General features: G+C 39.4%; 3 protein-coding genes across 3 annotated transcripts; 2 read left to right on the top strand and 1 right to left on the bottom strand.

The window, feature by feature from the left end:
- Positions 1-56,823: 56,823 nt before the first annotated feature.
- FAM180A (family with sequence similarity 180 member A) lies at positions 56,824-84,266 on the top strand. The gene is made up of 3 exons (XM_065741202.1): positions 56,824-56,975; positions 82,848-82,948; positions 83,752-84,266. Exons 1-3 carry the CDS (start codon positions 56,900-56,902, stop codon positions 84,091-84,093), a joined length of 519 nt encoding a protein of 172 aa, XP_065597274.1. The 5' UTR covers positions 56,824-56,899; the 3' UTR covers positions 84,094-84,266.
- A 4,568-nt stretch (positions 84,267-88,834) lies between these two features.
- Positions 88,835-122,130, top strand: SLC13A4 (solute carrier family 13 member 4). Its single transcript, XM_065742653.1, has 16 exons — positions 88,835-89,111; positions 100,016-100,144; positions 102,892-103,028; positions 103,601-103,782; positions 104,401-104,455; positions 105,946-105,985; positions 106,666-106,743; positions 108,220-108,410; positions 109,659-109,778; positions 114,151-114,252; positions 115,049-115,150; positions 116,320-116,417; positions 117,503-117,633; positions 118,088-118,249; positions 120,959-121,096; positions 121,816-122,130. The coding sequence occupies exons 1-16, from the start codon at positions 89,013-89,015 to the stop codon at positions 121,951-121,953; spliced, it is 1,902 nt and encodes a 633-aa protein (XP_065598725.1). The 5' UTR covers positions 88,835-89,012; the 3' UTR covers positions 121,954-122,130.
- Positions 122,131-130,492: 8,362 nt separating this feature from the next.
- Positions 130,493-136,448, bottom strand: STMP1 (short transmembrane mitochondrial protein 1). Its single transcript, XM_065742634.1, has 3 exons — positions 136,333-136,448; positions 132,924-132,977; positions 130,493-130,968 (listed from the first exon to the last, which is right to left on the bottom strand). The coding sequence occupies exons 1-3, from the start codon at positions 136,345-136,347 to the stop codon at positions 130,888-130,890; spliced, it is 150 nt and encodes a 49-aa protein (XP_065598706.1). The 5' UTR covers positions 136,348-136,448; the 3' UTR covers positions 130,493-130,887.
- Positions 136,449-144,179: the final 7,731 nt, after the last annotated feature.

Below are 144,179 nucleotides of genomic sequence, written 5' to 3'. Positions count from 1 at the left end.
TATGACTCAGAGCATATAATTAATCCCTAAAGCATATCAGACTTTTACAAGTTATCTAACAAATGGGACTTTGCAATAATGCTGAAATAATTTCATTTTCAAAAACGCAAGAATGAGTTCAGCTGTTCAACAGTTCTTATGGGGGTATAGTAAAGTACTCATTTCTGTACTTAGGAAACAACGCTGTAAAGACTGATGTATCCTTCTTCAAAGCAAGGAAAGAACTGTGAGTTTCAAGAACTGTAGAACTGTAGATTATTATAGATTTCTATAGTTAAATCTATTTGTGATTTGTTAAACAGGTGGAAGAGCTGAAGATTTATTACCTTAATCATCAGCTAATGGATGAAGACTGCTGAAGTTCTGGGACAGCATTTACAGAATTACCTCTACTGCTTGAAGGTAACTATCCATATTGCTTTCAAAGTCTGGTTCTGTGAGCATAAGAATGTCAGTGCAGTATCAGAATAAAAATTAATCTAGATGATTTGCTGCCCAGAGCTGATGGCTTAGATGCTTAGCAATGGCCATGGATTCAAAATAAAGTATCTTGAACCAAGATAACATCTAGCTACTGATAAGAGATAAAGGTCCTGCACTTTCTCTGAGATTCAGTACCCCCAGCTCCTTGATTCACAAATTCTTGCCTGTACATTACTGGTGCTCATCCAGTCATGCAGTATGCAAATTCACTGAAATGGCAGAAAACACACTTAAAAACAGAAATAATAATAAAAAAGTGCTTTTGTATTTGGTGAGTTGAGCTGGCTTGCCCTACAATCAGTCAGGCACCAGAGCCAGGCTGAGGGTTCAGACACTTGGAGTCAATGAAAGTGGGACGGATGAGTAGGGAAATCTAGATAGGAGGAAGAATTGAAAATGGAAATAACAAATTCAAAACTTATCGTCTATGCAAGTCTTTTTTTCTTTTCTTTATATAAGTGTATTACTTTCCACATATTTTCCTTGAGTTTCATTGGCAATTTTATTACTTGGCCAGTCAACATCATGCAGTCCTTCTGTGGTAATTTCGCTGTAGTCAGCACTGTAGGCAGCATTAGATCTTAGTATTCAGAGCCTAGGAGGACCATGACAGCATCTGGCTTCCATTCTGAAAACAGATCACATAGTTCAATGCACTCTTTCCTACCTTTTTAAGTACTCATCAGTTCTTGAGAGAACCCTTCCTTCCAACCTGAGAGATCTGAAAGGCTTTTCATAAAGAGGGCTGTTGCTGCCTTTTCTGGAAGGTGACATATGGATCACTTGGGCACTGATTCTGTCCATATGATGGGATAACTTTCCTGAGCCAAAGTCATGTTGATACGTATATCATATTTAGTATTCTTGTCTTTCTTTTTTCTATCACTACATCTTTATGGGAATTGGGAATTTTTCTTTAATTTTCTTGCAGGAACAGAGAGCCATTGTAAAACATGGGGGCCACACTGCCATCTTCCATTCATCTAGCTATACAGATCACACATCATGGCTGTTCCAGATAAGAAGCTTTAAGCTCTTGAATAAATATCATCTGCTCCAGGTAATTTTTCATTGTTCAGTTTTTTTATTTGTTCCAAGCTATTCAGTATTGATTCTTCAAGTTGAGTCAGTCCTTTCTGATGAACTATGTCTCCATTGTATAAAATTCATAGTCAGTCTTATGGCTGTTGGATTCTTCTGAAAATCTCTGAGGTTAGCGATTTTTCTAGTCGAAAACGTTAAACAGTCATTGTGGTAGGCAAAAACTCCTCTGAACAGGCAGCAAATATTTTTTTGCATGCATGTGAAGGGTGAATGTCCAAACATCCCAGCTGGAGAAAGACTTTAGGAATGGGGGAGATCTGTAAAGACAAATGCTAAGGGATGCCAGGGACCTTGGCTGATAACACCAGATACTGACAGTGGCAGGCAGCTGCACAGCAGGAACTTGACATGTTGCCTGACCTTCCCAGACCAGAAAGGACATCCCATCTAGGAAGGCAAATCAAGACCTAAGGAAGACAGTACTTGTGGGACAGCAGGCAAGCAGGTGAAATAGAGAGGTAGGACAAGAGCTCTAACCTTGAAGGTTCTTAAATAGACTCCACTATACAAAATCATGAGTTTTGATTTATTCTGTATCCCGTGAGTCAGGCTCACTACATATTTCCTTATTTATTTATTATATAACAGATAACAATAAATTGAGGTTTCATTTTCCTCTTTATGCTAAGAGCCTTTAAGTACACTTTCAGTGTTTTGAAATATTGCTTCTCAATTAGAAATGTGTCTGCTATTATATTGAAAAAGGTTGTGTGTTTCTCTATTTACCTGATTCCCATAACTGGAGAATAAATGGAAAACTTCATTAATACACATCTTGCCCTAGAAGTTAAAGAACTGTCAATACTAGGCAATGAATACAATAATAAATGCAATCAAAACTGGTGTTGCAATAATTTAAACTGAAAGTGATTTCCTGGGGTAAGAGTACACCTGTTTTAAATCCAGTATGTTTTATTCTCTGCTATTAACTCTCAATTTGTAAGCCAAACTTACATTTATTCTACAGCAAAACTAATCTTTAGAAACCAGAGCTTCTTTTTTCTGAACAGAAGTATATGTAAGACCATAGGGGCTGAACAACTCCAGCTCTCTCAGAGTGTCTTCACAGTGTACGTGCTCCATCCCTTGGATCATTTCTGTAGTCCTCTGGAGATGATCCAACAGGTCCCGTGCCTCTCATGTCCCTGAACTCCTGCACTTCTAAGCAGGAGTCAGAGGAGCAAAAGTCTTTGCAGACTAAAAGTGGAGTGAGTCTGAGGCCACCTTGTGAGGCTGAATGTGTACACAAGTCTCTGGGGCCTGATGACAGGTATCCCATGGTTCTGAAAGAATTAGCTGATGTCGTTGCCGAGGCATACTCTGTCATATTTGAAAAATCATGGCTGTGAGGTGAAGACCCCAGTAAATGGAAAAAGGAAAACATCAATCCCATTTTCAAGAAGGGGAGAAAGGAAGATCTGGGGAGCTAAAGGCTGTTAAGCTTCACATCTGTGCCTGGGAGGATCATGGAGCGGATCTGCCAAGAAGAGATGTTAAGCCACATGTGTGATGAAGAAGTGACCTGAAACAGCTAGCGTGGCTTCAGCAAAGGCAGATTACATATGACCAATCCAGTGGCCTTCTATGATGGAGTGACAGCAATGGTAAACAAAGGAAGAGAAACTAATGTCACCTACCTGGTCTTGTAAGGCCTTTGACTTAGTCCCATACCACATCCTCATCTCTAAATTGATGAGATATGAATTTGAAGGCTGGACTATTTGGTGGGTAAAGCATTGGTTGAATTCTCATAGACAGGGTTGTTTTCAATGGTTCTATGTTCAAGTAGAGGCCAGTCACAAGTGGTGTTCCCATGTGTCTATCTTGGTGCCAGTGGTCTTCAACATCTTTATCAATGACATAGATAGTGGGATTGAATATATTCTCAGCAAGTTTGCTGATGACACCAAGACAAATGGTGCAGCTGACATAATAGAAGGGAGGGATGCCATCCAGAGAGACCTGGACAGGATCAAAAAGTGGACTCATGAGAACCTAGAGATATTCAACAAGACCAAGTGCAAGGCATTGCACTTGCATCAAGGCAATCATAGACTGGCTTGGGTTGGAGGGAATAGTCAAGTTCCAACCTCCCTGCCACAGGTAGTTCCCCACATCCTCCTTTACCCCCTTCTTGCAAATGAGAGTGATGTTTCCTCTTTTTCAGTCCCCAGGGACTTTGCCTGGCTGCCGCAATCACATATATGAATACAGACTGGAAGAAGTCAGCCCTGGGGAGAAGAACTTGGGAGATCTAATGGACAAAAAGCTGCACATGAGCCAGCACGGTGCACTTGCATTCTAGAAGGCCAACAGTATCCTGGGCTGCATCAAAAGAAGGGTAGCCAGCAATGTCTCATGTCCAGCTTACCATACACAAGTATACCCACATCCTTTTTCTCAGGGCTGTGCTCCATCCTTACATCTCCCAGCTTGCCGTGACCCAGGTACAAGACCTTGCAATTGAATTTGTTGAATCTCATGAGGTTCTGAAAGCAGGACAGGAACTATTTCATTACTATGTCTTATCTGAGTTGAGTGATGGCAGTTGTCAATCCTTAACCCTGTTATCCAGCACACTGACAAAGGTATATTCTGTTTCCTAGCCAGTCTGCCTCAGACAAGGAGTTATGCACCCCAGAAACTGTTCCTAAGTCTGACTCATAGGCACCTGACATTCCTGTGGGTACCCAGAGGTATAGACAACTTCAGTGCATCAGCTATTTTGTTCCAATACAGCTAAGCTTGAATGACAGTTTGATTTGTTAGTTAATTACTAGCATTTTGCTTTTTTCTTGGATCATTTTTAGTTCATACTGACCTGCAGAAACTGCCTACTCACTTATTTATCTCTTCTAGTCAGCAATATAATGAATAGCAGCCAACATCATTGTAATGGCTTTGCAGATACCTTCAAACCTGACGCCAAGCCATATATTAAGATTTTTCAGTGGAAATCAGAATTTGGTAATAATATCCATCTTCAGTTTTATGATTTGAGGTGTAATAAAAATCAGTACCCGGGAGCTAGACCCAGACAGGTTCAGGATGAAGATAACATACTGATTTTAACTGTGAGAATGATTGACCATTGACAGAAATTATCTTTTGATTGGAGTGGATTCCCTGTGAAGTAGGAATGTTCAAATCAAGGTTGCTTTTAGAAGTATGTACTTGTTTCAGTCTCGAAAGAAATTGTTACAGAAAGAGTGATAGGGATCAGATCATATCATTGCAGTTTTGTGTTTTGGTCTTAAAACTCCATACATTTTAGTTCTCAGAATATAAATGTTTGTGTTTTGAATTATTTACTGTTTTACATCTTCTTTCTCCACATCTTCATTGCTCAGTAAAAGAATAAGTGAAAAAAAAGAACAAGTTTTGTACCTTTATATTTGTAGGACAGAAAAAATCTCCATCTTTTCAAGTCGTCTTTCACCTCTTATAAATTACAGATGAGGACAGATTATCTCCTCCCTAAGCTCAGATAGTCCACATCTCAATGTTGTCTCTGTAGGTAATTGTTGTACGCCTGAGTGCACAGAGGAAAGGATTGAATTTGTACTGGATTTTTCCTGTTTAGCAAGTCTGGTAGAAAGAGTAGTAAATCAAACAAAATTAGTATGAACCCTAAGGTGAAAATATACTTATCAAGCAGACTGGACATACTAAGACATAGCATGCCATAACTTAAAGTTTTCTTCATTTTCATGTCCCTTTCAGTTACAGGCAGGCATGTCCAAATAACAATCTGGGATTTTTACCATGCTCAGACAGTTCTTCCTCTTTCTCCTTTCTCTGAACATGCAGCTAGTTCAGCAATTCTAACAGTAATGCTAATTTCAGTTTTATTTTGTGTGGCAGGTATCCACCCCACACTGACAGCTGTCACAGCAAGTTAGTACCCTCACCTTTAATCTTTCCCAAACCACTCAACTCCTGCACATCTACAGAAAGCTTGAACAAGATTGCACAGGATACAACTTCTGTACTTGCTCTGTCATTGTTTTCTGACACCATTAAATTCATCCTTTCTCACTAGTTTTATTTTCACAGCGGTCATTTCCTTGCCTTCCAGGGGTAAAGCAACATGACAAATGCCGCTTTGACATTTTAGCTTGGTCCTAGCTCAGGACCTAAACTCCCATTAGAACTCTCTAAAGAGCTGTAATTTTCTTTAACAGCAATAATAAATGTCATTAGATAGACTATAGTTAAAGTTACATCCTAAAACTTTGCACTTTCAAGCGAGTGTTCATAATGCAAGATCTAATCAATTGTTTCAGCGTTGAGATGATGCAGCCTCCCTTAGCCTTTTGTTCTGGGAGACTAATCAAGAGACCCATCATGCTATGCTTCCAGTCTTTTTTCACACGCCAAATAATAAGTGTGCATGTATGCAGATTTTCATGCAGGTAGTTTCCAATAGGCCGGGTGTCCAACTAGCTGCTTTCTCAGTTCCTCTCTCATGGCTTTTGCAGCAAATGTGTTATTCTGAAGATTAAGATTTTGGTGAGGGAAAATGGGAAGTCCCTTAATCATTGTTTTCTGACAGTTAGCACTGCTGGCTGGGGAGCATAAAATATACTTACTTGACAATTTATTGTAAAGGGGTAGAACCAACCAATTTATTTTCTACCGATGGCTGCAAACTTCCAGTTTCTCACTTTTTCCTCCCTTCCTTTGCTTCCGATGGCAATGGTCACTGCAAGCCAGCTTCAACTGACTGCTAACAGCTTGTTAATTACTTGTTAATTACTTTACCGGCCCTGCCCATTGAAGAAGATAAAATTTTTGCTTGATTTCTCATCTCTTCTTTACATTTCCCCTGGTCCCTGGTGTAGGAATCAACAACATCTCCAGAGCAATAAGTGAATGTTTCAAATAATTAAAAAAAATTACAAAGGGAGATTTGAAGGGGAAAAAAAAATGAAGTGACCATAGACATGCTGTGATACTTCCTCTTTTTGAATTGCAGCCTAAAAGAAATCTCTTCTTCACCTATTGTGTCTAGTAGGCATTGAATTCAGAGGGTGGGTGGGATCATAGTGTCTTCTGGAATTGCTTGTTAGTAATTAGTTACTGTCTTCCATCTCTTAGAAAGACAAATTTTATAGGGCTATACGGTTATAAATTCAAATATTATGGTCTTGTTACAGGGACATTCTTGTGAGTTATAGGAGATGTATGGTATAAAAGCAGACACAAAGCAAGACTATAACTTAAAGGCATTCATTCATTCAAATGGATCGGATATAGTAAGCAATTTCAGGGCCTGCACTAAATGTGCCTTCACTGTGTGGTTAGACTGGACTCCTCCCTGATTTTGTCCCCAGTTCTACTATTTTCGTAGAAAAACTCATGCAAATGAGTCAATTAATCCCCTTTCAGGAAATCCAGGGGCTGAGAAGGCCACATTCCAAGTGGTTGCTCTCTACAAAGTGACTACAAAGCAACAAGAACACAATTCTCCAATGCTCTTCCTACAAGACACTCAGAAAGACAGATTGCATTTGACCCAACCAACAAGCACTATATCTGTGCCTAGAAGCAGCCTTCAAAGGCAGAAAGGACAGCTATTTAGCTAAAACTTTGCAAAGAGTATGTTTCTTGCCTGTATTCTACTTCAAGTCCTTCCTAAAGTTTCTGTTCTCTTCTCTAGAAGCACGTAACATGAATTTTTAACTTAGTTGCAATATTTTGCAAAGGAAACCTTACAAATAAAAGAGAAATGCCTTTACAAATAAATAACTGAAGCCAATAACTCAGAGAGGTAGCCACCCTCTTCTAGTAAAATTCCTTCCCAAAAGATAAGAAAGCATTACTGAGGAACCCAGCTGAGCTTCCTGGCATTTCCATGCCCTGCTGAAGTCAAGTTCAAGTTTTCTAGAAATTATAAAGGGGAAGTGAAATTATGTTTTGACATTAATTGCACTGAGAAGAATTATGACAATGCCTCAAACTTTTTTATTGTTGAAAAAAATGTTGTTACGCATTTAATAAAACATAAGAATCATTTGCCTGGGGAAGATATGTCTCTGTTATCAGCTTTTAATAATATATTAGAGACAGATAGCCATCTGTCAGCGTTGCAGTAATAGAGTAAATCCTGCCTTGGGGCAGATGAACAAAATACATGATTTACTGAGGTTCCTCCCAGTCATAATTTTCTATGATTGCATGCCATCCCAAGGAAGAAGCTTTCTGCGCTGCTCACCCATGTGAAGCGCTTGGTGCTCTTCTGCACATCTGAAGTCTTGTTACGTGTCTGCATCCGATGAGATGGTGGAAAGGTGAATGCTGTTTCTGCCCTGCCAGTTACAGTGACTGACAGAACCAATGCAATTCTGATCCAAGCAATTGACTGAGCTCAGGCTTCAGTGTGGAGGGGAAATTCTTGACAGTTTCTTGATACCTGGGGAAGCTGGAAAGGCAAACGTAGCAATTTAACAGAAAGTTTGCTCTGTGGAAAAGAACCGCCCACATGGGGGAATATACCTGCAGGTATTGTATCCTGCTGCACTACCAATTAATCTGGCTGATACCACAGAGTTGCTCAGAGATTTAATTTATGCTTATAATTCACTTTGTGGTAGTTTTTGTAACATCCCATCCACTTACTGTTTAAAAATTCCATTGTCTGTAGAGTACAAAACTGAAAGAAAAATAAATCCCTTATAGAGCTAGAATAGTAAGTCAGATTTTCAAAGAATGTTGCATTTGTCTTCTATTTTAATTTTCTATGACTTTCATATTCCCTATATGCATAAGTATACTAAAAGCTTCTTAACAGTGTGAAGTGCTTCTCCTACATTATTTCTGAGATGAAGAATGAACAGATACTGTTAGCAACTGATAAAGAACACAATTTAAGGTTCATTTGTATTGTTTGTGTCATTCTGACAAATTGCTTAGCATTCACCTTAAAATTTCTACTGGAATACAAACTAAGTACAAGTGCAGCAGTAATGAAGTATTAGGCTTTCTTGCTCTATACAATTTTGTGTGTAAAGAATCTACAACTTGGTTGAAGAATTTCTTCATGCAGTTCTTTCAAAATTAACATTTTACTGAAAGCAGAGAAGAATGAACTTTCATTTAATTCAAGTTTTGGTCATGGGCTGTAACATAACGTGTAGTTTTCTCAGGTGATTTACCATGTAAGTAATCTGAGCTAACAAATGATATTGTAATTCCTTACATTTACATAGAAGTGTTCTGGAGCAATTGATCTCATATTGATCCCATAGTGGTATACGTTATTGTATCCCACAAAGCTTTAGATATTTGCATATGTATAAAAATGCTAATATAAGAAGAAGATAAAATGCTTTGAGAGTAAGATTTCTACCACTGCAGAAAGGGAGTAGGAAGCTAAAGAGCTGCCTGGGAAATAATTACAGGTACAAAAATTGTATCAATATTGTTTTGTCATCACTTAGGATTTCCTTGATTCCATCACTGAAAGATTAATCTCCCTTTACTCTAGCTTGAACAGTTCACCTAGGCAGTCAGGGAGCCTCAGTGGTGTACAGAAAGTCAGTAATGCACTTGGGAAGTGATGTACCTCAGCTCTCCCAGCTGGTGTCGTAGGATAAATTATGGTCCAGGAGAGCCTCTCTTCCCATCCCACTGATGGTTGCTGTTAACTTAGACCAGGCCACCTCAGTTTTGGAAGGCTACAAGGTAGAGAAAAGAATGAGGTGATGATTGAGCTTTGAAGTCTCTGTCTGCTCTGCTTCCTTTTCGCTTTGTCCTTCTATTAAGTGCATATAGATCTCTGTGTTGGAGAGCCCATGCAATTCAAAAGGAAACAAGCAAGTGTGTTGATAGCATTGCTGAGATAGCATCTCTAGAGGCAAGAGGGCCTGTGGAAGAGTCAACATCAAAATTATTTTACATGACACTTAAACAAATATTGAGCTTTAAATGTGAAATATCCCTCTTAACCCAACGTAGAATGATGAAACAGGTCCTTTGTCAACAGAGCTGTTCATATTACAAAGCTTTCCAGAGAGTGCAGTAAAACAGATGAGCTGGTAGCCTTTGGCTCCTGGAGGCAAATAACTTACAATCACTGTATGAGTCATGGAGACAGGCAGATACAAACAAGCTTGTTAGCTCAAAGGAAAAAAAAAGTTCAGCACTGGAGATCAGCATTCTCGTCAGGCCACCACCCTGCCACATCTTGTATATATTCTTAGCTCAGTGCAGATAAATAGGTCATTTGGGAGCAATGGACTCCAAAGAATTACAAAACTGGAGTAAAGGACATGCACTGACTCACTGCTGATTTTTCTCATTACTTTCAAAGATACTGTTCAAGGGCTTGGGTTTACATCTAGATATAATACATCCAATTCAAAGTCAAAATTATAATGTAATGTATTTGCTGCTTAGCACAGGTTTGTGCATCCTTTCACAGACAGTGAAGTATACAGAGCCCTTTAGGACAAGAATTGGTTGCTTATTTTCCATTTTCTAAAAGGAAGTATTTTGTCTTCTCATAGTGAAGGCTTACATTCCCATCAGGGAGTAGAGCAGAGAGAATGAACAAGAAAAGACTGATGGACTGTTCTTCATGAATTTATCCCTTGCTTTTGTAATCCACATATACCTTTGATCTCCTGAGCTTCAAAATGCAGAGATTTTTACAGTGCGTTATATGCAAATGCTTTTCCTTTTGTGATTGTTTCTCTTATGTCATCTTAAAAAGAAAAAAAATGGTTTATGATGCGTAGGGAGATGTGTCTGTTTATGGTAACTTCCATGCAGCTCTCCTGTTACATAGCTGTTGTATAAAAATTGATGGACTCAGCTATTTGGACACAGCAAATAGTAAGTACTAAATCATTCTAGCTGGTTACCTGAACTATATATCTGTGAAAATTTGTAATATAACGCACACAGAGAAGAGGAACTGATATAAAGCACAACAGTACAGCCACAGGCCATCAAACAGGGGAAAATAGTGGGAAAAAGGAAAGGAGTTATTTTTCCAGAATTTCATTTCCTGGAATCTTTTGTCAGGATATGATCTCAAAACTGTTAGGACGTTGTCCTGTGATTCCACTTTGGATGACACTGATTCTCCCTACAGCTGGTCAAATAGAACTTGACTGTCTGGTAGAAGTAGCCATATACTCCTACCTCTGTCCTGTCTGCAGGTTGCAAGGATCATAAGGAAATCTCTGGAGGATAAAACCAGAAACAAGTCAACAATAACAGTAGGCGCAGAACAGACCTTGCAGGGGGCTTTTATAGGAACTAATGGTTCATGAATGTTAGTGGCACACTTCCTTCATTCACTACTGCCTCTTCCACTCTAGAGAACAGGACTTTCTACCTCTTATAATGAGAGCTAAAGGAATCAACAGCTCTTCTAACATAAACGTTTCAGCGGGTACACTGGATAACCCATTAATGGTGTGGCCAGAGCTATAGGATTATTTCAAAAAGTCTAGCTACTGGAATACCTACTTCTTACTCATGTTCTACATTGTATACGCATGCACACTTGTCAAAAGGCTCGTGTGATTTTGTGACACTATTTCCTAGAAAATTCATAGAAAAAACAAGTTACAATAGTAGCTTAAACTAAGAGGTTGTCTTGTTCTTTTCAGATTTCTCTCTTTCTTCCTTTGTTTACATTCCTGAAACTTACAGACATAAAATTAGATCACTTTCCAGAACCAGAATACTGCTTCTTTCTTCCAGTTCCTTTGTTCTTCAGGGACAGTGAACTGATTCTGTGATCAGTCAGTGTCTAACAAAAGCAAAGTACAGTAGCATAACAGAAACAGTCTCTTTTACTGTGCAATTTATGTAATCCCTGGAGCACCATTTAGAAGATCTCAAATAGGCTGTCTTGCATTCTCACCCTTACTGTATGCCATACACACCCTAGAAGTGTGAGATTTACTGTTATGCCACTGATGATGAGAAATGCACTGCAAGCTTGACTTCTAGAGGCTGAATCTTGCTGAACTGATTTTTTTTTCTTTATAACACTTCCTATCTTTTTGGAGGGATCTCCTTGACATTTCGCACTCCTTAAAAAATGTGCACCTGACTGAAATAACCAGGGCTTCCATCACTGGTAAAGGCAAAACATCAGCATCTTTCCACCCTGAGTAAAAATTTACTTTGCACCATTTTCATGTGTTTTTCATGGACTATAGTGAGGAATTGGTAGTCAAGAAAACATCTTCAACTAACCCTAAAATCCTGGAAAAAAATCCCGTGGTCTTATCGTAATCGATAAGCTTTGAATCTCACCAATGCTCGTTTGTCTTTGCTGAACTGGCAAAGGAGAAGTGGATTTTTGAAATGATTACTTATCTCAATCTGAGCCAGGCAGAGGTTACTGTCTCTTTGAAGCATCTTCTGGCAGATATGAATTCTAATTAGCCACAGATGATGATTTTCATTCACTGTAGACTAGAAATCAAAAATAAGAGGTGATGAAGCTCAATCTTGTTAATTTACTAGGTGTCTTCAACTTGCTAAACTTAATCAATTGTTGCTGCTATTGACCTTTCTTTCCTTGACATCAGGAAAAGGGCGGACCTACTGAATTCATCTCTTCCAACCTGATTAAAAGGCCTACAATTCCAACAGATTGAAGGATGTAGATAATGACACAAATTACCTCTCTAATGTTCAAACACAAATGACCCCATTGACACTGGTTGACAAAAACCCACAATGAAAATGCTGGTGTTGGAACAAAGTGTTTTCTATGCTATAGATCCTCCCCTGTACCTAAGAGAAAGGGAAAAAACTTTGCACATGGATATAGAACCAAATTACTTTCTGGATATTATGGAGTTTTATTTTCTTAGGTACTTTTTAAAGACTAACTGGAATGCATGCATTTTCACATATAGAATTTGACCAGGTCTGTAGCTAACTCTTCTTACATCAGGATGAAGAATCAGTCTGGCAATTTGTTTTGTGTCTCAACTATTCTCACCCTCTCAGAACAAGACACTGTTCTGCCTGTGTTTCTTGTTCGTGTGTTATTTTTTTTTTCATTTGTATATATTCATATCCTTTCTCAGCCATAGCAATCTGAATGTTAGGAACATAGAAATGATAGTAAGGAGTATATGAAAAATTTATTTCCTTTACTCTCTCCTCACAATTACATTTCTACTGCTTCAATAAACAGTAAAATCATTCCTATCACACATCATTACCATTGAAAAGATTAAAATAGTCTGGCTATCAGAAAGATAAAAGTCCCTCAAACCAAGAAGAAGCTTCTACGTGTACCCATCCACTCCAAATTCCAGCATGTAGCCCCTCCTTGCTCAGAAATGTCTGTAACTTTCCAGAAGTCTCCTTCTGCCCAAGCAGCTGTGGATGTGTTGAAATATGAGCAACAGAAGGCAAAAATGGATCATTAAAAACAAAATAAAGCAAAAGAGAATACAGAATAAAACAAAGCTAACAGCACACAGAGAAAAGAATAAACAATGTGAATATTCTTTGTCTGTAATCTCATCAACAGCTCAGAAAATCACGCAGTCTCTAATCTGATATCCAGAACAAGGGAAGAGGTGGGGAAGTGCCAATATTTCAGTGCCTGAGCCATTTTTTGGTTCAGCTATTCCTGTGCTATTACACGGGAGAATGTGTTATGATTTGTACTGGGGAATGATAGTTCATTATCCCAAGGAATGTGTTGGACAGCTTCATTACACAGACAATGGATTTATATAGCTGCTGCCTACCTTTTGTGAGGCAAGTTTTAAGAGCAGTCTATTGCTTTCTGGATATTTGATGAAAACATATTTAGACTCTTTTCTCTAAACACAGGTTTATTTGATAGGTTTCACATCCTAATTATAACATTTTACTGCACAATAAATTGAACTCAAGAAAGAGCTATTATCCATGGTCTGCTCAGCATTTGATACAGTGGGGTCATTTTCCTGATTGAGGCCTTGCTGCTCTATTACAATGCAAATTATTTTAGAATAATAATAGGAAAAGTATTTCTTGTTGATTGTGATGTTTAAGCTATTTTGTAAGCATTATATGATAGCTTGCATTGTGTCTTACACAGAGCAAAATTGCAATGGTGCCTTTCTTATGCATAATGCTATACAGGAGGCACACTGTTTTTCTCAAGCCTGTGGTGTCTTTGTGTGAACATCGACATTGCATTACAAACACTCATTTGCTAAAATAACCCTAGGTATGTCATCCAGGGCTATGTCCTTGGCAATCTCACATTACTGTGGAAAGCTCCAAGTCTATTCTGGCAACCTTTGATTTTGCTCAGTAAGTTCCTCAGCTTGCAGCAGTGTTGCTAGTTAGCCAGCAAATGATCTCCAGCAGTCCAACCAGAAAACCCAGGCTGCACACAAGAGACTCTTCAGCAGTGTACATCTGACCTTCACTGGCACAAGTCAAAGCCACACAGGCACAAGTTGTGGAGTAATCTCTGCTGTGTCTGTCTTCTTTTACTTTTCTCCCCTTAAAGACAGGTAGCTAACATTAAGAATGGAAATTTTCCCTGACCCCATCTGAATATCAAGGACAGCCCTTATATCCTCAGGGAACACACAAGTATGTGAGCTGAACATGATGCTTGACACAATTTGTCTTCATGAAAACACTTGTCAAAAGTAAACACCTGCTAAAAACTGTTCAGGTCTGCTGTAACTCTGTATTAAAAACATAATTAAGGAGCTCATATCATGTGTCATAACTGTACACTACTTTGTTTTTGTAGCTCTTAATTTATGCCATTGCACCAGTGTAGTCACTGAACTTGTAATATTCAGAAAAACAACAGTTCTAGGCTAGGGTAACGTAGGGGAGGAGAGGAGGGGAGGGGGGGGGTAGGGGAGAGAGGAGAATTTTCAAGGCTGCTTGAATTAGTTTCTTTTTACTTCAAGGGCTTCTTCTTCAGTATGTTGGTAACTTGACACATTTTCTTCTATATTTAGAATGGGTTTGGAAAATGAAAATGAGTCACAAATCTGTAGTTAAAACTTGTTTTTCATCTTAACCATTAAATATGTCAGATTGATATGAAAGGAAGATGCAATAACAACCATTCAGATTTTAAGGTTATTGTGATAAACACCATTGATTTTAATATTTGTGTTTCCAGAAGATGTAACAACGTTTTCTGAAATAAATTCCGTGGGAAAGTATATATTTTCCATGAATATTAGTTCTATGCAGTTGTTTGAGTTAAAGTTGTTAAATGTCTTATCTTGTATTTCTATACCCAAATAAGCTTGCTATTTAAACATGACTTGTGCTCTGAATTTCCTGGGTCCCACAAGAACTGTAAGAGTAGTATAATGACTTATTTCTTAGCTTTTAGCTACATGCCCACACATACAGCTCTAAGTGAAATATTCTTCCTCTACATTTTAAAAATAAAATATTTATATCTAAGCACTCTAAAATAGTTTAATACTCATTTTACAAATTAGATACCATACACACCTGTCAGTATTTCAAAGGATCTGTTGCTAACTGATTTCTAAATCTTTTAAATTCCATTCTAACAGTAAAGCCACAAAGTGGTGTGTCACATGGCGGCCAGTGAAACAGAACCCAGCAGTACCAACTCAGATGGGAAGCACCATGCAGTCAGTAGTGAAGCCAGGGTGTAGTTTGCAGTTTCTTTGCTGTCTCATAGAGTGTGGTAACACAGACATTTCAGGAGTTGCTGCTTGTGCTGCTTAAACAGTGATCGTCCTTAATAGGGATTCTGGCCCTGAAACCTGAGATTATTCAGCCTGGAGAAAATTGAGAGGGAATCTTATCAACACTAGTATCTAATGGGTAGAGATCAAGTGCCTAGTGACAGAACATGGGGCAATGGGCACAAATTGGAACACAGGAAGCTCCATCTGAACATGACAAAAAACTTTACTGTGAGGGTGACAGGGCACTGGAACAGGCTGCCCAGAGAGGTGATGAAGTCTCCTTCTCTGGAGATATTCATAACCCACCTGGACACTTTCCTGTGGAACCTACTGTAGGAAAGGTGCTTCAGCAGAGGGTTGGACTAGGTCACTTCCAATCCCTGCAGTTTTGTGATTTTGTGAAGTGACTCTTGTCTATGTTCCTTAGCCTCGCAAAATGAAGTTAGATTCTCCTTTACAAAGAAGGTCTCCAATCCACAGCAAGATCACCTGGGTTATAACTTGCCCTTACTTGTAGTCTACCTGCTATTACTTGTAAATGAAATATGCTTGCATGCTCTTTAACAGTATCTTGCAAACTCCAGCCTATTCTATCTAGACCCTAAAAATCTCCATTAGTAAAATTATACAATATAAAGGAGGCCAAAAGAACCTATGTCACAAAGAACCATAGTTTAAAAACTTCAGCATTCCTACCATAGCTCTGACATTTCTACATTATGCAACCAAATACTAGATACTGAAAAACTTGTACACGGAAAGCTGGAAGCTCAGAAACTACCACAAAAACCATGAGGAGTCAGAGATTTGCCCTTTGGGCCAACTCCTCAGTTTTAAGTAAATCTTTGAAAAATTCTGGCTTTCAATTTCAGGTTATACATCTCTAAGACGTACAGCACTTGCCTGTCAACATTAGAGAGCCATGAGAACACTAGAGAGCCAGGAGAAGTTCTGTTTCCCCTCCTATCCTATTACTCAGCAAAAGAACATTCATAACTGACTAAAATAAAAACGACTTTATAATGTGAGGCCTTTGCTATGTCTTGCAGTCCTCTCTTTCTGGATTACTTCTTTGTTTCCTTTTCTGCATTTCTTTTGCTTCTTCCACCACTGTTTTTTATGTTAGAGTATCCAGGGCTATACCTTTGTGCACAAAGGAAAATACTTCAGCAGCTCTTCTTATTTTCCTTATTTCCTTATTTTGCAGCTCTACAAGTCAAATCTTGGCTTCCAGGAATGGTGTCCAGGGCAAATTGCAGTACTTTTCTCTGTACTCTTGTTGTTCTACAACAGAGTTCAGAGCTTGACACTAATTCCACAATACAAAAAAATATATTATTTCTCTATAATTAAAATAAACTTTATCTTTCTCAGGAAATACCAGAACACCTTCCATTTTGTTAAATAACTTTGTATACCAATTTTTTTTAATTTTTTAAAATATTTTTTTTACCATGGAAATGTTTTGTTTTGTTTTATTTTGTTTTGTTTTCACCATTTGCTAATCATGAAACATAAAGGCATTCTTTGCTTTCTTATTTTCAGACACAGTACTAATCTGAATTCAGGAATAAAAGAATTGTAGGCAGTATATTGATATATTTTGTTTCACTTTGCAACAGTAACGGGAGAGAAAATGCTGCATTATTTTGAATATTGCTAATGTAATCACACAGCCATTTCAAAGCCCAGTGCAACCTTACCTTCCTTGGAACATGAGATATGTTCCCTTGCATAAAATTTCTAACATAGTTTCTATAATACTGCTAATTTTTTCCCTCTGCACAGTAAAAGTATGAATTCGCATTTGGGCTGTGGTCTAGATTGGTACATTAGGGATGTTACAATGCAAAGCTCTTGCTGTCACAGCAATACTTTTTGTTGTTGGTGGTTTGGTTGTAGAAAGATAAATTAAAAAATAAAACACACACACACACAAAAAAAAAAACCCAAAAACGCAGATGGAATATTTTCTCCAATCTTGAACTTCACTGTAACCCAAGTTAAATCAGCTTTCAGACTGAGCATCCAGTGGGAATAATAAGGAGCTATATGGCAATGCATATTCCTCAACCTACAGAGGGAAAGAGAGATCAGAAATGTATACTCTTTAAAGGTAAAATCCACAGAGAGAAGTATTAGCATTTACATTATTCTAGTGCCCTTTAGATGAGATTCAGATTTAACTTTCCAAATTACCATCTTCAGGCAATCTGTTCTCTGAAAGTCAGGGAGTGCTGTTTTGTATGTCCAGTCCAATGTTTAGTCATTAATATTCACAACAATGTCCCAGTTACGATATTGTTCCTTATTTGCCAAAATTTATTAGTACTTTCACTCCAAGTTGGAGTCACACTGGAAAAACCACCATATCGCTTATGTGTGGTCTGTTTCTTTCAGTGTCCAAATGCCCAATAATACATTTTGTATAATTTCAGCTAGACAGCTCCATGCAGATCAACTGACTTTTGCAGAAATTTCTTGGCAACACATAAAACATGTCTCTTCCAGAGAAATATAGCATTTATACTAACCGACAGCCAGCAGTGATATATCAAAGTACACTAAATGTGTGTCAACATTTCAGTGCTCCAACATTTGGTTTGCCTTTTAGGTGCTGCCGTGACAGCTTTTCCCTTCGGATAGGAGTTGCTGTGCAGTCAAGTGGCCACTCATCCACTACATCCATCCACCTTTTGTAAGGTTCGTGCCCAAATGTGACTACAAACGATATGTCTGAGTGAATGGTGCTTGTATACACTCAGGTAAGTGAGGATTCCAGTGATACCTTTCCAATTGTAGTAAGAAGTCATCAATCTAGTCACCACATTGGATGATGTTTTGTGATCCCTAAAATCAGGTCTCATATTCCTTTCTGCCTTGGATGTTAATATATCATGTAATAATCTGGATGCTCTATCATGTTGACAATGTTAACACATTGTTCATACTCCACGAGTTTTTCTTAAGCTACCTTATTTCCTCAGTCTGGCAGAAGAATTTTCCTCATTAAGCAACTCTCAGTGGTCAAAACTCATTCTCAACATAGATCTAAATCTGTAACTTGCATACTGGGATCTAGGAGACAATTGCTCTTCTTTGAGTTTAAACATTTAACAGTAAAATTCTATCACAAGTTTTCTTTCTTATATTGCATTATTAAAAGCATCAAGCTGGTCTGGAAGTTTGTTCTCTCCTGTTGCAGGAAAATGACCATGTCCAATGTCATAGATATGACCAGCAGGTGCAAGAGTGGAGACTCCTGCCACTCACCATGTCAGATGAAACCATACAACCCTGTATTTGATATCTCTGAGAGCAGAAGCTAAATATTGTCTCCTCTCATCACTCTCTTTCTCTTGATCTCATCAGCTTATCTCACCCACCGTTTCCTCCTCCCACTCAAGCTGTATTAGAGATGTGCCAGAAAATTTTCTAGATCAGCTCTGCTTCCCCAGAGCTGGTGGGAATGAGCCTAGTGAGGTGAAGCAGCTTCCCAGCTGGAGGTGAAGGGCTGCATGCTGCAGCACCCTAGGCTTGAAAAGGGTTTGCTGGAAAGGCAAACCAGCTACCAGGAATAAAGCACAATGGGGAAGTGTGTTCCTTTACAGTAACACCCTACTGCAAAGGCCAGTCTTGCTCTTTGCCCTCCCTTAAGTCTCCTTTGTGTCCTACAATCTTCACTCATGCCTGGATAGGTAGAGAAGGAAATCAGAAAGGAGTCTTGAAGTGAAGCTGCGTGACAAGGACTGACTAGTAATGCATGAGAGCTGGAGTACAGTGGTGATGGGAGCACAGGGGCCTTCAGTGCACCTGTGAAAGAAAATTAAATTTCTCCCTATCTTTCCGAGCCCCAAAAATGATAACCTTGCCCAGGTGATAGCTTGCTGTTTATGTCTGAGAGACAGGAGATACAAAATTGCAATCACACTCATTCTTCTGTCTCTCTGTGACTTGAATTCAATTTGAATTGCAAATGGTTACAGTGAAGAAAAGAAGGAAGGAAAGTCTGTTTAAGGAGACTAAAAATTCCCTCAAAAGAAGAAAAAAAAAGCAAACAAACAAAACTCTGTCCCTTACATTAAGACACTTCAAGGGATAGTTAAAAAAATATATAAATAAAAGTAATAAAATATAAAAATATATAAAAAAAGAAAAAGAAAGGAAATCTACAGCTTTACACGCTCTTTTCTGTTTTTCAAAACAGTCACTACTTATCAGTATACATTTCTCTCATGGGTCTAGAATGTAGGTGGGATAGAAATAACAGGTGAGGAATGAAAATGTTCCTGAGGTGATACATACAGTGGACTCAAAACTGTTATCTGAGTGTCCTTTTACTTATTTGACAAACACATAAAAATTGAAGGGACCTTCTTTCACTCCTATCTCACTCAATCTTATCAGTTAAGATTGAAAAAATGAAGTAGTCTGAAGGCTCTGATCTCAGGAGACCTAGTAGAAATAAGTTCATAAGTTCATAAGTTCATAAGGTTGGAAAGGACCTATAAGATCATCTAGTCCAACCATCCTCCTATCACTATCTCTACCCAACTACTAAATTAAGTCCTTTAGCACCTCATCTAAACGCTTCTTGAACAGCGCTAGGGATGGTGCCTCAACCACCTCCCTAGGCAGGCCATTCCAGTGCCTGACCACTCTTTCAGAAAAGAAATGCTTCCTGAGGTCTAATCTAAATCTTCCCTGGCGCAACTTGTGGCCATTCCCTCTCGTCCTGTCATTACTTATCAGGGAGAAGAGGCCTACCCCCACCCCACCACAACCCCCCTTCAGGAAGTGGTAGAGTGCAATAAGGTCTCCTCTGAGCCTCCTCTTCTCCAGACTAAACAATCCCAGCTCCCTCAGCCGCTCCTCATAAGACTTGTGCTCCAGGCCCCTCACCAGTTTTGTTGCCCTTCTCTGAACACGCTCCAGGGCCTCAATGTCCTTCTTGTAGTGAGGGGCCCAAAACTGAACACAGTACTCGAGGTGTGGCCGTACCAGAACTGAGTACAGGGGGATGATCACCTCCCTGCTCCTGCTGGCTACACTATTTCTAATACAGGCCAGGATGCTGTTGGCCTTCTTAGCCACCTGGGCACACTGCCGGCTCATGTTGAGCCGAGCATCAACCAACACCCCCAGGTCCTTTTCCTCTCTACATTCTTCAAGCCATTCTGCCCCAAGCCTATAGCATTGCATGGGGTTATTGTGGCCAAAGTGCAGGACCCGGCACTTGGTCTTATTGAACCTCATCCCATTTTGCTCAGCCCAGCTGTTCAGCCTATCCAAATCCCTCTGAAGGGCCTCCCTACCCTCAGGCAGTTTGACACATCCTCCCAGCTTTGTGTCATCTGCAAACTTACTGAGCATACACTCAATTCCCTCGTCTAGGTCATCAATAAAGATATTAAACAAGATGGGCCCCAAAACTGACCCTTGGGGGACACCACTCGTTACAGGACGCCAGCTGGACTTAACTCCATTAACCACTACCCTCTGGGCACGGCCCTCCAGCCAGTTCTCCACCCAGAGAAGAGTGAACCTGTCCACACCACGGGCTGCCAGTTTCCTTAGGAGAATATCTGTGAAATATCTGTGAAATACCTGAGAAATATCTGTGTCTGAATAGGAATTTCTGCAGCATGCCCACCCTGTTTCATATGAGGACTCTTGTCCCATTACCATCCATAGTGAATTGTTCCCTCCCTGGCCAACAGCTAGACTGAGCTAATTTATTTCTACCAGAAAGAAGTGAGAGTGCCACTGACAGAACCATTTCCTGCAGGTTCTTTCCAGGTAGAATGATTGGACATGGTCTAGAACAAGTTTGGTTCGCTCAGTCATCTAAGAAAGAATATTTCAGGGTAGGTATGGTGGTAGCTCATACTTATATAAGTGATAGAAATTATTAAAACGTGGTCTCCTGACAACATCATATCATTTGGATTTATGTGCAATCAGTTAATGGTTTTGATTGTGTCTCTTGTCTTTCACTCTCAGCACTGGATGACTTGAACAGCAGGGTTACTTAATATTCCTTCCCTTCATTTCACCCAGAGGTCTTTTTCCACCTCATTCACACATTGATTCTCTTTGCCTGTAAACAAAATATTGAAGACTGTGAATCAGAATATCCATCACAGTGAATCTGCTATTATTTATTTCTTTTATTTATCAAAATAATATTAACATTTTGGAAAGTTAACATCTTTTGTTTTAATATTTTCACTGAAAGGAATAGTTTAGATTTTCTCAAATTAGAATGTTTTGTTTGCTGAACTCAGTTGAAACTTTTTATTTGAAGCTAGTTCAAAATGAACACGCCTCTGCCAACGATACTGCAGATTGCTGACTTTCCACTTGCTTTGAGAAATAAAGAGTGAGAAAAGGGAGATTTGCCTGTAATAGAGCATGGTAAATAAGTAATATGAATTCTGACATAACAGAATTTGAAATTTTCAAGAACAATCTTCTGTATAGAGTATTATGCCCTATAGTTTTCTGTCTGGGAGACAGGATCCACAGGCATGGCAGACCCAAAGGAATGGGACATTTCTACTCAGGCAGGTACAGAAATGGGTCTCTGGCAGCACTGACTTCCCAGAGATAAAACTTGTCGCAGCAGATCAGCATGTGTTTTATTTAAAAAAAAAGTACCCATTGCCAACTTCAAGAAAGAAAAGTTCAAGGTGTACAAGAAAAAATGAAAAGCGTCAATGTTGCAGGGTTCTCTATGTACCATAACAGGAGTACTCAGTGTCCATGACTTTGGTTTATATGTTGCCCAGATCACTGCCAAACACTCAATACTCTATGAAACATTCAGCTATTTTTATCCCATTCCAACACATAAAATAGTTTTTGGAAATTCCTGTAGGCATTTTCATATCAATAGCACAATGCTTATTTCAGACATTTTAAAAACTAAGCTAAGTCCTAGGTTTCAGTTTATGTTCCTTCCTTTGCAACAATCCCTAGGACACCTAAATGTACCTGGAGCACTGGTCCTGGGAGATAAGATTCCCAAGTTCTATGACTCTACAGCCTAGCAGCTAATTGAGTCTATTGCCATTTTCACTCCCCTGCACTGACAGATTGTTGGTTTTACCCTATTAAGCCTGATGTTTCTGAGGACTCACACTGAACATCCCAAGGCTCCAGGCCTCTGCTGTAGAGGTAGAAGCCTAGCAGTGACTAGCACCTCTTAGGATCACCAGCTAGCTGCAAGTAGTCCAACAGTTATTAAACCCAATTTCATTAGTGGAAAAAGGCGTTCAGTGCCTTCACACTGAATGCAGTTCTCACAAATGAGACCAGTAGAACCACAAGGAATACAGAGCAAGTTTCAGCATTCTACTAACTTCTCTCAGGTATCCCACTACGATGGGACTTACTCTCTGTCTTCGAAGGTCAAATGTTAGAATTATTTTTTTTTAATTGTAACTATTTTTATTAAATATTGAGTCACAGAACAGCTTTCTTGTCTGTAGATAGACCTACAAATCATGGATGATTGTTCAAATAGATTGCTAGGATAATGGTAGAAATATCTGTGGACACGTGAGCGAAATAATCTTACCAATGGCAGCATTAACTCATACTTTTCACAAACAGCATAGGTTAGATGATATAAAGAGCTTGACACTGTGATAGCTGGAGGCACATCTTAAATGCACACCAGAAAGACAGAAACTATCAGAATTTCTTTTTATATACAGGATAAAGTGGTCACCAAACTTAAAAGTATAGTTCCAAAAGTGTATTATTCGAGCACCACACTGGGATGTTCAAGCTCATAGCAACCCTACCTTGTGATGGCATGGACATGCGTTCTCCAAGGGCTGGGAAAGTAAGTAATGAGAGGAGAACAGGAAATTAGAAAAGAAGGCAAGTTCTTCTAAGGCAACAATCCAGGATATATAACTAAGAGTGGAATAATTTCTACAAAGTCAGTTAATTTGCTCTATTATTATTATTATATTGCTGAGGCGATCAGCTCTGGTGCAAGTGTGTTCCACAGTGGGGCAAGAGATTATAGAATACAGAGGGGTTTACTAAAAGGCTAAGATTGGCAGTCACGGTGTAGTTCAGCAGTTGGTATGGGAGTACCTGCAAGGAGGGCATTATCACACTTTCACTTCAGGCCGCTCAGGGAAATAGTCATTAAGTTCCCTAGTAAAGTACTTTCAAAAGGCATTGGGGGTCCATCAGTGCTGGTCACTTTTTAAGTACCATTTCTTAAAAGCATGAGAACAGAATGTTAGAAGTCAGACAGGAGGTTGACTTGGCTGAGCAGTTATCTTCTAGAAATTACAGGCCTGTCAATCTCATTTCAGTACCTGGTAAAATGGAGAAGGTTATTCTGGGAATTATTGAAAAACATCTGAAACACAATGAAGTTTCTGGTTACAGCCAGTACGCACTCAGGATGAGAAAGCCTTGTTTAATAGACTTAATATCTTTTTAAGACATGGCTGCCCAGTTGTCCAAAGGAAGCCAGCTGGATCTTCCTGGATTTTAGAAAAACTTTCAATATTGTTTCTCACAGTATGCTTACAGACAAAATGCTCATCATAAATCTAGACAAAAACATAATGTGATGGGTGAACAGCTGACTGATGTGTTAGACTCAAAAGGGTAAAGTAAATGAGGTTACATCGAGCTGGTGGGCAGTCACTAGTAGGGTTTCTCAGGGATCAATTTTAAGGCCATAAACAACTTGGTTAAAGGACATGAATTTATGGATGACACTAAACTGGGAGTAGTTATTCTCTCCCACAAACTTAGAAAGGCCTTGCTGAGAGAGCTGGGTAATCTCTAACCATGTGAAGTTTAATAACAGAAAGTGCTGGAACCAGCATGTGGGACAAGGTAACCCCTATCTTTTTACAAACTGGGGGACAAGGCAGCAGAGTAGCTCTATAGAAAGGGATCTGGGGGTTCTAGTTGATGAGAGGTTGAATCTGAGTCAGCAGTGCACCCTGGCAGCCAAAATGTCCAACTGTACTCTTGGGTGCCATCAGGCTCAGCTCTACCACTGGGCAAGGGAAGGGGTTGTCCCATTCTGCTCTGCGCTATACAGCAGAGTTTGCAGGTTTGGCGGGCAAGGTGTGTGAGGAGCGGCTGACGGCCTTGGGCTTGCTCAGCACAGAGCAGAGGAGCTGAGGGGAGGCCTGATGGCGGCAGCTGCTCTCACAGGGAGAGGAGGGGCAGCGCTGAGCTCTGCTCTGTGTGACAGCCACAGGGCCCGAGGGAACGGCATGGAGCTGTGTCAGGGGAGGGGCGGCTGGGGGTTAGGGACAGTGCTGCACCACAGGGCGGTGGGCATGGAACAGGATGCACAGGGCAGTGGGCACAGCCCCACGTGCTGGAGTTAAAGGATTATTTGGACAACATCTCTCAGATATATTATTTGATTTTGAGAGGTCGTATGTGGAACTAGAAATTAGACTCCATAGTCCACATGGGTTCCTTCAAATGCAGGATATTCTACAACTCATATGATCCCATTCTACATGCAGAAGACATCATTTTAGCATACATGGTACAGCTATCATAAGAAAAGTGTGCCATCTTGTGGGAAAATGCAGAAAATATTAAATCATGTCCTTGTGTACATTTCACATACATTAAGTAAAATAAAGAGCATGAACAAACGTTTGAGGGAATATTGAGGATGTTGTTAATCAAAGAGGAATTCTTCAGCATAAAAACAAAATAAATAAAACCTTCAGTAGACAGGTTCAACTTTCTGACCAAACAACTTACATGGATTTTATAATTCTCAGAGATAATGAACTTAACCAGGAGATTTATCACTGAAGATTTCCAGACTGGTGGACTTCCCTGTCATCTGTGGACTCCTTCAGCAGACAAGCAGTTGCCCAGGATAAATCAGCATAACTTAGCTAAGATATACCATCTTAAGCTAACAGATTTTATTGAGAACTGTATGCAAGTTGATCAAAAGAGGCAGAAATAAAAATTAATTGAAAAGGAGGAAATAAGAAATATTTGCAGAAAAGAACTTGTATCAGCAGGGCCTCAGTCTTTGTAATTGTTGGCAAAGAACAAGCTGGAAAGACTTCATATCCAAGATAATAAAAAAATACTAGCAGTACAAAATGAAAACTAGACAACAGAAAAGAATATATTGGTTGGAGATCAAATACACTACGTCTTATTCTGGATTTATGTAGTTTGGAAAAGTGATGCTTTTCAAACAGATATTTGGATGTTAGTATTAGAGGACTGCTGTTGCTAAGGAGTCCTGCTGCTAAAAGTGTCATGAGGCAGAGAAGATGAAAGAGAAGTAATATGCATTTGTGGGGTCAGAGCTTAGAGACAAAGAAGAAAGGTGAAGAAGCTTGTCCAGTAGCAACAGAAAGAATAAATAGTAGACATCTGTGGGAGAAAAAAGTCATATTGCATCCATTCCCACCCAGAACTGCTGAAGAGCCTGCCAATGGCCTATGCAACATGGAGGGAACACACTGCTCATCTCTTTTCTTAACAGCTGGCTCAATAACTGTGATACAGATCTTCTAAAACATGAGGTTAATTAACTCTTTCCAATTCTGGCTGCTCAAGCTTCAGAGCTGAACTTACCTTGTGACACAAAAAAGAGTCAGATAAGTCTCATTAGCTGGTCTACATTCCTAAAGTCTTTAGAAGACAAAAAAAAAAAAAAAAAGCAAATAAGAAAGAAAATTAAGAAAATAAAGGGAAAATAAAACAACAAACAAAAACACAAGTTTGGACCAGAAGCATTGCTATAAAACCAAATATGGAACATGCATGCTTTAAATTCATGAATGCACTTGCAGCAATACCGCAAACACACCACACTGCCACCAAAGAGGGTAACTTGTTATTGCACACTTACATTGCACAGGATTTGGTTTTCGAAGATTCTGTTTTTCTCCTGTGCATTTTTCTTTCAGCTTAAATCAGTCAGCCTGGTTATTTCCATATTTTTCTACCTATTTTTCAACTGGAACAAAAACTCTCAACCTTTTTGCAAACTGAAGCCTCAATTTAGTAAAATAGATACAGTGATATATTTTGAAAGTAGCTAAGTGCTGTATACACCTAGTTCCCCCAGACACGAAAGAACACTCTCCCAAATCACATTCTTTATACTTCATAATCACTCATTTCCTGAACTGTAGCATCAGCTTCAGCTATTACACCCTTGCTCTTGGGGAAACTGAGAAAACCCTGCTCCCTGAAGAGCAAAATAAGATCATTAGCAAATTATTCACTGATACGGTAAGAAAAAAGGAAAGCTAGGAGTCTGATGAATATTATTAGAGAATTTCTGTACAATAAGAGCTTCTGAAGATGGAAAGTGGAATAAAATTGCCAATTTGAAAAATGACTGAAAGATGCAAATCAGTGGAAGGAAAAAGGATATTAACAAAACAAACAAACAAACAAACAAACAAAACAACAGTCTAGCAGAAGTCTTAACAAACAACAGAATAGAAAATTGATTTTTTTTCTACTTCGTTACTTTGAAAAACTTCCTTTGCTATTTGAAGTCCCTCCAGATAAATCTGTATCTTATATATCAGAGAAATAATTTTTGAGATTTTATTTTTTAATTATTTTAGCAATAAGCATGCTCTAACAAAGTAAGGAGAAGGGGAGGAAATAAGCAAAGCAAAGAACTGTTGGAAGAGGCCTTCAATAATTATCTAGTCCAACTGCCTGACCACTTCAATGCTAACAAAAACGTAAAGATTATAAATGAGAGCATTGTCCAAATGTTTCTTGAACACTGGCAGGAATGGAGCATCAGCTATCTCTCCATGAAGCCTGTTCCAGTGTTTGTCCACCCTCACAGTAAAGAGATCTTCCCTTAAAATCTTTCCTGAGATTCTCCATTCTCTATAGAGAAGAGAGATGGAGAAGTAGCAAGGAATCAACATCAACACCATGCTGAAGGAGGCTTTTTGGCATGTAAAGATGTATTATGTAAGGATAAGCTGATCTCATCATGCCATTGCTGAGCTCCACTTGGGAAGGTTCAGTCTCTTACTCACATTAATTGGGACTTCTTTTGATTACAGGATCAACTCTACTGAAGGAAAGGAGATGGTATTTGAATAAAGCCCTAGTCAGACTAACAGCAACTTCATACTCTCTGTGCTGAATGGCATCTTTGTCAGTTCAGCACAGATGTTAAATTGTATTCTGGTTTCTTTCTTATGCACAACTTAACTGATTTCTTACGAAAAATGTGATATCATTATTGCATATTTACTCTAAATTCCTTCCAGTTTGTTTTGACTTTTCTAAAAGCGTAACTTACTTCTGAGTTTTGACTAAGAATCATTTTTAATCCCTATAGTCCCTGACTACAGCAAGGCAATGTAATCATCCACTGACACTAGGGAGGCCGTGATGGGTTCTGATAATACCAGGGAGCAGGCAGAAATCTCTTTAGAGAAAGAAGGATACTTACAAGATAGGAACCCACTCTTCCTTGCATTAACATAAACTACCATGGGTGAGCAGGTAATGTGCACTGGCTATAACACGTACTTCTTGCTCTCCTTTGTTTCTCCTGGCAATGGACACTCTTCTGGCCCCTTTCCCAGCCCATACTATTCGACGTGAGACAGCTCCAAGCCACAAAATTGAATCCAATTTAAATTTCTTAAACTTTGGAATAGGATCTTAGTTACATGTCTAGTTAAGAAGTCTGCTTCTCATAACAAAATCACTTCTTTCAAAAATTTAAAATCTAAAATACATTTTATGTTGCTGAGAAGTCCAAGTATGATATTATTCCAATTAATTTACTTTGATTTTATTTTATTTTTTCAGTTGAGCCCAGGCTCCCAAGAACTAATGTACAGCTCCACTAATAGGATTTTGAGTTGTGTTTGGTGCTTTATTTCTTCAGCACCTTTGGAAACTTCCAGCCATATGATTTCTAAAAGGCTCACTTCTAAGGCAGACATCTATCTTCTCTGCCCCATCTCTCTAGGAATTCTTCCCTCTACTCTTCCTTGTCTCAAGTTCTGCTTTCTTTTAAACAAACAAACAAGCAAACATGCAAAAATCCAACAAAATCCAAAGCTGTTTTCACATTACATTCCTCTTTGAAAATTCATGAAATAAGGTGGAGGAAGGAGGAAATATTTGCCTTCTCCTAAGCCATGCTCACAGTCCAGGGAAACCAGTTAACAAGCCAGAGAATCATTAAAGGTGTATTACCAATCTGCTTGGGCCAGTATGAGCCTAGGGCAACCATCAGCAAATGAAGGAAATAAGTTATTGTATGGTTTAAAACCCATCCCTGGAGGTTTTAGATCAGAACTTCAAAACTCTAGCAGGCAATTTTTTGTCCTTTTTATTCTTTTCCAGAAAGGAAAAGTAGGTGACCTTATTTCAGCTTCTTAAAGTTTTTGCAAGCTACAGTGCATTGTGTAAGAAAAATTTTACCAACTCTGGCTGATGACAGCATCTGTTTTCTGAACCTAGATGTAGCTGGTGCTAGGCTGTGCTACAGATGAATTGCACAGGCAGTTTTCTGTCTCTATCCTTTAAACCACATTGTTTTGAGAAGTAGTCCACAGTATTTTTTTATTTTTTCACTGATTTTCCAGTCTGTCTTGGGATTTCAGTTTTTGCCAGATATCGTAATCATCGGAAATGAAATTTTCATTGCATTTATTTCCTTCAGTGATGAAAGCAAGCTTAGGGCTCATTCATTTCTAAAGACTGAACATTACATAGAATATGTGCTGTCTATATGTGTCTTACATATTCACTTGTAAACATTCGTGCTATTTAGTACTGTTTTCCAGTCCTCCTTTTCCAGTTCTATAGACTATAGCATTTTCTTTATGTTCCTTGTTTAACCCCAGGAGGCAGCTAATCCTCACACTGTTGCTGTCTCAGTCTCATCAGATGAGATGGGGAAGAGCCCTGGTAAGGTGTTAATTGTGAGAGCTCATGGACTGAGGTAAAGTCAGTTTACTAGGTAAAGTAAAAGCCACATACGCAAACAACAGCAGAACAAGGGAATTCATCTGCTACTTCCCATCAGTAGGCTGCCATTCAGCCACCTGCAGAATGTGTTCCTCTGTTCCTCCACCTTGGATATCATATGGTATGGAATATCCCTTTGGCCAGTTTGAGTCAGCTCTCCTGGCTGTGTCCCCTCCCTGCTCTTTGTGCATGCCATCTCCTTGCTGCTAGGGCAGCATGAGAACAAAAAAGCTCTTGTCTGTGCAAGTACTGCTCAGTAACAACTAAATCACTTGCATAGTATCTACATCATTCTCATCAAAAATACAAATCACAAAGTGCTTCATAAAAATACAAAGTGCCATACAAGCCTTTACTAAGAAAATCAACTATCCTAGCCAAAACCATGGCATTCTCCTGCCAAGAGTTACACTCACTCCCAAATTTCTTACTTGCTGATGAGGACTTTTTCCTTTGGATGCATGTTTATTCCACATCCTGCTTCTTTGAGCCATATCTATGTGTATGTAAGTGCAGGAAAGAAAAGACTGAATTGTAGAACTGTAAAAATGTTACCCAACAAGACCCAGAGAGAGTAAAACTAATGGGAGACCACTGTTACCCTTCATCTCATCACCTCAGTGAATGCAGGTGCTCTCAAGTTTCCCCTTTCCATTTCCAGAGGTTTTGTTTGAGGTTACGGTTTGGTCAGGAATTGGCATTGTGGCTGTCAGTTTGGGTATGGTTGAACTCTAAGCCTATTTGATAGTATTAGCACAAAAAGATTATGCAGGACCCATAGAAAAGAAGCTACTAGAGGCATTATTCTGAAGCACATGCAACAAAATACTAAGAAATAGGGATATAAACAGGGAATGGTCACTGATGGACAACTATCTTTTAAAGCCAGGCCAGCTTCATTACAGTTCCTCATTTGTTATTCTTCTCATTCATCTCAAATGTTCAAGTCAATCTATTATATATGAATACATGCTTTCAACTGTTCCTGTGATCCTACATATTCAGCAAGGAAAAAAGATGTGTCATAAAAATCCTCTTGCTAATTAATGCCAAGAGTCAGGATGACTGTACCATGACAGCCAATCCAGATCAGAAGCTAAGGTAAGAGATGAATCTGATGAAAAGTGCAGATAAGCCTCATATTTAAACTGCAGATGACTTCTGTTGGAGTCTGACCAGAGAAAGAGCTGCTGGATTTTGCCTGAGCAATTTAAGCAATATGAGACTTGGTCAGTTTCTTAACTAGACAGTCTCTTTAGATTTTACCTAACTTGAACAAAAAGCCTTTTTATACAGAGAAGCCTGGCACTGTGTAATGAGGCTGTGGAAAAAAAAAGCACTTCAGGTATGTCCTGTAATTAAAATAATCAGTGGTTGTAATTCTGATTAGAAAATCTCTTAACAGACACTTGAAGCAATGTTCATCTTTCATTAGCCTTGTTTAGACAGGATCCTGAGCCACTCTTGGATTAGGATGTTGAACTAGGCAATCTCCAGAGGCCCCTTCTAAACTTCATTTTTCTACAGTTCTGAGAATCCAGTGTTACAGGAAACTTATATGTTATTTATGAGTTTTTTAAGATGGTGATTAACTCACTTCAGATCCTCTTCCAGACTTCAGTACTTGTGTGACATCACCAGTTTCTAGAGCATTACTAAATGAGTGAGGCAGTTCAGGGTATATGTGTATATATAATAATGCACCTGCTCAGACTTACTGGAATGAAAGAATTGGCCTAGAGAATAGGACATTAAGTATACCAGTTTCAGATAAGCAGTTTTGAATTTAACTAACATATTTGAAGCATGTGGTTTAAAGAATATGTCAGGTATGAAGCCTTTTTGAAGCCTGCCTGGCTTTTGGTGCTATGTATACCCCCTGTATGAGGAAATGAAAATAATATTCTCTTGCTTAGTGACTTGACTCATCATCCCTTTCACCAAAACTGAGACAAGTTGTGATTTTTTAATTATTATTATTTTTTTTAATGGAGAGATGACATTATATCATCTTATCCCAATACGGCCCTATGCAAGTGATCTCCATTAGTGCTTATGCATGTGTAGTTTACAAATTTCTGTTGCAATGTTTATGTGGTGGCTGTTTAGTCAGCAGGATCAAAGACTTGAGACATTGGTGAGTTATGTGACAAATGAGAGTGTCACAACTGTTTATATGACTTCAGGCTGAACTTGCTAAATTATTTGGACATCTAAACATACAAAGGAACACCAAAGAGAGTTTCTGAGAGTCCCTCTACTGATGTAAACAAGCACACTTTAGAGGTCCAAGTTTGCAAAAGGGTTGAAATCTAAATTGAAATTTAGGTTCCTTTGTCCAAGATTTATATTCTGATCATCTTCCCTTTGGTTGGAGAAGCTCCTATACAGGGTTTCGACAATGAGGTGTTGGGATATTTACTGCAGAATAGGTTTCGATAGTTCTTTCTGTTGAAGGAGTTATTTTGTTTGGAATAACTGAACTATCCCAGGCCTAGAGAAGGACATTAAACATGACACCCCCAATGATTGAAAAGTAGGAGAAGTGAATCCATGGAGGAATAAGTGAAATTTCTGCCAGAAAAAAAAAAAAAAAAGCGTATTGAATCCTTTTGGTTATTTTACAAATAAATAACAACTTGATTAAATTTTCCTTAGCACCAGGTACCCAGCTAGAAGGTACAGGGCTCCAGTTCTTAATCTCAGAATTACTTCAGCTTCCTTTAATGATTAAAGTAATGATGTTCATTCCTTGATTTTTTGGCTAGGCTAGCCAAGGTGAGGCAAGGCTTGTCTGCTTATGTGAAGGAAAAGCCATGAGCTTTCATATCACTGGACTGTGGTTGCACCTTGGGCACAATAAAGCTTTATATCTAGGCACTGAAGATCTACTCAGCACATACACACTGTCACTGTACTATAGAATCACAGAACATCTTGGATTGGAAGAAACTTAAAGCTCATCCATTTCCAACCCCCTGCCATGAGAAAGGTTCACACCCACCAGATCAGGCTGCTGAGGTCCCCATCCAACCAGGCCATGAGTACCTCCAGGGCATCCACAGCTTCTCTAGGCAGCCTGTGCCAGTGCCTCACCCCTCTCTGACTGAAGAGTTTCCTCCTAACATCTAGCATAAATCTTCCCTCTTTTAGTTTAAAGCCATTTGCTTTTGTCTAGTCACTGTCAGACCATGGGAAAAATTGATTCACCTCCTGCTTTTAAGCTCCCTTTAAGTACCAGAATGGCTCTCCAGATCCTTCTCTTCTTCGGTCTGAACAATTTCAACTCCCTCAGCTTGTCTGAACCCACGCAAACAGCTCCACATCCTTCTTGCGATGAGGTCCCAGGCCTGGATGCAGCACTTCAGATGGGGCCTTACAAGGGCAGAGCAAAGAGGGACAATCACCTCCTTCGCCCAGCTGGCCATGCCTCTGTTGATGCAACTCAGGATACAGTTGGCCTGGGCTGCAAGCTCACACTGCTGGTTCATGTCAAGTAGCCAGTAGTCCTGACTCTTCCCAGAAATGTCTTTCTTTGACATGCATGCAATAAATCAGCAGTTCCTCCTTGGGAATTCATTTATGAAAATGTTACTAAGCATGTTTGTACTGGTTTTATATTTAGTTGTTTATTGGTATTATATTTAGTTCCTGAAAGGATTAAATTGTGTATTTTCTCGTAGCTTAGTATCACTGAGAAAAGTACCATTGTTGAAAATCTTATTAAAGGTCATTTCGTATCTTTATGCCCCTGTTTATGACAATATTAACTATAGCAGTTAATAAGCAGATATCTACTTAATGTCTTGGACTCCTTTCACAGTTGCTTTTCAGTTGAAGTCAGATTAGAAATTGACTTTTAACATACAGTTGCTACTGTCCTGATCTCAGTTGGTACCATGAGGGAGAAGCACCTGCCTCGGATTTCTCTGTTCTTTTGCATTATTTAGAGACTTACACAGAGTTGATAAAGAGGAAAAGTTGGATTTTGGCTGTTGTTGGTTTAGTACTTTTTGTTATTCATTACTGGTGAAATTCTATAAAGAAAGGAGTAAGGACTTATGATCAGTGAGCATGCACAAGGGAGGCTAATGTGTGCTTTACCTTTTGTTTGGTTATCTTTGGTTGTTTTTAAGAGAAAGCAGATGTAAAGTTCCTATGATGATTCCTAGTCTAATCTGTGCCTGGAAAACAGATTGCAGGCTGCTGACCTGCTTTTTTGCTCTGCTAGCCGAAACCTCACTCTTGCTCTTTTCCTGAGAAAAGCAGGGAGAACTGCACTATGTATCCCCCGTCAGGGCAGGGGTACAGCAGTAGTAGCTGGAATGCAGCTGGTAAGTATCCCTACTTCTTGGGGAGCAGAGTGAGCTGAGTTCTGTACTGCTGCAGTTTCAAGCAGTTTTCATAAGCTGCAGGAGGGAGGGATGCTTTTGTAATCATGTGAGCATCTAAGAGTAAGAAGGGGAAAAAGAATAATCCTGTGTTAAGGAGCTTGTGATTTAAATATGAGCACACTGTTTCATGATTTAAGTGGATTAGTGCAATGTAACATGAACACTGGGCTAGCTAACTCTGGTCTTCCCAGCTCACTCTTCTTAGCCATCACCTCAGTTAAATGGCCACATATGGAGTGGAGACATCACAGTTTTCTCTTGCTCTCTACAGAAATGTGCTCTACAATTCTGTTGCTATCAGCTACAGTTATCTTGACACATCCAACACAGGCTGAGGCATATAACATATATTATTTCTATTCAACTGAAGAGCAAATAAGAGAGAATTTCTGTAAACAGGCTTTCCCAAAACAATTTATTTTTTTAATGAATGCCTTAAAACTTATAATTTTATAAGCTTAGGTGATACTTGAAGGTGAATCTATGTGGGCATGCTGGTGATGGGATGATGGTTGGAAAAGGTGATCTTAGTGGTCTCTTCCAATCTTAGTGATTCTACAACTTGCTGTTTCCTGACTAGATGAAAACTCAACTCCTTTAGGCCATAACAGTCATAACAGACCACTGCTAATCTTGTGTCCTCCTCACCTAGCTCTCATCAAGAATCCTCAGCTGCACAGCCTTTTCAATGGCTTACTTCAGTACTGGCAGTGCAGTTAGTTTGGTATCTGAAAAAAGGCCATTATCCTGCAATTATTTCCAGGCCCACTCCTTACCCAAGTAACAGAGAAAACTTCTCTTGAATAACATTACATTTTCTAGTTTGTGTCTTTCTTATCATCCATTAAGAACAGTTTGTTAACACAATATTCTAATAGTCCTTTATATATTCATCAACCAAAACTGATGCACAATGTTATAAATTACCTCACTTGAGTTAATTGCATAGTGACTCCATGTCTATCATGATAAAAAAAGATCATGTTTGTTGACAAGAAGCATTGTCCTGTTTAGGAGGTGGCTCTGCCTAGATTGGAGCTTATGTCACTAGTACTATTCAATAAGCTATTCTTGCAGGAAGCATCAAGTACTGCTTATATGTGAAGCATAGAAGCATTCTTTTCAGGATGTGAAAATGAGAATGTCAAAGACGTCTCAGTGCAAACGTATATGCTATTCTTTTGTATTTTTTTTATGTGAAGCAGCTATTGGTTGTGTTTTCTGAATCAATTGGCTCAGACAAATAAATGATATAGTTAAGTTCTTGTTCAAGTAACTTTTCAGCTTATCTATTTTTTTCCAGATTGGAAAAATCTTGATCTTTCAGACTCCTTGCTAGGTTACAGGTGGAGACAGTGTTTTGTAGTTAGATCCCCATGAACTCAATTAGTTTGAGTGACCACTCAGCAAGACACAGCAATTTTTATTAATAGGACTTTGATTAGAAGTGTGACTAAATTCAATATTGTATGAGCATTTGTATCTTCAGCTTAATTACAATCCTGTGTTGCAGAATCAGTTGAATGTCAACCCACATTTTCAAGCAGGTGAGAAAGCCTGGGGAAAAAAGCCTCTCAGAACTCAGGTCTCCACCTGAGGTTTAATGCTAATTAACACTGCAGCAAAAACAAGCTCTCCAAGCTCCATAAGACATCAGTGCAATGAAGCTTGTCCAGCCCATAGATTTCAGTGCATTTTTATGTCAGGTAACAAGGCACTGATTTTGAACAAACAAATATTAAATGATTAAGTAATTTCATAAACAAAAATACATGCATCTATAGCAATGTATGATTTCTATAACACTAAGTATAGCACATTTTTATCTTTATATATATAAAGTACTAGAAGGTAACAACAGAGATTAGGTTTCAGTTCTTGTGTACAAAGAATGAAGAAATAAAATATAATTTCTTGTGAATTTTCCAGAAAAAAATTAAAAGGTCATTGCTGAGAAAGAATGTGTATATGTGTGTATAATTAGTAAAACAAAGGCCCTGAAAAGAGCATTGTTATTTCAAACCTTGTACTTCCTTCACTTTCAGTGTTATTTGAAGTGAGAAAAACAATATATGAGTGTGTTAATAGTCGTTTCAAGATGATGAAAATGGGTGACCTGAATTATTTTTGCAATAGGGCTACAGATGTATAATCCTACATAGCAGATAATATATATTATTTCATTTCATTGTTTCATTTACTAAAATAAGATTTTATAAGAATTTGATATTGTCACTGACCTTTTCTCCTGAAAGCATTTACTATAGCTTCCACCTCAACTATTCCTTTCATTGGCACATAGGTAGAAGGAAATTAAATCTTTTATTTATGTTCTTTATATACTGATGTTTTTTTGTTTGTTTTCCTGTTGTGCTTTGACTTAAAAAAAGACTCTTTAAAATGTTCAGTAAACCAAGCTGCTCCCAGAAGCAGCCCTGGGATGCAGATAAGCCTGAAATGACGAAAAAAGAGGAAATATTTTACCAAACAAAAAATGAGGAACAAAATACAAAACAACAACTATAATAAACAACAAGAACATAGATATATTGCTTTGAATCACAGTTTTTCATCCTACAGTATCCCCTGGGAAAGGGGTATCCGCTTTCCATTAGAAAACACTAAAGAAGAACTGAAGAACTGAAGACTCTCACAATGAAAGTGAGAGACAAAAAAGCATTTATTTGTCAAAGAAACACCATTTCTGGTTTATTTGTCATACTGCATCTGTGTTTGCTTCTAAATTTGTTATGGAGTTTGTCACTGAAGATTTCCCACTAAGATGTTTCTTTAAGAGACCATTGTGAAGGGACTCGAAACACTTGAAAAAGCAAGAGAGCAGTTTTCAGCAAATGGCTTACAGTCTAAAACAACATAAACTTTGAGATTAAAATTAAATATAAGGCTTAAGATGCTCTAATGAGTTCCTACCACTGGAAGGGGAAAATCTCCCATTGCTTCTCAGTCTCTTAAGGTACAACTTCTGGACTCAGCTGCACACTTTCAGTGCCACGCCATGCCAGTGGGTTTGCATGTCTGCTGGTGACTCCAAGGACCAGAGATTTTATTACTCTCAGCAAAGGGTCGATTTGACCTTAGAAGTGACAGAAGAAAGCAGGCAAAGTCACTCTTTCATTCCTTCACTTCTGCCTGGAGTGAGATATTGGATTGACACAGGTACTCCTACAGTCTAACATAAGCTCAGTGTTTTGATGCAGGAAATACACAACTCCGCTGTGATTCAGGTGCAAACAAATATAAGCCCTCTGTTTTAAAAAGAATTAAATCACTTTAATCTTAGGCCATGAGCTGTGGTGGTGTGGGAACATTCTCTTCTTGTTTCTGCATTTATTATGTTGCTTTTACTTCACTGTAAAAAAAATAATAGGCTATCATCATGATGGTATGTGGCAGGCAGCAAAAATAATCTTGGAACACATAAGATCCATAAGGAAAAAATGGCCACACACAAAGCTCTCATATTATGTCCCAGATTTCTGTCTAATCCTGGGCTATTTGAGACAACTGCCCTTAAGAGGGTTCACATTTAATGCTTTATCATATTCTACTTCTATTACAATCTGAGAACTCCGGTAATATTCTTGGTTCAACCACTGGAACCTTCTCAGTGATATAATCTGAAACATCATCTATCCAAAGTGTATCTTGACTAAAGGGACATTTCCCAGATGGGAAATTTGTGCCAAGGAAATGTAGTTATTTGTTCTTCACTGTGCTCATGTGATTCCTCTGTAGTACAAAATTACAGACTATCAAAAAACAACTACAACAATTTGAAGTTTGCTCTTAAGTCAAACAAATAGAGGTATGTTAGGAAGAATTTTTTTACTCAGAGGACGGTGAGAAGAAGACTGCAGAAATGGTCTGGACTGGCTTTGTTTTATTTTCATATAAAGGAAATCTGTGCTGTCAGAAAGCATTAGGCTCTTGGTTTAAGGGAGAGCATCAAACATCTCAGCTATAACTATGGGAGCTGATACCAAGAAACAGCTGCTACTGTGGACCCTGTAAAAGAAAAAAAAAAACTAAAAGTACCTTGGAAGGTAGGAGAAGTTGCATGCACAGTTTGAAAGGCAGCATTTGGCCACTGGGGATGCCATTCATTCCAAAACAATATACTCCCCTAGGATGCTGGCCAGTCAAGCTATTCCGGGCAGGCAGAAGTATGTCTCTGAATCCTTACATAACCCTCCTCTTGCAGTAGAAACAAAGAACATAAGTCTTTAATTGTAAAAATTCCTCTTCACTCATTCTTTGGCCCACAAGTGATATTTAGTTTACCAAGAACTTCACCTCAATGCCAGTACTCACCAGCAAGAATTAACTAGCAAAGAGAAAGCATAAATTAATTTTGGTCTTCAGCCCAGCATGAAAAAAACTCTTCTCATCAGCACAATGTCCCTTTTTCCTAGCTCAGAATGGAACTGTCTCACTTTTTGCACAAGCACACTTATGGTTTCTCATGAAGTATTTCAGAGCAACTAAGGCAGTAATAATGTAGTTCTACAATTACTCTTATGACAGAGATCAATACTGAAGTGTCTGTTCAGCTAAGATATAAAAAGATTAATCTTTGTTCTCCTATTGGCTGCTAGCATGTCTCTTTTTCCATGCCCTGGCATGCCTGAAAATCTTTATTCTGATACAGTTTTCCTTAGTAATCATGGAACTACAATGATTCTGTGATTCTATGATCTACATTGTGCCTCATTCATCCTGTCTTGCTGAGGAATTCCAAGATTCCTCTACTCTGCCCTGGTAAGGCTTCACCTGGAGTATTGTGTCCAGTACTGGGCTCTCCAGTACAAAAAAGATAGGAATCTCCTGGAAAGAGTCCAGCGGAGGAGTACAATGATGATAAAGGGCGTGGAACACCTTTCTTATGTGGAAAGGCTGAGGGAATGGCTCTGTTCAGCCTTGAAAAAAGAAGATTCAGAGGGGATCTGATCCTTGTCTATAAATATCTGAAGAGCGGAAGGCAAAGGGACAAGGCTGGACTCTTCTCAGCAGTGTGTGGTGATAGGATGAGGGGAAATGGCCACAAACTGAAGCATAGGAAGTTCCACACAGATGTGCGTGGGAACTTCTTCCCAGTGCAGTGACGGAGCACTGGCACAGCTGCACAGAGAGCTGGTGGAGTCTCCTCTGGAGATGTGCAAGATCCACCTGGACACTTACCTGTGCAACCTGGGCTAGGGAGCTGCTTTGGCAGGGGGTTGTACTTGATCATCTCTGGAGGTCCCTTCCAATCCCTATAGTTCTGTGATTCTGTGATAACTATATCATAAAGGCAGCACAATTTATCATTTATTTGTTTCCAGTCTTGTGCCTTGACTACCACAAATTCGCCTTCTTTACCTCAACTTGGTTTGTAACCTCAGTGCAATTTATCTGTGCAAAATGTACGCCTTGTATACTGAGGTCTGCTTACTACAAAGTTTCCTTATCATATATTTTGGTTTTCAGTTTAACATTTTCTTTTATTCATGGAAAACAAGAGGAAAATTACCACAGACATCCTAGTACACCTTAAATGCATGGTTAATTGACTTTCTTCTCAGATGGGGTTAGTAATTACTGGGCAACAAATGAATAGCAAACACAGGCTTTTTTTGTGTGCATGCTATCCAATTATAAGTGAAGTTAATCAATGTGAAAGATGAAGCATAAGCCTTTACAAGAGTGTATGTGGAAGAGAGAAGAATACAAAAGAAGCAACTATCCGTGCACTCAGTTCTTGCTGTCATTTCTATACTGAATCTTTTCTGCATTTAAGTTGCCTGTATTTAGTAAGTGATCAAAGGAAATATTAAAACACTCCACAAGCAAATTACCCAATAAATCAGTATGAATTCAGCCTTGGCTCACCTACTGAGCTCGTGAGAAAGATAAAACGCTGTAACAACAGCTTCCTGAAACTGCTCTGGGAATCCTCATTTAGACTTCCATTTTCTAGGAAACCTTTGGAGTCCTGGGAATGGATGCCAGTGAGGATTGTCTTCTACAAAAAAAAAAAAAAAAAAAAGTGACTTTATAATTTTATTATTTGTGGTGTGGCTTTAAATTAAAACACTGTGATGTTGGTATGTTACTATTATCTTTAGATCTAGTTCATTTTGGAACTTCTGGTTAGCTGATGGATGTACAGAGCTGTAATGATGATGAGAATTAATCTTGAAACAAACCCAGAAGAAACTTCATAAACTGACCATAAGTTTGCATAATTTTACCAAGAAAGGGCAGCTTCTCAAAGATGTAAGTCATGACACATCAATGGAGCAAGCATGGAAAAAGCAGTGGAATGGACTCTGTGACTGGTACTTTGCTATATCTCTGTTTATTCATCTTGTTTTTTGTTTTTGTTTTGATGTTCTAATACAAAGACCGATTTCCTAGCCCAATGATGGCTATTGTATTACTTTTACTTCTGGTCCTCATCAAAAGGTATCTTCTCTGGCCATTCAGTCATCTGTCAGTGTTTGTGGAGAGCTATAGGAAGCAGTGGGGAATACAGTGATAAAGTCATGTGGTGTTTTTGGAGGGTGTGCACATTGTTATTTAATTCTTCTGGCTGTACCTGTAGCACTCCATACTTGGATACACATCTGTGTGGAGGTTGTCCTGGAACATTTAGCATTACAGCACTGACCTACAACCAACTAGCTGAAGGGAGGTTGTGATGAGGTGGATATGGCCTCTGCTCCCATGCAACTAGTGATAGGATGAGAGGGAATGGCCTCCAGTTGCACCAGGAGTGATTCAGGTTGAATGTTAGGAAATTCTACTTCTCTGTGAGAGTGATCAGGTGCTAGAATGGGTTGCCCAGGGAGTTGTTGGAGTCACTGACCCTGGAGGTGTTCAAGAAACATTTAGATGTTGCACTGAGGGACATGGTTTAGTAGGAAATATTGGTGATAGGTGGATGGTTGGACTGGATGATCTTTGAGGTCTTTTCCAACTTTGGTCATTCTATGATTCTATGATCTGACTACAAAGAATACATCAGCTGGAAATGCCATATTAGTCAATTGAAGACAAGAACACGTATATTATTTGAACTTCAATTTTCTGTGTAATTATGTTCTTTTTAACTAGTTTTCAGATCATTTATATTTATAATTTTAGAACATTTATAAAATATTAAAGTTATAAAAGCCTAAAGAAAAAATAACTAGCCAAATCCACGGTTTTTGTTTTTTTTTCCTTGGAAGACAAGACATGTAGGGTAATTCTTTGTGTCTTTTAAGTGTCTATAAAGGAAATCATATGAATTTGAAGTGTAGTGGAAGAGACATTTTGAGGTCCAAAAGTTCAGAATACAGATCATGTTTCATGACTAAAAAGTATTTCAGAATTGGTCATTTCACATTTGAATTATGTTTTTTATCATTTATATATATATACTTCTAAAAATGTTCTTACATGTTGGTATTTTTTTAATTTGTATTTATGATGGTGTCCTAAATTATAATTCAGATAACTTTTTCATTTTTCTTTCCCCATGGCTTCAAACAGATAACTCAAAACATCCTTAAACTTTGAAACAGAGAAAAAATATTCTCATGAAAATAATTTTAAGTTAGTCCTTTAGTCTAGTACCAGCACAAGGTAGGAAATGCAGCACTTAAATGCAATGTAAAGCTCAGGTATGTCTGTTCTTAGAAAGGTTCAACTTTCTTCAATTTCATCAGGCTTTGAAATTGTGGAAAACTTAGAAGTAGACAAAATATTCATAATTATATTTCTCCATTTTGGGGTAAGTGGAAAATGAATCTCTTTCTGTCAGTGCAGTGACTTTGTTGACCAGCCCTGCAGTGCCCTTTAGTTCTGGACTTTTCTGGTGGAGAAGGAGCCATAGACAGCTGGCAGCCCATAGCCAAGCCTGGAGGACCACTTGCCATGATCAGATCCCCATTCCATTCTTTGATTCAGACAGCTCTAGGTTGTAGGAAAAGTTAGAAAGGGTGTGGTTCTTCTGTGAGGTTTCTTCTTCCTCCAGTATCAGCAACACCTCCAACTGCAATATTGACCTTAGCTGAAAATACACCTACACATTAGCTTTGCTATTTGTATTAATGAGGTCAAGTTCTCTTTGCACCTAATCTGGATGGAGGCAGATGGCTTTCTAGGGGAGAAAATGGCTTTCTATTTCAGCTGAGGTCCTGTGGACAGGATGAGTGCACCAGATACAAGTCTCTACTGATCAAGCTCAGATCTGAAGTTCAGAAGGATCTACCAGTGGTGGTACTCAGCAACACCAGCACTTCAAGATTTTCAGCAGCAGCTATCCATCCCAGTGAGGTATTCAGGGAGTGTTTTCCCCGTGCAGTGAGTGCTCATTTGAGTTACACAGAAACATAATATTTTCCCTCTGACACACAATTTGAGATTTTCTTTTACAAATTTTTCAGAGTGTACATTTTTATTTCTTAACCTTTTCCAAAGCTTCTCCAAATATTGATCTGCAGTCAGCAAATATTTTCTTTCCTTTGGTTTTATGTAGTTCTCACGTATTTACAGATATTTTTAGAAGGGCTCATACAGATGGCAGAATTTTAGTCTGCCATCAATCATTGAGATTTTCTTTCTGAAAACAAGAATACTTTGCCTCCAATTTTGGAGTAATACTTAATAAGTACAAAAATAAATATATGTATTTAAAAAATATCAACATATTACTTAAAAATAGACCTTTCAAATATATTACAGAGGTATTTTCTCTTTGAAACACATTTTACAACCATCTAAGCTGAAATAGCTCCAGGCCCAGGTTAATGCTTATAAGGCTTTAAAGAATATGACGTTAATTTTCTCAAGACAATTTAAACCAAACGCAATTCATATCAAACAATAACGTACCTTCCTGGCTGGCACATGCACCAAATGCCAATTATTTTCTTACCACAAACTGATAATTAAAAATGAAAAAGCATCTCTCTTGTTAGAAACAAACAATTCATTTAAATAGGATTCACAGTTTTCATGCCAAGTTTGAGATCTTGAAAATTTAATTTCTCTGTGTGAGGAAGAAGTGTCCTCCTTTCCTTGCCCTGATGCAACTTTCCTCCAAACTACAGGACTTCTTCCTGCAATATCACATATAACAGTTTCCCATAGTTGCAGCAGGTGCACAAGCTGTCTGCTCCCTTTACAGGTAATACTGCAGCAGAGTACCAGTACACAAGTAGCTTATTTGAGGAGCTTCTGTTTCTCCAGTACCTTGCCTTCCTTCCCAGCTAGGGAACCAATAGAACAAGTTATCAACGCACAGCAATGTACAGCCTTTCAGATCCTTTCACTGCTTCTGCCACTGAAATATTGCACAACTGTGTATTTCAGTTGCACTAGCTGAGATGGACTTTGGACATGTGTCATGACACAGCAAATGATGGTTGGTTTATTTTGACCCCTGAGTGAGCAATTCTGTGCTCTGTGAGGATGGGAGAGAAAAGTGAACTGTTTTTAAGAGGCTTGAGGGGTCATGGATGGCCATCCACAGACACAAGTTGGTCTGTCAGTGAAGGTGAGGGGACAGCAGCTCCTGTCCAAGCAGATCCCAGGCCACAGGTTTAGAACCTCTAATCCAGCTCTGTATAGGAGCCTACTTTAACTGTGAAGGGAAGACTCAGGCTAAGACACAGTCATGAGATAAATACGAACATATTTTTCCCAAAACATGTTTTTCCTTTGCTTGTCACAATCGTGAAAACTAATTTTAAAAGTATGTACTCATTATAAGGCTGACCAAGGTCCCATTGGGCATCTTCCTAATTTATTCAATATTCTTGGGTGGAGTCTTGGACATTTTGGTCACCTTTTTTTGCCAGCAGGGTCAGCTGCTTCCTCTGCATTGATGTGTGTACATGTGAGAGAGGGAGACAACAGCAGGAAGGTGTTGGCATATACCTCTTCTTTGCCTGTCCTGGAATTCAGCAATGCCTTAGCAGACTATTGAGCAAGCTGCAGGAACCACGGGGAGAAAGTGGGTGGAAATACCCTGATTAGGAGTAAACTGATGAGAGGGAAACCTCATTGGGGAAACTTTATTGTGGCCTCCCTGTACTTGAAGGGAGCTTGCATGTAAAGAGTCCAAAGTGACAAACCGGACATACAACCCTTGTCTCTGAGTCTGCTCTGTTCCTGCTCTTAACCCTGTCCTGGGTGCTGATATGGGAGGAAGCAGGATGCTGAGTCTCTAGAAGAGGAGACTGTGGGACACGTGTAGAGGAGGAAAGAACACCAAGTGAAGCATCTGTAGCTGCTGGAGAGAATTTAAATCCTTCGCACATTGTGGCTTTCTGAGAGTCAACAGCATCTAAATGTCTTATCTCTTTTCTGGCAGTCAAATGCCAGACACAGTTACCTTCCATTCAGCTCTCCATAAAGACCTATCAGGTCTGTTGTGAATATTCTGCAATTAAAATGGGACTCCTGTTATGTGTAAGGGCCCCTTTCCTGAGAGCGTTTCAGGACCAAGCCCTAGTTTACTAGGAGAAAATTAGAATAACGTCAGAGCTATTATCTCCCTGGGACACATGCTTGAACCCATTTATCTGCTAAGTTTCTGCTTTCCAACTAGAGGCAGTAGGAGATGAACATCCCCAGAGGGAGGGGGTGGAGGGAATGAAAGAGGTTATTGTCACAGAGGCAGTAACCTGCAAAATCTGCAAAGCTGCCTTCATCTTTTCCCTTTGCTGTCCAATGTTTCATCAACTTAGCTCAGCTGTTGGTATTTTCCATTAGGCTTACTGTCAAAATAAAAATAAAAAGGGAAGATAGTGGCTGTAAGGGAGAGAGGGAAAAGAGAAGAGACCAAACATCTTTAATTTATAATTTCAAAAAGGATTATGTTAAATTCCCTTTTTTTATGCTTCCACAGTTTGCTAACATTTTCATTTAATCTCACTTTGATACTTACCAGTATCTTCTTTAGCATAATCTGTCTCCTACCCTCATTCTTCTATTTTGACTAAAATGTGACATAACCACAAGATCCAGCTCTTAAAGATACAGGATCATATTTTGCTTTTCCTTCAGTTATACTGACTACTGCCAGCATTATGCCAGTAGATAGTGAGACCTTTCACAAAGGGAACAAATGTCTGTAGATCTCTCCACACGTCTGCTCTTGTATTTTAATGATCAAGAGGTTACATAAGTCACAAAAAGAGGCTACCCAGTGAAGAGCTTAATAGTGATAGAGAATGTATATTCAGAGGCTACTTGGGCATAGCAATAGTCTCAGCAGGGACTGTATCTAGACATTTTCCCCAGCACAAGAAAGACGTAGAGCTATTGGAGTAAGTCCAGAGGAGAATAATATAGATACTCAGAGGACTGGAGCACCTCTTTTCTAAAGAAAGGTTGAGGGAGCTGGGCTTGTTCAGCCTGGAGAAGAGGGAGATCTTCCAGTACTCGAGAGGAGCTTATAAGCCGGAGGGGGTCTGCCATTGAGCATGGTCTGATAGTGATGGAACAAGGGAGAATGGCTTTAAACTAAGAGAGTACTTAGGTTAAATGTCAGGAATAATTTTTTTTTTTACTCTGGGAAGTTAGGCCCTGGCACAGGCTACCCAGAGATGCTGTGGGTGCTCCATCCACAGAGACACTCAGGGTCAGGTTAGATGGAGCCCTGGGCAGCATGAGCTGCTGGGTGGCAGCCCTGACCTTAGAAGGGGGTTGGGGCTGGTTAGGCTTTGAGATACCTTCCAACCCAAGCCATTCTGTGATTCTGATTTTTTTTTACTCTTTTTTGAAGTGTTATTTGATTTCTAAACCACCTTCTAACGCACACTATGCACTACACTTGTTACCATTGTGGTGGTACCTACCATTGCTCTGATAAAATTTGTCCTGCATGCTTGCAGCATCCAGCCATCTACATGTCCTCATTAGTACAAGGCACAAGATATTTCTTTTCAAGAGCCAGGTCTGGGCCAGTGAGGCCAAGGAGCTCCCAGTTCCACTAGCCTGACCTGCTGACTTGCCAGGAAGAGAGACCAGTTAAGGTTTCAGAGTTGTAAAGAGTCTGCAGGAGGTAAGGAAGCTGTGCTGGCTGTAGAAGAGTAGACAGTCCTCATCCCCTAAAATAGAGCAGCATCAAGTGAGGATGGGAGTACTCATAATCCATTGAGCCCCTTGATAAGTCAGCTCCTGTGAAAAAATTAGGTAGGGTTTTCCCAGTATCCTAAGGCTGTGTATCTCCTTAGTAGGAAGAGATTTTTAATGTGTCTAGTTTGGTGTTGCTGAACCTCTACTCTCACTTTTGGCTCAACAAAGCCCAGGGGCTGAGTTCAAAGTGTCAACATGAGAGCCAGAAGAGCACAAAGGTAGAACTTGGAAGTGTGAATTTCGTTTCCCCTCACTTTAGGCATTTCTGATTAGGAAATCTATAGCTGAGCAAGCTGTCTGCATTTCCTGAGCAGCCAGTGAAGAGTCACTTCAGATACCTGAGTCTGGGACCTGCAGGGCTGTACTGAGGCTATGGCAGAGACTGACTCCCCCATGAGAGCAAGGGGCAGGCGTAATCTGTTCAGCGCTTTATGCTAGCATGAGATTTGTCTATCTTTTCCTCAGTTCCAACCATTCATTGCAGTTTGGCTCAAATTACTGCTTCTATATTACAACTACACCTGCATTTGATAGGAGTTTACCTCTTTTGTGTTTCACATTTCATGCTTTCTCTTGTGAAAAAGGAACATATATATGTATGGCTGCATATTTTTTCTCTGTTCACAGTACTGTGTTTTGTCAGTGTATCAAAATGTATACAATTATTTGCCATAACTTGCCTAAGCACTGTATGGCATCCTTCCTTTTCTCTGGTTTCAGCTGATGCCACGCTGAGAGCACACTGATGTTTTGTTGCTGCTGAGTGATGGGGGCATACCCAGGGCTGGGTTGGGCTAATTTGTGGGGCAAAACTAACACCATAATGGTACAGAGCAGGGGGAGGGCCACATTGCGAGCCATGCTGTGCCACATGCAGCCCATGGCCCATGTACTGGACATTCCTGAGTTCATCCCACTATGTCATTGGTGTTGCTCCCACTGTATACTCCTCTGACTCTGTTGATGGTGCTCACTCTCTGCAGACAGTGGATCTAGAGCATTTGTCTTTTCTGCACTATGAATACTCATACCACTGCAATCTCTCAATACTGAGCTCTTCCTGTTAGACCCAAGTTATTAGAGATACAAATTCTGCTTGATGGAACCTAATATTTGAAGCCTGACCTAAAGGCATAATGTTCAAATAGCTGTGTGAACATAGACATATGAGACAAACAGATAATCATCTTGCTTTACATCAGATATTTGCCTGCTTCTCCAAAAAGAATATTCATAAAACCTGTATCTATATGAAATCCTACCACTACTTTCAATGGAGCCTGATATAATGTTTTGGCACCAGGGGAAGTCAAACCTTAAGCATCTCTTCAACTGCTTGCAAAATTCTTCTGAGCTCTGTGAGCTCAACTAACAGAAGTACTAAATCCAGGCCATCCTTGGTTTGGACTTCAGTATCCACACCATACTTAATGAGGTTTATTAAGCACAGTTCTGTTCACCAGATATCTTGTTACAGAGGCATAATTAATGCTAAGTGAAAACTAGGCTTCCTGACCTACAAAAGTTTTTCTAACACCAGAAATGTTTTACTTGTGTTAAGACAAATCCAAGATCTTTTAGAGAAAGAGAAAGGAAGGTTCTACTTCACTACTTCTGTGAAAAGAGTTTCACTTTTTATAATTACTCATTAAGAATGAAGAAGGCACTACTCAGGGATATAGCATTCTCATGGGATGTGGAGGAGCCAGGTTTGGCTCCCTGCCTCAGTTAATGTTAATTTACTTGGAAGAAATATAGTACTTACAACAAAGGTATCAGAAGAGCTCTCTCCGATGCAGTCCACAGATAGATAAGGCTCTTGTCTTAAATGTGGGACTTACGAGGGCTTGAATCTGTGTTTTCCACACCCTGTAGCAATGCAGTGGAAAATTTCATCCATCTACTGAGGCCTGGATGTTGGACTAGTAGTTCCTGCTGGGCATGGAAGCATTTCCTTCCAGAATTAGTACATTTCCCTTACTTGGAAAATTTCAGTTTTATTTAACTGATGTTTTCCATGAAGAAACATTCTCCTCATCCAGTTTCCTACTAAGTCTAGATACCTGAATCTCATTGATTTTCCTCTTTACAAAAGGGAGACAACAATTTCTACCTCCCTTTGCGTTAACACTATCATTGTCTGTAAGTGCTTCTCTTTGTTTCAGCCACAAGTGATGCTCAAGAAATGGGTCAGTGTAATAGTGTGACAACACATACACAGGCTATTGTGTAATACAGAAACAGCTGGGAAACATGGCAGTGGTTCAACCTGCACTGAATTAAAGTGACTTAGCAACAAGGAACTGTCTATCACACAGACAAGAGCTAGATCTCTCGCATGGAAGCCATTACCACCAGTTCACCGGAGGTTTGCTTCAAGCATGGAACTAATGAGACTGTTTTCTTAGTCTCTTGAAACTTGATAGCATAGCCCAAGAGGCAAGGAGCACCTGAAATAGATTTTCAGAAATGACAAGTACAAATAACACATAGGTAAGGTTGCTGCAATGTAAGTGATTCCATACTGCTTTGCTCCACAGGGATGAAAGATGCTTTTGTTTCTCACAAGGGGAGCTGCTCTAAGTAGTATGCTCACATTCTCCATACGTATACAGACATATGAGTATACAATTATACATGTAATTCTGGAAGGAATTTGCTGTTCTTTTTCCATTACATTTGCTTTCAAGTTTTTGTGCCAAGCAGAGGACAGAGGAAAATGACAGTGCTTCAAAAAGAAACCAGTCCACACCCTACTAAGCAATGAGAAAGGTGATTTGTTTGTGCTCACACTTGTCCACTGTGAAATACACAATCAAGAAATCTTGGCAGATAATAAGTACCATATGCTATTAATTTTGGCAGTTTGTGGGTGCGAGGCAGGGGAGAGGAAGCCAGTTCCTGAATGGGGCACAGTAATGTAACAGGCTGCACTGCAAACTGGATTTTCCCCTGAGGCAATGTCTGACACAATTGGCAGCTCATTTCTCTTGCCTTTGGATGTGAGCTACTGCTGAATGCCTCCCTTGTGCTAGGGCTGGTACTGAGCTCAGAGCGGGCCTCTTGCCAATGATCACAGTTCCCATTAACTGGAATATACATTAACTTGAGAGATTGTGGACCTCTGAAAAGAGGGAATGATCTGCTGTATGCATTCATTGTTTCTCTGGAGAAGGAGCTCTGTTTGTGCCTATTATTCACTCACAGAATCTGTTTGTTTAGTTTGCTGATCGTCTTTTCCTTTTAGGAGAGGGGGTCAGGGAGAGAGGAACTGACATTATTGAAAACAGTTCCTTAAAGGCCCTGGGCCAGTATCATCACTGTATTGCAGCATTTCAGGCTTTGCCACAGCACTGGGCAGCTTCAGGCTGCTGGGGATGGGGATGTACCTTAGCAATAAGCAGCTGCTTGAGCCCTGCAGAGCAACTGGGACTTTGCATTTGCCTCTGCCTCACCACGTATGTATAACGTGAAAAGATGCCCTGGGAGCCTGAGCAGAGAGAAGGATCGGAGCTGAGAAGAAAGTCTCCTGTAAGTGCAATGGTTCAAAGCAGTTTTAAGACCTCTTCTGAAACTAGTACTCTACCCATGGTTTGCATTCACCTTTGTTGCTTTATCCTTGAATGAATCTGCCATTCTGTACTGGTTTTAGCTACAGGAATGGGTTGTCCAATTAGTGAACTGTATATCCTGAAGTCTACAGTATAGAGTTAATGGCTTTAAATCCTATTCACTTTATACATGAGGAGAGGAGAGGAGAGGAGAGAGAGGAGAGAGAGGAGAGGAGAGGAGAGGAGAGGAGAGGAGAGGAGAGGAGAGGAGAGGAGAGGAGAGGAGAGGAGAGGAGAGGAGAGGAGAGGAGAGGAGAGGAGAGGAGAGGAGAGGAGAGGAGAGGAGAGGAGAGGAGAGGAGAGGAGAGGAGAGGAGAGGAGAGGAGAGGAGAGGAGAGGAGAGGAGAGGAGAGGAGAGGAGAGGAGAGGAGAGGAGAGGAGAGGAGAGGAGAGGAGAGGAGAGGAGAGGAGAGGAGAGGAGAGGAGAGGAGAGGAGAAGAGAAAAAAGGAAAAAAAGAAAGAAAACCAAAAAAATCTGTTCAAATGTGAGAAAATGTGTCCTGAACATCCATCCAGCTCTTTATGTGTTCAGGGCAACGATTTCTAGTTTGTCCTGTACAGTCTAGAATATTTAATTGGTCTTGACCACCTTTCCAGCTCCAACCTGTTAATTATCTTCTATACTGTCAGTAAAGCCATGTGTCTCAGCTCTTCTCACTAGATCAAGTCGCTGATTCACAAAAGAGAGATGAGGAAAGCCCTGGAGAAATGAGGAGTGAGTGTCTACTGCTGTTTTTCGTTCCCCGCTCTCTTCCAGTAGGAAAAAACTTCTCTTGAGGTTTAACTTCAAGGAGTTGGTCGTTTTTTCACCTCCTTAAATTACTAAACAAATCTGTATGCTAAATATCTCAGTTGACCAGGTCATTCGGCAATGAACTGGGATGTGGCCTATTGAATAGAACACAGGGAAAATACCTCTCTCTTCCTTTGTCCTCGTGGTTCAGTACAGAATCATGGAAGACTGATTCAATACCAAAAGTCCCAGAAGAAATTAAGTCTTGCATGTTATTGGTATGATACACTCTCTGTTTAAAGCATTTTATAGCCTGAAGAGGTGAAGGGATGAGGAACAAAGGCAGCATTGCCTTCCCTTTTTTTCACACATGGAGAACTCAGTGATTTACTCAAAGTTTGCCTTTTGCTTGAAGCTTACACTACGTAGAAAGATGAGTATCTGAATACCTCTTGAAGAACTTTGGCACAAAATTCTTCTCATATTTGAAAATCTTACTGCTTATGAAAATAATTACTTAGTTCTCTGAAGGTTTGACAGCTAAGCATGTTAGTAGCATTGAAAAATAATTTCTTCATCTCTGAAGGACTGAATGTGCTCAGTTGATCTGATGTGTCAGGCATTCATAAGCCTGTCTGTTTTTCCAGGATATTTTATTTCCATGCATCTTCCCTACCTGCAAAGTAGATTGAAGGGCTCATTTATGCATCTAGAAATGACTGGGATTTAATTTTTCAGAAGAAATTAAATTGGTCTATGATTTTTGTATGTACAAACAAGCTTTATGGGGCAATTCTCATTTTCTAAAGGGGAATACATAATCTAAAGATTAGGGCATATTAAAGTTCAGACATGGCTTTGCAGCTCAACTGTTACATCTCTCCTTGTTTTGCCCAGGTGGCTGTTTGTGGAGAAAGGAAGAGCTGGAATGCTCTACTTCTTCTATGTAGAGGGAAAGGTCTGATTTCTTTTCCTCATCATACTCATGTTTGAAGTCACTGGCACTTCACTAAGGAATTGCACCAGTGCTGCACCACAGTCAGCAGAAAAAGTTTTCTGAGCAGTGGGCAGAAGTTTTCAGAGCAGGAACAACTGAAATTTAACCTCTATTTTGCACTTCCTGTTGATTTAATCTTTATCGCAGACCTTCCATGAAGAGCCCAGCTTTGTTCACTACCTCTCTCTGCATGTTAATTCCATAATGTTGTGTGCATCTGGCACTTATTCTTAGTCCCACACTTCTTCTGTCATCCTCTTTTAATAATCTAGCCTCATCTCACTCCCACTTGACTCTTTACGTAATACAGCTGCATAATTCCCTACTTCTAACACTATCATCATTTAATCCATTTTTACTGTGTTTCTAATCTCACATTTCTTGCAATTATTAGCCAGAGACTTTGCCTCTCTCCTTACTTCAGAACAATTCCTTCCACAGTTTTAGCAAATTTATGAATTCAAGTCGTACTCCAACTAAAACAGAAAATCTGTGGAGCTCTGGTCTGGCTGTTCTTGCTAATGACTTGTGGTAATAAGTTTGTATTAATCATTTGGTGCTCCTTTCCACTCCAGAGATGGCATCAGTTATTCTTGGTTTTGTATTGTCAAGTTCTGTTTTTCTTTGGATTTGGATTTAACATTTCATGGCCATATTTACTGAAAAGATATTTTTCTGATGTTCTGAGGATTCAGTCACAAAAGTCCACCTGCAAATGTTCACTGTGGTTGCTACTGACTTTCTAGGCTGAAAAGCAGGAAATTCTCTGCATAGCTGATCTTCCTTTATGTTTTCAGCAGTGATTTGTGACACAAAATTCTAGTTTGCTTCATTTTGGATCTTGCTCTACCGTAAAGTAGCACTGCTAACAGCATTTTCTGTTGCTTAACTGCAAGTCATGGACTTAATATTTACATTGGCTTTGTGTCACTGGGGCCAAGAGACTGCAAAAGAAGCAGAATTGATGGAATATTGTTAAAAGTCTAATTTTCCAAAAGGGTTATGCTGTGTTACCTAGCAAAGGCTACTTCCTTATAAGCTGATGTAAATCAGCATAGATTCTCTAAGATAAGTGGAGTTCTGGTGAATTTACATCAACAAATTCCCTTGAAGCCACAATGAAAATTAATAGTCTGTATTTTATAAGGTGCTGCCAGAGAAAGAAGTCAGAGTTTCATCAGTGACTTTCCATGATAAATTATGTATTTCCATGCTGACTCCTGTAACTCCATGTTCCTTCCTTTGTGGGCTGGCTTGAGTACCATCATCTTGACTGATGCTTGAAGAAAAGAATAAAAAATCCCAAATCAATTAACCAACTGAAAAAGAAAGAAACAACCACCCCCAACAACACCTTTCTTACTCTCTTAACAATATGGGGCAAATATTTGAATTCCTCAGTTTTCATGTAGTCCTACACTCATTTTATCAAAATAGCCTTCCTAGAACATTCGTTTTATGAAGACTTGATTCAGGAGAGGCTCTGGCTCAGCATTGCTGTGCTTAACTGTGATCATGCTTTACTTTGCTTTGAGCTGTACTCACAACACCAGTTGCAGTATCTGGGATGTCTATACAGTGCCCAGGGAAAGAGTTTGATGTCTGAAAATGGTTGATATAATCCAGAAAAAAACAAACAACAACAACAAAAACCACCAAAGACCTATGCTAGTCAAGAGCAAATACCAAGGTGAAAGGAACACATTACATTTTGTATCTCTTTGGAGCTTCAAACTGGTGTAAGTTATTTCCCTCTGTTCATGTTCATAAACATGAGTCCTCTCCTGAATTTTTGTATCTAAAGTAGGAAAAGGATCTCTTCTTGGTAATTAGTTTGTGTACATAACTAGGATTCAAGAAACTGTATTCAAATGCCTTTTCTTCCTAAGGCAACTTGATCTTTCACCTTCCATATGCATCTGGTGGCTAGAATGTTATTCTGTTAATGGAATTAATCCCGCTCCACAATAAAAGCAAAAAGTGGACATCTGAGCATGTGAACAGATAATAGGGCCTGTATCTCATGTATGAATACTATCATCATGGCAGAAGTGTCATCCTTGAATTCCTTCTTTATACCAGAATAAATATTTAGTTGTCTCGTGCACATAACAATAGATTCAGGCCACATGAGTCTGTCATCCAAACTGCTACTTCAGAAAGCTGCAAGCAGCAGCTGAGGGGCCATCTGAAGTCATCACTGCTAATGAGATTCAGCTGCCAGTAGTCTGGTTTTGAAAAAGAATTTTTCAACTCCTTTCAGTTCTTGTGTGTAGCTATATCTACATTTTTTCCTAATTTTGAGGTTACTACTTGACATCTTGTACAAGCTCCTTTCTCTTCTTGGTAGATGATCCTTGGTGCCATTTGAGCTGGTGCAGACTGGGACTTTGTGTTTTGGACAGAGGAATTGAAGGAATTGAAGAAAGGGTTTTTCTTGTAAGACCCAGCAGACTGATGATCTTGGATTATCTGTTGTTTTATTTCCCCGTGTATTGTCTTTTTAGACTAAAGATTATTCCACGCAGTGAGCTACTGAAGACAACACAGGGTCACTTCACGTAAATTTTTGGTTACTACAGAGCATCCCCTGGGAAATGCATGCAATACTGTACATGGACCACAAAACTACAGCAGACCTCTCCCCTGCTCAACTTTCCACCCAAACCTTTTCTTCTTCCTCCCTTGTTTCTTTAAAAGATGGTGGTGAATCAGCAGTATATATTGACACTCAGTGACAGCATCAGGATGGAAGAACTGAATGGAAAAGCTGTTCCCTTGGAGCCTAGTTGTATTGCTGCAAGTTATGTGAATGTTCTTTCTCACCTTAGCTGCCTACATTTTCAGTGCCTGAAAGGTCTCACAGGTACTGGAGTTCTGAAGGACATGCAGTTCCAATGCTAAAATGTATGAGAACTGACAAAACATAAAAATTTACCTCAGTGTGACTGTGCCAATGTCTGGAACTACACTGCTTTACAATATGAATATCAAGCAGCCTGAAGACCAGCTCTCTGCTTCCTGACTGTATCAGCTTGGTATCCTTTCCCAGAAAATACATCTTCAGGATGAATTCTTTACCATAAAGCTCCTCAGTTTCATACTTTCAAAGCAATTTAAGAGTGTTTAATGAGAATTTCTGTACTCTTTTAGCACTCATCATAGTTGCTGTGATTCACACCTTCAACAAAGCCAAAAACTGCCCTGAACCATAACTGGACATCTATCAAATAAGACATAGTCATTGGATGAGTAGAAGCTGTAGAGTTGAAGTACCCTGGGTATATTTGAAAGATTTATCTCCTGCTTTCATATGGAGGGCTTTTTAATAGAGAAGATATTGCTCTCTGTGTGTGTACACCCATATGGGAGAGAAAAACTTCCGTAGTATTAAGTGGTGGGAAGGAGCCATTCATAGCTCTTGAGAAGATGCCACAGGGAAAGCATTCTTTATTTTGCATGGCACTGTTTTATCTGAATTTTCATTAAGAAAGCAGATGTGAGTACATCACTCAGTCCTAATGTCAAATTTGTCCTACAGTTTTGGCACACGCATAGCTGCAATCTAAGATGGAGTATCTGACGACTCCAGTCAAGGGTAAGATCTTGAACCACAGATAGGGAGAGTTTGTGTCTGAGATAAGGAAAAGGCTTCTAGAGAGGGTCCTGTAGCCAGTCTCAGTTTAAGGAAAAATAAATAGATAGCTCACAAAATAATAACAATGAAAATAGTATCACAGAATATGTAGCTTCAGAACAAAATCTCCACTGTCTGAAAAAGGAGATTTCTCTTGTTTCTCTGTTCTCCTGCTCTGGAGGCTGGAAGTAGAGTGATAGATTAGAGAACTAAATTGCTGGGATTCTTTTCCTTTCCCTATATAGGCCAAATACATTAAGCAGTGACAATGAATGAGTATAGGAAGTGTCCTGTTGCCAACAACCAGGAGGCAGAGACTCCAGCAGGGCTTTTCCAGCAAAATAGTGCGGGATAGAGCCAATCTGAAGTCCTTCATTTTCTCTTTTTATCAGTTTTTGCTTTAGATAAGCAATTGAATGATACAGCACCTCAGCACACCTCTTTCACTCTCCATCCACTACAGGAATAGACATTTTCTTGTGGTATCTCTCCTCCTTCTCTCTAGAAAACCTAAAAATGAGTTTATTTCTGCTCCATATTTACTGGACAAATAACGTTTTTGTGAGAGCTTACCCCTAGCTATAACATTGTATTCAGTCCCATCATTAATATGGTAGGGAAACGGGATGAGTACGCAGCAGGAGAGTTAGTCACCCTCTGTTTCAGTTATGTCTTTTGCCGTCTCCTTGGCATGCAAAGTGCTGTCTTACATTCATGTGCTCATCATGTGGGAGTAACCTGAGGCAGTCTTAGCATAGGAAAGTCTGTACATGTAGGAAGACAAGGGGAGTAGCCTTAGGCAAGGCAACCTTATTTGACCTTCCTCCTTCCTTTACAGCTGGTATTACTTGAAGCTGGTGCAGAGAAGAATGAGGGGACTGAGGCAAAGGCCAGAATTTGGCATGAGTGAGGCAGGAGCTGAGCAGGTTTTCTCCTGCCTTCTTGCCAGTGCCCATTAATCCTGTGCCACAGTGCTGTCTGTCATTCCAGCTCCTAATTCTTCCCCATAATTCTGCTATTTATACCTTCCAAGCTAGAGTCTCCTCTCATATATGCCAATTTTACACCAGTATAAATACAGCCAGTGTATTTTTTCTGGCCTACACTTAGCTATAAAAGACGTGAGTTAAACTCATCACTTTGGTGCACCAAATGGGTTGTATCCCATACCTTGAATCTGTTGGATACTCCTTGTGTCCTTCTTTTTCACCAGTCTATTCCAACATGCAGCAACTTGCTCCCCATTCTGAAGCTGTTGCTAGAGCTGTATCAGAGGCACCTATACCTCCTCCATGCTGGGTCTCTTTGGGATATCAATACCAATATTATTTACACTGGGGCTAGTGTCATTTAAGAAACAACTGTCAGTAACCTTTTTGTTCAGTCTCGCCTCTCCACATTCATCCTGGCTAATGCAGATTGTCCCCATAGTACCACTGAAGAGAGCCAGTTAAGGATTTGGACCTTTCTGCACTCTGAAGTGTTCAAACAGAGGAAAAGGCCAGCACTTGTCCTGTAGAAGTCTAAGCACAGCATTATATGTTCCTAATAAAGGAGTGATTATATGAATCACAGTAGCAAAATGTTCTTGCAGAACATATGCTTCACTCCCTGACTTAAGCATCCAAGTGCAGCTGTACATCATTCCAGAGGAGCTTTTTGACTTAGGTCCAGGTTAGCACATACCTCCCTATGTTACAGAAAAGTAGCAACATATCTAGCACTCAAGTGTGTCCTTTAATGAAGTTTCTTGTGGCTATTTTATTGGATGAAAATAAATTCCAACTGGCTCATATAACAAATGAAGCTCAACTACAAAAATGTAATGATATTTATTCTCACAGCTGCCAGCAAACTCACATGCACCATGAGTCATTCCAGATGTGAATAAAAACAAAGTCTGTCTGTAAAAGTAAGTTTCCTGATCCCAAAGAGACTTGGTTTGAGAGAGGAGCTGCACACTGAATTCAGCTGCACTCAGAGGATCAGACAGGTTCCCCTTCAAAGGGGAAGGGGGTGGGGGTGGGGGGTAGGAAAAAACATTCATTTATTCCTGAAAAGAAGGGAGGTAGGAAAGAAAGAAGCTAATATATAGCTAGGCATACATATTTCAAAGAAAAGGATGCTTTGGAAGACTTTGCTGCTGCTGCTGTTCTATTACAGTGTTCATGCCACAGTAGCCTACAGATGGAGCAGAGGTAAGATTTAACCATGAAAAACTTATTTAAGGGTTTAAGGGAAAACTTAGTGTGTAGATTTGGTCTGAAGTTATTTTGCATTATATATGAATGTATAATTCAACCCTCCCACATCTTGAATTTTTTCTTCATCGAATAGGTCAGTTAAACAGATACACAGACAAATAGAAAAATGCACCTGCATAAATGCATAAAGCTGAAATGGTGTATATATTCTGCTATATTACAAACATATATAGCAAATATCCCAAGAATAAATCTGTGCTCTTTTCTCACTTTCTCCTTTCCCTTTCTCCTTTTTTTTTCTCAAATTAACAAGAATTGCAGGTCATGAAGCCTCAAAGCAAAAGCCTTGGCAGCCACAGGTGGCATAATTCTCTGCCCTGTCAAGCAGACACCTGCTAATAGGAAGCACAACAAAGCACAGTTTGTGCAAGGTGCCTATAAATGCCCATGACATTACCCTGATAGTTTGGCATGCACAACACAGAGAAAGGTAGCTAGGGTGTTATCAGTTTTTGGTGGCCAATATTATAGTACATAGTCATGATATGTTTGTATTCATGTGTGTGACTAATTTATTAAACTGTTTGGGACTATCAGATTGCACAAGAGGTATTTGCTTAACAGCCTGTGATGATGGTATTTTCTTTTCCTTTTTTTTTTCTTTTTTTTTGTAATAATTCTTTCTTCTGATGTTTGGCACGAGTCCTTTAGCTACTTGGTAAAGCTGCTGGAAGCTGAGAAAGTAAACAACTCCCAAAAGACATACACGACTTTGATATAGAAATCTGCATTTTCTTAAAGGAACTGGATTCAACAAAACAAAAACAAACATGCAAACCAAAAAAAACCCATCCAGGTGCCCTCTCCCGCTCCATAGTCCTGGTCTCCCATTCTTCCTCATTATAGCTAACTCCTTTTCAATCTGAGTCCTTTTCAATCTTTGGATTTCATACAAATTTTGTATGAGAGGCAATTTCTGAGTGATGTAATGGTGAGGCATGCAATTCTGCCTGGTCTTTATCGACATTTAATTCTTCCTTACAGCTAGTGGAGGCCTTCTGATAGGGCACTGAACTTGAGACTCAGAGTGACAGATTCTTTCCACAGTGTTTCCATCAGCCTCTTGGATGATATAGAATAATGATATGATGAATAACGCCTTCATGTACCTTACTTTCTTCTGACTGTTAATAGAAGTAATAGCACCAATTGTTTTCTCAGAGTACTTCAATTGTCTAGGAAAGTGTTTACCTTTCCACTGAGGACACATGAAAAGGTGAGGAATTTAGAGCTAAATCTGAATATCTTCAATAAATCTCTGCATATATTTATTTATTTATTTATTTATTTATATTTATATCCTACCCTTTGGAAGAATGAAGGGATAAATAAACTGGGAGGAGTCCATTACCATGGAATACTCAGTATGCAACTTAAGGTTGTTCTTTGTATTAGCTCTCCTATTTTAATTAAAAAGCAAAAATATAATCATAAAAGAAATTCATACAACTACAAAAGTCCAATTTTAATCACCAGAACGTTTAAAGGAAAACGTCAGAAATCTATTCTTCCTTTTATGGAAACAGATTATTTTCAAGCTGGACACACTACAGCTTGGTTTTGGAGACTTTGGAGGGAAGAGGAGATTAATTCCCTGTTGTGATAAGGAATTCCATTCTTACAAATATTTTAGGGAGATCTGCTGAGGAGGAAGCCAGACTTATTCTCCACAACTGCTGGGATTTTGCAGCACCAAATATGAATTAAAGTCTTGATTCTTCCAACAATACATACTTCAGAGCATCCCCCACTCAAAATATCTGTCAGCCCAATCAGTCCCATCATATTCTGCAGTATTTAGGGAGCCAAAGAACCTTCCCAAGCTGTAAACTGCTCAAAAACGTCAGAGGAAATCTGACCAAGTACTGAGGCATGACACACCCTTCTGTGCATTTATTACTCTTCTTTCCTTCCACAAATATCTGGATTAATCTCAGTTATTTAAACCTTATCCAACTGCTAGTCTGTGTTCTGCATTGGAAAAGCAGACGGCTCAGCATCTGGTCTGATGGACATAAAATACCAAATCTGCACATTAGTTCCATATTGACCAGTAGTCCAGATTGTTTACAAAGCAGTAGGACAAAGGGCCCTGATTTAATTAGCTACAGTTGATAGGTTGTCTTGTTTGTTTGTTTTTCCCCAAATAAACAAACAGTAGAAACAGGATAAAACAAAATCTAGTTTATACCTTCTACTTTTCACTAGGGGCACTGGGGCACCTTTCATGCCCAGCCCTGAAACAAAGTATTTAATCTTTGCTGGAAAAAAACAATCATGTGAGGAAAGATGAATGTGTTTCTGTTGACTGGTGAGAACTCCAGTCTGACATCTCTCTTTGCTTTTGTGAGCATCAATGAATGGGATAAAATAAAAAATCTGACAGGAAAAAAGAGTTCTACTTTTATAATAATAATAATTATTATTATTATTGTTATCATTTTATTTTTATTTTTATTTTCTACTCTCTCATCCTTTTGCATGAAAAATTACATATTCTCCTCAGTCTGCTTTGCTCTGCCTGTGGACATTGCTCCAGAAGTTACAAGTAAATCTTAGTCACAAGCATTGATATGTTCAGAATATCAAAGATATCCTGCATTATACTGCATTTATAAAACCTCACCTCGAGCACGGGGAACAGTTTGTGCACCACAGTGGAAAAAGGGCATAAAACTGTTAGAGAGCATCCAAAAGAGGGCTATGAAGATGAAGATAGGGTTTGGAGGGCAAGGTGTGTGAGGAGTGGCGGAGGGCCCCGGTTAGCTCAGTGCAGAGCAGAGGAGCTGAGGGGAGGCCTGATGGCGGCAGCTGCTCTCCCAGGGAGCGGAGGGGCAGCGCTGAGCTCTGCTCTGTGTGACAGCCACAGGGCCCGAGGGAACGGCATGGAGCTGTGTCAGGGGAGGGGCGGCTGGGGGTTAGGGACAGGGGCTGCTCCACAGGGCGGTGGGCATGGAACAGGATGCCCAGGGCAGTGGGCACGGCCACAAGCTGCCAGAGCTTGAGGAACATTTGGACATCACTCTCATAATGGGGTTTGGATTTTTGGTGGTCCTATGTGGTCCAAGAGCTGGACTCAGTGATCCTTTTGGGTCTCTTCCAACTCAGGATATTCTGTGATATTATGATTTTATGTGGCGACAGAATCATCAATTCAGCTTTCCTCAAGCTTTTTGTAGCCTTTGCTGTATGGTATGAGACTCCTGCACTTGTGAAGTATGTGTCTAGGGACAAAGCATAATGTTAGGCCTCTAGAAAACTGAGTTCCCCATAGAATGGTAGAGGTGATGTGATATTAACTTCAGAAATGCACAAATAACAATTCAAGTCCTTAATGAGTAGGAAAAATAAATAAATAAAAGCAAAATAGTACATGTAACTGTGGTAATCTGAGCCAATATCATTTCTTGTCATTCATTTACTTTCCTCATACTGCTCTGACAACTACCAGTACAACTACCAGATGAGCAGAAGTGAGTTTCAGGGCTATCTTACAATAATTGCCTGTTCCCTGAGAAGAAACCCTAAGACAAGTCTTGTTAGTACATTTCATCTCAGCTAGCAATATTTTTGTTAAGTGCTTCCTGATTCAAAGAAATGGCACACTAACAATAGCACACAAGTTCTGTGTCTGGTTAGGGAGAGAAGATATGGTGCTATTCTTTGTGGTTGTGGCTTCTTGGACACTGGGAAACAGCTGCAGTAGTAATTGCCTCCCATTTGGGATGAAGAAGATAATGCTGGAAGACAGACAATTGGAAGACACAATTATCAATGAGAGAAAGATATACTAGCTATAGTGACACTGATGAGGCTTCATGCTTTTGGGAATGGTTGTGCTGTGCCTTCCAGACTATCAGCATTATTAGAGTCACATCCATATTTACCTGGTCCACATGCATTATTCAAATAAAAAAGTTTTTCCTGAACACCAGAGGAATACGCTGATCTCCTTACAGGCTCTCTGCAGAAGCAATTACACAGAAGAAGAGAAGGTCCACAGTCTTTGATTTCTGGACAGCAGTGAATAGCTTTATTTTTTTCTCTAGTGTTGTGGTAACTGAGTTCTTGAGTTTGATGAAGCAGCTGCTGCATGAGAAACTTTTGCAGAATACTTCTGCTGACAGGCTTAGCTGCAACAGACTGGCAGCTCTCCAGTGTCAAGTGAAGAAGGACTATGTAGAAGACTAACTGCTTCCAGAGAACTATACAGTCCTTTTAATAAGAAAGTAGAATTTAAATTTTTCTATACTATATGATCATACATATCTACATACCAGGTTGGTTAGTGGCAATTTTGCCACATATATAAAAGATGAGTGCCTTGGATTTAGGGTATGCACAGCATCTCTTGAATAGGATCATCTGGAACAGGTTGCCCAGGGAAATGGTGGATGTTCCATTCATGAAGACATTCAAGGTCAAACTCTGAGCAACCTGGTCTAGCTGTAGATGTCCCTGCACTTTGAAGGGGAGTTGGACTGTATGACCTTTAAAAGTTTCTTACAAATCAAATGGCTATATGATCTCCACACACTTTAGCCGTATTTGACTATCTTTCCTCCATCTCATTTTGTACCATTACAGCCAGGCACTCCCTTCTCAAGCAGCCTCTGGGATTCCACCATTGCTGGTAATGCTAGTTCAGCTATGCTACCTTGGATGGTGTGAGGAAAAGGAATATGACTTGAGCACAGCATGTAATTATGACAAAAATTGTCTAATGCATATTCACATACACACCCAGAAGTCTTCAGATATATCAGGTCATGGCTTTGGCTTATGTTGAAGTCTCAAAAGGTCTGGCTCAAGAATAAAGGCAAATTACACAATCTGGACTGCATACAAGATCTTTTTAAAATGCAACATTTATTTACTTTGGTTTTCATGAAGTTATTTTTATCCAATTCATAAAATATGTATTGCACATAAAACTATGAAAGATATGAAATGTTATGGAACAAAGCCAAATCTTCCCATGCCAGGCCATGTAAAGTATATTATTTCTTGTGGAGAAAAATAACAATATTTCCCTTTGTCAATGGTTTATTTGGCCCAGTTCTGTGACAAATGGTGTGGGGGCACCCTTGGACCCATGCCCTTGGAAAGGAGAAGGTGAAAAGGGAAAGGGTAGCGAGATGGGCCTAAAAACAAAACACCGGCAACAATCTGAGGAGGAAAACTAATTTACTAAATGACATATTGGAATGCAAAATCACACAATATAATACAAGATAATTGGAATAGAAGCTAATAAATCAAACAAAAAGAGAGAGAATGTCCAAAAACCAAAGGCCTTACTCTAACATCGAAGGCTAGATGGCTAGAGAGCACATGCTGCTGGGTTGAGCAGAAAGCGGAAAAGAAAGGGATCTCGTGACTTGCCAAGACTTTTATTTTATCCTATGAGCAGAAAATGGAAAAACACAAAGTAACTCACAGTCCTCTGGGGTACGTAGTTCTCTGCTGAGACAGGTATAACCAAACTATTGACAGTCCATGGAACTGGCGCATTAACTCCTTAACTCCCTGTGCCCTACATGATGCTATGATGTCGAATACCGATAACAAGAAGTCATAGAACCATGACGCCCTTATTTCTGGCTCTCACATGGTCACTTGGAGAATTGTCTCAGCTGTCCCACCTTCCCAGCTTATTGGACCTATTCCACTGACATCGATTATCTTGATCAATCTGCTGTGGAGATTATTCCTACCTACCTTGAGTCTGTTTCACAAGCCTGTAACAGTTCCTGAGTATGTATGTCTGTAGGCTGTAGTGTTCTGGTCTGGAGGTTCATCTGTCTGATGAAAATTACTACTACACTAAATATTGCCATTGTATCTTCAAAGAGACAGACAGTGACACTGCCTGAATGGCAGTCTGGGATTGAAATTCAGTGGAATTAGCATTGCAAATGGATAACCTGAAGAAGAGGGTATTTATATCTATGCTTTTTTTTCCTCAATACCTTTGCAAAGAGCTGTACAAGAGATGAGTATAAATCTATGTATGTCATAGGTCCAAATAACAGATCTTTAAAAAACATCAGGAAGGAGGCATTAGAAGAATGTTTCCTGCTCTTTCAGAAGTTAACCGTAGACAAACAAAAAAACATGTTTTGAATAAAAAAAAATAATTGAACTTTAATGAATGAAGAACACAGCTAGGACATCTGCACTGCACAGAGGTTTGTGGAGCAGAGATCACAGACCAGGAGTGGAAGCAGCGCAATGTAGAGCAATGCAGGGACTTTAGCTGGACTCCCTGCATGTGCCCAAAGGAACGAGTTCTGCCTTTCTGCAGGGTTTCATCTGGTTGGACCTAGTGCCACACTGATACGACCATACAGTGTCTGGCTCTGACATCTTTGCATTAAATTTTGCTCTGCAATTTCAGGTGGTAGATCCCTCAGGTATCTGAGACTATAAAGTGCAGGAAACAGGAGGAAGAGAGTTGAGGAAGGTGCTGAAAGGGGATTAATTTTTCATATCTGTAAAAGCTGGTTGTTGTTGAAAATACTTCTAAACTACAATAGTCCCTGAATGAATTTAACCTGAACAGGAAAAATTCCCAATGGAGTAAGGCTATAACTGTAATCAAAATCCTTTCTAGTACGTCTTGATTCCCCAAGTGCTTCTATAGGGCAGACTTAATTAATTTAGCCTGTACGAAGGATGACCCATGAATCAGAATTCACAATGGATACCCGAGCCTGAAAGACATACAAAGGATGCTTAATAAGAAAAATGCTCTTCTAGGGCAATTGTGCTAAACTGGGATGAGATCAGAGGGAGGATATATTACAGAATTTTTCATATTTTAGTTTAGATCGGAGATTTTGTACTCTATATAAAGTAGTCATGCTGCTAACAAGGAAGGATCTAATTGATTCTGTGGCTCCTATTGCCACTGGAAGCACTTAAAGTTGGGTAAAACTTACAGCTTATATTGTCATAAATAGCTTGACAGAATCTTAAGTTGAAAGAATTTTAACGACATCTGGGTAAGCAACATTAGAACGTGAGGCAGACATAAGGTATAGCAGTTTTCTCTTCAGCATATGAGGACTGATGAGCCTGTAAGGCACTTTGCTGTTTTGGTGATTTGGTGATTCTTTTTAGGATTCCTGCATGCCCAGACAGATTTCCATGTGTTTATCTCAGTCTCAGATATAGAATTACCATGAGATCTGAATCAGTTTGCACAAAGGTTCTTATCTCCCAGCCAAACTCTAGCTCAGAAGCAGCTCCTGCCATCCAAATTCCTCCTTATACTTTCAGGTGGTAGTAATTCCTTCCCTATACCTTTACCAAGCCACTCATGGTTCTTAATGCACAGTGTTCCCCTCCACAGGTGAAACAGCTCTATCATGAATGAAATAACTCATGCACACTTCCAAAGACTGAATCTAAAGATTCAGACACACTCTGAATCCCCTCCTGATTATATTTTACTCCACTTCTGTGGCCCAAGATCTCGCTTGTATCTGAAACTGTGTGAACATACACAGTGTAGTTACAGAGGGGGAGCATTAACATCTCTTTTCTTTATAAGGCACAGAGTAATTTAGCAATTTGTTTCAGATTTCTTCAGGATGCCTGCACGCATGTAGTTCGGTATGTTGGCATTTCTGTTGAGTTTTTTGTTCCTTTCTCTGAAGAGCGAAGTGTTTTGTTGTTGTTGTTTTCTTGGGGTGAATCATGCCAGGTTCAGCAGGAGGGTAATGACTTCTCAGGCAGAATGAAATCTTGTCAGAAGCACTGAATAGTACAGTGTCATTGAAGGGAAAGTCAGCAGGTCTTAACGAACATCATCAAGCTGCAGAGGCTCTGATTACTCAGATTGTGCGTGGCAAGATGTAAATCAATGAGGTAAAATGCAGAACAGTGGAACAATTAACTCTGCATGCAATGCCAGTCTCAGGTTCAAGGCAGGGCAAGACCCAGGATTCTGAAGACCAACACTGGGCTCTTCAGAACCACGCAGTCCCCCTTTGCATTGCACTTAAGGGAGCCTTTAGGATGCAGAGAACCTAGCAGAATGTGTGGACCCCAGGTGCAGGGAGTTGTTTGAGTCTGGGTCTGGTGTGTGTAAACCTATCTGTAATTGGCTTTAAAAGCACCAATACATGCAAATTGGCTGCACTGATGTCAGTGGGAGTTTTGCCACTGTCTTTAAGAAGCTTCTGATCTTGATTGTTCTCTTTAACTTAATTTCCTGAAGCAGCACTGAGTATTAAAATATTCCAGCCCTGAAGGGTTATTTGTTGGCTACAGTGTTTTTCAACAGAGTGAAACTGGCATAGGTGAAGATCATATGGGTCAGCTACATGGAAAGCTGATGGTACAATTAGAGGAGGAAATACATCAAGTTATATATAAAAAAGGGGAGAGAAAAAGGCAAATAGGATGAACTGTGGGTAAAAGTTGTGGGCAGACATACAGACAACGTTTGACAAAGGGGCAGTCATCTATGAGCTTTTCACTTCCCTGAAAGAAGTCAAAGGGATCCTATATGCTTCTGTTCTCCCTGTGTCCCTTATTAACCCCAAATTCTATTTCATTTGGCTGTTGCTTTGGCAGCTTTGTGGTACATCTCCTGCATTACTAAATCAGCCTGAGTATGCAAGTCAAGTCACAGGGCTTCTTTCTTACTCAATGCCTTATCCTTTGACAGTGACTCTCCCTATTCCCCCAAGGTGCTGTGGGCTGCAGCCATAGCCTGTACCTCTCACCTTACTGCTGCTGTGCTTGTGGCAGAGAGGGCTCTGTGCTAGGCTCAAGGCTGAAACAAAAGCAAGGAGGAAGAGAGCAAAGTTAAATAAGCTCCACTATTCCCAGTTTCCACAAACATTCCTTTCCTGGCTCAGCTTGCTGGTTTGGTTTGGCAGTTCCCCAGTTCCCCTGAGATCAGCACACATACCGCTCGTCCTCTGGAAATTCCTCTCTGGCCACAAGGAAACAGGTCACCAGCCAGAATCTGGGCTCCAAATTCATGAGGCTCTCTCTTTTCAGGAGGAGCCAGGTGGGTAGCTGAAAAAGAGTCACTGAGAAAGGGATAAATAAGTTCTTCAAAGCTCAGAGGTTCTCTGGGGAGGAAATGGGGTAGCTGAAAGCAAAGGTGGCAAATGAAAGGTGTTGGTATGAATGAGAGGAAAAGAGGAAGATAGAGGGAATGTGGAGGGGTAAAGAAAATGTGATAAATATGGATAGGAAAGATTGAAGCACACATATGCTTAAGATTAGGGTAGAGTTCACCCCCTTGTCCGTATGGTATGCATCCCCATTTGAACCTGCTCTTCAGAAGATATCCATCTGTCACAGCTGGTCTTCATCTTATCTGTGTGCTTCTCAGGCTCATGGGATGGCCGTGTTCTTCTGGGTCTGGCACTGCCAGCCTCAGCCTTTCTCAGGGGCAGGACACATTTGCTTCTGGTCCCCCTCAGCCTCCCAGTGCTCCAGGGTGTTGATATACAACAGTCTGGGCAATTCACCACTGGTTACAGTGTAAAAGGTATAGTTTCTACTGCTGAATCAGAAACGTGTTAAGGTCGTCACACTTTTCTTTTTGCTTGCCTCCCCTTGAGCTTTTAAAATTCTATAGGTATGAAAGGAACTCTTTCTACTATCCAAGAAATAGCTTGTTTTTCACATGTAAGCTTGTTCTTTTACATTAGGGGACTGCACCATTCCCCAGTAATACCAGTTGTCTTCTGCCATTAACATCAGACAACAGCAGTAACACAGTTGTCCCTGTTTTCCCTCTATTAGTCCCTGAAGGAATGGATCAAGTTCTGCAAGCCCTCATTTTCCTCCTAGCTCTCTATAACGCTCACAGCCATGACATTTTCTTTCTTGTTTGTGCCTGTCTCTTAAGAGGCATAAAGTTACCTTTTATTAAATTTGTTTATTAAATGCAGATTCTGTCTGAGAGAATGGTTTTGACTTAAAACATCTCCTAAAATAAGAGACATTTAATGCATACTTCATTTTCATTTATTGCTATTGTTCATGGCTTGGCACTGCACAAACTCCTTTTCCAGTCAAACACTACTTGTAGACATCCTAATATAGTACATCATGTTTTAAGAGAAAGCATTCATTTTTCAAAGTCACAGCAACTTCTGGTTTTCTGGAATGCCATGCCAATTTGGCAGAAAGCGATAAGTCTAATGGCAAAAACATATATACAGATTGTTTTGTTGCTTTATTCAACCAGGGTTTTTACTGGGACAGAATTAGCTTGGCTTGTACTTAGTAAAACCAAAACTCAACTGACTTCTCACAGAAATAGAAGTTTAGAAAAGCACCCATGAATTTCTCATCATTTGTGTACCCCATAACAGGAATCACATACAATCAGTTCCAGTTAAGCTCAAGTCACAAAGGGCAGTGTCAACCAACAAGCACAGACCTAAACCTGCCTTCTGATTCAAGCCTAGGGTTCTTGCCTGTGTTGCCCAAATCTCCTTTTCTTCACGAGGTCCCAGTCCCTCACTGTTTCTTGTCTCTCCCCAAAACCAAGCCTTGATGCAAAGGGAAGACAGTAACTTCTTGGCTGAGAGCTGGGCAACACCACATGTGATGTATGGAGGGAATGCTCCAGGAATGTAGGAAGCTGAGAGAAAGATTCAGCTATTTATCAGTATAAATGAGAAAAGCAAGGCAGTCACAATCTGCCTGTCAGATGGACTTGAGGTATGTCTTGTCATGGTGTTGTATTTCTCATATTCACACTGAGGAAACTTTGTGGGCTCCAGATTATGAAAAAGACTTATCCATGTGGTGAATAGTTAACTGTTAAGGATACCATAAGGAATCATGTTTCCCTAGAAAGACACTCCTTTTCAAGCCAGAAATAGTTTTTATGGAGTGGGCTGTTTGATGTCTACTGAGAATTTCTGGATGCCCTTCAAATCCTGAATGACTAATGCATGTGCCACAGACCATCAGTCCAGCACTGAACCTGTCATGTCAGCCCTAATCTCTGTGCATGCTACTCATGGGCAGCATAGCCCTGCAGAGGTGAAGTCCAAAACAAATATGTGTACATTATATATATATATATATATGTATATATCCTACAAAGGAACACACAGGGGCTCTTAATCAAAACAGCATCATCAAAGCAGAGCTCAATTTCTACTGGCACAAATTTGACAGTGAGGTAAACATAACAAACTCATCATGCGTGTTAAATAATCTATACCCATCCCTCCTTTATTTGTTGCAAATTAAAGGTCATCACATCCAGCTGGCTCTTTACTCCAGCCATAATGTCCTGTGGTTTTCACTTCTGATTGCACTGACAAACAAGACAATAATTATCAGAGGAACAAATGTGTCTCCCCCCAGCATTTCTGTGTATGAATGCTGTTGAACCCAGGGCTGGACCTCAGTACCCCCAGAATGCCTGCCCATTGAGGTAAGAGAGTACTGACCTTCTAGCTACAATTCAGCTGAGATCAGCAATTAAAATATATTTCATTTAATTTATCTTTTTCCAGATTTTAATTAATTTCATTTTGAATGCTTTTGTTGACCAAATAAGGCGAGTATTACTTATATTAAGTTATAAATCACCTTCTGAATGTTCCTTTCACAACAGGCAGGAGTGTTATCTGCAGCCCAATGCAATGGGTCACAGCTGCTTGATCCAGTGTGTCTGAGGAACTCAGACTGCTACTTTGCATTCTTCTTCCTTAATATCTATACTCAGAGGTCAAAACAGAATTTAAAGAGTACTAGGGCTTCCATTTAGAAATAAAAATATGGAGCCAAGCTGCCCTACTTTATTTTGCAGTCATGCTAAATGTCAGCCTAACACCACAAATGATTAGTTTGTTGTGTGTGTAGCGTGCACTCCAGTACCTCAAACAATGATTGCCTCTGGCCCATCATCCAGATCAATAATAACACAGCCATTATGTTGTGTTATGATAGCATAAGATGAATATCAATCACATACTCAGATCTTGATGATGTCTCTCAGCTTCCCTTCATTACCACTGAGCTGAGGAAGAAGTGTCATGCAGACTTATCAGATGATGAAGTCTGGTTTCCACAAGGAGCATTTCACTAGTCACAAGACAACAGAGTAAGTCACCTAAAAGTGCCAAGCCACTAAGTGTACACGTATTGGTAAAAACTATTCTAAGCAAGCACATTTCATTATGAAGTCTTCAAAGATTTCAAATTAGTGAGAAGAAAGCACAAATCTGGTTAAAATAATGTTAGTGTTTACAATGTAAGTATCAAATAACTTCTCTGCACTGCTTCTCTAAAGTCATAATGTCTTGTCTTCCAGTTCCCCTACATAGAGGAGTTAAACCTAAGAATAAACTCCCAGCTGGTTTCAGTCAGCAACATGCTAGATGTTTTCACTGGAAATCAAGTCTTCCTTCCTTTATCCAATTTCATTCTTCCAAAGAATAGAAGATGAGATCATTAGCATATTTTCCTTAAGAACTTATTTAGTCTATTTTCCTGGAAGCAAAATTCCATTTTACAAATTCAACTCAAAAGGCTTTAGACTAAAAAGACTGTATGGAAAGGAAGAAAAGCTCTGAAACAAATATCTGAGACAAATTGGCAGGGTCCTCTTGCCTGGGCACCATTGAGTGATGACATCTGGAGGTGACAGGAAGTAGAATAGCAAAAGCTGTAGAGTTTTGAATTTTCACTAGTTTCAGGAGAAACTCTCAGCGTTCGATACCTTTTAGGTCCTCGGAAGAAACAATTTTGTTGGCTGTAAGACATCTGGAGGCCTGGATCTAACTTTATAGAAGTAAAGAATCATTTGACATTGAAGAGCCCCTTAAAGGCCACCAAGTTCAACTCCTTGGCAATGAACAGGGAAACCTACAGCTAGATGAATATGCTCACAGCCCTGTTCAGCTGATCTTGAGCTTTTCTTGGGACAGACATCCACCACCTCTCTGGGCAACATGTTCCATTGCCTCACCATTGTTATTGTAAAAAGCTTCTCCCTTATATCCAACCTGAATCTCCCCTCTTTTAGTTTGAAGCAATTTCCCCTTGTCCTATCACCACTGACTCTGCTAAAGAGTCTGTCTCCTTCCTTCTTATCACCCCATCTTTAGATACCAAAAGACCACTTTCAAGTCTCCCTGGAGCCTTTTCTTCCCTAGGCTGAACAGTCCCAGCTCTCTCAGCCTGTCCTTGCAGTGGAGGTATTCCATATCTGAAATCATTTTTGTGGCCCTCCTCTGGAAGTACTCCAACAGGTCTCTCATGTACTGAGGAATCCACATCTGGACGCAGTACTCCAGTTGAGGTCTCACCTGTGCAGAGTAGGGGGGCAGGATCACCTCCCTTGCCTTGCTGTCCACACTTCTTTGGATGCAGCCTATTATCCAATTGGTTTTCTGGGCTGTGAGGGCACATTGCTGGCTCATGCCTGTCTTGCCATCCACCAGTATCCCCAGGTTCTTTTTAATAGGACTATCCTCCATCCTTACATCCGCTAGCTTGTTCTGACAGTGGGAGCTGCCACAACCCAGACCTTGCACTTGTATTTATTGAACCTCATGAGGTTCTCCTGGGCCCACTGCTTGAATCTATGTAGATCACTCTGGATGGCATCCGGTCTCCTGGGCATGTCAGCTGCACTGAACAACTTGGTGTCAGCCACAAACTTGCAGAGAGTGCACTTGATCCCACTGCCAATGTCATTGATGAAGATGTTAAAGAGCATCAGACCCATTATTGACCCCTGAGGGACACCTCTTGTCATTGATTTTCATCTAAATACTGATCCATTGACCACCACTCTCTGGGTGTGATCTCGCAACCAGTTTGCCATCCATCAAACACCCATAAGATTCATATATTTCCAGTTTGGAGAGAAGAATGTCATGGGAGATTATGTCAAAGGCCTTACTGAAGTCCAGGTAGGGGTCATAAGTGGTTCTTCCCTTGTCTACTGAAGCAGTTACTCCATCATAAAAACTTTCCCTGGCTAATAGCCAGGGATACGGCATGGATTCTCACCCCTCATATTCTGCTCAGGTTGCAAAACATCTGTACGAGAACAGTTCAGAAACATAACATAAATCTGTCTTCAGCTCTCAGCTACTTTCTCAGACTTCTTTATCTTCACCGCTAGAAAACACACAATAATTTGAAAACATATTATTCTCAGAAATAATTCACTTATTCACAAAAAGGACATGATATCCCTGTTTGTTTTTTTTTATTGGGCAATGTTAATTTATACATTTTTTTCTATCCAGCACATATTCATGTCATTAAGAAAATCATCTGCAGGTGCACTGACATTTGGAGCTCAATGAACAGCTGGAAAGACAGCTGGGGTTTCACTGTTTTTGAGAAAAAAAGTTGAATCCTGAAATAGAGGAAGCAGACAAATGAGATTTATGTATTCTCCTCCTACTGATTTACTTCAGTTTAGATGAAGACTTGAAGGAAAGGGGAAGAAAATTTTGATTCAGTGTAATTTGGGGGAGAAGAATCCATGAAAACTTTAATGTTTATTTGTCCTCAGTTTTGAGCTGTGATACTGATACATAGTGAATCTGAGGAATAGCTTGTTATTTCATATGTGTGCAACTATACATGGGCCAGAAGTTCACAATTTGAATAATGAATGTTTTGTAATAAATTTAGTAGCAGTTCTTAGATTGACAGTTACATTCAGGAATATACTTCCTGGTTGATGTTATTCACAAATGGCTTAAAAGAATAATTTCATGGGCCCCATCTTTTCTCCTGCTTCTCATTAGCTCAGCTAACAACCTCATTATCTCAGTGGAGCAGTTCCCACACTAAGATTCACCACAGGACAATCCAGTCAACAACAGCAAGAATCATTCATTATTTTCTTTAATCTGCTGATAAGCATATGGCCATAGATATGAAGTCAGAAAGCCCATCTATTTTTCAATTTGACCACCTGCACAGTCTTTCATGCAATGACCTTTGCAACAGGTCCAGTACATTGTGTTTCATTAATGCAGAGAAGACTGAAAGGTTGAACTGGAAGACACCAGGAGACAGAGATCTTTTAATTCTCTTGTTAGCATGTAATAGGGGACTGGTTGAAAAGGCAAGCTAATTTCAAAGAGAGCTTCTAAATCTGCGCAGTATTGGTTGTCTAGCTGATAACCTAGATATTATTTCTACTCTCTGAATAGAAATTTTATGAAATTAGTCAACAGCAATAAGTAATTCCACTGAAGAAACTGAAGAAACTGAACTGCAGCTCATGATTATCATGAAACCCATACTGTTCCCTGCTCAATCTGTGGTTCAGACTGGACATTTGATTCCTTTCTCAGCATTCAGGCTTAGAATAAATTTGAGATTTTACTCTCTTAAAAGATAAGGGGAGTGTAAGCCTAGAAGAGAAAGAAATGGTCAGCAGCCTGTTGTCCTGCAGCCTATGCTCATCTCTGGCAGAAGCAACTGCACTGAATGAGTTGGCTATCATCTAAATGAGCCCATGAACTTGATGGTTAGATCAAGGGTTGGTCCTCTGCTTTTCTTAGCCAGGGCTACCACACATCCTTACATCACTCAAGAGCTGGAATCATCACCAAATGTCCTAAGAGCTGTTGGACCACATCTACACCGGGAGTTGCTCACAAGAAGAAGCACTGCTGGCAGAGCAGCAGAGAAGGGGAATAAGGGAGCTAAAAGCTACCACACTTTTTTTTTTTTTTTTTTTTTTTTGTCTTTTTCAGTGTTCATTCACAACCAGCCAGATTCCTGTCTTGGCTCACTGTGCGGCTGCACAAAGCTGTGTTGGCCCAAAGGAAAGGAGGGAAAGCATGGCTGGAGGCAGGCATATGGGACTGCTTCTTACAGCTGCAGCTGGGCTGAGGTTAGCCTCAGCAAAAGCCTAGCCACAGAGTCACCTTTTCCTGCCTGGAAAAAAGAATCTGACTGAAAAAGAGAGTACAAAAAGATGCTACTCAGCCCTGTAACACCAGCACCTATCTGCACTTTTCCCTCCCTCCTACCCTTTGTGATAGAATTGGAAATAGATTAGGTCATCATAATATCCCTTCATTTGAAGGAAGCATTTTTAAATGAATTTAAGATTGTTTTATGTTTTCCTATTGCACAAGGGCACTTGGAGAGAAGTTCTGGAAAGCAGTGTGATGTAGACAGGGAAAGAGGTGAGCAGTGCAGTGAGAAAGGAGATATGAAGCACTGGTTTACTCCCAACCTCTGTCTGAGGTGGGAAAATATCCTATTGCCTCTTTGTTTGGTCTGTGCAATAGGGTTAGTATCACCTTTCTATATTGCTGCATTTCACTCATACACTGTACACTTATCTCCAGTTCCTGAATTATGGCAGTAAACCAAAGGACAAAACATTTCACCTCTCTCATTCAGTTTCTCTGTGTATATTTTTTCACTTCATCTCTGCTTCGTCAGCTTTGCTCCAGCATATTAAAAGCTTCTTCTGGATGTCTGCATGATTCTGTGAGCATAAATAATTCTAGGCAGGGTCCCCCCTTCATGACCAAAGTAAAAATAAATAGCACAGCATACATTTTTCCAGGCTGGGAACAAGTGAAAATATTGCATAATGGAAATTCCATGTGAGAAAATAAATTCTGAGACCCTTTCAGTTGGTTGATGCTAGTCATGTATTCTGAACCATTTACACAAACCATAAAAATATATTGTTGCTCTTACAAGTGTCAGCTCAGATGGACTATTTCCTTCTCTAGTAGTATGCATTAATGTAAACAGAAGTATTTTTTATTTTGATTGATTTTTAATGCCCCTTTAAATTTCCTACATTTCCTACATTTTCCCCTTTAAATTTCCTAAATTTCCCTTCCTAAATTTCCATTAAGTGACTAGAAAGGCTACTACCTTTGTTTAACATTGAAACTTTGCTATATGCAATCTAAAATAATCTAATCTAATTTAATCTTGTCTACTCTAGACTAGTTTCACATAGTTTAAAGTAACGTATCACAGGTTATTTATGAAATGTAAAAGTATGTTAGGTTTTATCCTACTGTATGGAATTAAGACACCCATTTAGAAAATGTATCTTTTAAAAAAAAAAAAAAGGAGATAATAAAATGGAACTTCGAAATAGCTGATTAGGTCATTAACTAAGAAATTATATGGAACTTGTTATTAATTCCAAGATTGTTAAGGTATTTTTTTTTTCCCGAAAACTTTATTGGCTGTTGCTCTTTTTCATAGGGAGATCTCCTTTTCATATCTATATGAAATGAATGGAGTTTTTTTTTTTATTTTTAACCTTCAATTTATAACTAAAGAAGAAATAAATGCCTATTCTCACTATTAGCCAACAGGCAGGAAAAAAAAAAAAAGATCATTTTCATTTTAAATTTCATTCTTAGGAGCTAATATACCAGCACTATGGAGCTAAAAGTACAAAGGCGAAAATTCTATTGGTAATTGCTTTTAAAAATGTGCTAGTTCATCTTGTTTTGTAATTAAAATGTCTTCTCCATCTCACTGCTGTGTCCTCCTGAGGGGCACTGGGATTTCATGTCCCAGTAATAGAGATTTTAATGTATTAAAGCCGGAATGCACAAGTCTTTGCATAACACTTATCATGGGAGCTACTTGTGTGAGTAACTGCAATTCTACATACAGATTTCAGAAGCTGGCTTATAGCACTGCAGTGGTTTTCCTTGTCTTTCTTGTTTGTTTGTTTTTTTTGTATGTGTTTCCCTTCTTTCTGTTATTCTTTTTCCAGATTCCCATTTGTTTTATTTCTTCTGCAAAGCTTTCAATTATTTCTAAAACAGTAGTTTAGATGCAGGAAGGCAAAATGTCCAAAAGCATAAAGAAACTATGCCTGAGCATATTCCACTGCAGTGCTGTCCAGCTAAAGCTCCAGTCCTGTCCCAGGAGAGACAGTAGGCCCAAGACACCTTAAATATCTTGCATACATTTTCTGGGGACAATGCTGAGCAAGAAATAAAGATAGTTGAAATTACTGCACATAGACCTGCTCATTATTTAATAACACTCTACGTTCTGTGGACTACAGTACAACTTTTGCTGCCTGCCACATGCCTCTCACAGGCTAACACCACTGCACTATGGAGGAAGTAATACTTCTGGAATCAAGATCCTCCCTACAACCAGAGCAGGCAGTTTCTGAGAGCAACAAAATATTCAGTAACTTTGAATGACTGCAAGAAAGTGAAGGCACAAATTGCACTGTCTGAAGAAGTTAATTTATAATAACAGGTTTTTACTCTAGTGATGTAGAAACTCAGCCAAAATTAAAACTGTTTATGTATAAAATATACTCTATTCTGATTGCAAACTCTCATAAGTCAGGTGATCAAAGAAAAATACGAAACAAAAAGCTTTCCTAAAGGATATTTGATACTCATTTACTCTGCAGTGTGTGGTCAAGTTAAAATGTGGGGGTCAATGTTAAAGCACTGCTTCCCATACAATCTTAAAGAAAATTGTCTTGCAAGCATTTCTTATATTTGCCCTAAGACCCGAGGTAGCAGTAATTCCTAGGAACTGTGCAGCAACCTACACAGGTTCAACCAATCTAGATCACTAATAATTTTTATGTGATGTTATAATGGCTACTGTCTGCCTATACGATCAATTTGTGTGCAGTGCTCAAATCATTTGCTCTGCCAAATACTTAAATTTCTCTTGAATAAGGAAGAAAGAAGAAAATCATTTAACAGGTTACCAACAAATATCTTCTCTGACAGCATCCTTTGGATGTGCTGAGATACTTTTATTTCAGCAGCGTGCCCAGGTGGCCAAGAAGGCCAATGGCATCCTGGCTTGCATCAGAAACAGCGTTGCCAGCAGGAACAGGGAAGTAATTGTCCTCCTGTACTCAGCATTGGTGAGGCTGTACCTCAATCTGTACCTCGAGCACTGTGTCCAGTTTTGGGCTCTTCACTGCAAAAAAGACACAGAGGCCCTGGAGTGTGTTCAAAGAAGGGCAACAAAACTGGTGAGGGGTTTGGAGCACAGGCCTTATGCGGAGTGGCTGAAGGAGCTGGGATTGTTCAGCCTGGAGAAGATGAGGCTCAGGGGATATCTTATTGCTCTCTATAACTACCTGAAGGGAGGTGGTAGTGAGCATGGGGTCAGCCTCATCTCTCACGTAACTAGTGATAGGACTAGAGAGAATGGCTTCAAGATGCAACAGGGGAGGTTCAGGCCAGACATTAGGAAATGCTACTCTGAAAGAGTGCTCAGGCACTGGAATGGGCTGTCCAGGGATGTGGTAGAGTCACCGACCCTGGAGATATTCAAGGAATGTTTGGATGTTGTGTTGAGGGAGTGTTCAGTGAGAACTATTGGTAATGGGTGGATAGTTGGACTGGGTGATCCTGTGGATCTTTTCCAACCTTGATGACTCCATGATTCTATGATGATTCTATGACTCTATGATTCAAATCCCACACAGGTTAGAATAAAGTATTATGACACCAAGAATATTTCCATCTCCCCAGTGGAACCAGCATATGCTCCATGCTGATCAGTAACAAGCTTAAAAGGGTTAAATAATGGAGCTGATTTTTTTTACTCTTGTGGAAGGTTGTAGAAGAAAAAAGCAAACAAGAAAAGACTGACCAAGGCCAAAGACTTTTTTCGTTCTTTTTTTTGTAATCGTGTGATTTTTAGACTTAAACTGGAATATACTTCAAATACGGAGTTTCTCCAAGCTTGTCATAAAACAGAACAAAAAATATAGCCCATGAACTGATTTAAAAAGGAATGTTGCACATAATTCTCTGTGCCTTCATGAGCAACAACCTATAATGTTTTACATGTTCATTTCATTTAATATAGGAAGCAGCATATTTATTTCCATGCATAAGTGCAGTCACAATACTGAGAAGCTTTTGTAGTAATCACCTTTATTCTCTGCTTTTACTAATAAAATACATCTAAATAAAGAAAAATTGCTGTCATTATGATTTGGGGCGCATTAACTTCCTTTTATTGAGGCCTGCAAGTCATGACTTCAAAAGATTCAGAAAAAAAAAAGGTGAAATTTTGCTGTGGTCAAGCTGGATATAGTACCAAGCATGTAGCAATTTCTCATAACTAAGCAGTGGAACTAGATGATTCTATGATACAATGACTATATCTAGTGTTTAGCACAAGGCTAGTGAGGTCCAGAATATTCTGTAACAGTTCTTAAGAAAGATTAAAGAACATTTAAAACATATCACAGAATCATCAAATCATAGAATGGTTTGGGTTGGAAGAGACCTTTAAGATCATCTAGTTCCAACCCACCTGCTATAGACAAGGGACACCTCACTCTATACTGGATTGCTCAAAGCCCTGTCCAGCCTGGTCTTCCTCTGCTTCAGGGAGGGGGCATCCACAACATCACTGGGCAACCTATTCTGGTGTCTTACCACCCTCACAGTAGAGAATTTCTTCCTAATATCTAGTCTAAATCTACACTCTTCCAATTTAAAGCCATTTCCCTTGTCTTGTCACTGCATGCCCTGATAAAAAGTCCCCCTCCAGCTTTCCTTTGCTTTTGATCTATTGACAGCTTCAGACTTGACATCACATTTAAATAGTAAAGAAGTATCAAAGCTGTTGTGAGCTAAATAGTTAGAAGCAGGCCAATTAGTAGGCAAACCCTACTGTAGCTGTTGTTGAGAAACATGGGTAGTCCTTAAGAAGTGGAGTTGAGTTAGCAGTCATGCAGGAATGGCTACACTCCTGCGGTGAACAGCGGGGAAGAAGATGGGTAGTCCTTCACTACTTTTTGAGATCAATTTCAGTCACCTTCAAGACTAGACTTGTTGGACACCCTTACTATGCATTTTCACCAGTGATGAACAAGAACTTGCATGTTGCACTTGTAAAAATCTGTACCAGGGGATGTGACCAACAGTTGTGTCGTCTCTGCTGAAATACACTGCCCACCACCTCACCATGCTCACATCCACTGTTTGGTTTCTGTAAACATTCAGCAAGTGTCAATGAATGTCAGTGGGTGCAATTTTTTCCACATAGAGGAGTTCAATTCCATACCTTTCCATCACCCATATTTCCATGTCAGACACCACTTTGTCAGACTGCCTCTGTGGTGCCATCTGTCATGTGGCAATGAAATGCAGTGGAATATTGGTGGGAAGGTTCAACTTCTATTGCCATAACAAGAAGATCTGTCTCTGACATTGTGGGACAACATAATAAAATGAGAGGCATTACTTTCAGGGCATCCCTCATATAATTGAAAATGCTTTCAGTAAGATTAATCAAAATCTTCTTTTTCCCACCTCTTCTCTTCACATCATATGCTTTTTATTATGTGACCAGTCTTTGCACATGAGTACCCATAACTCTGTTGGAGATGACTCAATACATTTGTAATCAAACTAAAAACAACAAATCAGAAGTTTCCCCATTGCACTAGAGCTCTGAGTTGGGTCTTCTCTGTCAGTTCTGATCAGGGGTCTCTTCTCTTCAGATATTCACAGCCACTGAAGTGAATTATCTGTATCATCACCATAAAATGATACACATTGGTCTGCATCTTTCTATGACAGGGAGAAAAAAATGTCTAAGAAATGGTAACCATTTGAGAGAAGAAAAGAGATGGCATCTCATCTGCTATTCACTGATATGGCTCATCTAAATTATATCAGATCTGGAAGTAGATGCGAGAGGAAGTAAGGTCAGCAGAATTTAAAGTGGAATTTGCAACCACCAAATGCAGAAACTGGCTGCAAATCTTTCCCTGTGTCAGATTTTGTGCTAAACTTGTGTGTTATGTCAGAGTGACAAAAGTCAGAGTGCACTGGCTCTAAATGCTCACTTGGTCTCTGAGAAATTTTTGAATTCTTGTAGAGGATGGCGGAGGAAGAGGTGGTAGAAGGATTTGACTACTGTGCAAGAAGAGAGAGAAAGAGAAGGAATAAAATAAAATGTGGAGCAGGAAAATCAGATCACCGTGACAAATACAAATGAGTTCAGAAAGAGTTTCTGAGTATAGTTTGTAAGAACGGTAACAAAGTTTAATATGCTTTGGGAACAAGATAATGAGATCAGGGAGTCATTGCTAATCTGACCACTACAGAGGTATGGTTCTGATACGCATACAAAGCCCTTTCTCACAACACAGCAGCTCAGGCCTGTGTCTGAATCTCCTAACCTAATCCATTTTATCCTGGGAACAGCTGGATAGGAAAACCCAGCTTCCTTCCATGATGTTACCTATGATTCTGTAAGTAGGTCAGTGCTCAGTCAGTCATACATTATTCAGCCTGAGGACTGCTTAAGTTAGGCATTTCTGTTCGAGTGGTGATGGGCTGAATCTAAAGTCTTCCTGCCAAGGTCTCTGGTAGGAATCCACACTTGGCCTGAAAGCTAAGAGCGATCAGTATGATGATAATAAACATAACAGCACCAAAACAAGATGCCACATGCACATCTTCCATGGCTCATGCAGTATTTGAGATGTAATTCATCTGCATATGCATAGGTACTCTTCATTCTGGGACAGTTTCCATTAAAAGAGCATATAAAAGATATAAAAATGAATCGTCATCATTATGGTCTGGATTTCTGCCAGCTGCTTAGTAATTAGAAATTTAATTGCCCAGTAATAAAAGTTTTAATTACTTGGCAATTAGTACTTGAAGTTTCAAGTGTTTCACAAACACTCGATTGCACTCTTCAATTGCCAATAATGAAAGATGAAATAGCCTTAGGATTTCTCAGCAAAGCCCTCAGTGAGAGTGATGAACATCAGTGATATAATAGCATTAAAAATGTGGATAGCCGTGCTTATAAGTGACTAGCCAGTTTGGCTGGGTCAGGGGTGGTGAGGCACTGGAATATGTTGCTCAAAGAGATGGTGGGTGCCCCATCTCTGGGGACATTCAAGGTCAGGCTGGATGGGGTTCTGAGCAGTCTGATCCAGCTGTGGATGTCCCTGTTCATTGCAGGGGAGTTGGACTAGATGGCCTCTAAGGGTCCCTTCCAACTCATACGATTCTACAAAACCCTAACTTTTGGGTAGCTGAACTCTCTTCTCCAAGAGGAGGAAGGCCATTGGGAGGATGCTAGAGAGGAGGCTGATACAGACACAGCATATATTAACTGCCAGGTAAAGAACAGCCCTAGGTGGTGACTTTCCTTTTGATCACTTCCTCCCTCTTGTGGTCCTCCAGACACATGATCAAATGGACTAGATCTGTATTGACCCAGTACAGGAAGGCAAACTCACCCCCGGAGCAGAACCTGCTAAACTTATTGCTTCTTTAGCTAGGCCTCACAAAATCCTTGGGTGGTAAAAGCATCATAATGAGGAAAGGCTACGGCAGAGACCAGGTACTTCCAGACACTGCTGTTCCATTACTTGGTGCATTCACTCCGTCAGCCTTTTAGTCACATACAATGCAAGCACCACTCAGTTTTTTAAGAAAGTTTTAATCTAAACTCACATGGATATGATATGAAGCTCCTAGCTCTGGAGGTGTCTTACCAAATTGCTCAACACTCATCACTGTTGGATTTACAGCGGTTGCTCTGAAAGTAATGCCTTCTATTTTATGATGTTGCCACATTACACCAGAGGTGGATGTTGGTGGTCTGGCAGTAGAGGCAGAACCTTCCACAAACATTCCACTACACTTCATGCCAATGTGACAAATGGCAGCAGAGGGACAGTCTGACAAAATGATGTCTGACATGGAAGGGCAGATGAAGCAAAAGTGTGGAATTGAATTCTTCCATGTGAAAAAAATGGCATGCGCTGACATCAATCAATGCTTGCTGAAACTTTATGGAGGCTAAACAGAGGATATGAGCACAGTGGAGCAGTAGGCGGTGCAGATTTTTACAAGTATGGCATGCTTGTCCACTGCTGACAAAAATTTTCACATTGCTAATGGTGGTGACAATGTTAAAAATAGTGTTTTGTAGCTGAGAATTTGCTTTATCAAATAGTGTTACTGTGCTCCTTCCATCTATTCTGGTTTCCATTGAAATAAATAGGAGGCATTACTTTCAGAGCAAGCTATGTATTTACAGTTCGTAGTATCCAACTGAAGTTTTTTTATTGTAATATCACAAACTATTTTACCTATACTATATTCCCCAGCTAACTTAAGTAGAAAATACCCTCTCCTGGGTCAAGCATGAACTACTTTATACCTGGTATTATCCAATTAATTTTCCATATGCCAGATAGCAAAGGTCCTAATTAACTAAATCTCTTAGGACATAGTTTCTTTCTCCTGGAATTACTAGAACTTAAATATCATTAAGAAGTCAAACTTTAACAAAGTCAACAGTTGGCAGCAGTCCAGGAAACAGGACTGCATTTAGGCTACAGAGTTTAGAAAGAACTGCATATTTCTGATCTGCTTCAGTAATCAAAGAAGAAAATTATCTGAGGAACTGTGTGGTCAGGGAGCAGGGACAATTTTTCCACAAAATAATTACACTTACTGCAGAATTTTTTTGCATATCCAGCAAAGAGATCTTTAAATGACATTCAAGTTTTCAACAGTGTGCAAAATCCATCATAAGGACTTTGGCAAAACAAGAAAAAATTGAGCTAGTAAAAATATTTCATGGAAAAAATATGGTAGATACAGGATGGGATTAAACTTCTCAGAAATTTAAAATAGGCTGAATGTTCTATTAAATGTTACTTGTAAATATATATATCTGTTGGGGTTGGGAGTAGAGGGGGGAGGTTGCAAGAGTTTCTTCTAAAACTTTTTCTCCTTTTTTAAACTGTTTTCCAAATTTACCTACTGTTGAAAACAGCTAAGGTTTAGAAGTGAAGCTTAGGAGAAAATGCACCAATAATCATGCCAGCATAGCATTAAAAACAAAAAAGGAACTTTCCTTTTCCTGGGTATTAGAAGAAATCTAGCAAAACCCTAAACATCAACATCCAAATCACATACATATAACACTGAACAAAATATTTTTTCCCCCAAAACTCCAAAAGGAATTTAGAGTTTTAAATAGTACTTGACCAGGAGTAATAGTAACTCAAAGACTTTAAGTGGTCTGTAATGTCACATCAGATGTTTTCTGTACTCCTGACTATCACGGTCATTGATTCTGCAAAATCTTTTCCTCACTGGGGTGCTGGGTTCAGGGGATATGTGTACACTTGCCTTTTTTTATTATTATTATTATTTCAAGAGTTCATTTTGAAGCAGTAAATATCTGACTGTTGGCTGTGTCTAGCTGTAAGACTGTGTAGTATTGAGGTCACAATAAATTGGGATTCACCTCACTGAATTCAGCTGTCTTGTCCAAGCTGGTACCAGGCTTAATGAAGAGATATAAACATCTTTGAAGGATGAGTCACTCCTTCCAGACATAAATACCGGGGACAAATGAGGTAATCTAGGAGCTATCAAGTACAGAGAGACCAACTTCTCGACAGCAGAAACCATGAGAAATTTAATGTCTTAGAAGAGTGACATCTGAAGAATGGCCTGAAGGACACAGGTTGTATGTAGCGGTCAGCATTGGCTTCCCATTGCTGAATTAGGAGAGAAACACACATTTCAGGCTGTGGCTCAGAGTCTCAGGCCTGGATCATAAACGATTCTCTTTTGGATACTGGATACAAGACAAAGAGCTAGCCTCTTCCCTCAGTACATTACAGTCAAAACAGTCCATGTGAGCCATGTTGTTTATAGTGAGAAATCATATTTTATAGTGTTTTTGCAGTAGGCAGTGCTTTATTTCAATCAACTACTGAAAAAGTCCTTCTTTCCCATCTTTGGCATCCTATGGAATCTCTCTTTTCCAATTATTATTTTCCAGCTATGCTTTACCCAGCTGCTCAACGGTTGAAGAGGTCCTCAGCTGCCTTCCTTAATCCAGTGCTACAAAACTCCCTGGAAGATGTGGTCCTGCTTTATGAGGTTCAGTATTTGGGAGCAAATGGTACCTCAAGCCCTAACCAAGTCTGAGATTACTGTACATTATGGGATTATCCATTACCTGTCTTCATGTCACCTTTACTCACCCCAGCCATAAACCCATTGATGACTATACACTACCTCATCAGAAGGGAGAGAACAGAAACATATACACCAAACTCAGCCCTGTCAATACTTAAGTAGGCAGCAGCTGCCTACAGCACTTCAAGTGTGGGTTCTAGCTTACTGACAGAGAAAAGAAAAACCAGAGCAAACATCTTACTGCTGGAAGTAGCTTTCTTCCAGAATAATCATATATTAATGACACAATGTGTTTTAAATCTTTGGTCTGAATCTCAGTCCCAAATGAATTGTTCAAGCAATTAAAACAACCAGTATCAATCACTGAAAAATAATTCCAAGGGCATGACTGTCTCTCTTCAAAGTTATTCAGGTCCCCTCTTGCCCAGCAGTGAAGACTACTGTTGTAATACATAGTCTGGAACAGTGTTGTATGATTAGCTAAGGGAAAGTAGCACAACTGAAGAATGGGCATGGGCCAGATCTAGCTATCCTTCACCTTCAGAAACTGGCACTGGATGTTCAAGAAAGGAAGATGGGCTGGGAAGACACTGCTGTTTCTCTGTCAGAATAAATGTTATTTCCCAGTTGTGTTGCTGCCCTCATCTCTCTAACCACACGTGATCAGCAGCAACACATGCAACATATGTTGTTAATTCATGTTAACTATGTCTAGAGTCTCTTGGAGAAGATAAATAGCTTTCTGTGTTCTGATTTTGTGACAGTTTCTTTTAGCTGAGCTTGACATTGACAAAGGTCAGAGGATCTCCATCAAAGATGAGGAGCTGGCTTCGCTGAGGAAGGCTGCTGAGTTTGACACCATCTGCAATGAGATTATTCCCAAGAGCATCACAGAGATCCGCAGGCTGAGTAGCAGGCTGTCCTCTTACCCAAGAGTCCTCAAGAAAGAAGATTTTGAAAGGACAGTGCTTACCATGGTCTACACAGCCTACAGGGCTGCTCAGTCCCAGGGACACCAGAAGGACACTTGGGCAGAATCCTTTGTCAATCTTTACAAAGCCCTGAAGCACGACTTGATGTTTCCATACAATAAAGAGACATCATAGAAGGAGACTCGAAACAGCAACAACACAGCCACCTCTTCTGGTTGATAAGGGGCACATGTAGCACATCCACTGCTTTGTTCTATGAAAGGTTTAACAGCCTGCTCCATGAGAGATTATTTGTTTTCTAGCTCCCTCTTGTGGAATTCACTTTATAGATACACGTTAAATGGGGAAAAAAAAAATTGTCTTCAATCTCCCCAGTTTAGTTTTCTTTCATTTTGTGGTGGCTTTGAGGCATTTTCTGTAAAAGGAAAATGAGGAAGTCGGGTGTATATCCCAGACAGATATGTCCTTATTTCATCTGTGTGTTTCTTACAAACAATACATAAGTATACAATGTTTGTGCTCACATACCAGTGTGCATGTGCTGGAGAATGCTGCTTTCCTCGCTGGGGAAATAACTTCATAGTTCTGCTGCCCAGTAAAAGGATACTAAAGAGATGAAAATACCCTCTGTAAAAGGAAGAGGTTTCATAACTGTCAGCCTCCAGAAATTATGGCAAATATATGCCTTCCAAATAAGCCTGTAAATAAGCACTGTCTGACTCACTTCATTTGGCTGAGCCAGTTTTTAATCACAATAACATTTGCAGAAGACAAAGGGCATTGTGATTACCAGCAGCAAACAATGCCTGTGAACATATTCCCCAGTCTCCAGAACCACACTTCCAAACAGTCTGCAATGTCTTTCATTATTTGCACATGACTTCGCTTCTGCTCCTTTATTTTTGAGTTGAACGTGAATTTATCCTCTGTGGAGTAAAAGGCAAAACAAAAGCTCTATCTAATTTAATGCCGACAGTTTTTTCCTGATTCTATCACTTGAACGTAGATCATCTAAACCAGTGCTTCAGAATCTCTCTGAGGAAGGGGAAGAAGGTGGATTAAAACATACATGGTGCTGAATTCATCAGTGTGGCTCATTTCTGATTGTGAGTTATACTGCTCACCTGTGTGTGTCTGTGTATGTGATGCATGTGAGTGCATGGAGGAATCCTGTATTATTCACTCAGAAAATTATTACATCCAAGTTTCTGGAAGAAAAGGTTGTTCTTCAGTCTTGTGGTGGGGATCATGAATTTGAGAGCAGAGGAGAAGCAGTACTTGTTTATAGAAAACATTGTTTGTGTATGGCTTTAATGGACGAAGAAAGGAAATCCATCTTGTGACACAAAGTGCAAGCAATGAAAGATCCAAACCCTTCAAACTTTGTCCACAAGTTATATAGATGCTATTTCTCTACTGTTATTTGAGTTGTTTCTGTTTCCACAGTGTAAGAAAGAGATGAGCATATCTCATCCTTTTATATCAGCACTCTCTCTATTTCCATAATTTCTTAATGAGATGGGTCCAAATCAAAAAAGCTGAGGCTGTAAATGATGATTGAGGATACCAAACACATTTCTGAGGCATACTTAATTACATTACAGCTGTGATGTGCTTCTACACATCAGCTATGGGTACCCCACCACTGGAGATGTTCAAGCCAGGTTGTATGGGGCCCTGGGTGGCCTGTTCTAGTGGAAGGTGTCCATAACCACAGCAGGAGTGTTGGATCTGGATGGGCTTTAAGGATCCTTCCAACACAGAGTGTTAGGTGATTCTATGATTCTATAATCTGGGCAAATGGAACTATAAAATCTTTGTCCCTTAATCTCCATGGGCTGGAGAAGAAAAAGCCCATCCAAAGCCACCTGGCTGCAGGAAAAAAAAACAACAAAATACTGCAATCAGTCAGAGCACACTGGGTTTGGCAGTCACTTGTGGGAACATGGACTCACAGAAGCCTTAGGAACAGGTTGGAAATGGCAAGAACAGCTGGACAAAGGACATATGGAAGTCAGAATCAACCCTGTTTCTCCCTAGCAGTTTCACTATGAGCACACATGAGCGTACTGTTGCAGGTATATACACATATGTGTAGATTCAGTTTTGTACCTGAAGGCTTTTGTTGGACTTCTTCAACATCTGACTGGCATACATCAAAGGAAGCTGAAAACCTTAGCTACAAAGCTATGAGTCATGGATACCTCCATCTTCTGTACTTGTACACACAAACCGGTGCCCTCAAAGAAGCCTTGCATTACAGCTCACATACCTTTCAAAGCCACCAGCATAAACATTCTTGATGTTTGTGCTTTCTTTCCTCTTCATGCTTTAGAAAGAGAGGAAGCACTTTTCTACCTTTACAGCTTGGCCGCTTCTTGGCTCCCTAAAGCACCACTTCCTTGTAGAGCCAGGAGCTGGGGCCATTCATAAATCCTTTACAGACAGTGATTCCAAATCTGCAAAGATAACAGGAAAGAGCATCTCAGCAAATCTTAATTACTTGCAGTCATCCTCCAGAGAAATATTTCCCAGCCACCCTGCAACAGAATGGTCTGGCAGTCAGGCTGTAACCATCAGTGTGTATCACAGGTCCTCCAGAAATGAAATGCAGACAGTTTTGAGTACACAGTCATTCCTGATAGCATAAATAATTTACAGGTTGGTAGTTGAAACCTTTACCTCTGCAGCACAAAATAAAGTCTTTATGAGTTTTTTTCAACCCTTTCATTACTGCAGGAAAAGAGATTTATTTCTCAGGGGTGTGCTTGGATTGCCCAATTTATTAGAGAGAAAACAATGACCATAATAATAAAATATTCTATTTAAAACTAATCGTATTTCCATTGTATTGATTTCAGTAAAAGGTTTGCAATTAAGAGACTGGCAGCAAGAAAAACTGGTTATCTAAATCTGTGAAACTCAGTTGGGTCAGTGGTACAGGAGAGAAGGAGGCATAGCACATTTCTTTTAATGGGTAAGAGGGAGTAATAAATGAGGACAAGGACAAGGGTGTCTTCTTTATCCAGAGTTCAAATGAGAAGGAGCACTCTGCTTCTGGGCAGCATTCAGGGTTAAGGGCAGCTTCCCTCCCTCAGTACTGCATTCAGGAGTAGGTTGCCTGTTCCTAAAGGAGAAAGAGGTAGAGAAGATGCTACCTATCCCCAGCTCCACTTGCCTTTCATTTCTTCAGAATGAGTCACGCTTGTAGATGGTCTCTCTCCTGTGGGGCAGGGTCATTTCATTGCCTCTAAAAGAAGAGTCTTTTGTTCACCCTTTTATCTTGTAGATTATGACAAAGTGAAATCAAACATAGTTTTGTTCATCTAATTTTTTTTTTTTTTGGACTTCTGGAATATTTTTGACATCCTTTTAGGGTGTTTGTATTTGGATTTTTGATTCTTATTTCTTGTTTTTTGAAACAACTGCTGAAATAGATATAAATTCCCTGGCTGGATTGTTCTATTTGCAATTTTCACATTAATTAGATTTTTGCCTTCAGATTTAATTGCTAAACTTAACTCAAGGCTCTCAAGGTACTGATGTTTGATGGCATTTTCAAGGCATAGAAATATTACACAGTCTTGGAAACAGTTATGAATATCAGGAAAAATTAGTGCTGCACACCAGACTCATCAGGTGAGGCAAAGTCTTCTCTGGCAAAGGTTTGCCTTTCCCAACTCTCAAGGAACTCTCATCAGTGTCACAGAGACACACCAGCTCAGTCTGTGTAGCTTCCACTTGACTAGTAGGGCAAGAGGAAATATTCAGCAAGCTGGATAGGTTTGGGAGCATGGGAAACATAAGGTGTGTGGCATGATTAACTCTTAAAATTTCTGTTCCACAAAGACTGTTAGTAGCAGAAGGACTTTAGAAATGCTCTTCCAGTTGAAGATCAGAGTAGAAAGATTAAAAATTTGTAATTTGAGCCTAGTTCTTACTGTCACTAATGGGACATGATACAGTGCAGAGATTAGCTCATGCCTTATGAATAAATGGCCTTATTGGGTCAGAATGGAAGAAACATGAAAGGCAAATGTTACTCTTTATAAAAGAATATGTATTAATCAGCATGGGGACACTGAAACAACAATAAACTGTCAACTGAAAAACTATCTCTTTGTACATTCATGTGCATGTCAGACAGAGAAGGCTGCTGATTTTCTCAAATGTTCTGACTGGGTTTTAGATAATGCGTTGAGCAATTACAGCCTCCCACAGTCCTCGTTGGTGAATAAGAGTTGAGGGAAAATAAATAAAAAAATAAGAAGTTTAAAATGTTTTGAGTTATGCTTTTTTTTTCTTTTTTCTTTTTTTTTTCTTGAGACCAAGTATAATCTGTATTGGAATTACTGCACTCTGAATTCCAAGCTCAGGGCAAAAGTAGGCTAAAGGTAGATTCAAAGGGGAAGCCAAAACTACAGAGAGACAAAATCTGAACAGAATGGAATATAAGGAGCTCTAGTTGGTTTATTTTCTTTCTTTCTTTCTTTCTTCTTTTTTTTTTTTTTTTAATAAAGAATTCCTACAAGTTTTAATTCTCTGCAGTGAATCATCAGTTTTTAGTATTAATAATTCTCCAGTAGAAAAGAAACCTACCTTTGAGACATCCAGACTAGCTAACAGGAAAAAAAAAAGCAGCACCCCAGAAGATATCCCACCCAGCTTATGAAAACAGGAATTACTTTGCTGAAAATCAGATGATGGAAGGAAAAAGCCTTTTGAATCATGGGGATAAGGATGGAACGCAGTCATAACTGTGACTCTGAATTAAAAAGAGAAAATGTCAAATGTTCACTATGATTCAACTTGCAAACATCGTGTTATGGTGTGAAAGTCATTTGGATGTGCTGGTGAGCCCTACAAGAACTGAATGCCTTTTGAAGAGAAAAATCATTAGGGTTTCTTTTCAAAACAACAGCCTGAAGAATAAGCAAGTTAAGGAAGCTATCTGAGGTGGCTGTGAAACGAGGCAGAGAGTCTTTTCTGCGAAATCTGGGCAAAGGCGAAGGAGAACGTGGAGTGGAAACTGGACAATCTGACAAACCCAGGAAGAAATCCAAGGAAAAGAAAATAATTGGAAACTATAGGGCATGGCAATGGTGAAGGAGATCCTCCGTTCCAGAAACCTCTTGCTCGTTGTTCTCATTCCACTTCTGCTGCTTCCTCTACCACTTTTGTACCCCTGCAGCGTAAGTACATTTTCATTTTCTTTTTTTACAGAGCCTCTGAGTACAGCAGGCACTCTTGCTGGATAAGTCTATAGTGGCCAAAAAGAGACTCAAGGATCTAAAAAATTAAACATTGCTCTTAAAAATATCAAGGGCTCAGATTTGGAGGAGTGAAAATTGTTGAGCAGTCATCACAGTAACAATCAGAGCTACTATGAACAATGTCACAAGCAGAACGAAGAACTAGGTGAAGACTTATTTTAAGAAAGATATATTGCATCTCTACTTTTTCTACAAGTGTGTGCATGAAGCAAAGGTGTTTAAAATGAGTACTTAGAGTGTCTTTAATTTATAATAACAAATATGCATAGAAAAACTTTCTATTTGGTGTGTGTAGAACAGCTAGCTGTTCAAGTGAACTGGGATCTCAGCAGGACAACATACGACATCTGCTACAATAAAGCAAGTGTAGGTACCACTACCAACATATTGCAGTTCTGGCATTGGCTAATGATAGCTCAGAAGCATCCACAACAACTCAAAGGAGGAAATAATATTAATACACAGACAAGGCAATGGGAAGGAATATCCCTGGTTAACTTCTCTAAATGCATATCTCTGCATATTCTGTGGTCAAGAATAAAATAACAGTGTACATCTACCATATAGAAATGGTGATGTTTAACTTGTAAACATTTGCAATGTCTTAAAAATTCTGCAGCAGTGGTTTCCACAGTGTTAGACATAAATCAGGCTGAATGGTGCAGCAATTTCCATTCCTTCTTTTACCCTGTTAAAGATTAATAATTCTTTCTAGCACTAGAGGGTTTATGAATGCTACTACTTTTATCAAATAACAATTCAAAGAATTAAAAAAAACTCTAGGTTTTTGTTTGGAAAGAAAACAGGATTCACAGAAAGATAATGTTTCTACACCAGTGAATTGTATTTTACAGTTTGAATGAGTTCCTCTGCTTTGAAAATGGCTGCACTCTTATAGTGGTTTTCCATCTCTTGCGACTTGAGTGAGAATGAATGACAAAAAATTGTGCTTTCTTCAGAGAACAGTAAGACCCACCTTTTTACAGAAATCTGTTTTTAAAAGGGTTTCAACTCTCCCAGTGCCACTGAATGAGCAACATAAAGAACAGATTTTCTGTGACATGCCTGTATGGCACTGAAACTGCAGCATGCTCTGTATCCCCTGAGACTCTCTGCTAGGCAGCACAAGATTCACAGCACTGAAACATGTTACCTGTGTTTGCCCACTGCCAGACTCAGAGGAAGGAAATGCTCTAATTACCAAGGGATTTGTAATGGTATGGTATGAGTTTTAGAACAAGAACTGCTATTATACTGCATGTGTTCCACTGCAATGTTATTCTGCACCTCATAGTGTTTCTTTACTGCAAAGTAACACAAAAAGTCATCAGATGATATTTTACATTCATTTTGTGTATGAATGAATCACTGCAGTTGTTAAAAGCATAGCTGTTAATCTAATCCAGAGCTGGACAAATATTTACAATGCCATTAAGAAAACATCTATAGCTAATAAACTCATTTGACAGGATACTATTCAGGTGCTTTATGCTAGTATTTACTCTGTTACAACACACTGACTAAGACTACTTCTTAAATCTGAAGATTAAATTTGCTTCCTGCTGATTTTCTTATATTTTCACTTATCTAACAATTAAAGCAGTTTTCAGTCTTACAGAGAGCAGAATTACTGGGTGGATTATGTTTGCATTTCTGCAGGGAATCTGCATGCAGTTTCTTTGGTGACAGCACAACTCTGGAAATGTTGAGGTAGCATTGTAAATGTGGTCTCAAAGGACATCAAAAAGAGCGTGAGGACTCAGAACTCTTTGTAGATAAGGTTTACAGGAATAATGTCCACAGCTTTTTTTCTATTACTCTTTCTATTAAACTTGAGGAAATTTGTTTGAATTCTTCCCCAAAATGGTAACTCTGACTTTTACAACAGGTTTCAGACACTCAGAAATACTTTTCAGACTGTGACAAATGCAGAAAAAAAAAATAGTCTGCTTCCCAGACAGTGATACTTTTTCACTGTCTTAATCTCCTTTGTTGTTAATGGTGACTATTTTTACCATAGTTTTTCGTCCTTATCCATACCTTTTTCATCAAGCCACTGATGATACCATTAAGCATACTACATGAATAGAGTCAGTACTGGGCATGGTATTCTGAGGCCTCAATTACTATGGCTGTAATAAGCTCAGTCAAGGACCATAAATGGTTCCTCAAAAGCCAGCAAGATGGTGTAAGCTGTGAAACCTGAAGCATCAGGTGATGCTGACATTTTGGCATGCTACATCAGTGGAATGAACCCTGTTGCACAGAACATGCTCTGAACAGTTAGGGATGGCATATTTTCATTTAGCTTTATTTTTCTGTACACCCTCTGAAGGAAGGAAATTATACTGTGGCCCTGTCAGCAAAAAGGTAACAGACCAATGGCTGAACTATCACTTCATTGCATAGCTTAACAACATGCCTACATGCAAGACATGCATTGAAAATCCTTATATGGGCAAATCTTGAATCCAGAGTTTATCGTTAATAATTATTTTGTGATCCTCAGATGGTTTAGCTACAAAAGTTTTGTGCATTATCCATACCATGGAAGTTTCAGCTGTGTCATTCTTTTCTTTGCCTGCAAGATGCAGACTGAAAGTAGCCACCCCAGCCATCACATAAAGGCTCACTGCATTATATTTTCCTATTCCCTGCTTCATTCCCTTCCTAGGTATGTTTAACATTCATTTGCACCTGTGCAAAAGAAATGAAAAGAGTGGAAAAATAAGTAAGTTGCATAGCCATTATTTCATTACAGTACTTAGTAGCTCTGGTAACCACTAAATGAATATATAAATAGAATTCAATTCAATAGAAGAGATCAATTTAGTTCATCTTTCAAAAGAGCTGGTTTAGAGCACTGAGAGAATAAATAACAATTGTAGGAAATCACTAACACAAAGATTCAGTGCCTGTCCCAGTTAATTTTTTATAGAGATGTGACTTCCCTGTATCCTATTTCATTTCCACTATTACCTATTGCTACACACATACAGACAATATAGAATAATTGTCTATGCTTAAAGAAATTCTAGAGAAATTTGTTTTTGGAAGGAGAAAATAGTGTGGGACCAGGTTAATATAAAATGTTTATTAAGAATTTTGTCAAAATGTACGTCTAGTTTTTTATATGTGTTCCATTTTACAACAAAAATAGTGCTGAATTTTTGCCTGCAATACTGCTGGACATCATAGATCCCATATGATGAATCAGCTGGTTAGCAGAAATTAGTTAAAAAATATGTTAAATAGTCACTTGGTCACAAAAAGATCCCAATCCTTCGCTCTCTGTGGAATAGCAACCATGAAGTTGACTGCAGTTAAAAATGTCTAAGCACAAGTTGGCTAATGTTTATGAGCCCATCAATCAGTACCATGATTTGCACCTAAAACTGTTTTGTCTTTGTAATAGAGATTACTAAAAGTCTCTAATCCTCACCATCTCGTTTTCTTAAATGATTACCATTTTAATTCAAAAATCTTTGATTGCTTTTATTATTGAGTGGTCGGTCATTTCAAGCTGCTACAGACTGAATTCAGAGCTTGAAACATTACAGCCATTCCATTTTGTAAAATGTGTTAGCTATATTCCATGAATATTTCATGTAAAAAGTCTCCCTTATCATATCCATTATAATCCAGTCCTCTCTAGCCTACCTTATAGTTTTTGATCTTGCTAACAATGAAGCTACAAATGCAGTAAAATCTTTAATGTGATACGTGATCAGAGAGGACTAGTGAAACCTGTTTTGTCTACCTTAAAACATAAAATACTCTCGTATAATAAGAAGAAAAATATGTTTCTGTGTGGTGCAGAATTTCAAACGTACTTTTCTCCTCAAAAAGAAACACTTCAGAAACACTTGTCCACATGTCCAGTAGTGTTCCAAATACTCTCAACAGTCTCTAAAATCATTGGACTTTATCTGACTCAAGAAAATTATATTTCTTGATATCTCATTTTTTTGGTTAATTTTCAGGCTCTAGTTACTTGAATTCAAACTATTTAATGTTATACTTTTCTGAAATAGGTGTCAGAAGAAGGTTTGACAGCTAATTTAAACCCATGTTTCTGAGTAAGCTTGGCTGCAATTTTTAAGCAAGTAAAAACAATGACACATGGCAATATCTATTGACCTTTTCTCTTGGTTGTGTTCTGCTATTACCACAAGCTGTATTAAAAAAATAAGTGGAACAGCAGAATGTGATTCTTCATTCATGAGGGACAATGTAAAAAGGAGAGATATGGATTTGAATGGAAGCTATTGGTTTAGTCCAGTGAATCCACATCCTTGTTTAGTCTTACCTCTGACTGCCATACATGACTATTGATTTGCACAAAGACCTGTAGGAGTTTCCTACAGGAATCTTCTTGAAAGCTGTTTAATTTGTGAATCACACAGTCAGCAAAGAAAAATAAGACGACAATATTTGAACATGCTAAAATATCCATTTATGAAGACTGAATTTTCTAAACCATAGCCACTGTGACCTGTGAATCATTATGATTTGATATAGCCATAGGAAACATTCAGCAAATAATGAAGGGCAGTTATGGCTAGTGTAAATCAGTGTGAACATGGTATCTTCTGTATAACTTCTGGGTAGTCTCAATAACTGTTTTGACTTCAAATTTGAGAAAAGGGAAATAAAATCTTTTTTTTTCCATTAGTTAGTTCCTCTAATTATTAACAGAAAATATTTCTAGGTTTCTAAGCATAGAAAAAGAAAGAAGCTCTACTTAAATATATAAATAAATGCATATCTAATTTTCCTGTAAAAATATCAAAAAAATACCATCTCACTGCATTTTACAACAGCTTTAGCCCTGCTGAAAAAGACCTAGGAATAGTGGTGTATGGAAAGCTGGTCATGAGCCAGCAATATGCCCTCACTGCCCCAGAGAGACAACCACGTCATGGGCTGCATCAAATGAAGCGTGGCCAGCAGGGCAAGGGAGGTGATTCTGCCTCTCTGCTCTGCACTGAGACCTCATCTGGAGTACTGTGTACAGACAGAGTTTTCAGTACAGGAGAGATGTAGACTTGTTGGAGCACTTCCAGAGGAGGGATACAAAAATGATTCCAGATACGGAACACCTCCTCTGTGAGGGCAGGCTGAGAGCTGGGGCTGTTCAGCCTGGAGAAGAGATGGCTCTGAGCTGACCTGATAGTGGACTTTCAATTTCTAAAGGGGAGCTATAGGATAAAAAGGAACAGACTTTTTAGTAGGGTCTGTGGCAACAGGAAAAGGGGATATGGTTTTGAGCTTACATAGAGGAGATTCAGGTTGCATATAAGGAAAAAGTCTTTTACAGTGGGGATGGTGAGGCACTGGAACAGGTTGCCCAGAGATGTGGTGGATGCCCTGTCCCTGGAGACTTTCAGTGTCACAGTGGATCAGGCCCTGGGCAACCTGATCTAGCTGTGGTGTACCTGTTCATTGCAGAGGAGCTGAACTAGATGCCCTCATAAGTTCATAAGTTCATAAGTTCATAAGGTTGGAAAGGACCTATAAGATCATCTAGTCCAACCATCCTCCTATCACTATCTCTACCCAACTACTAAATTAAGTCCTTAAGCACCTCATCTAAACGCTTCTTGAACAGCGCTAGGGATGGTGCCTCAACCACCTCCCTAGGCAGGCCATTCCAGTGCCTGACCACTCTTTCAGAAAAGAAATGCTTCCTGAGGTCTAATCTAAATCTTCCCTGGCGCAACTTGTGGCCATTCCCTCTCGTCCTGTCATTACTTATCAGGGAGAAGAGGCCTACCCCCTCCTCACCACAACCCCCCTTCAGGAAGTGGTAGAGTGCTATAAGGTCTCCTCTGAGCCTCCTCTTCTCCAGACTAAACAATCCCAGCTCCCTCAGCCGCTCCTCATAAGACTTGTGCTCCAGGCCCCTCACCAGTTTTGTTGCCCTTCTCTGAACACGCTCCAGGGCCTCAATGTCCTTCTTGTAGTGAGGGGCCCAAAACTGAACACAGTACTCGAGGTGCGGCCGCACCAGAGCTGAGTACAGGGGGATGATCACCTCCCTGCTCCTGCTGGCTACACTATTTCTAATACAGGCCAGGATGCTGTTGGCCTTCTTAGCCACCTGTGCACACTGCCGGCTCATGTTGAGCCGAGCATCAACCAACACCCCCAGGTCCTTTTCCTCTCTACATTCTTCAAGCCATTCTGCCCCAAGCCTATAGCATTGCATGGGGTTATTGTGGCCAAAGTGCAGGACCCGGCACTTGGTCTTATTGAACCTCATCCCATTTTGCTCAGCCCAGCTGTTCAGCCTATCCAAATCCCTCTGAAGGGCCTCCCTACCCTCAGGCAGTTTGACACATCCTCCCAGCTTTGTGTCATCTGCAAACTTACTGAGGGTACACTCAATTCCCTCATCTAGGTCATCAATAAAGATATTAAACAAGATGGGCCCCAAAACTGACCCTTGGGGGACACCACTCGTTACAGGACGCCAGCTGGACTTAACTCCATTAACCACTACCCTCTGGGCACGGCCCTCCAGCCAGTTCTCCACCCAGAGAAGAGTGAACCTGTCCACACCACGGGCTGCCAGTTTCCTTAGGAGAATACTGTGGGAGACCGTGTCAAAGGCCTTGCTGAAGTCCAGGTAGACTACATCAACAGCCTTTCCCTCATCTACCTGTCTGGTCACCCAGTCATAGAAGGAGATGAGGTTGGACAAGCACGACCTGCCCCTGGTGAACCCGTGCTGGCTGGGTCTGATCCCTTTATTGCCATGCACGTGTCGTGTGATCTCCCTCAATATCATCTGTTCCATAACTTTCCCTGATACCGAGGTCAGGCTGACAGGCCTGTAGTTCCCCGGGTCTTCCTTACGGCCTTTCTTGAAGATGGGAGTCACATCGGCAAGCCTCCAATCTTGTGGGACCTCTCCAGATAACCAGGAATGCTGATAGATGGCAGAAAGTGGCTCGGCAATCACCTCTGCTAGCTCCCTCAGCACCCTTGGGTGGATCCCATCTGGCCCCATGGACTTGTGGCAGTTCAGATGGAGGAGAAGATCTCTGACCGTCTCTGCTTGAATCACAGGGGGTGCATTATGCACCCCGTCCCGGACTTCCAGGTCAGGGCAAGTACCATGTGGACAACTGTCCTGTCTATTAAAGACAGATGTGAAGAAGGCATTGAGAACCTCAGCCTTTTCCTTATCATCTGTGGTTATATTGCCTGCCTCGTTGAGTAAAGGAGGGAAATTTTCCTTAGTTTTTCTCCTGCTGTTAATATATTTGTAAAAGGGTTTCCTGTTCTCCTTTACAGCAGTAGCCAGCCTAATTTCAAGCTGGGCTTTAGCATTTCTAATTTTCTGCCTGCAGATCTTGGCCAGTTCTCTGTAGTCACCCCAAGTAGCCTGACCCATCTTCCAGAGGACATAGACTCTCCTTTTCTCTCGGAGTCTCAACAAAAGATCCCGGTTCATCCACACTGGTCTTTTGCTCCTCCGGCTTGACTTACAGGACTCCGGGACTGCCTGCTCCTGTGCCTTTAAGATTTCCATCTTGAAGAGCATCCAGGCTTCCTGGACCCCTTTACCCTTCAGGAGCAAGTCCCAAGGGACCCTTGCAACAAGTGTCCTGAACAGGTCAAAGTCTGCCCTCCGGAAGTCCAAGGTAATAGTTTTGCTAGTCACCCTCTTGACGGCACCCAGAATAGCAAACTCCACCATTTCATGGTCACTCTGGCCAAGACAATCTCCAACCTTCACATCCCCTACTAGTCCTTCCCTGTTAGTGAAAAGTAGGTCAAGCAAGGCATCTCCCCTGGTAGGCTCTTGCACCAGCTGAGTCAGGAAGCAATCATCCACACATTCTAGAAATCTCAAGGACTGCTTCCTCTGCGCAGTATTGTATTTCCAGCATATATCAGGGAAGTTGAAGTCCCCCATGAGAACGAGTGCTGGCCATCGTGCAACATCTACGAGTTGTTTATAGAACATCTCATCTATTTCTTCATCCTGACTAGGTGGTCTATAACAGACCCCCACCACGATGTCACTCCTAAGGACTATCCCCCTGATCCTTATCCATAGACACTCTACTTTGTCATTTCCAACCACTAGTTCTTCAACATCAAAACACTCTTTGATATAGAGAGCTATGCCACCACCCTTTCTTCCCTGTCTATCCCTTCTGAAGAGCTTGTAGCCATCAATCCCAGTATTCCAGTCATGGGAGAGGTCCCACCATGTTTCTGTAATAGCTACAAGGTCATAGTTAGCCTGCCTCACAATGGCTTCAAGCTCTTCTTGTTTATTGCCCATGCTGCGTGCATTGGTATAGATGCACTTCAGCTGAGATATCTGCCTCACCCCTTTTTTCAGCACAGCCTCCTTAGGCTCTTTACTGGAGAGCCCTGTTTTATCCCCTTCCCCCGTCACAGCTAGTTTAAAGCTCTCTCAATGAGTCCGGCTAGCTCCTGTGCTAGGATTCGTTTCCCCCTTTGGGATAGGTGTGTCCCATCAACAGATAACAGGCCAGGAGCCGAGTAAACTGTCCCATGGTCAAAAAACCCAAAGTGTCTATCTCTACACCAACCTCTCAGCCAGTTATTCATCACTTGTGTTTTCCTAGCCCATTCTGTGTCCTTCACCGCCCCAGAAGGTATGGAAGCAAACACCACTTGTGCTCCCACCCCTTGAACTAATCGCCCTAATCCCCTAAAATCTCTTTTCATAGTTCGCAGACTTCTCTGAGATATTTCATTGCAGTCTGCCTGAACTACTAGTAATGGGTAGTAGTCAGTGGGGCATATCAAGTCCGGGAGTCTTCTAGTAATGTCCCTGATTCGAGCCCCAGGGAGACAGCACACTTCCCTGCGGTTTGGGTCTGGTCTGCAAATGGGGCCCTCAGTTCCCTTTAGAAGTGAGCCACCCACTACGATCACCTTCCTTTCTTTCTTAGTAGCAGCAGTCTCAATGCACGGAGGTGACTGCCTTGCCATTGGTGACCTCCTGCGGGAATCTTCCTGCACTTCACCCCTTATCACCTCTTCAACTTCCAATGCTGCAAATCTATTGCTTAGGGGTATCTGGGGGCACTGGGGAGGCAGAGGGGGAGATCGCCCACGGCACCGAGTAGGGACTCTCTGCCAGCCCTCCCTATCCCTCAGATATCCCCCTTCTGCCCTACGGGGACAGGTCAGGGAGTCCACCACCAATTGCGGGGGATCTCCCCGACGCCTTTCTCTCTGGCACTCTAGGGAGTTACTCCACCAGTCAATCTCCCTCTCACAGTCCCTGATGGCCCTCAGTCTCTCAACCTCCTCCTTCAATTTAACCACCATGTTAAGCAGATCTTCCACCTGCTCACACCTTGCACAGGAGAACTGCTTAGCACCCTCATCTAGTAGTAGCAGGCTCTGACACTCCTTGCAACCAGAGACCTGTGTAGCCACACTTCTAGGCAGACCCTCTGTCTGGGTCGCCACAGCCTTCTTAAGGCAAGCCCTCTGTCTTGTAGAGACTATGACAGAAAAAAATAAAAACAAAGAAACGAAAAAAAAATTGAGAGTAAATAAATAAATAATGGTTTATAATAATATATATATAGATATGAATTGAATGTGATACTTCGCGGCCCTCCCTGAGCCCTTCAGGGATATACCCCTTCAGCCCTAATCAGCTGAGGAGTGTGGGCGAGGGCGCTGAAACCCTGGCAACGCCTATGCCTCGTTAACACCTACCTCGTTAACACCTGCGCCTCGTTAACGCTTCGTTAACCTCTCGCGAGAACAGCCGTTGGGACTGCCTGCTCTCACTCGGTTCCCGAGAGACTGGAACCTCCCGAAAACCCACCCTGTACCTCAATCAGCCACTGCAGCTCCGGCTGTGCCGACTCCAAAGCAGTTGATCACGAGGACTGAGTGCCGACTCCAAAGCAGTTGATCACGAGGACTCCAAAAGTCCCTTCCAAATCTAAGTATCCTATGATTCTATGATTCTAATGCTCAGCACAACATTCTAATGGATTTGTGTCTGAAGATGTTGGAGAGCAGCAAATTTGCTTGATTAACCACATGAACCAGTGACCCCTAAACCCATCTGAACTACAGACTTTTCCCAGAGGTCTGCAAAAATTACATAAGAAAATAAAACCAAATGAGTATTTCCCAGGAGAACCACCATGTAGCTTTGTCCATTTTACAGCAAATGTGAATGCTCTTGCATGGCTCTGGAAGCTTCTTATTCCTGTGCTTGCACAATACTGGAAGAAAAGCCAGGTAGCCGTACCAGTTCCACAGGGCCTATCTGAGGAGTAATTGAGAAATGTTTGGTATCTCTTGGATTATTTAAAGCAGAGAAATCCATCAATAAACCTGAAACTATTTTTTTTTTTTTTGCTGATAAATAAGATTAGCCAAAGATTTTGTCCTAGTTTATGTGCCAAGACTTTCATTAGCATCATATTATTCAGGTACTGGCTTTTCAGATTGTAGCCTAGATTTCATACCAAATCAGCTGTGCTTTAGGAGATCCTTGTTTGCCTTATTGAGTTGTGAGGTGCTGGCACAGGCAGCCCAGAGAAGATGAGATTGCTCCATCCCTGGTGATATTCAAGATCAGGTTGGATGCGTCCTAGTAACCTGATCTGGCAGTTGGTAGCTCTGCCTGTAGCAAAAGGTTGGAACCACATGGGCTTTATGGTCCATTCCAACCCAAGTCATTCTATGATTTTTGTAGTCCAAGCACCCTCAGCCTGTTGAATCCTGTGAGCATATTTACAAAGGCTTCCACAGCAAGTGGTCTGGTAGCAACATATAACCATGGTGCTTTCCCCATACAGGAAGCCTCATGTGCCTACGTGTTGATTGTGACAGCTGTATACTGGGTTTCTGAAGCGGTACCTCTTGGTGCAGCAGCTTTAATTCCTGCTTTCCTATACCCACTTTTTGGAGTCATGAAGTCCAGCGAGGTAAGACCAGCATGCACATTTTTGTCATTACATCTTTTTACACTCGATTATTTGAATAAAACAAATTACAGTGGACTAGCAAGACTGAGTCTGGAAGGAAGAAGTGTACATCTCACAATGTGCAACTTGGGCCAACCAAACTTTTCTTGTATTGAAGGCTAGACACAGGAAAGGAAGTCCATCCTAACAGCTACTGCATTACCAGTAGTTCCTAACACATACTGCAGCATGATTCAACCTTTTACCTTCTCCATAAAGCAGTTATGGGATAAACTGGAAAGTTTAATGCTAGTGATGGAAAATTCATAAGCTTCACAGAATCACAGAACCAAAAAAAATGGCTTGTGTTGGTAGGGATCTCAAAGATCATGCAGTTCCAACTCCCCCCTGGGATGGCTGCCAGCCACAAAATTAGGTATTAGTTCAGGTAGCCTATGGACCCTTCTGACCAGGTCTTGAACACTTTCAGGAATGGGGTATCCACAGCTTCTCTGGGAAACCCATTGCAGTGCCTATAGATGATGTACAAGGCATGAGGCCTCATATACTAAAAAGTATTACCATGTAATACTAGCTAGATGCCTAGTGCAAACAATAATCCTAGTGCTGCCATGTAGCCATTAGTTCTAAGGAAAAGGAGTACATGTACAAAAAGTCTCTTTGATGCATTCTGAATTTGCGTACTTGTGTTTTTATTGAATGATATTCTCTTTCATGGTATGCCAAGAATTTCTTTGAATTCATCTGCAGCTTCTTTTTCTTAATTGTTGTTTCCTCTCTCCATATAGATATATATGTATATATATTTTTTTTTTGGGGGGGGGGCAGGGGCTGGGGAGTGAAATAGCATCACACTTGGTTTATAAGAATTAGAAATATAGATAACACAAAAGAATATACAGCAACCATAAGGTTATTGAATTTCTAACACTGTCTGTCAACTCATAAATGGCTGGAATCAAGAAATAAGAGTTTTATGACCTCTCTTATTCCTTCTGGTGTTGCAAAACCTGTATAATACAATCAGGTACATTTTCCTATATACTTTTCATTATTTTCAGGATCTTTTTCTTAACATAAGGTAGTTATGCTTTTTCATCAAAACACTGCAGCATATCAGAGAAAGAAAATTTAGGGGCAGTCTCTCAAATTCAATGTAATATCAAATTAAATGACATTGGGATTACTGCAGAGAATGTATTATTTAGTTTAGGAACAGAAATAAAATCCAGTTTATTAAAATAAGCAAAGCTGATGGTGCTGCAACATTTTCTGTCTGCTGTTCTGAAGTGTCATAGAAACTGGGGCTCATGCCTTGCAGTTTAAGCCACACTGAACTCACAGGGTCTGAGAACATGAATCTGGAGGTTGTGTGTGTGTATGTGTGTATTAATAAGAACCTTACTATTCACTTGTTTCTCCAAAATGGCTGTGAAAGGGATAAAGCAAAACAACAGATTCTTTGTGCTGCTGGCTTGGTGGATTCCTTTCATTCAGTTCAAGATATATTTTTTTTTCTTAACAAAGTATCAGGAAAATAAAGTTAATGAGAAAGAAACCAGTAGAGGGAAGCCAAAAAAGTGATATTTAGAAGCTCTGGCCAAGTCTATTAAGGTCACTGTGGGTATTATGTTAAATAAATGTAACCGTATCATTAAACACTTATTGCAACATGCACAAAATAACGTTAGTGCTATTTGTATATTTTTATCGAAGAGTGTCAGAATAATGGAGGACAATGGAAGAAATATTGCTCTAATTGTTTTAAAATGATAGAGTCTACATTTGAGTACAGCGGATTTAAACTGAAGCACCACTGTTTAGGAAGAAAAATTGCAGACGTACATTGTGAAGAATTTTGCTTAAGTAAAAGAAAATATTCAGCTAAATTCCAAGCACTCATTTATCAATTTTATTTTCTCCTGTTAGTTTTTTTACCCAAAAAAAGTTTGTGATTGTTTTTTTGTTTCTTGTTATTTTTGCAGTCACTTCACAGAGTATCTTCTCATATCTTAGCAAGTCCCTCATTCAAGAATTCTGCTTTGGAGTTTTTCCTGCATCGTCTCTGAATATTTTCTTAATCCAGTTGTTGACTTTTGCTCATCCCTTCCAGATTAAAGTTCTCCTTATTCGAAATTTTGCCTTCCTCCCCTAACACAATGCAGGTGTATTTCCACTCTGGAATGTTCTGGTGCAGAGTCTGCAGACCATCACAGTAATATCACAGCCTTTCTTTATTGCATTCAGAAAGTTTGTCTATAAATATATTTTTTTTTTCCGAAGCCAAAGGGTTCTAGAGAAGCCACGTTTTGCCCAGCAGTTGAAAATGATATAAGAAATACAAACATGACAGAGAATGAATTACTTCCATAATTGAAAAGCAGATGAAACAAATAAATAAGGTGCTCTCAGAGCAGAGTCTTGTGTCTGTTTCAATTTGTGCCACATTGAGTACAACTAACTGCAGGGAGTGAACTTAAAGCAGAGAAGTAAGATTTCTTCTCAATCTTTTCAAATCTGAGAAATCTACAAACAAGTGGGTATGGATCTCCACTACTTGTAAATGCCAAATGAAAGAGATTAAAGAAAGCATTATGACTTCTGAATTCTTCAGTTTCCCTGGCTTCCTGAGATTCTTCTTATGTGGGTATGGAAACCCACAATATTTCTTGCTTTTCAGCATGAGCTCTATGTAGGGTAGTTAATGTGCTCTTTAACTGATTGTTTCCCCCATGTTCTTAATGCAGGTAGCTGCTGAATATTTCAAAAACACAACTTTGCTCCTCATGGGTGTGATTTGTGTGGCAGCTTCTGTAGAAAAATGGAATCTGCATAAGCGAATTGCCCTGCGAATGGTCATGATGGCTGGAGCAAAGCCAGGCATGTGAGTGAATCTTTAGACTTCAGGGTAGTCTGAGGTCAATAGAAGCGACTTGAAAGAACAAATAATAACTCACCCTTCTCTATCCATAGGAAAACCCTAGCTGAGTTAGGGGCAACCGTTCTTACCCACAACTGAACTTGAATGCTTTCAAACATTCTCAGCAATTTTTCTGCTACCTCCTACTCACTGACTTATAGTTCCATTGCTTTCTATTTTCTGCTCATCGTTCCTAATCTCTCTGTCCTGTCTGTTTAGCAAATATAAAAGAATTATTAAAGTATCCCTGAATGCACGAAAAATCAGTGTTTCTCATGTCACATGCTGGTTTTCAAGTGGGGAAGTAAAGAGTTTTCAACGATATATGATCTTGTGACAATTCTTAACACAAGGCAGCATGTTATATATACAGAATTCTACATATTGTATTGAGCAGTACCCAGAAAAAAAAAAAGAAAAAGAAAAAGAAAAAGAAAAAGACCCAATATGCTTACCCTGTGATTATTAAAATGTTAGGTAGGAAAGCCTTTAGTATTTGTGAAAGTGCCTCAGAGTCTCACTGTGCTATGCTCCAGGTTGCTTCTTTGCTTTATGTGTTGCACCACGGTGCTCTCCATGTGGCTTTCCAACACATCCACCACAGCTATGGTGATGCCAATTGTGGAGGCAGTGCTCCAGGAACTAGTGAATGCTGAGGAGGAGCGTGATGTCATCAGTACTACAGGCAGCACCATCGATGAAGAAAACGAGCCAATAGGTATTTGCCAGTGTTGGCCATTCTTTTCTCATTTATCAGTGACCAGAATCATTGATATATGTTATACAAATTCTACCCACGTTAGATCTGTCTGATTTGTACTGCCAAAGATATTGGTCCATTCTGTTTCTTTTTGCATGGTGATATTTCTTTCAAAAATGAAAGATAGCTTTGCCTTGGCCAAACACATGCTCTGTGACTATACCATGCTTGCCTTTTCTGATCCTACCTTTCCAAGCTCCCCAGTTCAGCGCAGGTGCCAGAAAAATTTCTTCTGGACTGATAAGAACTGTAGGGGTTTTTGATGTTCCCAGAATTTGGGAAGACAAAAATCTCCCACTTCTTTCAATTCACAGATTCCGGGCTGGAAAATGGCATCATCTAACCTTACTTAAATTCTTGCATCAAGGCCTTAAGTCACATAGGCATGATAATCTTTTAATTGTAAGGGGCATTCTCTGAGGACAATACAACACAAGAAAATGCTGCGTAAGTGTCACAGAGTACCTGAGACGGTTTCAGACAAGCTTTTGTTTGCAATAGTTCCTCCAAGTTCAGTGACCCAGAGGCTCAGATCAGTTCTTACCCCAAGAACTGCTTCCTCTTCCTTCTTTACAGGTCTCAGCGAAAAGCATGACCAACCTTCACTGGAGCTTATCTTCGTCAATGAGGAGTAAGAATGAACCCTGTACGACTGGAGATTTGAGCCCTACACAGGTTGCAATGAAATGAACGGAGGAATAGAGCAGGAAGGGCATGCAAAAGCTTATAAATTAAAGTTTTATATATAAGTTTTATATATAAGTTTTATATATAAGTTTTATATATAAGTTTTATATATCAGATGTAACTGACAAAGAAGGCTGATATGAGAAATGGGAGTGAAGTAACAGTCAGGATCTCACTGAAGTTTGCCAGAATTTTTTTTTTTTAACATTATTATCATTATAAAGTGAAGGAAATACCCAGTTACAGAGGATTCTTGAGGGAAGCCTTAACTGCCAAGGATATTCAAGAAACAGATGATGGCAGGGGGGAAAAAAAAATGGTATAAGATTTATTTGAATACAACCAAACATCTTCAGAATTTTAAAACACTTATAGCTTCAACCAGGTCTCTATTTTTGTTAAAATAATAACAGATATATGAAAGAATTTTTTAGTTAATTTTGAGTTATCAGATAAATGAATCAGATACATGGGAGACTGCAAAGTTCTTGTCCTCAAACTACTATACAGGCTAAATTCTGAGAAGCATCTTCTTAAAAGGTGTGATGTTAAAATACACAGTTTCTTCTTGGTCTCCTTCTATTTTATTCACATGAGTATAAAATAAAAGAGAAATAATCTCTGGTTACACCATTTAAGAGTTTCTTTAAAATATGCATTATTGTTCAAATGGCTCATGTTAATAACTTTAAGTTAGCTTGCAAGTTCTAAATAGTTTTCTTATTAGTTTGGAGACTTATGAGCTCTCTAATATTCTGTCTTTTTATCCTCTCTTTTTATCCCAGACATATTTTCTTCAGTATAAAAGAACCCTTTCAGTTTGGTATTATGCCATTAATTTATTTTAAGACTTACTGAAAAATATGTGAGCAATATTTCATAACAGAACTATTATTAAAATAGTATTACTTGGAAAAAAAGCTTGAAATTTATTGGGAAAAGAAAAGTAGCCCGCATTCTGAAATTAAATCTGATTTCAATGGCAAAGTAAAAGCTCACTGTACTGTTTGCATGGACCACAGGCTACTCACAACAGATTTTAGTGGAAGTTTTAGTGTGACATAGGATGGTGCTCAGAAAAAAAAAAAAAGCACTGAAGAGGCTGGTGGAGGAAGAACTTGAGTAGAACAACATGACTTGCCCTGTAATACACTTCACGGTGAATACAGTCAATTCCTAGAATATATACTACTATGAATACATACAACTCTATTGGCTGGAAGTGGAATTACCTTGCTACTAGGCTCGAGACAATCCTATGGAGCACAGTAACTGTTCCCATGTATCTGCCCAAGGTGCTACAAAAGACATACTACTAACTGGCAGTCTTCACCATTTCAATAGGCATTGTGTCTCCTTCTCATGATTTGCACCATTTGGGGGAGCTGGGTGAATAGACCTTTTTACAGTACATTTTCCTTTCTTTACTTTCAGCACTACTACTACTGACTTCAGCTCCTTGATGCATTCAGAGGTATTGTCATAGGTATTATCTGTATCTTCTGAGCTATGCTATCTGGTAATGTCATCAGAGCACAGTCCACATGGTTCTACAATGACTTCTTGTTTTATTTCAAACAAGAAGTGGTTTTTGTCAGAGAGTACAAAGCACAGAATGTCCTGCTTTGTATTTTCCTCTTAGTCTGCTTGCACAAATCACAATGGGAAACCTTAATGCTGTAGGGTTCAAGTACCACCAAGGATCCAGTCAGTAAACTAATAATTCCATTCAGACTCCCAGTTTTTAGGAAGTTCAGGTAAGAACTTTTATTGACAGTTACCATCAAGTTCTGAAGTTGAGATGCCTCAGTTAGAACAAACTACATGTCTTACAAAGTCATCATCTCTAGCAAAGGAACTGTTAGATTCTGCTACATGGCAGACGGAGAAAACAGAAATATATATTTTTTCTGAATTCTAACATCCCTTGAAAATAAAGGCAGTATTTTAAAAAAATAATCTCATGTTTTTCCAGTGTAAAGTTTATAGCTGAAGTTTCAGTAGTTTTGCTTTGTTTTGGTTTCCTTTTTCTATGTTTTTTGGTTTGTTTTGAAAGCCCACAATCCATAAGTTTTACAAAGCATCATCAGTCCTAATCAAAGTGCCCCCAGGAATAGAAGAAAGGCTAATCTAAAGGCATTTGCCTCCTTACAGACTATGAATAGTGTGCACATGATAGCCAACCCAATTGGAATGACGAAATCCAAGAGCAATGGGCAGCACCTACCTCAGGTAAAGAGATGTTAGAAATGAAGGGTGAAAAAAGGTACAGAGGTGAGCATTGCCTGTTTGTCACTGCTTCATTTTTGTTCCTTATAAGCTGCTTTTCATGAAATCAATCTCTATCATCTTACAGCAGTTCCATTTTAGTTCTATGCTAATTCTTGTTCCCATTTGGAACCCCCAGCATAGGCATTTTTATATGGCCATCTTCCAATAAGACCTTTCCAAATAGCTTTGTACTCAGTAATGTAACCACAAGTTTCCCTTCTTGTTTCACTGTTCTATCCACTTTATTTCAGCAAAGCCTTCCTGGAAAATAGTGTAACAACAAACAAACAAACAAACAAACAAATAGCAATCCTTGACTCACAGTGTCCTACTCGGAACTAAAATAACACCAGACATGAATCATTTAATTGTACAACAAATGTGTTCAGCAGACTTAGTAGCCATCTCCTTTTGTACTGCCAAATATTCTCCATCAAAATCCTCTGCTACTTTAGTTGACTGCAGTATTTCTACTTTTCCTCAGTGGAACCAAAGAGGGACTGTTTTTTCTACTGCAGTTATGTAATTCCTAAATGGCATAAGCTAATGTTCAAAAAAGATTAGACTAAAATCAACACATGCATTTGCATTATTACTTCAAATGAATCTAAGTGCATGTTTCTAAACTAAAGTCTAATGCACTACTCCTGATATTTTGTTTCCTCCTGAACACATTTCCCATTTGCATTCACTGATTATTTTGTAGGTACACTTTCAACCTACAGGGTTATGAACCAGAGAGCACTGACAAGGATGAAAAATTTACAGCATGACTGATTTCATGATATAAACTCAAATCCAAATTAATGATTTATCAGATCTATTTGACTCCCTTGATATCTTTTTCCTGAACATAAATTACAGCCTTAGTTGCATGTAAAGTGCTCTGAGTTTCTGTACCTTTACAGTATAACTGCTTGATTTAGTAGCACAGAACCTTTCCTGTCACTGCTAAGAAAACTTCTTTTGGTGCAGTATTTTTCTTTATCTTTTTCTTTCGTGACCCAGACTGTTTCATGTGCTTTCTGCGAATCATTCTTAATGAGAAGCCCTGAGCTAGTCCGAGTGCAAAAAGTCCAGCAAGCATTTGTCTGGCTGCTGCTCATAAGCCTCAAGGATTACAGATTCCTTCTGCTGCAGTGCTGGCATCCTGCCTCTGCAGCCCACAAAGACTTTTTGGTATCCAGCTGAGATTCCAGTCAGAACTGGAGCAGACCCAAACTGTGGCCAGAAGTCTGATTACTGTCTATGCTGTATTTCTGTCACAGATCAGGTGATTTCAGGCTCCTAGACAGGTTTGTAGGTCTGATCCCAACTAATAACAATGAAGAGGAAAATCTGCTCCCTCTTATGAGTAGTGCCTTGGCATTAGAGAAGTTTGGGAGTGGGCTAATGTTTTAATCTCCTGCTCTCCTTGATCAGTGTATCTCCTCACAGGCTCAGATACTAGTCCTGCCCCCTAAGCCCTCTGAACTGGACCTGAGCACTAAGTACCGGTATCAGTCCAGACACGATCACATGATCTGCAAATGCCTCTCACTGAGTATCTCCTATGCAGCAACCATTGGAGGACTGACAACCATCATTGGGACTTCAACTAGCCTCATATTCTTAGAGCACTTCAACAAGTAAGTGACACTGTGGGTGGAAATCTGATTGGTCATTATCATCTCTGTGGCCTTTTCTGTGGGTTATTTATTCTCTCAGGGAACTCTACTAAAACATATTGTCTAAAGACAATTTTGTTTCCTTCCCCACTCAAACATTTTTTGCCAACGATTAAAAATTGTAAGGGGGAGCTTAAGTTAATACATGCCCATATCTTTCTCCCATGCAAAATAAAAATTTCTCAACATTTTTCTTGAGCAACTTCTTCCGATATTGAAAATTGATTATCAAGAAGGGAGCAGGTACCTTCAGAAATTAAACACTTACTAAAGCCATACAGACAAAAGAATGAAGAAAAAGAGATATTCATTCAAAAGGTGAAAAGTCATAAAACTTGCTTCAAGTTATTTTTTTGGCTTCTTACAAAGCTGGTTCTCCTAGTGAACCTATAGGCATCATTGGTAACACTTGTTCAGTGTGCAGTGCGGAAGTACGTACAATTAGAAATGTGGCCTTTGCTTCATAGAAGATAGAAAGCAGCTCAGTGCTAAATATTTCCTCTACCACATATGTCCAGAGCTCTCAAAGGCATAAATATCATCTCTGTCAGAAGGCTAATGGAACTTCTCCTCATACACTGATATGTAATCAGGCTCAGACCTGATTCTCATCATCTACTGCTGCCATGGCTGTAACGTTATACTGCATTTGACTTTTTGAAATGGCAGCAGCTATAACAACTAAATTCAGAACCCATCCTTAGCCCAAGAATTTGGATTTCACAGTATTTATGAAGAACTTGCTTTTCTGACACTTCCATCAAATGCACATATCAGACATCTTTATCAGAATCTAGCATACTATAGTGATTATTGTTGTGACCCAGAATAAGACATATATGGAGATTCTGAGTGAAATCATTCTTAGTTCTATTGACACTGGGAAGACTTTGAGCAGTAAACTCAGATGGAGACAGGATTTCATTCCTGATAATTGTAATGATTTTTGACGTTGGATAGAGAATCTAGTCCATCTGATCTTAAAAGTTTGAAGTTCTATCTGGCTCATCTCGGGCATGGTCAATGACTGGCATATTTTGACAAATGGCTTTACTATGAACAAGTGTTTTTACATTTATATACTGATGAAATGTTTCTGTCATGCTATGACAGGTATACCTACATAAATATATGTTTGTGCATCTGTGCATATTGGATGTGTCCTTTTACCATTCTAAACTCTTACATATCATTTTTTTAACTTTACAGCCAATACCCAAATGCTGAAGTGGTGAATTTTGGAACCTGGTTTTTGTTCAGTTTCCCCATTTCCCTCATCATGTTGGTCCTTACTTGGTTCTGGATGCATTGGTTGTTCTTGGGCTGCAAGTAAGTGCAAGATGTTCAAGATGCATTGATTACAAAAGCACGGCATCACTGACCTTACCATAGTGGATCTCATAAGAGCTTTTCTAATTCAAAGCTAAGGTAGAACTTCCGTCTTGACAGAAACAATTATAAGAGGAAATAGTATTTTTCAGTTGTGACAGATAAACATCAATTCACATTATCGTTCCTCAAGAGTGAAGTGCTTAGGTATTGCTGACGGAAATCTTTATTCAAATGATTTTTATTTAAACTTTCATAACTGTGTCTCATTATGGGCTAAAAATCTTGACAAAAGACCTTTTGAAAAAAATACAACTGAAAAGATTAATAAAAAAAAAATACTGGCAATTGAACAAATTACTTTTCAGATCTGCCTCCAGATAGATGAAGTTACTATAAGACCAGTTATAATTAATGGTAAACAAACTCCATTTATATATATATGATTTTAAAGGAAAAAGATCACTCAGACTAAGAGGTAAATAACCCTTGATACCAGCAAGTCCCTGGGTCCCAAAACAAGAACAATTTTTAGACTCCTATATCATTTGTATTGTGTATTCTCTTTGCAGAGGCACTCAGCAAAGTTAATGAAAATTGACAAAGTATGTGCATTTAGAGTGGATTAGTTAATCTACATTAAATTGTGTTGCATACATATTTATTCAGAATTAAAGTGGCCTTAATTTGATTTAGTTTACTCTTAAAAGTAAGATGAACTGACATCACTAATTTATTTCACCTACAACAATGAATAAAATGATAATCGATTCTGCTTGCTGCTGACCTTGAGTAGATTTGAAGAGGTAATTTAAAGGTGAATAACTTCCACGTCCTTCAGAGAGTCTCCTGAGCCTTTTAGTTCCAAATTAAAAGGCTAAAATCTTTCTTTTTCTTTCTTTCTTTCTTTTCTTTCTTTCTTTCTTTCTTCTTTCTTTCTTTCTTTCTTTCTTTCTTTCTTTCTTTCTTTCTTTCTTTTCTTTCTTTCTTTCTTTCTTTCTTCTTTCTTTCTTTCTTTCTTTCTTTCTTTCTTTCTTTCTTTCTTCTTTCTTTCTTTCTTTCTTTCTTTCTTTCTTTCTTTCTTTCTTTCTTTCTTTCTTTCTTTCTTTCTTTCTTTCTTTCTTTCCTTCTTTCCTTCTTTCCTTCTTTCCTTCTTTCCTTCTTTCCTTCTTTCCTTCTTTCCTTCTTTCCTTCTTTCCTTCTTTCTTTCCTTCTTTCTTTCCTTTCTTTCTTTCTTTCTTTCTTTCTTTCTTTCTTTCTTTCTTTCTTTCTTTCTTTCTTTCTTTCTTTCTTTCTTTCTTTCTTTCTTTCTTTCTTTCTTTCTTTCTTTCTTTCTTTCTTTCTTTCTTTCTTTCTTTCTTTCTTTCTTTCTTTCTTTCCTTCTTTCCTTCTTTCCTTCTTTCCTTCTTTCCTTCTTTCCTTCTTCCTCTTTCCTTCTTTCCTTCTTTCTTTCTTTCCTTTCTTTCTTTCTTTCTTTCTTTCTTTCTTTCTTTCTTTCTTTCTTTCTTTCTTTCTTTCTTTCTTTCTTCTTTCTTTCTTTCTTTCTTTCTTTCTTTCTTTTCTTTCTTTCTTTCTTTCTTTCTTTCTTTCTTTCTTTCTTTCTTTCTTTCTTTCTTTCTTTCTTTCTTTCTTTCTTTCTTTCTTTCTTTCTTTCTTTCTTCCTTCTTTCCTTTCTTTCCTTCTTTCCTTCTTTCCTTCTTTCCTTCTTTCCTTCTTCTTCCTTCTTTCCTTCTTTCTTTCTTTCTTTCTTTCTTTCTTTCTTTCTTTCTTTCTTTCTTTCTTTCTTTCTTTCTTTCTTTCTTTCTTTCTTTCTTTCTTTCTTTCTTTCTTTCTTTCTTTCTTTCTTTCTTTCTTTCCTTCTTTCCTTCTTTCCTTCTTTCCTTCTTTCCTTCTTTCCTTCTTTCCTTTTCTTCCTTTCTTCCTTTCTTCCTTTCTTCCTTTCTTCCTTTCTTCCTTTCTTCCTTTCTTCTTTCTTCCTTTCTTCCTTTCTTCCTTTCTTTCTTCCTTTCTTCTTTCTTTCTTTCTTTCTTTCTTTCTTCTTCTTTCTTTTCTTCTTTCTTCTTTCTTTCTTTCTTTCTTTCTTTCTTTCTTTCTTTCTTTCCTTCTTTCCTCTTTCCTTCTTTCCTTCTTTCCTTCTTTCCTTTCTTTCCTTCTTTCCTTCTTTCCTTCTTTCTTTCCTTCTTTCTTTCCTTCTTTCTTTCCTTCTTTCTTTCCTTCTTTCCTTCTTTCCTTCTTTCCTTCTTCCTTCTTTCCTTCTTTCTTTCTCTCTCTCTCTTTCTCTCTCTTTCTCCCTTCCTTCCTTCCTTCCTTCCTTCCTTCCTTCCTTCCTTCCTTCCTTCCTTCCTTCCTTCCTTCCTTCCTTCCTTCCTTCCTTCCTTCCTTCCTTCCTTCCTTCCTTCCTTCCTTCCTTCCTTCCTTCCTTCCTTCCTTCCTTCCTTCCCTTCCTTCCTTCCTTCCTTCCTTCCTTCCTTCCTTCCTTCCTTCCTTCCTTCCTTCCTTCCTTCCTTCCTTCCTTCCTTCCTTCCTTCCTTCCTTCCTTCCTTCCTTCCTTCCTTCCTTCCTTCCTTCCTTCCTTCCTTCCTTCCTTCCTTCCTTCCTTCCTTCCTTCCTTCCTTCCTTCCTTCCTTCCTTCCTTCCTTCCTTCCTTCCTTCCTTCCTTCCTTCCTTCCTTCCTTCCTTCCTTCCTTCCTTCCTTCCTTCCTTCCTTCCTTCCTTCCTTCCTTCCTTCCTTCCTTCCTTCCTTCCTTCCTTCCTTCCTTCCTTCCTTCCTTCCTTCCTTCCTTCCTTCCTTCCTTCCTTCCTTCCTTCCTTCCTTCCTTCCTTTCTCTCTCTTTCTCTCTTTCTCTCTTTCTCTCTTTAAATTTTATTTATTTATTTAATCTTCAGTGGAAACAAGCCCTAACACACAACCTTCAATCTGCTTTTTCAAATAAAAGTCACTGAAATTCCACACTGCATCCAAGACCTCATGCTGATTAATGTTTTTGTAGATAATACCAGAGACTGAACCACTATTGACTTCTTGAGAAGTGCTGGTTGGTTCTAAACCTCTTAAATCTTTGTTCATTTAAAGTCATTAAAGAATGTGTTATGTTAAGCATGCGGATACAATGCTATAACTTCACATACTTCTAAGCCTAGCAACACTGAGAACATGTTGGAACAGCTGTTAATGCTTATACGTAAATATTTATTGAATTCCTGCAATGTTCGTGTTGTGTGTCCTTCCTGCTAGGAAGTCCAGTGTTGTCAATCTGACTTGGTCTGATTGAAACATTTCAGACTTTAATTGTACTTTCTAGGCTAACTCAAAGGATGGGGAATAGACCCAGCAAATTATTATTGCCAGAAAAGCAGAGTTAGGAGTAGAATTGTCCTTGTAGAAGTGGCCATAAAAAGCATATTCCTTTTCTCTTCCCGCAGCTGCATTACTGCTAGTGAATTTTTACTGGAGTCTAAGAGCAAAGTTTGCAAGGAAAATTAAATATGTGCACAAGAGTGTTAAGTGTGCTTAAAACAAGAAACACATAGCTGCTCAGTTGAAAGGGACATGACAATTGTTTGAGATATTTTTGTTAATTGAGAGATGGTCTACCTGCATCTTCAGCTACCCAAACTCTGTAGATAATTTGACCTTTATCAAACGCACCATTTAGACACTGTGGTAACATAGCTCTCTCTTGTAGGGCTAAGAATTAGACATTAAAATAGCAGAAACTTAAAAAGCAGACCATTTCACTCTCAGCATACTTTTTTTTTACAGCTGCTGCAACCTATTTTAGGCTGGCTTAGCTGCAGAAGGTTCCCAACCCACCCCATACATCTCTGCCTAGTAGATGGTACAGCTAGAGCAAAAAAGCAGGGTTGTGCCCCAAAGCATAGCAAAGGGACACAACAGGAAAGAATTAAAAAAAAAAAAAAAAGCTTAACTGAACTTGAAAGTATATTGCTTTCAAGTAGGTATGCCTAGGTATTGCTATAGCATGAAGGCTAAGCTGCATAAACTAGGTGCTTTGCCTAATTCCCATATAAATGTACAGCAGGTTTAAGTGCATTCAAATATTAAATGCACTTGTGCTTGTCTTTACCTGGCAGAAGTACAGACATTTTTCACCAAGAGAAAGCACATTGACTGTCTTGGTCTCTGTGGCAGAGGCAATGTGGTCTTGCTCTTGGTTTGGAAACTGATAGGAAGGGTAAAAGGTCACAAGCAATAGTTTCCCTTCCTGTTGCCTCAGGCCTTGCCCTGATCACAACTTTACCCAAGAAGAATGGCAACTGGAGTTATCAGTTTTTTCTTTATTGTTATTTCATTACAGCTTTCCATTTCACTCAATGCCTTTGTCTAATTTTATTGTGCTATTTACCTCAGTTTTAAGGAAACCTGTTCTGTGAGCAAGAAGAAGAAAACCAAACGGGAAGAAATGTCAGAGAGAAGAATTCATGAAGAATATAAGAAACTCGGAAATATCAGGTGAAACAGACATCAGGAATTTCATAGAACCACAGAATGCACTGGGTTGAAAAGGATCTCAAGATCACCTAGTTTCAACCCCCCTGACATGGGCAGGCTCGCCAACCACTAGACCAGGCTGCTCAGAGCCACACCCAGCCTGGCCTTGAATGCCTCCAGGGATGGAGCATCCACAACCTCTCTGGGCAACCTGTGCCAGTGTGTCACCACTCTCTGAGTGAAAAACTTCCGCCTAACATCTAAACTAAATCTCCCCTGAGTTTAAAACCATTCCCCCTGATTCTATCACTATCAACCTGTGTAAACAATTTGCCTTTCTAGGCAGGACTATGTGCAAAAATATTTGTCTGGAATTACATTTTGATTTGCAAATATTTATATATATTGATATAAGCTTAATAATATATGCTTACTGCACTTTTTAAAAGATTCAATATGAAGTGCTTACAGCAGGATAGAAACATGAGCTTTACCTTGTTACCACATTTCACCACATAATAACACAAACACATAACAAACATTTAGAAATATTTTCCTTTAGTACCTGCCCATGAGAAACTGAATTGAAAATAAAGATAATTATATTTTTAGCACTTTTTAACTGAGTTTATCTGGTTATCAGTTGAGAACCAAACATAGCATTCCTTAATTCAAATTAATTTTCTTTTCTGATTTCCTTCTTTTTTTTTTTAACTTCTATTATGATAACCTTTCTCATTCTTTACTTCTTCTCAAATCTGCTCTCAGGTTTTCATACTGACACCTATATAGTTAGTTTGTTCGATCTTGTTTCTAGCTATCCTGAGATGGTGACTGGATTTATCTTCATCTTGATGACCTTGCTTTGGTTTACTCGTGAGCCTGGCTTTGTACCAGGCTGGTCGTCATTTTTTGAAAAGTAAGTGAAGTTCTTCAAGCAACTACATCTGCAGACTTTATGTCATAAGTTTTGTCTATAAGATGTTATTATCCACTTTTAACAAAGTAGTAAAAACAGAAGTTTTTGTTTAAATTTTAGAATTTTCATTTTTTAAACTACAGCTGTTTACACAGCAGCAAACTGTTTTCTTCTTTATGAGTAAGGCAGATGGAACTAAGCAGGCAAATTAAAGCATATTTCCAATGTAAAAAGTGGGAAGGACAGATGCTGAAGTTTAATGCATTCATAGAGATGCTACCACTGGAATATACTGATGGTATTATTCAAATTGTTAGGTTTTTTTTCAATTTTATATTGAAAGAACAATATTTTGACAGAACAATATATTTTTGAGAAAATAAAGTTAATCAAGAAAATATCTATTTTCGTTGAATATTAGACAGAAAAGTGAAACAAGTAATGTTATTGTTTTAGTTGTAAATAATACTGAAAAATAAATCTAAGTAACTTTAACAAACAGTACATAACAAAGACTATATAAATTATTTTTTCTTCAAATTTCTACTGCATAAAATTATTTTAATACGTTACCCCAATTTTGCTTTAAAAATGGTCTTTACTTTTGGGATTTCATCAGCGTATTTGAAATTTGACACATCTCAAAGTATTTTATCAAACTGAATTTTAGTTGTTTAATTAAATAACACAGTTGTTCATTTCTAAGGACCATTTAGGCTTGTCTTTTCCCGAGAATGGGTTTTACTCTTTACTGATCTAGTAAATCTTTTATCTTTAATCTTTACTGATTCTAGTAAGCTTATTTTTTTCTGCATATATAAATTAATAAATTTTTAAACAAAAAGGGATCTCTTTTTTCACTAGAATGTTAAAAAATATTGATAATGACTGCAGTTAGCTAATGGATAGATATTTCTGTATTGAATTAAAATCATATCTGTATCCTTGGTGTGAAGATATATTTTTCTAGAAGGTTGTTGCTGAGACTTCAGATGTGGAAATACAAATTCAGCTCTAACTGCTTGAGCAGGAGGTTGGACCTGATGATCTCCAGTGGTCCCTTCCAATCTCAGCCATTCTGCAATTCTGGGATTCTGTAATTGTTAGGAGCTAGATTAGGAAAGCTTTGTAAGTGGGTTTTTATGATAACTCCACTGCTTCTTTCTTAGGAAAGGTTTCCGGACTGATGCCACTGTTTCTGTTTTTCTTGGTTTCCTCCTTTTCCTCATTCCAGCAAAAAAACCATGTTTTGGAAAAAAAGAAAAAGGTAAAGTACATGTGGCAAGAAAGATGTCTGGCAAGTTTTTCTTTAATTATATTTTTCTGGTCTCTGCAAATTATTTGAAGAATACATTTTAATTGTGGAAGGGTAGAGGTATTTCTTCCAATACCCTCACAATAAACTCATTTTGTTTTCTTTTACTTTAATCTCATCTTGCAGATTACCAACTGGTTTTATCTGTATTTAGAGTTTTCAAAATTTGAGAATGAGTTTTAGGAAAGGTTGAGAGCTATAATAGAGAGATTTGCAAAATTGGCTGAATGTAAATTCTAGTAAATAGTTTAGTCATTATTTGCATGGAAGAAGTAAATAATCTCAGAAAGAAGATGTAAAAATGGTAACAGTTGTTACTGTCTGACAATTGTAATTTTTGGCACTGCTCCTCTTGTGCTCTTTCTAGTAATGATTAATATTTCACGTTCATTGTTGATGGTGTTCAAAAGTGCTGATCAGTTTGCTGTGCCAGACTTTCAGCAATCATTTATGAAAGTCAAATTTCCTGCATAGTGTTATGTAAAAATTACAAATGGGTATAGACATGTTTGGTTTTTATACTGAAATACATGCAAAACATAGGAAAAATAACACCTTCTGTCTTTTACTTCTATAATATACTCATGCATCTAAAGAAACAATGTCATCAGCTAAAACCTAGGAACATAAATGCACTTTAATAAGTTTCATGACTTAGTGGAGAGAGCAAGTGCCTTCCTTCCAGAAAACAATCCCACTGTATCTCCACCTTTGTAATGTACAGATAATTTGCACATGCATATACACAACAGAGAAGACAATCTCTTGAAAAGCGGTAGCATAAAGCAGAAGGGTTTACAACTATTCACATCAACATAGCAGCCAAGGAATGTTCAGGATATTTGGAATGAGTATGATGCATTTTCTGAAGCTGAGATAACCAGAGAAACAAGATAAGCTCTTTTTCACCTCTCATAGACAGTTCTCAAGATAACTACCAGGAGTATTATGTTATTACTACTAGTATGAAATATGCAAAGATCTTTGCATAAAATCCAATTCAGTGTTGAGCATGCACATGCATTGTTTTGATATAGGAGATGCTGCTAGGTCAACAGATACCAACACACTGGACCCCATCATCACCTGGAAGGACTTCCAGAAGACCATGCCCTGGGAAATTGTAGTGTTGGTTGGAGGTGGTTATGCTTTAGCAGCTGGATGCAAGGTACAGTCATGCTCTTAGTGTTGATAAGACAAGCCATGCTCTGGGCTGCATTGAATATAGCTCCTTGCAGTACAGTTTATGAATACACACCTAGCTCTCCTGCAGACACCTCTCTGTAGGCAACTAAATCTGCATACCTTCATCTCAAAATTCTATTAAGATCATGCAATCCTTCATTACCGTCTTATAATACTTCGCATGCTGCAGAAAGGGAAAAATATCAGCCTTGGTTGTTATTATTAACTGTCAAACATATATCTGTGGTACTATGGACAACTCTTTATTAGACATCACACTGAATTCTGGTTCACTAAAAAAAAGGTATTGGAGAAAAGATTTATCTAAATTTTGTTTACTTGCTGGTGGCCTTCTCTTATGCAAACCATTCTGAAGAAAACAATCTGGTTGACAAACATCCTACTTAGTCATTCATGTGCTTCTGTTCTTTCCTCAGATCTCTGGCCTCTCTACATGGATTGGACGCCAAATGCTGTCCCTGAGCAGCCTTCCTTACTGGGCTGTAACTCTACTGGCCTGCATTTTAGTGTCCCTGGTAACAGAGTTTGTTAGCAATCCAGCAACCATAACCATATTTCTGCCTATTTTATGCAGCATGGTGAGTACAAACAACAGTAGTTTTAGTCTGTTGTTTCCTGTTAGATCTGCAGCACTCAGTTTGCACAAAAATTAGCCTCCAATCCCATCCCCCCATCCCCACCCTCCCACACAAATAATAATAATAATAATAATAATAACAACAACAACAACAACCCTCACAAGAACAACCTGAAAGGTAGTTTTAGTCCTGATAAATTTATTCAAGACTTCTAAGACTGTATAAAAATATAGCTCCTGCCATGAGGGATAGATAGTCTAAATACAAGGAAAGGTGACCATGCAGTTGACAAGATAGTGGAGTCTAAATACATCTTCAAATATCAATGTTATTTTAAATATGTTATTCATTAGTTAGTAGTCACCCATTCACCACATATAAGGAAAGACTAGTAATGAATTTCAGATCAAATTAAAATGAGATCAAGGGGATGATCTGGTAAGTGTACTATCATACAACATCAAAAGAAGAGATTATTGTGAGGAACAGAGAAAAAGTAAGGATACTGATGTTAAAGGCAGAGAAAAAAGATGCAAATTTCATTCTGTACTGGAATAGCAGTTTCAGAAAACTGTCTCGTTTCTTTTCTTTTATGTAATGTGAAGCTTTTCTTACTAAGACTGTAGAACTTGAATTGTTACCTGCTATAACAATTTTATGAGATTGTCCCTAAGTACATCATGTGAACAACTCTGAGGTAATATGAATATAGGGTTAGATGAAAATAAGTAATTGTGTTAGTATGGCTTATGAGTACAAATTTACCTCTGTGCTTCACAGAGACCCTTCTAAAAAGAAATTTAGAGTGGTAATCTACTTTCAGTAGTCTGAACTTCCATCTTAAGACAGGCTTTCTTCTTTTGACCCTGAAAGTAACCAGGAGATGCTTTCCTCTTAACCTTGTGCACACACTTTCCCTCTGCCATAGAACTAGGCTACAGCAACACAGACTAAAATGCAAAAATTCACCACCAGTGAAGGCTCTAATGCAAGAACAATTCTTTAGACTGCTCTAAAAATCCATTCCACCCGTACTACCTCCTCACAGTGCAAATTGGTACTACAAACAGCTAGGTCCCAGATGAATGGAGGCTTCCCATGTGATTTCCATCTACAACAAAGAGTATCTGGGGAACTACGGGCCTGTCAGGATGACTTTGGTGTCAGGAAAGTTTATGGAATAGATTGTCTTGAGTGTGATTCCATGGTATGTGCAGGACAGTCAGGAAATCAGGCCCAGAAAATGTGGGCTTGTGAAAGACAGGTCCTGCCTAACCAACTTCATCTCCTTTCATGACCTGGTGTCCCACCTTGTGGATGAGAAATGTAGTCTATTTAGATAGAGTTCAGTAAAGCATTTGACACTGTCTCCCACAGTATCCTCCTGGAGAAAGCTGGCAGCTCATCAGGCTTGGGCAAATACACTCTGCTGAGTAAAAAACTGGCAGGAAGGCTGGGCCCAGAGTGCTAGTGAATGGAATTAAATCCAGCTGACAGTCAGTCATGAGCAGTGTTCCACAGGGATCAGTATTCAGGTTTGTCCTGTATAATATTTTTACTGAATTTATATATTTATTAGTTGATTGGAGGAAGGGAATCTGGGGGTGCCTGTTAGTGCTAGGCTGAATAAGAGCCAGAAGTCTGCCTAGATGGCAAAGTCCAAAGGCATACTGGCTTGTGTCAGAAATAGGGCAGCAAGCAGGAGCGGGGAAGTGATTGTCCCTGTGTATTCAGCAGTGCTAAGGTTTCACCTCGAATACTGTGCTCAGTTTTGGGCCTCTCACTACAAGAAGGAAACTGAGGCCCTGGAGGATGTCCAGAGAATGGCAATGAAGCTGATGAGGAGTCTGGCTGCTGAGGGAACTGGGATTGTTCAGTTTGGAGGAGAGGGAACTCAGAGGAGACCTTATAGTGTTCTATGACTCCCTGAAAGGAGGTTGTTGTGAGGTGGGAGTTGACTTCTCCCAGATAACAATGATTGGATGAGAGGGAATGGCCTCAAGCTGTGCCAAGGAACGTTTAGGTTGGGTATTAGGAAACATTTCCTCTTCAAAAGAATAGTGGGGCACTGGAACAGTCTGTCCAGAGAGGTGGTTGAGTGTTTGAGAAATGTGTAGATGTGGTACTTTGGAACATTGTTTAAGTAATATTGGTGGTAGGTGAAAGGTTAGACTAAATGATCTTAGACATCTTCTCCAACCTTAATGGTTCTATAGTTCTTTCTTAACCACTGTTAGGAAGACTTTACAGAATGGTTTCAGTATCTTCTGTGGCTGAAATATCGACATTCATAAAGACAATGTCTTGCGATCTCTCTTGTAGGAAGACTGAAGCAGTACTCAGTGATCAGATCAAGAACACACAGCACAGAGTAACATGGGGAACAAGTAGGAAAAAGACAAAGGATGGCGTAACAGTAGCAATCTCCAACCACTGTGGAGTTATTTCAGTGTTAAATAGCTCAATCCTCTGAGAAATCCTCTGAGAGTTACCAGCTCTAAATTACACCACTATCCCACCTATTAAACAAAAACACTTTCATGATTTTGTGTAGAAATGAGGGAGCTGAGATTATTATCTTAGATTGAGATTATTACCTTATTATCTTTATATAAAGCAGAGAAGGTTTTTTTTTTTTTTTCAACTTATTTATGAGCACTGGCTTTTACTGGTTAAGTAAAACTTCTCTCCCTGCTCCTCTCCTTCCAGTCAGAAACCCTGCTTATCAATCCTTTATACACCCTGATTCCTGTCACCATGTGTATCTCCTTTGCGGTGATGCTGCCTGTGGGTAATCCTCCAAATGCCATTGTCTTCAGTTATGGGCATTGCCAGATTAGAGATATGGTGAGTCCTGAGATTGGGTATATCATCCCGTGCTTCACGCAATCCCTATACCTTGTACCCATGCACAACAGCCACTAATAATGATGATGGTATTGGTTTTTATATAAAATCATAGCTATCTTCTCTCCTGATATGCCACAGAGCTGGCTATGCATATTTATCATGTTTATTTATTTATTTATTTTTATGAATATAATGATCAAACAGGTATCAAAGAACAGGAGTACACAAGACTTTGTGCTGACCTGTTAGGACAAGCACAACGGCAGTTGCAGAAGAAGCAGACTGAACAGTAGAGTGCTTGGGGAAGTCAGGAGAGTACAAGAAATCAGTTTTATCATGTAGTTTCATGCTAAATCACACGATTATCACTAATCATGCAGTTATCCCTTTTCTATGTGTTGTTTAAAATCCATTCTGATTACATGCTTGAAAAGTTCAAGCAATAAACTAAGCAGTTTTCTGATGAGCTGCATCAGCCTCTGACTATCACTCCTAAATAGTCTCACAACATACACTCTGATACGTAATACTCAGTCCTTTTTTTTTGTTGTTGTTGTTGTATATGTATTTTATTACTATATATATAAGTAAGTATACATACATACAAATATGTTCTTCACCATGCCCACTGTTACTTTCTTTTCCTTCTCTGTTTCTTTTTTAACTGGTTTTGACCAAGTATCACTGATGCACTCTGATATATTCTGTTTTTGCAGGTGAAAGCTGGCTTGGGAGTTAATCTGATTGGTCTGGCTGTTGTCATGGTGGCAGTCAACACGTGGGGAATTAGACTCTTCCAGCTGAATACCTTTCCAGAATGGGCAGCAGTAAGCAATGTCACTAGCCAGACATAATCTCACACACACACCAAAAAAAAAAAAGTAGTATAAGACCAAAGCGAGTTTGGACAAAATACTAAATAATTTGTGCATGCAAAGAACAAAGATCCAGGGCAAAATGACAAAGAAAACTCACAGGGAGATCTTCTGCATAACTTTTTCAGTTCTGAAAGTCAAGTGTGAGTTAAAAGGAGAGATTAGTTTTCCTTTATTGCTGGTTACCCCAAGATACCATAAATCTGAAATAAAAACAACTAAAAACAACAAGAAAAAAACCCACTTCTTCGAATTCACAGTCTTTTCATAGTCTAGATAAGTATGTAAGAGTTATAAGACTGGTGAAGTTGGGCTCCAGTACAGAATACAAGTATACATAAATAGTATATTAAAGAGTTGACTATTCAGCTTTACTGTTGACACCTACAGAGTGTGAAAAGCAACTCTTCCTTCCAAACTCAGTTTTCTAAGTTAGCTTCTTGATTGCAAATTGTTCTTCTTCTTTTAAGCTAAATCATCAGCATGTTGGAAAAAAAAAAAAACACTCTGCCGGTTAATTGATAGGGCCTTGAAAGAAGTACAGCTACCAATCTTCAGGTACATTTCAAAGGGATATCAGGAACTGCAAAAGAGACAAGATGGAGAAGTCTCCTGGGCAGAAGTGTTGTGGGTTTTTTTGTTTTGTTTTGTTCTGTTTTCCACAGCACTACTATGAAGTTTCCAGTACTGCAATACTTGCAATCCCCAATACAAAGTTTTGATTAATATCTTCTCTCTTTATTACTGCAGTGAGAGCTTCTTCAGCAAAGAAAACTGTGACCAGAAAAACATTATCTGGTCAACAGACTCAACACTCTCCTCCCTTTGACTCAGATTAGATAATTAGGCACTTACAACTTCCCTGACTGAGGAAGTAACATTTCTTCCAAGATAGTGCTGCTCTATGAGTAAGAAGGGAGTGGGCCAAAGTGGAGTTGCTCTGGCATAGCTCCTCATCGTACACAGTCACTTGAACATCACAACCACCCTGCTCTCTAGCAGCTCAGAGAACAGGAATTTCAGTCATGGGAAACTGTCAGATTAGGCAGGTAATTAGCAGAAAACAAGGTCAATCTCTTTATCATTTGCAAAGTAGACATTCTGCTTTTCTGACTGGATCCCTGTGACACCTAGTAAGCGCTCTCTTGCATTATGAACTGTTTTAAATCTTTTTAATGGCAGTGCCTTTAAGCTGTGTTTTAAGGTGATTGGTCTAATATAACCACACTCTGCATATATACTTTAATAAATTTGTATGCTTTCTGCATATAATCTAGGCTCTCTAGATGTTAGTGTGAATACTTGTTCCGCATAAATAAGATGTCAATAAAATAAATTATTCACTACTGCATATTTTTGTGCTCTATGAGAATATAAATAAGACACATTTCTCCTCACAACCCAACAAGCCCTTAGAGAAGCAGCGCTGAGACAGCAGGAGCTTCTGGTTTATGGCTTCCATCAAAACAGAGAGATCCCACAGTTTTTTCTTGTAAATAAACACATGCAATAAGAGGTCTTAGGTCTGCAGAGGAGGAGCAAAATTGGAAGATCACAAAAGCACTTCTTAGCAAAAGCAGAAGGCAACACTGTTTAGCAGAACAATACCTATTCATATTGCTTCCTGTAAACTTGTTTTGAAAAAAGAGCATTGCTGTAAATCCATGGCTCAGTGAATCCCTGCAGCCTCCTATTCCATGGAAGTTGGCCTTTGTCTTACTTCTCACCTCAGTTCTTTCATTCCTCTTCCCTTAGTCTGCCGCTGCCACACTGCAGCATGCACAACCCATAGGGCACCTCTGGGATCCAGTCCTACACTTTGTGCTGGCTCCCTTCTCTGAGCAGCCTCCTGCTCTCCAAGTAGCAGCTGCTTCCAGCACAGACTGCAATGCCCATCCACCAATATGGACAACACTCTCCAGGAGCAAGTGCTTTTGAGAGCTGGGTGGCTGCAGTACCAAGGATAACCACATGCACAATGTGCCAACATCTCTTTGTTCACAGTCCCCGAAGTTACTTTCCACCATTCTTCCCCTGACAACTCCTTCTGGCTGTTTTGTTTGTTTGTTTGTTTGTTTTTCCCCAGGCATCAGTTGCTCTGCGCTCCTAATCCTTTTCACTTCACTCTCCATCCACTACCACCCTCAAATTGCTTAGCTGCTCAGCCGCAGATCACTCGCCACTGCTTAATACCTGTTTCTTGGCTCAGCTCCACTCCCATCAGGCCTCATTATCTCACACAGCTCCCAGAGGATAAGAACACAGGATATTCTTTTTTTTGAAAGAGAGAAAAGCAGCTAGCTTTCCAATCAGCTTTAGGGAGATCTAGGCTTACTCAAAAATCAACAGAGTATCCACCAACACTCCTTAGTAATAACACCAATAACACTAGGTCAAAGGAAATTGTTTGATGCTGTGTTGCACATCTAAAGCAATATTTCATTCCTTCAGAAACATTTCCATGAGCCTCAGGCATAGTTTTGAGTCTCACGGGACTGATGTCAAGGCTTTTGGAGTGAACTTTGACAAGGACTTTTCCCAGGAGCCTTCACTCTTGTATTGGTGCTCTCAGCACATTTTGAGGTCGTCAGCTGCTGGCACTTGTCACTGTCACATCCCAACATGAAGGCAATGTGCCACACTGGCACTTTTTTCATACCAAATACATCACAGCACAGCCTCATTCTCCTCTTAGATGTACATATACAATTCCCTTACTTTTTCTGAGAATGAGAACATGAGAACAAGTTTAGCTGCAGAACCTGGATCTCAGAGGAAAAAAAGTGAGAAACTTTAATTGATAATATATAATGTCATCAAACTTATGACTTGTCTCTACCAGTAACAAAGGTGAAGACTTTTCTTCAGAGGAAAAATAAGGATGATTTCAAATTAAGATTTCCAGAAGCTTTCAGCATTCATCAGACCATAAAAACAGAAGCTCTGTTTTCTGGCAAGAATTTAAAATTCTTATGCAAAGAGTATAATCAACTAGTAACTGTATACTATTTTATCTGTTTTATGTTACCTCTTACTATAATTCTATTAAAGACATCTATTTTTGTTGTGTTTTTTTTTTTTCCTCTGGAAATATAAAACCCAAGCAATTCCATACAAGTAAACAGATTTATACTGAACAAATCTTAACGCTGTAGCTGATAAAATAACATTTTACTTCTCAAGAAAAAAAACAAAGAAACAATAAAACGGGGTATGATAGCTGTACATTTACAGGGACTGTTCAACTCTTTCTTGCTTGCAGAAAATCTGAATGATAGTATCATTTTTTGCAGTTATTAGTATCTTGCTACTTGGCTTGCACCTTTGATCCCAAAAGTGTAGTTCACAGAGAAAGGTGATGAAATCAGTGTGATGAAAGATTGCAAAACCCCTGTTTTCACACAGAAAACCAACAGTATGTTCCATTCCAGCATCTGGCCTCACAAGCAATGCTATCAGGGAGGCTGTGGAAAGGGCAAGCTGGAAGAATGAAACTACATCTGCTCTTGAGGCAATCTGCATGAGAAGTAAATCCATGCAGTGTCTTCGTCTTAGTAATTCAGTCTGAATTATCATATTTTATTATTGTTTTTGACAAGAATCAACTCCACATTAGAAGATTATCAAATCTGTGAACCCGGTGAAAGAAAATATCGTACAGAAAATACGTAATCTAAGTCAGGGAAAGGTTTCTTATGTTACAAATTTAGTTCTGGTTTGAGTCAGTGTTTTACAGGAGTGGTGTATGTAGGTATTTTCCAGACGTATTAAATACTAAAGTCAGAACTGAGTTTGGTGAGAGCATCTACTCTGAAGGCAACTTAGGAAATTTGTTTTATTTTTCAAGAAAGTAAAACTGGCTGTCTGTGATTAATGTATGTTTCATGTGAAAAAGCAAACATCTACAACTACTTTATCTCAGTACAAATTCAATAAAAATTGACCTTGGCCTGGGATTTATAAAGTAAAGGTCAGCATATACCACTGAGAAGCATAATAAGTAGAATTTATTGTCCATCTGAGGCAAAAATTGAAAGAGCTATAAGGGAAATATCTCTATGTAGCTTACCAGTACTATCTACATTGTAAGATATGCCACAACTTTCTAATATCTAAAGTAATTCTACCACGTATAGAGCAGTTATTAATTTTCACACAGAAATGCCAATTTACAGTCATCTTTCTACAAATACAGATATAATTTAGACTTATAAAATAACTCCTTGTTAATTTTGAAAACACTGATTTCTTCCTTTACAACGTTTCAATCTCAAAGGTAATCTAGGGGCCATCTGTTCTTTGGATCAACAGTAGTCTGCGCCATTTGAAGCACATTTCCAGATGTTTGACGTGTAAAACATTGCTCAAGAGAGCATACACTGAGAAGCCTTAACAGCTGTTGCCGCACACAACTGCCAGGACCACATGACAAAGGAGAACCACAAAGTAGAACCACAGTGGAAAAATTCTTCCTTCACAAAGGCAATAAGATTTTTGAGTGTCACCATAATACCTTGCAGCACCACCACTGAGAAATATGCTGTGCTGATAAATCAGTACTACATTCCTTTACCCATCAGACATCAAAGTAGTTAACTTTATTAAGATGGTTCATGAACTACATATTCATTCTTTCACCAGAAAGGAGGGCTCTTATAGAAAATATTGTCAACAATATGCTAAAGTAGCAGGAGTCATGTATTCTTACCCAAATTCACAATAAAAGCTTCTGATGTAGATAATGCTACCTAATGTAAAATCATAAACTGATGGCTTCACTAATTCTTTTCCTATCCTGAATAATTCCTCTACAGCCTAATTTATTTTTTACACAAATAGGCTGGAAATATTAGTGCTTTAAATAACACACATGGGGTTCAGAAAGCCAATGTCAGGGTCCTGAGTACAATTAGAAGTCCTTACAGCCCCCACTGACCTCACCTGGGACTCCCACCCAAGTTATCCTCCCTTGAGCCAAGCCACACGTGGGCACAGACTGGGACTTCAGCTTCCTGTCTGTCTCCTGCCATGTCCCCTGGTCAGGTTGGAGAAATGGACCAACACAATCCCCAAGAAGATCAGCAAAGGGAAATGCAAAGTCCTGCACCTGGGAAGGAATAATCCCATTCATCTGTACAAGCTAGAAGTAACCAGCTGGGAAGTAGATTTGCAGGAAATTACCTGATGGTTTCTGTAGATCAGGTCAACACATGCCAGCAATGTGCCCTTGAAGCAAAAAGGCCAACAGCACCCTGAGCTACGTTAAACAGAACATCCTCTAGCTGAGGGAAGTGGCAGAGTTTTCATCTCTTCTCAGCCCTAGTTAATCACATCGAGACTGCTGTGTGAGCATCAAGATGTGAGCGCACTGGAGTGAGTTCAGCCAGAGGGCAACAAACATAAAGGGTTAATTTTCTGTTTTTTCAGTATTGAAGTTTTACTGTATTCAGAGGAAGAGGAGCAGCATTTTCCCTAGGGTAGCATTTTCCATCACAAGGTATGTCTCAGTTTAGAATAAATACTTTAAGTCTGTCAGTATCTTATATATTCCTTTCTTCTCCTTTTGCTTCAAATCTTCCAACTGCTTCAACAAGGCACAGAACAATCAGCAACGGAAAATGGATCCAACTGCGTTTAACCTAAGTGGCTGCAGAAAGGAAGATTGTATATGCTAGCAGATGATTTCAGATATTCAGTTACTGCGGATTTTTGCACATCCGAAATGTCAGTTAAGTGGTAAACTTTTTCCTAGACATCATGAAGGAGCATTCTGTGTGACCTGATTCAGAAGCACCAAAGTCCTTCTAAACGCTCAGATGCAAGATCTGCATCAAGCAGTCATTATCCATGTGGAATTTCATCTGAAACATAATATAAGGTTAATCTTTAGTATAATCTAAGACAGCCTCAGGCTATGTAAAATGCACATAGGTAGCTCTGAAAGTAGTGTCTCACATGTATTTCCACAGGAACTGCAACAGATACAGAGCACAACAACACTATTTTACAGAGCAAATTCTCAGCTACAGAACACTGTTTTTCAACAGTCAGTAACACAAGCGAAGTGGTGAACAAGAGCCTGAATGCTGCGCTCATAAAATCTGCATGGCTGTATGGAACATGGCTTGACTTTCACATTGCTATCACCATGGTTGAAATGCATCACTCACCTCCTCACTGTGTTCACATCCACTGATTGGTCTCCATAAACATTCAGCAAGTGTCACTGAATGTCAGTCGGTGTCATTTGTTCTGCATGGAAGAATTCAATGACACACCACTGTTATATATGCACTTCCATGTTGGATGCCATTTTGTCAGACTGTCCCTCTGCTGCATGACAATAAAATGCAACGGGGTATTGGTGGGAAGGTTCAATCTCTATTGCCATACTACCAACATCCACTTCTGACATCATGGGCCAACATAATAAAATATTACTTTTGGAGCAGCTCTCATAATTGAAAAGTTGACAAGAACTGTGTTGCAATGTTTTCCAACTCTCCAGATTATATGGAAAAAAAAAAAAAAGACAGTTTGAGCTAAAATGGAAAGTATTAAAAACCTAATGAAATGCTTAAGGAGTCTTGTCTCTAATATTAATAAACAAATATTGTTTCTACAGCACTATAGCTGTAGCTGTTTCACTTCATAATCTGATAGGAAAAAAAAAAGTGCTGACATGCTTGGAATGCAAGTTTCAGCTCCAAATTTGTTCTTTTAGAATAATACAGTCCTATCTGGCAGCAAATACAGGGATTCTGAACATCATTCCTCTTCTCATCACTGTACAAAGAACTAGAAGGTCATAAAGAATGTTTGTTGAAAGAACTAGTTCAACATTACATGTCAATATAATTTTATGTGACAACCTAAGAAATGTGAGTAACTTAGAGCCGTAATTTTCAACATTTTCCTCAAGACCATGTAGTAAAGAACAGTAAAAGACAATACACACACACACATTTAAAAAAATAAACAAACAAACCCCTACAAAAAGAAGAAACTGGGGGAAATTAAGTTCATCACATCCATAAAAGCACTGAAACAGCTGTACAGTGCTGTCTCACTACATGGAAAAGCTTTTGTGTATGGAAGACAGTTCTTTCAAGCCTGGTTTGAAGACTGTGAAAGCTACTCAAAAAGACCAGAGTACGCTCTACTAGTTCAGTAACAGGTAAGCATGGTTGCACTTGATTTGAGAACTCCCTTCATCTTGAACTGCCAGCATTAACTTTCTGCTAATGTATGGTGGTGAAAAATACTCATCCTTTGATTTTGTAATTGTTTATTACAGGAAGAGTCGGTAGCATAGCTATTAAGATTGTCTAACTTGAGATGACTTTAAAGTTGTCGAATTCTTACAGGGCAGATGAAAAAAGGAAGCATAGGAAATCACAGTATATATATATATATATATAGGCTATTTATATTCTCTAAGGAGAACCTTAAGATGACAAATGAACACATTGGGAACAGCTTTAAGGGTATGTGTACCTTGAGCAGCACAATCCACTGTGTCTATAGAGCAAAATAGTGTATTCTGTAGCAAAGACAAAATTTGTACTTCAAGTTCAGCAAAAGATTGTCAAGCTGAGTCAGGGACTTAAATAACCTTTGAGAGTTGACAAGACTCTTCTATTTTAAAGGAAAAAAAAAGGGGGGAAAGGTTCCTAATACAGCAATCTATCAAACTAAGACTACATCTATTCAAATTTCTGCAATCTTTTCTTAGGAATTTAAAACAGATTTTGTGCAAAATGTTCCAAATGCTGGCTTTCCTTTCCATTCAAATAGATGAGGACAGTGGTAATATAATGTGTATTTTCGAAGATTTTAGTGGCAGGAAAAAGCGATGAGGAACATGCCAGACAGACAATAAGAGGCACAGCAGATAAGTGATTCTAATCCTAGGAAAACCCATGGTAGACAATTGAGCCAAACAAAAAGCCAATGGGCTGAAGACCATGCAGAACACTGAAGAAGTGATAGAGAATACCACATATATTTGACAAAAACAGAATCATAGAATATTCTGAGTTGGAAGGAACCCAAAAGGATCATCAAAACCAACATGCAAGAGCAATTATGTAAGCTAGGCCATTAAATGCCCTGAGTCAATGTTTGTTAGGTGCCTGCTGTAACCACATGCCTCGGTTACCATGAATGAAAGATCACTCCTACCCATCACTCCAAAGACATCCTCAGGAAAAAAAAAAAAAAAAAAAAGCAGAATAGAAAATAAAGAAAGGGGCAGTAGTAGAAAAAAAATGAAACATGGCTTAAATGGAATCCTTCTATGCCTTCTGGAATCATTTATACAAATCTTACACAGGTGAAAGTGATCATTTAATATAATGGAAAAAGTGTGAACTCCTCCTTCCCTCCCTCCAGGTTCATAGTTTGACAAGTCAGCTTTACTGTCACACCTCCCATCTCAGGATCCCAGGAAGTCTCCATCTCCAATAAGGGAATGCAGATCTTAAGAAATACAACAAATTACAAGAAACCCTGAAAGTTACTTCTTGATGCATTTAATTTCTTTTGAGATGTTGTAGATATAGAGGATCTAGAGTATTACAAAGTGTGAGATATACATAATAACAGGATTAACACTATTTTCCAGTTGGACCAGGTAAAAATGGGTTACAAAATACTAGGAAAAGCAATAACAAAAAATACAAATGATCTTATTCAGTCACATTATCAGTTGCAAATCCAAAATTCTGAAACCCTTGAAAATCAGTCCCAGGAAAAGTTCATGGTTGCTTTTTCAAAACAAGGACATCCTGGCTCTAAGAGACTAAAAGTGGAGGAACCTCCCATGCCAAATCTCTACTTGATCTTCGTCAATAGAAAGGTAATTTGCATCCTTGATGCATGCACAGAAGTGATCTGGGTAACACTGCTCCCTTAGGACTTGTCACTGGGAGGTTTCTTCTTAGCTTCCACATCTTTCTTAAAATCTTCAAGTTTCTTTGCAATGTTAGGAATCTTTAAAGACAAAAACAAGAAAGAAACAAAATTAAACAACAACAACATAATTTATCTGATCCAAAGAGTAGGTGAGATCATACCATAAGCATGGCAAGAAATTCTAAATTTAAAGTTTAAACCACTTTCAGAAAGATACTTGCTTCTAGGACCTGTTAATTTTCACAGAAGTTAAGAGCATTATAAAGCAAATGGCAGAGGAAAGCACCCCACCCAGGAAATATTTTTGAATAGGCAGATTGTTTGGAGAAAAGGAGAGAGGAAAAGAAATCACTTCAGAGGAAATTCCTTAAAATCAGTCTGCCTTCCTCACTGACAGAGAATGAACTGCTAAAGAATACATGACTCCAACACTGATGCATAGGCATCACAATGAATTTGGAAGGAGAGGTAGATTGCACCACAGTAATCAAAAAACCCAATCCATAATATAAAACAACCCCCTCCCCCCCAAAAAAAAAAAAGACAGAAAAGATAGTCAAGAACAGCAAATATCTTCTGAAGAAATTTGTGAAGCAGTACATCTCTTGATCCATTTTGCAGACATGAAAATTCCCCACTAAGGAAGTTTGCTGCATTGAAAATTGGCAACCTTATTAATTTTCATACTTGTATGAAAATTCAATTTATTGCTTGTGAACTTCAAATTTTCAGCTTTCTTTTACAAATAAAAGCACTTTAACAAAAGCAATCAGTCAGCATTGACCACTCGGGGGAAAAAATAATACTTCTAACATGAGGAGCGACACATAAATCAAACTAAAATTGAGATGCAACAACACAGGATTTTTGGACTCAATCATCCCTCATGGGTCCCTTCCAACTCAGGATATTCCTGTGATTTTATAAGTTAACTGAGTAAATGAAAGCAAGTGACCATATTCATTGGTATTCATAAAGAAAATCAGGACTATTCACTTCACTCATACCCTGATCATACAGCAGAATATTCAATTCAAACAAACTGCAGTTCTTTGGTTGGATGGTTTGAGAGAAAATGTCAGAAGTTTCTCTCTTCTCTTTTGAGAAAGCAAAATTAAAAGCTCAACCTGTAACAAGAGTGTCATCTACAATAAACCAAGAGAAGTCCACTGCTATCAGCAAAATTATCCATGTGCTTATAACTAAGCACACTTGTATATGGTTGCAGAATTAGGACATTATTATGACAAGGTGACCTTAGGTGCAATCTAAGAAAAATGTTTTTTGATACTAGCAATAAAATTACCATTTTAATACTTCAAGTCATGACATCACCAGTGAACCATTTCTTCCAAATCAAAAGCAGAAGTCTCCCTCTTGTGGCAGCACATTATCAGTGCTTCCAGAAAAACTGCATTATATTTACAGCACATATCTTCTATTGACTACATTTCTGTAACTTTTCAAAACACATATTGGAAAGAAAGAACAGACTATTGTTGTGACCGGATTGACTCGACAGAAAGCATCACCAAATTCTGCCTCTGAGCAGAGGACAAAAAAATAAGAATTCTGCTAGTAAGATGACATGAGTACTGAAGATGAGAGAAATAAACGTCATCAGAGACTTAAAAAAAATAAATGAGGTGAAGATTAAGCTTCAGTCTGGTATAGACTGCAAAATAAAGGAAACAATTTTATGTTAACTTTTACCCCTTTAGCCTGTGAGTAGCCAAGTGGAACTGATCTAACAAAGGGCTCTATTTATAATAAATAATGTGCCTAGCTACAACAATTGTGTTCCAGTGTTATTTGAGGGTCTAATCATCACTTCTCACAGATGAGATGGCAGGGAGATAGATGTTTTAGTTCCAATTAAATTTGAGTTCATCTATAACTTAAGTTAGTACACTTCGTATTCCATTCAAATCCAGTACAAACATCAAAATAAAGACTGAATTGATTTTGAGGGAAAACATTCTTATATTTTCAATTCAAATTATGTTCAACTCTGACAGGACATGGATACATACATCGTAGTTCTGAGCCAGATACATCCCAACCACATTGCCAAGAGTAAAACCAAGCTGAAAAGGAAAGAAAGAGAATAGTTAATGTCTTTCTATCAAAAGTCTTTTGGTTAAAATGGAAATTTAAAAAACTGAGAACTGAAAGAATTTCAATTCCAGTCACAATTGTGTTTTCAATATATGTCTCCAAAACGGTATGGATAAGCCTATGATCATCTCTGTATGCAAAATTCTTTTTACACCTACAAAAGCAGTAACTCCCATTACAGTGGGAAAGCGCAATACAGAAGCAGGGGCCCACATATCTCAAAGAGCTGAAAACCCTACATCAATACCTCAGTAAAACAAAATTCTGTGCTACAGAGGAAAGGACAGGCCACAGAATGACTCAACATGTTAATAATAGTCAGTAACAGAGCTGAAGTTTTAGAACAGAAAGATACTTTAAACAGTGCTTCCCCAACAACTTTAACAGATAAGGAACTGCACTGCCACTGAGGAGCAGCTTCTTATCCCCATATGCACTTTGCTCCAGTGCTTTAGTGCTGCTACTTCTCTAACACCAGCAACTGTGCACCTCCTAGATAAGTTTTCAGCCATATCTACTCTGATCTAAGGCAGGAAAGCACAGTTGGAAGTAGGTACAACTACTTTTGACAACAAAATTGTAGCTGTTTAAAGTTTGGCTGTGAAACTGCAACTTGGAAGGAGAGCAAGAGCAAAATGGAAGCACAGTTCCTGTTCCATCTCCCTCCTTGCCAGCTGAAGAACGTCCTCAAGCGCAACATCACTCTGGGAGGAAAATAAATTCCTCTGTTCAAAGACAGACAGTATTATTTTCAGTCAGGAGCTCCAAAGGGTTCTGGATAATTAGTTGTTACATTCTGCAATAAGGACATACTATGAAAGTTCTTTCTTTTGACAGTTTTGGAAGACTACCAATGCTGTGCCTCCACTCCAGTTCTATTTAAGATAATTATTATTGCTTATGGCCACTGCTGCCAAAATAAGAATATTTCAAGAATATTAAAATTACTGTCCATAACAAATTTACCATCACATCTGAGTAGCCATCTTTTCCATGCCCAAAACAGGATACAGAACACCTCATTTTTTCAGTGACTCAGACTCCGCAAATATCACTGCTGAAACCTAACTACAGAAAACAAAACTTTGTTGAAAGCTGCCCCATGAGCCACAACTACAATAACTTCAGTATTTTCTGTCACATATTTTTGATCTTCTTATCTGTTTATTGTTACTTTTCAAGGAGCTGAATGTTTACAATTTAAGAAGAATTACTGTTCTTTCTGTGTATACTGCAACGGTTGTAATTTGCTGTTGCAGTTTTAAAGATGAGTTAAGTAAGTATTTTGAGAGATGATAATAAAAACTGCACCAGTTATACCAGACTTACAATTCTTCTTGAGCTACGGTATCACTCTAACAAGTTTCCTCAACCTATAGCACACGTATCTTAGGGAATTCACTTGAAAACACAAACCAAGTTCTTGCTTACAAGCAGGTTTCAGGGCTCTTACCCTAACACATTTCCAAGGATGGGTTAACTATCTCACATTCTGCCAAGTGATAGGCCTTATTCAGTATAGATGGTGCTGACATCAGTACTCCCCTTAAGCATATGCCTTTATTCAAAAATCCAGCACCGCATTCAAAAGCAAGCTACCTACCCAGTTACATTTACTTTAGTAGTTAACAATTCAAGCAGAGGGAAAAGTCCCACTATTCAGACTTCTGTAATACAGACAGCAAAAAAAACCCAAAAAACAACATATATATATATATAGCCAATTAAAATGTGCATGTTAATTAGCAACAATAAAGCTGATGAAAGTTCAGGGTCTTCCAATACCCAGAATTTCAAGTTGCATTTTAAGCAAATGTTTATGCTTAACTTTGGGTAACAAAAATGTGAAGTTGTTAAAGATTATCCCTTTATCTCCCTGTAACAGCTCTAACAAGGGACAGCAAAAGTCAAACACCCAGTCTACACCCAAAGGGGAAGAAAACTCAGACCTAATATATCTCTTGTCAAAGTTTCAGGCACTAATTGAGAAGCCATAAGAGGTTTTCATCAAGAAATGGGAGGAAAAAAATAAGCATTAGAAGCAAGCAGTAGAGCTGATGAACACAGAAACTTTGAGGGTGACTGAGTTTATTTACTGCTACTGAGTGTTTCAATGGAGTGGAGACAAAGACAGCGACAGAAAAGACTGAGGCTTTCATAACTGCTTGTTGTTCCATTTTGTTTTGAAGTTGAGATACAAAATACCACTTATTTTTTTTCAATTCATAAAATCATGCAAGACTCACAACTTACAAAGGGCCATCTCTTCTATCAACACTGAGTATGGAACTTATTAACCAGCTGACTCAGTCTTCCCCTATTTAAAGATTAAAGGATGTCATTAAATGTTTGAACATATTGAAAATCTAGAGTAGACCTTCTAATGACTTACACACCACTAGAATGAAAAATGGGAGAACATTTCAATGCTTTGTTACAGAGAAGAGTGGCATCTTTTATTATTATTTTGGTCAGGTAATGTATTTTCACACTTGTCAGTGAAAATGCCAGCAGGTAAGCATCAAACCTCAGGCATCCAGGAGAATCACAGAATCATTAAGGTTGGAAAAGACCACTAAGATCATCTTGTCCAACACCAGCTCATCCCCACCATCATCCTCAGTGCAACATGAATGTGTCCAGGGAGGATGACTCCACCACCTCCACGGGCAGCCTCTGCCAGGGTACCACCACTCTTTCTGAGAAGAAATGGTTCTTAATATCCACCCTGAACCTTCCTTGGTGCAACTTAAGGCCGTTACCTCGTGTCCTATCACTGTTCCGTGGGTTAAGAGGCTGACACCCACCTGGCATTTAGAAAATTAAAATGAAAAAAATAAGTGTAAAAACGTATCATCTATTTTTTTTTTCCTGTTGTTAAGTGGATTTGATGCAAGGCAGTAATGAAGCATTACCACTTGCCTTAACACATACGCAAGAAAAAATGACTCTTCCCAATGCTGAAAATCATCACCCTCATAACGGGAGCGAGGAATATAAACAGTAAGGCGATACGACAGCGAGCAAGGAAAAACTGCTGAACCTCAACGACGAACTAAGGGCATAGCTTGGAGAGAAATAAGCCATCATCTCCCCGTTCACGCAACGATCGAAAAGAACCTCCCTGCAGAACAACGAGCCTAAAGCCGAGCACACAGCACTGCAGTGCCTGTGACGGAGGCACGGCCCAGTCCCGCGCTTTCTCCATCCGGTGCTGCTCCCCCCGCCGCCGCCCGCCCCGCGGCGCAAGCCCTCACTCCGCCGCCCCTCGCTCTGCTCCGCCCCGCCGCGAAATGGCGGCGCCGCCGCCCCGCGGAGCCTTACCACGAACTGAAGCATGGCGTCCCCCTGCCTGACTGCCTGCTCTCTTTCCAGCCGTGGAAGTCAGGCGGGCGGCGGCGGCTCTTCTTCCGGGTCCCGGCCCGCCCTCGCTGCCCTGACGGTGGGGAACGCCGAGCTCGGGAGGAGCCACCGCGGGGGGGGTGCGCTCACCGCCGCCCCGAGCTCCAGTCCGGCCCCGATTCTGGACCGCGCCCGTAGGGCAGAGCGTAGCGTTGTGGAGGTCCTCATTGCCGCTTTTTTGAGATAAAAATGTGGCAAAGAGGGCTGCTGGATACGTCCTTCCAACCAGGGAGGGGTCTTGTGGCAGCTGTCGTGCCTGGCGTTTCTAAGGTGGCTGCTGAGAAGCTGAATATGAACCTGAGTATTTACAGCATCGACAATTTTGAGCAGGATCATAGAATCCTCAGTGCTGGAAGGAACATTTAAAGGCCATCTGGTCCAACTCCCCTTCAATAAACAGGGGCACCACAGCTAGATCGTGTTGCCCAGGGCCTGATCCAGTTTTGCCTTGAAAGTCTCCAGGGATGGGACATCAACCGCATCTCTGAGCAACCTGTGCCAGTGCTTCACTACCCTCATAGTAAAAGATCTTTTCCTTATACCTTACCTAGATCCGCCCTCCTTAAGCTTGAAGAAATGTCAGGGGAATCAGACAGGTGAAATCATGAATGATTTGTGCATCCTCTGGTTTGGTGCCTTGGGAATTCTGGGACTCCCACACCAGAGAATTCTGAAATGTTTTCAACTATATGACAATAACAAAGCAAAGAAAGGCAGCCATGAGGACAGAGAGCTGGGGTGCCAAACAGCAGCTCCCAGGGTTTACAAAGGAGTTATTGGTAGAGCCAGGCCATTCACAGCTGGGTGGATGAGAGAACAGGGGCAAGTTGAAACAAAAGGTCTGAATGGGATTTAAGGACAGACTTTTCTCATGAAGGCAAGGAGTGGCAGAGATTGTGCCATCTCTGTTCTCAGATGTTTTCATCTAGTGAGCAGCAACCCTGTTCACATCATGGAGCTTGGACCTGGGTGATCTTCAAGGTCCTATCCAACCCAAACCATTCTGTGATTCAAGACCTGGCTGGGTAAACCCCTGAGCAACCCAGGTTCGTCCTGCTGAAAGTCAGTAAGAATTTTGAGACAATAGCAATGTATCAGAAATCTTTTTTTTCACATAACTTTTCAGATGAAGGAATGAACAAAATTAAAAAATGAAAGGGAAAAAGAGGAAAAAAACATGAACAGCAAGAACTGTGTGGCTATTGTGAAACCATTGGGCATCTCTACACTGAAACAAAGTTAACTCTGTCCCCACACTAGTTTCAGGAAGGCTCAAATGTTCTCATCTAAGGGAAACTGAGTAGCAAGCTTTCTTTCCAGGGCAGAACCTGGGTGAGATAAAGAAGCATCTTCCAGCAGCTTTAGGGAAGGATGCACAGAAAGATACTAAATAACTGGGGACTGGTGACACCTGCACAGAGCTGGGCAAGGGGTAACTTTCAGGCTGCTACTGAGCTTCTCTTCCCTCCTTGGGTCAGAGCTGGTGTCTGCCAATAGCAAGCAGGGGTTCACATCAGTATAGCACAAGAGCCAGGGCAGGATTCCTTGCTTCCTCAAAACTTTTTTTACTTTCCTTCTGAATTCTGTCTTCTGCTTCCAGAACCATTAGAAATTACCTTGGTCCCGGAATCATAGAATCATATAATGGTTTGGGTTTGAAGGGACCTTTAAGATATCTAGTTTCAGCTCCCTGCTATAGGCAGGGACACTTTCCTATAAACCAGGTTGCTCAAAGCCCCATCCAACCTGGCTTTGAACGTTTCCAGGGAGGGGGGCATTCACTGCTTCACTGGGCAACCTGTTTCAGTGTCTCACCACCATCACAGTAAATCATTTCTTCTCAATATCTAGTCTAAATCTACCCTCTTCCAGTTTAAAATCATTTATTCTCATTTTATCATGACTCTTTCTAAGCAGCTATTGCAGCACTTTTTCTCTCATAGCTTCTAGCTGTTGCCATAGAGACTGGAAGCAGGGATGTACAGGGGAGAGGATGAGGAGCAGTGACTCAAACAGAAGTGCCTCGAGCTTGTGGTGCCAAGCTGGCTGCAATCTGCCGACTGCCCTAGGGGAAACCTGAGGTCAGTCAGACTGACAGTTGTGCTATAGGGTCTTTGCTTTACCTTGTTCCACCTTGCTGTCACACATATGTATTTTAGGAAATTGAGTTCTTAATGCAGGAGAGGAATAAGTCCAAACCCAGAAATGTGAATATCTGCAAGACAAATGTGTCTAAGTCAAGGAGCAACAATGAAATCCTAGGAGCTGTTGTATGCATTCAGTCAAAACTGAATCTGAATTGCAAAATAACAAGTAAGGTGAGTTCTTCAGTCACCTGCAAACAAGTCATGCAGATAATCTAATAATTTTGTGCAATATGTATGTTCAGGGAAGCTTTAACAAGCACAGTAATACACATCAATGAATCAGCAGTGCCTTTGAGAATGGATTGCCCCTTTTATCCAAGATTTATGAAAAATAAACTACTTAGAATGAATAAGATTGGAATGCTTTCTAATTAAAATGCTGACAAACAAATTATTATTTCTAATACTTCTGCTGCTGCAGAAGACTTTTTCAATGCTATTACTTTTCTCAGGTGCTCTAGAAGTATTGTTGATCACTTCAGCTATGCAGAAAGCTTGTTTGACAGGAAGTATTGTCTATCCTACATTACTCTCAATTGCTAAAACATATTTGAAAATACATTCATGTTCACCTAATGCTTTTAACGCGTACATACAGGTCTGTCTATTGTCCTCCCTATGGCATATACCCAAGAATCTCTTTCCTGAATGATAGCAATTAATTTACTCCTTTTAAAAAGAAGTTTACTGGCATAAGAACATATAAGGACAAGACAATTTTGCATGTTAGGCCCAGTAGAAAAAGTAGGGTATTATGTCTATGTCTGTACTATGAGAAATGCTAACAAAGAAAAGGAGATTTTTGTCCCAGACTGTACACATACTTTCTCCACAAACATTTGACCTAGTGAATGAACTAGTGATGGCCTTCTCACTCTTCATTCCAACTTGCTTTTGCTGCATAGTCAGTAAATATGATATTATCTGACCTGAAAGCAGCAACATTAAAAAATGTTATGTGAAGACGCGTGATAATTTTGTTGCAAGTGCCTGGGAGTTGATTTGAGTAAAGAAGTAGCACTGATGTTTTAATGAGGATATAACTGAGTCAAGGTTGGGAGAGAGGGCAAGTATTTTAGTAGTCTGACTGACATAATCAGGAAAGTGATAAGTCAAGAGACATAAAAGCTCTTTATCAGATTTGAATGGAAAAACAGTGAAAAACAGTATACTTGTGCCTTCACCAGAGCAAATAAGCCCTCAGAGTACATAAATATTTTAATGTTTCAATGTTTAAATGTCAGTGGAATCCTTTTAATGTCCATTAAACATCTCATTTCAGCTATACAGCTGAAAAGAGGAGTAAGCAGAAACACGATTTTCTTGAACTAGAAATTCTGTAAAATAAACACCAGATGGAGCCAGAAAACAACATATTAAAATTTGTTTATAATTTTTAGTGTTCAAGCCTCAAATTTTGATTTTCTCTTTTTTTGCCTTAGTCAGATATCTATTATATAAACCTATGATGTAGTCATACAGTTTCTGAGAAGCTCTACTTTTACAGGCTTGCCATGGGAATATGTACCATCTTAGTACACAGTAGACACACAACCAAGTAGACATACAAAACAATATGAAATAAGAAATCAAAATTGCAAGACAATCAGCTTATCAAAAGCTATACAAAACTTGCTGCCTTTAATTATATCAAGTGCAAATACACCCCTTAAAAAAAAATAAAGCTTTTCAGTATGTACTTCCTTGAACATTTTAAGTGGTAGTGTAGCGTGCTGTTAACTTAAATCTGTTGAACGTATTTTTTTTTTTCTTCAGAATTTCCTCTCCACTCTATCCTTGTAGGTGCTGTAACCTAAAGTTACACTGGAGTTCTTGGATCAATTGTTTTGTTCATTTTTCATATGCAAGTCTGAAGTTTAAGCTTTCAAATACAATTACAACTACAATTACTAGTTGAGGGATTTGTCACAGTTCATGTGATGTAACTACCCTACAGTCTTGCCTAGCATCACTAAAACTGATGGCTTATGTAATTTCCAATAAAAATATAAGTTTTCCTTGTGCTAGTGGCATGGTCTGGATGAAGGGTTTAATCTGTCATGCTGAAAAATTAAGACATTCCCTTCTGAAATAACACCACAAGTTACAAGTTTATTATACACCTTTGATTTACATTCCCCTGTGCTATTCTCCAAGCATACCATACAGATGGTTATAACTCATATGTTTAATTTCTTAATAGCATACATTCTAACTTGATCTCATTTAGCTTTCAACTGTTTTATTGTGTTTCTGTCAGGCAGCAAAGCAGGTTGCCTAACAGAGGCTGTGCCGTCTCCATCTGAGTAGGTGTTCAAGTTTCAATTGGATAAAACCCTGTGCAACCAGGCCTAAGCTCAGAGCTGCTGCTTAGAGGTGGAGACTGGACTAGAGACTTTCTGGTGTCTTTCCTCCTGAATCATCCTATCCTCTGATTTTACTATGCTTTCTCTTTAGATCCAGTAATTCTTTTCTCCTTCCTTCTAATGGAGAAAATAGATTTTTTCAGTGTCACCAAATCTTGCATCCAAAAATCTTGAAAAATTTGTCTACTGTGCCAGTCAAAACACAAATCTACTCAGTAAATCTTTCAGTATTTAAAGAAAGAAAAAAACTCCTAAATCTTCTTAATTTTATCTTTAGATCATAGTTCATAATTTTACCCTCCAACCACAAGATCCAAAAATGTTTTCCAAACAACTCTGTCCCCAGATAATTGAGATGCTCACATAAGATTGTGCCCCTGGTATAAGGAGTTCAAGTATGTTAAAGGCTAATTTAAGCAAGAGCACTGATAACTTTTAGCTGTAGCTACTGAAATATGGCCTGTTAAGGGCAGTAGTATTGAGAAGCACCTTAATTTCCCAGTGATCACAGAGAGGCATAATCACATGAAAAGATAATATACATGTCATGAATTCCTCTCTGTGCCAGAACTACAGAGGTCATGAGTGTTGACTGCAGAGATTCAGCTCACAGTTTTAAGCTATAGCTGCTCATGCAGCTGTGGGAGCTCATGGTTCAGCTCCCCAAGTTTGGTTTGGAGACAACTGTCACAATCACACCAGGTATGAGACAGTAGGAAAATAGCCCTATCAGTCATAGGATGACAGCAATACAAGCATGCTAATCTTCCAGAATAACATATACAGCTTTATAAGAATTCAAGTCCTACCAAATGTGCATGAAAATGAGCAAAGAAAAGTTTATTTATAGCTACGCTTACTTGATACTGTTGAGTAGCACTTGTCTGAGTGCAGCAGGCTCTGCCAGACTTGTATTTGGAGACAGATATAGCAGAATCATTCTGGAGTTCTTCAAGTTTTGGCTCAGGGGCTGCTCCAGTGCTTGGTCCTGTCCAGATCAAGACTACAGCTGTCCAGATTGTAATCACAGCTCAGCTACATGCTCATCCAGATCTCTGTCTCATTTGGATATGCTGGACCACCACAACCACTGCCCAGCATCCTCTACACACCCACCTAGCAGCCCACCACAGTGCCCCTGTGCTGCTACTTTCCTCTAATGAGCCAGAGGGCAATTGCTTAGCTACAAGAGAAAGAAAATAGCTCATCTCAATAAACTTTGTGGAAGAAAAGTCAGAACATTCAGAGAAGCTATATAAAGAAGATACATGTTATATAATTAAAAGCATATGACTAGAACGTGTCTGGTAGAGCACCTGAGTAACAACCCAAGATTTACATACAGATACATCTTTAGGGTGTGAGTGGGGGGAGTATTTATTGCACAGGATGAATATTGCTCTCACCGGTGCTTTCATCTTCATTAGCTGTTCTTCATCACAGCTGGTTCTCTGGCAGAAAACCAAGCTCAAAAAAGCTTTGGAGGTGAACTCAAGAGCTCACTCATTTTCTCAAGTGCAGAAGAAGTACATGCTTTTAAAGCAATGTTAAATTAGACAGTAATTTGGCATAAACCTGTGCTGAGGCTGGAAAGAATAGTCCTTGTCCTCTCTCATTTGGGTCATCTGAAAAACAGATCCTACTTAAAGGAATGTCCTTTACCCTACTTAGTCTAGTGCTTCAGGTGACTAAAAATCCAAGTGCTAGGTCTTGCACCTAGGTCATGGCAACTCTTGCTATTGGTACAAGCCAGGTTATGTAAGCATGGAGTACAGCCCTGCAAAAGATGTACTTGGGGGTACAGGTGGATGGCAAGCTGGGCATGAGCCAGCAGTATGACCTAATGGCCCAGAAAGCCAATTGTATCCTGGACTGCATCAAAAGAAGCGTGGCCAGCAGGGCAACGGATGTGATCCTGTCTCTCTGCTCTGTGCTGGTGAGACCTCACCTGAGGTACTGTGTCCAGATATGGAGTCCTCAGGACAGGAAGAGATGTGGGCCTGTTGGCATGCTTCAAGAGGAGGGCCACAAAAATTATCCAAGGAATGAAACATCTTCCTTACAAGGACAGACTGAGAGCTGGGGCTGTTCAGCCTGGAAATGAGAAGGCTCTGGAGAAACCTGAGAGTGGCCTTTCAGTATCTAAATGGAGACTATGAGAAAGCAGGGGTCAGATTCTTTAGAAGAGTGTGTAATGATAGGACAAGGGGAAGTGGTGTAAGACTAAGGGAGAGGAGAATTGGATTGAATATAAGGAAGAAATTTTTTACAGTAAGAGTGGTGAGGCACTGGAACAGGTTGCCCAGGGAAGTGTTGGATGTCCCATTCCTGAAGACACTCAAGGTCAGGCTGAATAGGACCATGAGTAACCTGATCTAGCTGTGTGTGTCCCTGTTCACTGTAGAGGAGTTGGAGACTAGATGGCCTCTAAGGGTCCCTCCCAACTCAAAATATTCTATGATTCAATTAAACAATTGCTTACGTGACAGGCACCTGGTAAAATATCAAAAGTTTGCATTATCCTTTTGGTGATAATAGGGTTTCACTAATATCACTCATTTGTGAACTTCTTAGATGTAATTTCTGCTGCTACAAATAACTATAAAATATCACACTGAACTGGTAACTGGAAATATGTAACTCTTAGAAACATATCCAAGAACCTTCCAAAGCTTCTGGCAAGAGGATTATGATGTTGTATGTAAGTAAAATTCATTTAAATGAAACACGACATGGAATTTCAGATTGATGATCAATAGATGGTGCTCTTTTCTCAAGTTAGATCTTAAGAAATATTTTCAAAGTATCAAAAACTTTATCATCCTTTTGCAATCTTTTTATCTCACAGTTAGATAATATTTACTAATAACTAAATTTCAAGGACTCATCTTTCCAAAAGTTCACTGTATTTCATGCCAGGCAGAGAACCATTAGCTTAACTGACCCACTTTATCACACTTGGTAGAACAATCTAATTACAACATTGCATTTTACCAAGCAGCTCTTCAAAAAGAATGAGATGATCTGTCCAGACTTCACTAGGCTCTCATATGGTTATTTGTCCTGCTTTTCATGAAAACAAACAATGTAATTGTACAGTCTGGTATTTTGTTTTTGTTTTTTTCTTAGGTTTCATTTCTTTAATTTATTAGAATAACCTGAGTAAGATTGATTGTGGAGCCAGAATATTTTACCAACTGTTCTCCTTACAGTAGCAGTATCAAAAAGAGGAAACTTTTAAAAAAGATCCCAGTCA

The sequence above is a fragment of the Cyrtonyx montezumae genome, unplaced genomic scaffold (genome assembly GCF_038088225.1).
Source record: "Cyrtonyx montezumae isolate F1298 unplaced genomic scaffold, pur_monq_1.0 scaffold_3, whole genome shotgun sequence".
Taxonomy (NCBI): Eukaryota; Metazoa; Chordata; class Aves; order Galliformes; family Odontophoridae; genus Cyrtonyx; species Cyrtonyx montezumae.
The sequence above is the reverse complement of the archived record's forward strand: the minus strand, read 5'-3'. Positions and strand labels throughout refer to the sequence as shown.

Bases quoted from the DNA above. Each gene is read 5' to 3' on its own strand.
- FAM180A (XM_065741202.1), top strand. From the start codon at position 56,900: ATGCTTTGGAAGACTTTGCTGCTGCTGCTGTTCTATTACAGTGTTCAT. The intron at 56,976-82,847 runs GTAAGATTTAAC...ATTATTTTCCAG, and splicing joins AGCCTACAGATGGAGCAGAG to CTATGCTTTACCCAGCTGCT. The intron at 82,949-83,751 runs GTTCAGTATTTG...ATTTTGTGACAG, and splicing joins ATGTGGTCCTGCTTTATGAG to TTTCTTTTAGCTGAGCTTGA.
- SLC13A4 (XM_065742653.1), top strand. From the start codon at position 89,013: ATGGCAATGGTGAAGGAGATCCTCCGTTCCAGAAACCTCTTGCTCGTT. The intron at 103,783-104,400 runs GTATTTGCCAGT...CCTTCTTTACAG, and splicing joins TGAAGAAAACGAGCCAATAG to GTCTCAGCGAAAAGCATGAC. The intron at 108,411-109,658 runs GTAAGTGACACT...TTAACTTTACAG, and splicing joins TTCTTAGAGCACTTCAACAA to CCAATACCCAAATGCTGAAG.
- STMP1 (XM_065742634.1), bottom strand. The intron at 130,969-132,923 runs GTATGTATCCAT...TTGTCTTTAAAG, and splicing joins ATCTGGCTCAGAACTACGAT to ATTCCTAACATTGCAAAGAA.